Source organism: Harpia harpyja, chromosome 18 (genome assembly GCF_026419915.1).
Source record: "Harpia harpyja isolate bHarHar1 chromosome 18, bHarHar1 primary haplotype, whole genome shotgun sequence".
NCBI lineage: Eukaryota > Metazoa > Chordata > Aves > Accipitriformes > Accipitridae > Harpia > Harpia harpyja.
In genome coordinates, this window is record NC_068957.1 from 24,520,757 (window position 1) to 24,642,652 (window position 121,896).

The 121,896-nt window shown below is 46.7% G+C and overlaps 5 protein-coding genes and 1 long non-coding RNA gene across 8 annotated transcripts in view; 2 read left to right on the plus strand and 4 right to left on the minus strand.

Moving 5' to 3' along the window:
• Window positions 1-5,238, minus strand: part of TBX22 (T-box transcription factor 22) — a 6,252-nt gene extending 1,014 nt beyond the window's left edge. The window contains exons 1-8 of the mRNA XM_052813657.1: window positions 5,103-5,238; window positions 4,857-4,986; window positions 4,433-4,534; window positions 3,972-4,146; window positions 3,629-3,793; window positions 3,107-3,171; window positions 2,928-3,013; window positions 1-46 (exon numbers count right to left, since the gene is read on the minus strand). The exon at window positions 1-46 is cut by the window's left edge and continues 1,014 nt beyond it. Of these exons, the coding sequence (XP_052669617.1) occupies window positions 1-46; window positions 2,928-3,013; window positions 3,107-3,171; window positions 3,629-3,793; window positions 3,972-4,146; window positions 4,433-4,534; window positions 4,857-4,986; window positions 5,103-5,238 (905 nt within the window). The remainder of the gene's footprint in view (window positions 47-2,927; window positions 3,014-3,106; window positions 3,172-3,628; window positions 3,794-3,971; window positions 4,147-4,432; window positions 4,535-4,856; window positions 4,987-5,102) is intronic.
• A 47,442-nt stretch (window positions 5,239-52,680) lies between these two features.
• ITM2A (integral membrane protein 2A) lies at window positions 52,681-63,636 on the plus strand. Its single transcript, XM_052814135.1, has 6 exons — window positions 52,681-52,855; window positions 56,828-56,959; window positions 57,191-57,379; window positions 58,773-58,883; window positions 59,893-60,043; window positions 62,555-63,636. The coding sequence occupies exons 1-6, from the start codon at window positions 52,772-52,774 to the stop codon at window positions 62,641-62,643; spliced, it is 756 nt and encodes a 251-aa protein (XP_052670095.1). The 5' UTR covers window positions 52,681-52,771; the 3' UTR covers window positions 62,644-63,636.
• Window positions 63,637-76,593: 12,957 nt separating this feature from the next.
• On the minus strand, window positions 76,594-86,796 carry GPR174 (G protein-coupled receptor 174). Its single transcript, XM_052814134.1, has 3 exons — window positions 86,002-86,796; window positions 83,634-83,703; window positions 76,594-79,456 (listed from the first exon to the last, which is right to left on the minus strand). The coding sequence occupies exon 3, from the start codon at window positions 79,045-79,047 to the stop codon at window positions 78,067-78,069; it is 981 nt and encodes a 326-aa protein (XP_052670094.1). The 5' UTR covers window positions 79,048-79,456; window positions 83,634-83,703; window positions 86,002-86,796; the 3' UTR covers window positions 76,594-78,066.
• Window positions 86,797-92,310: 5,514 nt separating this feature from the next.
• On the minus strand, window positions 92,311-98,690 carry LOC128154067 (putative P2Y purinoceptor 10). 2 transcript variants are annotated; one of them, XM_052814131.1, is made up of 3 exons: window positions 98,150-98,690; window positions 95,404-95,594; window positions 92,311-94,561 (listed from the first exon to the last, which is right to left on the minus strand). In XM_052814131.1, exon 3 carries the CDS (start codon window positions 94,509-94,511, stop codon window positions 93,396-93,398), a length of 1,116 nt encoding a protein of 371 aa, XP_052670091.1. In that variant the 5' UTR covers window positions 94,512-94,561; window positions 95,404-95,594; window positions 98,150-98,690; the 3' UTR covers window positions 92,311-93,395. The 2 variants fall into 2 exon arrangements, with proteins under 2 accessions (XP_052670091.1, XP_052670092.1); XM_052814132.1 differs by lacking the exon at window positions 95,404-95,594.
• Window positions 98,691-102,787: 4,097 nt separating this feature from the next.
• Window positions 102,788-111,541, minus strand: LOC128154068 (putative P2Y purinoceptor 10). Its single transcript, XM_052814133.1, has 2 exons — window positions 111,380-111,541; window positions 102,788-105,995 (listed from the first exon to the last, which is right to left on the minus strand). The coding sequence occupies exon 2, from the start codon at window positions 105,991-105,993 to the stop codon at window positions 104,971-104,973; it is 1,023 nt and encodes a 340-aa protein (XP_052670093.1). The 5' UTR covers window positions 105,994-105,995; window positions 111,380-111,541; the 3' UTR covers window positions 102,788-104,970.
• On the plus strand, window positions 105,536-111,383 carry LOC128154071 (uncharacterized). 2 transcript variants are annotated; one of them, XR_008239229.1, is made up of 3 exons: window positions 105,536-105,622; window positions 109,052-109,209; window positions 110,248-111,383. It is a non-coding gene; the product is annotated as an uncharacterized LOC128154071 (long non-coding RNA). The 2 variants fall into 2 exon arrangements; XR_008239230.1 differs by lacking the exon at window positions 110,248-111,383 and adding an exon at window positions 109,882-110,006.
• Window positions 111,542-121,896: the final 10,355 nt, after the last annotated feature.

The window sequence follows — 121,896 nt, forward strand, 5'->3', positions numbered from 1 at the left end:
GGCGTCCCGCCGCTGGAGGTCACCGGCGAAGAACTGGAGCTCCCACCTGAAAGCAAAAACAGAAATGGGCCAGGCTGGGCTAGCTGATGTTCGCAGCCAAGGAGCCCCTGGAGGACTCCTGCTCCCGCTCCTCAGCTCCCTGCTGCCGGTGTCCATCCAAGCACAAACCCGCTCCAAGAATCAGCTCCTGCAAAATGGGAAGATCTGTCCTTAAATTATATGTCGTTGTTACTTGGCACTTGTTTAAGAACAATATTCACACATATCTAATCCCATTCACTAGAGCGGGACAGCTATGAAGTTCAGCTCTACACATACAGGTACCTGCCGCGTCTGTGCCTCGCTGTATGACCGATAACCTTCTCCTGTTATACATACGCCATTGCTATTTTAGGTTCCCTATTTTTCGTGCAAATTACAGGCAGCTTTTTCCCCTTGTACGCAAGAACAAAAAAACGTATTCAGCCTGATGGAGAATTTTTTTGTACTTTCCTGCTCACAGGAATTGACTAATTTGACTTGGCTTCCCATGCAATTTGAAACATACCCTTGAATACTAGAGGTGTCTCCAGAAACTTCAAATGCACATGTCATTTTAACATTCTCCTTTCTGAAATGAATCAATGAACACTTTCATAATTTTGTAGAAAAGCGACACACGTGTGAGCGCTGCCGAGGCCACTGGTGTATAACATCACTGTTCAGCACTGGCTCGCTGCTCCTCCAGAGCAACATCAAGAGCAAAAACGAAGAAGCAGCGGCTGCTCTGGCGTGGGAATGGTGCTCTGGAGCGGCCAGCCCTGGTGCTAAACAGATGCTGGTTTCATCTAACTGCATTTAAGAGCCGTATGTCTCTGCTGCACATTCATTACCACATTCTTCCAGAGGGTTGGTTGGGTTTTTTTCCCCCCCTTTATTTTCATTTCTTACCGAAGTCACTGGGAAAGGAAAGAAGGGAATGCGGATCCATTTTTTCTCTGTGTTTTTCTCTATTTACATTTAATTCCAAGTGATGCACTGTCTGGATGTGATCTGGTCAGACTTTACATGCACTCAGCAACACAGAATCAACTGTATAACCAAGCCATATCTGCTAGTACATCAAACCTTAAAAAAACAGAAAGATTTTGGACATGGTGCAAATTAAGTTTGCAAAGTCCCAGCAAGCTGAGTATCTTACAGGTTGGGTAACGAGCAGGCAGCACCTAGTCGCAATAATCCAGGAATATTTTACGGCTCCAACATCTCACCCTTCCCCGCTGATGTCAGCGGCTGTTTCACTACTGACATCAGCAGGAGTGGATGCAGGGCAGGGATCCGGTCCTCTCCCGATGTACACGTCCTGACGTCCTCCCAGGACTCAGGGACTTTGGGTCATGTAAAATGATGTGATTGAGGCGATATGTGTGAGTGCGAGGCAGCAAATGAATCCCTGTGCAGCTAGCTGTAGCAGAGCAAAGGAGTGTTAGTATTTGCTTCAAGATATCCTAAGCAAAAATAGCACAGGATTGTCAGTACAAGTTTGGGAACGGGGATCACCGTGGGGAGGACAGAGCAGCTCAAAGAGCAGATTCTTTCTGCCGTTTCTATTAGGCTTAAAAATCCCAAATTTATGGCCAGTTCTTCCTTCAGCATATTGTTCATGCTTTCTTTTAATTTACCTTCTGGGTTTTGGGCTTCGGGATTTCTGTTTTTCAGCTCTTCTTCAGAAATACAGTTTTATATTAGTGGAATTGGAGATTTTGTTATATAATTGGTCCAGAAAATTAACTCTGCAGAAAAATACCAATTGCATTAAGACTAGCAAAAAAAAAAAAATCCAGGGAACCCTAATATTGTAGCATCTGTACAATAATCAAGGCAGTTGCTGTTCTCTCATTCCCCACTGCAGCCCATCATCCATCAGCTCCTCTCCTCGGTACTGCATGCCAGCCTGCAAAACGGGTTCAAAAGGCGGTTTTTGCATAAAGTGTTTTCTAAAAAAAAAAAAAACTAGTTCTCTTTACAACCTGATAAACCTCTTAATTTCTCCCAAGTCTGTTTTTTTATGTCTCCGCATTTCTGCGCCTGTACCGCATGGATTTCTGCTGGGATTTTTGCAGTATTTCCCCGCAGAGACAGGAGTGATTTGGTGTGCCTCAATATTTTGAAGAGTTCCTAACAGAAATGGGAATTAAACCAGCGACTTTAAACCCAAACCGGAGCGCTCCAGCGTGCAAATGCCCTGTTAGTTTTTTCCTTCAGCGCTATGAATAATCAGTTTTCAAATAATACTTCCAAAAGCCTTTTTTTTTCTGCAAAAAGTCCTGTAAGAGACTGACGGGTGCTTGTCAGGCGGCAGGAGATGGTTTTCCCTGAAAAACTTTTCCCTCTTCCCTGCATTCCTGCGGAGTTAACAGACTGTGGGACTGCTCCATCCTAAAGAGCAGATAATTTTATTTTCTGGCTCACAACGCGTTTGCTCGCACCGAAGCCGCCGGCTGCAGAAGACCCCGGCGGTCATTATGACTGCGGTTTTAGCTAATATTCTCAAAATTGTTCGAAACAATTAGTGTAACGGGATCAAAGCCGTAAAAACCCGACTCTAAACCAGCCTCCTGCATGCTCAGATTTTTTTTTTTTCTGCCCCCCTAAATCCGATTTCTGCCAGGCGATGAAGGCAGACCGCGCCGGTACCCTTCTCTTCCCGGGCCGAGTCCTCCGCTCCCCAAATCCATTTTCACAGGACTTTTGCCCGAAAACACGTAGAATTGGCTTCCCAAAACGTTACGTTGGCCGCCGGTTCGTTTTTTCTGGACCCACCTCTGTCATCTTAATGCTTTAAGACCCCCCCCCCCCCGCGGAGAGCTCCGGCCGTGCGGCCGCGGCGCAGCCCCGAGGCCGCGGGGAGAGGCGGGGTAGGAGAAATGGCAGCAAGAGGGACTTACCCTGGCTGTCTGCGCCGAAAGCCTTGAAATCCAGGGCGAGGGGGGGCCGCCACGGGTAGGTCTCCAGGAGCCCGTCCAGGACCCCCCTACGGGGGTGGGGGGAGACCGGGCTGAGCGCCGCGGCGGGGCCGGCGGCCCGACGAGGCGGGGGGGGGGGGGGGGGTGGTCCCGGCCCTTACCTGTTCCTCCCGGGATCCCGAAAACCTTTGGCGAAGGGATTCCTGTCGATTTTCAACTTCGTGATCTGGGGAGGGTGGGGGGGATAAGGGGCCATTGGGGTGCGGGGGGGCCGGGACCGACCGCCGCAGCCGTCGGGGCTCTCCATCCCTCCCCAGAGCCCCGGGACCGTCGGGGTCTCCATCCCTCCCGGTCCCCGGGACTGTCGGGGGTCTCCATCCTCCCCCGGATCCCGGGACCGTCGGGGTCTCCATCCCTCCCGGTCCCCGGGACTGTCGGGGGTCTCCATCCTCCCCCGGATCCCGGGACCGTCGGGGTCTCCATCCCTCCCGGGACCGTCGGGGTTCTCCATCCCTCCCGGATCGCGGGACCGTCGGGGTTCTCCATCCCTCCCGGTCCCCGGGACCGTCGGGGTTCTCCATCCCTCCCGGTCCCCGGGACCGTCGGGGTTCTCCATCCCTCCCGGTCCCCGGGACCGTCGGGGGTGTCCATCCCGGTGTCCCCGTCCCCCCCCCCCCCGGTACCTGCTGGTTTTGGTAAGCCGTTACGGTGGTGAACTCGGTCTCCTGGAAGGAGAAGGTGTGCACCCCCTCGGCCGGCAGCGACTGGATCTGCGCTAGATCGAAGCGGGAGTCCTGGGCGATAACGTGGACGCGGGGCTTGTACTTGTGCATGGACTGCAGGATGATCTGTGCGGGGGGGGGGAGGAGAGGCAGGCTGAGCCCCCCCCCCCCCAGAAGGAGAAAGGCAGGAGGAAAACCCGATGGGAGACTCGGGTGGGAGCCAGCCCTCAGCCCCGGGGCAAGAGGGACCGGTCCCCCGCCTTGGCTGGGGTGATGCTCTGCCCCGACCCCCCCCCACACCTACGTGCCCCTTGTCGTCCATCTCGTTGTTGGTGAGCTTCACCCGGTCGAAACTGATGATTTGCCTCATCCAGGTCTCCCCCGAGCAGGGGGAGTCGGGGTGGATGTAGAGCCGGGGGGTGATGCAGGAGTGATCCGTGTTCCCCGCCACCATCCACTGCGAGCTGTGATAGACGTACCTGGCCCGGACCGGACCGCGGTCAGCCGGCGGAGAGCCCTTCCCCGACACCCCCCCCCGCACACCTATAGATTCTATACGTCCATGCCAGCCTGGCAGTTCCCCCCCTCCCCACGCCTGTGCAACCTCTATTTCACATAGGCGCACTGATGGGACTGAGCAGACGGCAGCAAGAGGGATCCCGCGTGGGTGGGTGGGGGGTGTTCGTGGGTGCGGGGGGTGTTCGTGGGTGGGGGGGTGTGGGGCTGCCCCGCCGGTGTGTCCCCCCCCCCTCCCCGGGCCCGTACCTGTATCTTTTGGAGTCCACCGGGACGACGTCGATGGCGATGTAGTATTGCTTCAGCGGCTCCAGCCCCTTCACCTTCACCCTGACCGACGGGAACATCCTCCTGCGGGCAGAGGGGGAAGGTCCTGAGCAAAATTTGCCGGTTAAACGGCGAAAAGGGGTTGGAAAAAAAAAACCAAAACCAAAAACAACTAAACGGGCATGGGGAGAAAAAAAAAAATTCAAACTCAACAAAAATAGCGGGGGGAAAAAAAAGGCAAACAAAGAAAAATATCCCAACCAAAAAAATAAAAAAGAAAAAACCACAAAGAAAAAGCAAAGCCGCGATGAAAAAAAAAAAAGAAAAACCAAACAAACGAGGGGGCAAAGGGGCCGTCGGCGCTGGGAAGAGGGGGGGGGCAGAGGGGCGGCTGTGCAGCCGGTACCTGCCGGCCTTGGTGATGATCATCTCGGTGCCGATCTCATGGAACCTCCTCCAGAGCTCGGAGCCCTGCAACTCCACCTGCACCCCGGCCCCCGCCTCCCGGCTCTCGGGGCCGGTTTTAGGCCGCTTTTCTGCGGGAAAAAGAAACGGGAGGGGGACGACTCGGGAGGCTGCCGGGCCGGGAAGGGGGTGGGTTGGGGTTGGGGGGGTGGGTATGGGGGGGGGGGAGGCCCCCACCGGTACCAACCCGGCTCCGGGACTCTGCGGTTCTGCCGGCAAGCGAGCCCGCTCTCTTCTTCGCCACCATCCGTCCCCTTCCTCTTGGTGGAGCGTCCCACCAAGGCTTCCACCGAGAAAGCGTGAGCCCGGGAGCTGAGAGCCATTCCCCCCCCTCTACAAAGGGTCGGGGGGTGTCCCCGTGTCCCCCCCCCCCCTTTCCCCGGGCGGCAGAGGGGTTCAGGCGGGTGGAGGTGGCGGTTCCATCCCGGTCCCAGCGACCCTCGGTCGGTTGCCGTCGGGGGGTAGAGACCACGGCGAGATCTTCTTGCATCCAACTGAATCAATAGCCGGCTGCAGCTTCCACTGTTTGTTTTGGAAACTGGTGGGAGCATAAGAAACATTGAGTGACATTTCATAGGAGTAACGGGGCGGGGGGGGGGGGGGGAGGGAGGGGAGAACGGGAGGTGGAGGGGAAGAGCGGGGGAAGAGGAGCCGGCCCCGTCTAGGATCAATAAAAGAGTTACTGTTCTCCATTAAATTGTAAAACTCAAAGAAATTTGACATAATTGCACACTAGGGGCCACTTTTCCAACAAAAGTGCAAATAACGTTTAACCAGAACCAGCACAAAAAGAAAAAAAAAGGAAGGAAAAGGGGGGGGGGAGAAGAAAAAGGGAAAAAAAAAAGGGGGGAATAAAAGAGAGGGAGAGCCGTGTCTGCCCGGGCCGCCCCGGCGAGCTCCAGGCCTGGGTACGGGGGGGGTTTGCCGGTGTCCCCGGCTGGTCCCCCCCGGGCTGTGGGACAGCACCGGACAGGCATTCCGGCTTGACCTCCGGGTTTGGTTTGTTGGTTTTTTTTTTTTTTGTGTGTGTGTGTTTTTTGTTTGGTTGGGTTTTTGTTTGTTTGTTGGTTGGGGGTTTTTGGTGGGGGGTTTTTTGTGGTTTTTTTTTTTTTAAAGGCAGCAAACCCGCCCCCACCCACCCGCTCTGGCATCACCCCCGGGATGTTTCCACGGCTCCGCTTCAAAGCGCGGCCCCGCAGCGGCAGCTGCGCTGAATTAGAGGCAGAAATCCCAGTTTTCCACTCGGGCAGTTCCTGGGAGCTCCTGCGCGGCCGGGCAGGGCCGGGGCTGGGGCCGGGGGGGGGTCCGGGCCGGGTTTGGGGCAGGGGGGGCTCCGGCCGGGACCCACAGGTGTGCAGGGAAAGAGCTGCGCTGGATTTGCGCTGTGATTTTTGGGCCCCCACCGGGGACCTCCCCACCCTGCAAAGGCTTGAACGCACCGCACTGATTTATTTTCCATCTGGGCGTCCTCCCCAGACCCAGCGCCAAAGGGGATTCCGGGATTCAGTCTTCTTTTTTTTCGGGTGGGGGGGGAGCAGTGGTATTCACGCTGAGCAGGGTGGGTGTCCACCCCCCCACCTGCTCATCCTCTGTGCACCCCTCGCCCCGCTGCCTTTCCCTGCACCAGGGAGGTCAGCTAGGATAGATGAGCCTTAACGGAAAAAAAATGTGGGAAGGGATAAAATTCACAGGCCAGCTGAGAAAGCAGGTTGGGGGGGGGGGGGGTGCTGGAGTTGCCGCAGGGCACTGCGGCTTCGGGGTTGGCAGGGGACGGGGTGCAGAGCTCCCTGTCCCCCTTCCAAGTGCTCCCGGAGTCTCAGGGGAACGCTGATTTATTCAAATGTTTCACTTTTCAGGATTTCTTGCCATATTCGTTAGGGTCCGTGTCCTCCTGCGTGCATTTCTTCCAAGCCTTGGGCTGGCAGCAGAGTGAAAACTGCCTTGTCTTTGTGGAGACAACCAAAAGCAAACATCAGACAGCCGCTATCTGGCAGAATTGTTGACAAATGTGTATTTTAAATGCCCCAGACTCATACCGCTGTCCTCAAATCCCCACTCCAAGCATGCTTCTCGCTTGGCTTATGGTGGGCTTTGCACATTGATACTCATGTGTACATTTATACAAATTTATATGCATTTATAACCATTTATACTTTTTTTGCACACATTTATACACCAAACTCCTGGCATGTCTCACCGGGACAGGAGTTTGTCTCAGGAGAAGGCCTTGGAAAAAGCGAATGGGTGCAGATACGGGTGCTAAATGCTGGAGCTCGATACCCAGCCTGGGGCACCTGGTTGAAAGCTGCCCACTTTTCTGGCTGCTGACTTTTCTCCATGTGCATGGTCCCGGTGACAGCTCTGGTTCGGACCGTGCCCGCAGCCTGATTCTGGAGAGAAAAGTTGGCATCCCTGTCTGTAAACGGGGCTCTGAAAGAGCCGGCTAAGCTCCTGTTGCACTCACGGTGGAAAACTAACAATGCCGTTTATAGTGGCACTTGGGACAGATGTACATGAGCTGTAAAATAAGCGTATGGAAGGATGTGTCTTGCATTTGCTTCCCCAGGCTTTTGTAGAGCTGCGTGTCCTTGGGGTTACGCAGGAGAGGAGCTAGCCCCGGCCCTGGAGGGAGTGCAGGCATCTCCTAGTGCGGCCTTTGGAGAGGCTGATGGCAATTAACTTTAGATTTAACTTTTATCGAGGGTAACGGTACTTCTCTTCCTTCGCAAAGTGCCTCCAAATCCGGAGAGCAGCTACGTCCTGTCATCATCTGAACTATACGGTGCTTTTGTCCCCGTGTCAGTCCACTGCTGTCCGTCAGCGGTGGCCCCGCAAAGCCCCAAACCCCGACGACGTGGTTTTCCTTTGTACGAAGCACGTTCAGGTGCTCCTGCGGGATGGATGTCTGACCTGCTTCGCGGGGGGCTCTTCTGGGACGTTATCCCCCAGCCATCCCCATCCACTGGCATGAGAACCCGACAGAGAACGGGGCAGGGGCAGAGACGTGGGGAGGTTATCTTTCTCTGCCCTCACCCCAGGCAGGATCAGCTCCACCTGTGCGGATCTTTACTCCTTCCTACAAAGAGAAATGAGACAAATTTCATAAACATGTTCATAATTATAACAGCATAAGCTCATGATTTAAAAGCAAGGTGAATGACGGGTCCTTCCCGGAGCCCGGACGGGACCGACGCTGCGCTCCCCAGCGCTGATGGAAGCCAGCTGAGGGCATTAAGTGTGAACCCTTATCTCTGCTGACATGACATATTATTAAAAAGTATTTCGAGTAATCTTTTATTTCCTTAGCATTGCAACACATTTCAAGAACTTGGCCGGGGATCAACCAACCCTTTTTAATTTCCTACAATGAAAAATAAAACAAAATAAAGCCCAATTGAGATGATATAATCAGGAACATTTTGAGGGTTTAGGTCAAATTAATATGTCAGAGAAGGGTTTTCAGGGGACCTGGAGAACTTTAATCTGTCAAAGACTGACTCAGACCCTTCTTGGGCTTTGTAATCTTATTGTCTTTACCAAATTATGTGATGGTATGTCACGTATTACCGTCATCAGAAAATCGAACAAATAATCATTTGGCATAAAGTTCAGAATAACTAACTTAATTTTAAAGCATGTGTTATACAATATGCCAGAAATGTTTGCTTAACTTGAAAATGATCTTTTAATACCGTCCATTAATCTGTTAAAGCGCACAGGTAAATTCCAAACACAGACTTTCCTGACCACTTTAGGGGCAGACTTTAGGAGATTTAACTGAGTTCAAGCTGCGCTCAGTTTTGCCAAGATTTACTTTGCATTTACCAAAACAAAACAAAACAAAACAAACCCCAAACCAAACCAAACCTGACTTGTGGCTTAGAGGTAATATTTTAATATCACCTGCACTCAATTATGCATCTAATACTTTTCCCTTTTATATCTCCACCTGATATGTCTAGATTTATATAAGGCTGCAATTATAAATTTGGTGCTAGGACATTGTCAGTTCTAACAGATAAACTCGAAGCATTGTTTGTTCTCTGCTTCACAAATTGTTAGTGAGAAAATATTTTTATTTTTTTTTTAGCATTTGGGAAAAAAACATGGTTTCCAAACCTGCAGTTTCTGATGGAAAGATGCAGCACTGCATCGTCGTGTACCACTAAACAAGCCCTGACTCCCATAACACAGCCGCAGCGATTGCTTCACCAGCATTTAATTAGGCGACGTGCACTCAAGGCTACAAGTGGGTGTGGGTGCATCTCTTTTCCCTGCTGGGTGTATGTAACATGGGCTGCACTCTAAGCAATTTTTTCGGGTGCTGTAATTCTTCTCCTCTTGCAGAGACGCAGCCGGAGCCAGCAAAGCAGCAAAGCCCAGGCCGGTCCCTTGTCCCCGTCTGCCCTCCCCTCCTCGGCCTTGGTGGCACCAACTGCATCTACCCTCACATCTTCCCTTTCAAAATCTTTCCTCTCCCGTAAAAATGTACTTTAGGATTGATTTAACCATATTTGCACAGGCTACTAATTTTTATTCCAGGACTCACAGTCCGGTTTGTATTTTTTCCGCCTCCCAACTTTACTGTTACTAGTAAATAATCTTTTCAGATCCCAGCCTATTTGCTTGTCATGTTGTAAATATAAATGTACGTGCTGCCTGAAATCTAATAGGGATAAACCTCACACTGAAGAAATGCAAGCTAATATCTAATATTCCGACATGCAAATAGTATCATTTTCTTGGAAGAAAAAAAATAAACTTCTGGATGATACAGTGTGCCACAAACAGCTGCCGCTATCAACACAAGAAAGGGGTGGAAGATTTGTTATGGGAGTATGTTAAAGCTATAATAAAACAGTTTCTAAATGCTCTGGCTAATGCTCAGGCTGTGACTGGAGTGGATGTGTCTGTCAGTTGAATAACCCTTCTGTGGGCTGAAATACCGCTGGTTTGGGTTCTATGGGAACTGGAATTTGCAATATTCAACTTTAATTTTTATAAATGTAACTACCACTTCATATGAGTCATTGACTAATTGCTTATTAACAGATTAACAAATATTTCTTTTTCATAAAAACCAATCTTTTAAATAGAAACTCCTGAAGACTAAGTAAATCTTGGCAGAAAACACCCAGAGTAGCTTATAACAGCGCTTAGGAGATTGTTTTCCCTTACATTCTCAAATGTCCAGTCCCACAGCAAAGCTTTAATTTCATTCTCCACCTTATTTTGCCCATAATGAACTTTGAAAAACCTCTGCTCTTATACCCAAGCACAGCGCGATAGCAAGCGCTCTCCGTCCCCCGTTGGGCTGCGGCACCTCCGGGCCGAGCCCGCGATGTCTGAAGCAGGAGGTGATGGCACGGTTCAGCCCGTCCTTGCTCTCAGGAACACCCTGAATTAATTTCATGGCAAAAACGGCAGGTCCGGGGAAGAACCGACCAGCTCACGGTGGTGGACAGCCGGTCTTGAAGTCTCTCGGTTGGTTGACCTCCTAAGGAGGTCCTTCACCGCCACGTGCGCTGAATTAGTTAAAGCTATATTAAAATAAATCTCTGTTATGTTATTTTATACATAAGCCCCCAAAAAGGCTGCAGAGGGAATAGGATTAAACTTTAAGGAAATGATTCAGTAAAGTAAAAACAATATAGACAGCATTTGGGGAGAGTTAAATCAAATTAGGGGACTCGGATCACTTCATGATGAGAGAAGGGTCGGTGGTGTTCCCCACCACAGCCCGGGAAGTCGAGGGAGGGTCAGGAATGTTCACTTGCCCGTGGGGTAAGGAGGAGACCGCCATGCACATCTCTAGTACCAAGATGCGACGTGCCACCACGAGGACTTCCATCCAGCAGCTCTGGCTGCAGTTCCGTGCCCCGTCGAGAGCTTTCCCAGGACCGCCAGCGTGGCTGGGGCTGCGTAACGCGGGCTTCTGTCAGGTATCTCCCTGCAACCTCAAAATCTTTTCTGGAAAAGCAAGATTTCTTGGCTCTGTGCTGCGAGGAACATTTTTAGGGTCGTCATTCCTAGCCCTGCTCCTGGCTTTTGGCTGGTGGTCGTGTGAGAGCGAGGAGAAGCTGCTCCATCCCTTCTCCAACCACCTCCACCCGAGAAGACCCTGCCAGGCTGGCCATCCCACCGAGCAGCTTTCCCACCACCTTTTCTTCATCATGACTTCTCCAGAGCCCAGAAATAACACCAAGACATGGCCCCTTCCCCCCTCTAAGCAAAGGGAAAAAATTCCTGCCGTGTTGAACTTTTCTCATAATACTTAAAGAAAATACTTAAAGAATGTGTAATAATAGGGGATTTAGAGAGAGCAAAATTAACCACACGGACAAAGCAGAAAACCTTTAGAACGGCACTAAAATGTATCCCTCCTGGCTTTACCGTGGGGAAGAGCTCTGGGGGAAGAGAGGGTGAGCCCTGTGGTCTGTGGGACCCCCTGTCCCCAGGGTCACCCCCGCTCTTCCCACCGGTGGAGTATAGGGAGCGAAAAGCCAGAGTTCTCGGTTTAGCTGCCAGGGAAACCACACAGGAGAAGTGAAATTAAAATAGTTACGGGGAAGCTGATATTGAGTTATTCTATATTCCCGGGCAGGAGCGAAGCCGGGCAGACCCGGGGCCGTGTTTCCTGAGCTCCCCCCCTTGGCGCTGGGGCCAGGCAGGGTCCGGCCATGGAGCATCCCGGGGTCTTGGGAACCCCAACCTGGGCTTTGCCAGCAGCAAGCCCTTTCACAGGCAGCAATCTGAGCTCAAAAAGCCCCTTTAAAGAGGAGGGTGATGTTATTTTTACAAAATACAGCCTATATCCTGGTTTGCTTCACTTTAAATAGTAACTGGATCCCTTGAGACATCCCCTCGGTGCTGGTGCATAGGGGGAAGGTCCTTTAATGGCCTTGATCGTCTGCTCTGAAAGCAAAAATGGGCCAAAGTCTCCCGTGATCGCCAAGATTTGGGGCCAGGGAGGAGGAGGGTCCACAGTACCAACAACACATGTCCCAAAGAAGGTCGAGCTCGCAAAACCCACCTGAAGGAATGGCCATCGCTATCGGGGTCAAGACTGCACGTCCTTTAACAGGCTGCAGTAACTACCCCTCCCTTACCTTCGCTGCACGAGCAGCGTCACAGATCCATCTGCCCGGGTACCGGCAGAGTGCTTTTCCAACTGTTTGGGTTCGACCGATTTCTTTCCACCGCCGCCGTCTCTGCACCACCAGCACTTTGCTGGAGGAGTCGGCCCCGAGGCAGGTTTGAGACTTTTCCATCCTCCCCTGCCTGGAAAGATAAACGCAAACTCTGGGCTTAAACCGAGCCCACACCTGGGAGAGATCGACCGGCTGCAGTGAAACTCAGCTTTGTTTTGCTATTCTATCCTCAGTTATTGCGGCTAATTATTGCCTTAAATGCAAACATAGAGGGATGAGAATAGAAGCTTGGAAGGGGTGATGCGTTGGGGAGAAGGACAATAAATCAAAAGGGTTGCAAGGAAGCTTTCACTCATCTTCGAAGCACCAGTATGGTCTTGAGTTGTTAGCTTGCACTTTGGTTAGGAAGTGACTTTAGAAATTAAACAGCAAAGATACCATCTTAATATTTCATAAGATCTGCCAATACAAATATCTGTCGGCAGATATGTAAAATAATAGCTTTAAAAACAAGAAAAAGAATCACATGAAATTTTCTAAGGAGGGTGATGTCACCCCCCCAACCAAGCTATATATTCTTTGTGCTTGAAATTAAAAACGCATGAACCCTCCATGCAAAGCTGGGTGAAACTCTGCTTTTTCAAGTACCCCCTTAGGGATGATGGATATTATTTTCTGGTTTTAATTTTAGAGTAATAAATAAATGTGATTGACTTGCCACCCAATAGCGCCGAGTTGTGCAAAACGGGTAAATGCAATCCGTGCATGTTAATGTAGAGGTCGTTGCTATATAAAGTCTGTCAAAGAAGTCTGTCTATGGCTAGTGTTGCTGGAGCAGGAGAGAATCAGCGTTAGCTGAACTGGTCAAGAAGCTTCAGCTTCATGAGGAATTTCAGCTCAGAGAAGAGGAAAATCTGTCTCCACGGTATTATCTCCCTTTCCAAAGTTTCCTTCTGGCTGCACTGGGTCACAGGCTGTGGACTGTAAATTATACAGCCGAAAATCAAACGATCTTTTTCAATAAGGGAAGAAGAAAACCATGCAATGATTTAATATATGAAACAGTTCAACCTATGGCTTTCTCTTGTTTGCAAATGCAGACGGTTCTGTTGAGATCCAAAAAACACTCCAAAACATCAAAATTAGCAAATAACCATCTGGCTTGGTGGCTCAACACCTCCCGTGGCCATAAATTCAAATCCCAGCAACATTAGCAGGGGATTTGCTCTGAAAAACAAGCTCTGTCCTCTAGTAATGTAAAAACAAGGTAGAGATGGGGAAAGCTTGTGGGAGAGCTGCAGCTCGGGGTGGAGGTGGCTCCGGTCGAACATCCCTTGGCTTTCGGCAGGGAACGGGGCTCTTGGCTTGCGAGGAGCATCCCCTCCTGGACTCCCGGTGCCCCATCCCATGGTTGGGCTCCCTGAGCCCTTCCCTGGGGTCTGCCACCCTCTCCCAGCACCATTCCCGTGGCGTTTCTCCATCAGCTTGCTCTGTCCCAGCTCTGAGACTCTGTGCACACTCTTGGGGTTCACCAGAGCCATCGTGGACGTGGACCAGTGCTTACCAGCTACCGTTTCTAGCTAAGGTCTCCAGGATCAAAGCAAGTCAAGCCCGTAGGTGCTAGAGGAAAGATATTCCTGTCTGAAAGGTAAAATCCTCCGCTCCGGCCAGGGTTGCTATGATCTGCAAAGAGTTTTTCCATCCTTCGTTGGAGCCCATGCTGCAGAATGGAAAGATTTGGAGGGGACAAGATAGGTTTCCTTGTTATGTGCAATGCAGTGATCTTAGCTCCTTGCCTTGCATATTTTTTTTTAGAAAAGGTGCAATTTAAAATTAGAAGTATGGAGACAATGTCACTGAGAAGCCTTGTCAGGAGGCAGAAGAGACACCAGTAGGAGCCGTGAAATCCTCATAACCATCGTGCCTCTGGGCACCACGGCCCTGGGAATCCTCAAATCAGGACCTTGGTCTGGAGCATCTGCCTTCATTAATACTCTGCCCTGCCAGTCTTGGCCAGAAGGCTGAGTTATGATTATAGCTCACGCACAAAAAATTTGCCTCTTCCTAACCCTCAAGACCTGGAACTAGCAGCTGAGTCTGATTTTGGCTCTGCAGCAAGTTTTATCCACCGAAAAGTTGTGTATTTTTTGCACATCTGGTTGTATTTGGGGGTGATATTACCTTTCAGTGCTGCTCAATTCTGTCTGTGCCCATTAGTTACCGGAGTAAAGAGCCCTTCCATCTGCAGAAGTGCACTGTGGGGAACCCGGTGGACATTTTACATTGAAATATAATTGGTAATTCATTAGCAATCCCATGTTTGAAGGCTTAGGACTGAGCCTGGCATTAAACCAAGCTACAGGGCAGGTTTCACTTCTCCTACAGTAGGGCCACCAAAGGCAGAAGGTTGGACGGCTCCTACGCTGCCAGAAAAAGTAGTTTGGCTTGAAAAAAAACCGTTTAAAAATGCATCTTATCCCAGAACATAAACCATGCCCTGTGCCTCTGACGATGAGTGGCCTTGAAACCTCTCCTATTTTTGTCAGAGCACCAAAGCCCCATGAAGGATCCCCAGAGCCGATGATCACAGGAGATGCTCCAGTGCCTGGTGCAGCGTGGCAGGAGCTGGACCAGTGCCGGCCCAAAGCCGCAGCCCCTCGGGGGTCACCCCGTGGGCTCCCATGTATTTGGACTTCACTCTTCCCTCTGTTTTCTCTTCCTCCTGGGACCGGCAGACCCTGTAGCAGATCGCATATGTAGGGGCAGGGGAGTTTCTATAAGATGTAGGGAGATGGACTGTTGGTTTTTTTTCTGGATTTCTGCCTACGTTCATGCATCTGCTCGCTTTTATTGTCCCACATTCCACAAACTTAAAGCACTTCCGTATTGAACAGAATTAATCCAGTTCACTGAAAAACATGATAAAGCTCAGCACTGAGGATACCAAGTGCTTCTGCTCTGCACATCCTCCAATTCCCCATCCCGACCTACCCCAGAAGCAGCAAAACCAGTGAACCGCTGAGGAGTCATGAAAGCACTGCTTTGTCGTTGGAGGGCAGGGAAGAACTCAAGTCTTTTATTTAATGTATTCTCATGACGGGTTTTGTTAGCATCGCTCATCTGGCACTACCCAGCGCTTGGGCAGAGCGGAGCCGTGGGGTGGGGACCAGTGGGGAGCTGCAGGAGAGCCACGGCCGATCTCCGAGCATCTCGGGGGCGAGCGATGCTCAGAGCAGGAGCATCCCATCCGGAGATGGGATCAGGAGATGTTGCCACTGCTCTCTGCCCGATGGAGAAAGCCTGCAGATGGGAACCCTCCTGCTCACAGGGTAGCTCCCACCAGGGCTCAATTAGCTGTGGATGATGAATCCCAGTTGCCTCAGAGAGATCGTTTCCCCATCTGAAAGACCAGCCACGGCTTTGAGGCCGCTTGCAGACACACAGCCGTCCCTCCCGTGGCACTGCCTGGCCCAGCTCAGTGTGGTTTGTATTACCCTGTCCGGGCAGCTGGAGTTTGGAGGTAAGAGGACTGAAAAGTGTGTTATCCTCTAACTGTTATAATGCAGGCTATAGCCATGAGATAAGGAGTGTATCTGTACTCCAGCAAATTGTAGGGAATAAATATTCAAAATACAGCACTGGGATTTTTTTCCCTGTAATTTATAGCAACAATAAAATGCAAGTAGGAGGATTAATAAAAAATGAATACAAAATAATCTTGTCTCTACGGCTGGCAAATAGAGTCGAATGATAGAAAAAGGGGTATCAGGTCTGTGACTCGGTCACTGGGCTCAGCTGTGGGGCCGCAGGGTTTATTGCCTGTGCTGGGGAAGGCGGCTGCTCTCACAAACCAGCAGGCAAATTCTGGTGGTTATTGTATGTGCGAACAAACCCTAGGTTGAAAACTCTGTTTGTTTACTTTCACAAAAATCAGGACCACATTGGGAATAATTTGCAAGACAAAAAGAAAAGCCTTCATTTGTCAAGGACTCCATTCGACAGATAATATTAAATAACTTCTACTACCAAGAAACCTGCAAACCTCATGCTGGGATTTCATACACGCCGGAGCCGATGCTGCTGCAGGAAGCTCTTGGACAGTTTCTTGGTCATAAAGTTATGTGAAGTTTTAAGTTTAAAGAAAGAAAGTTACATTAAAAACCTGTAATGCTTTCTGGCTTGGCCTCTGTGCCTGCAATTGCATCTCAGATCACTGCAATCAAGTGTGGTTGAAGGAAAATTATATTTTTCACTTTCAGCAGTTTGTTTCCCTTCTCTTGCATCTCGGCTTTTCCTCTGCCTCTGTCGGCCAGGTCCTCCTCCCCTCCTGCTGGAGTTTTAAAAGCAAGGACGGGAAAATATGATTGTTGCTTGTTATTAAAGGCAAAAGAAACTGGCAAAAAAAATCAAGGGGAAAGTATAATGACTGCAATCTTTTCAATTAAGATTTTTATATGGATTAACTTTTTCAATTAAAATAAGTGGATTTGAATTAAGGCTGCCTGTAAGTCTACTGCCTCATGTCATCAGAACAGCTACATCCACAGCTTACGAAAGCAAACTACAAAATATACTTAGTGATAGTCCCACTATTTATCATTTGTTCACTAATTTGCCTTTGATTTGTTCTCTTCTGTTGGCAGTTTGTGCATAACTTGCACTGGTGCAACCTTTGCACCCTTAGATTTGTCCAGCTCTGGAAAGATGCAGATGGTAAAGCCAAGAACCGGTTCCAGTGATTATGTATCATCAAGGGAGTAAAGTCGTGGTTCCCACCATCCAGCCACCTCCTGGCCTGTCTTGAATGTTTCTGCAAATAATTCAGAGAAAAGGTTAAAACCAGCAACTCGTACAAAATAACCTCGCTGCCGGGAAAAAAGCCTTTTCGCTCTCGTATCGAATTAGCAAATAGTTTTGCGAAGGGCTGATGGGTGAGGAGGAAACTCGGTGTTGTTCAGCATCAGCCCTTACACCCAGCTCCATCCTTCGGTGGAGGTTTAGAGGCAGCGAAGGAAACCGGTACCCGACCCCGGCACTGCCTGCCGTGACACTGGAGACAGTTTTCAGGCTTCCTAAGTATTTGCTTTCTCTTAGAGTGCGAATCCCTGGCCACTGCACAGCCCGACCCTAGCAGGGAGATTTCGGAAGGATTTGACAGGGGCAATACAGGATATCCAGGCTTTACTGTGTGGGAGACCCAAAGCGACTGAAGCGTCCACCGAATCCAGCATCTGATCCTGAGGGCTGCTGAGTGCGAGGAGATGGGCTTGCTTAGATTTAAATAGCAAAAAGCATCAGAAAAAGACGTGAATGCAAGGCTCACCATGCAATAATGTGTGTTGGATCACATTGCATTACATGTAATGTTTATAATAGCGTTACAAACAGGTTCTGATGACAACTTCTACCTCTTTGGCTCATGCCGGGTGGAAACTTCTACTCTGAAATCCAGAAGATTACTCCAGAAAAAAATCTAAATTAACCCTGCTGTCCCAGTACCTTTGAAATCAGTGGGAACTCTGGCACTGATTTCTGGGCAGTTGGGATTTTGCATTACATGAACAAAGGTATCGAAACCTGGCTCGTATGCAGAACACAAAGCACAAATGATCCAGCAATAATTTGTTTGAGGATGAAATATTTCTTACCCCACTTGAAAAAAGCCCTACAGCCACAGAACAGGAGGAAGAAAGCCTTTGCAATTAACCCCAGCTCAAAAAGCCCGCTGCAAATGAAGAAGTATTTTAAATTCCATTTAGACCTTTTTTTTTTAAAAAAGGCATATCGCTTTACATTTATAATGTTGGTATCATCCAGTACTTTAAATCAAATTATAGCTGTATCAGGCTGCTTAACAATGTTTCTTTTTAATTAAGTTTACTAGTCCCACATGCATTTTTTTAAAAAATAAATTAAACAAACTTAATTAAATTACATGACAGGGGTTAGGTAAGACAGCAAAAAGCCCAGCAAGAATACAAGGGTTGATAAATCCTTTTGGATATACTCACATTTTGCACTTTTCCTAAACCCTGTAGCCTTCCCGACAGCCTGATGAAGGTGGCATCCCCTGCCCCTGCACCACAGCACCCGCGGGACCCTATGCCATCCAGAGCCCTCTCACTTACTTAAGGCATTTACCCTTATATATGTTTTAAAATCCTGCTTTCACAGAGAGTTTAAACAGCTCAGGAAGCTCCTCGGAAAGCTGAGCATCAATGAATTGCCCTTAATTTCCCTGCGTTGTAGAGGCACGAGCGGTATATCAGGCTTAGGCAAAGATCTGTCTGACTTGAGGACCGTCTTGCCGGACAAGCCCCAGCAATGGGAGCTCCTGGGGGTCCCTGGGGCATCACCCCCCCGCCGGTCCCCGGCAGCAGCCACGGCACAAGGGAGAGCTTGGGGATTTCAACCGCAAGTCAGCATCCATCCCCGTGGGGTTTCGGTTTTATTTGATGAAGAAACCCCACCAAAATCAGGGAGTTTGCGGTGTTTTTCACTTTGTAGAAGCTTGTGCGTGGTAGCAACTACCAAGAAAAAGGCGATTGCATTTTTACCGAGAAAATGTTAATAAAAAAGGACGGGATGAAGGAAAAGGAAGAGGAACGGGGGTGGGCAGTGAATTGCATGTACAGACCTGGAGGGAATTCTGCTTTTCTCAGCTTCTCCGAGCTCACGCTTCGGAGAGATGCTCCATGAGCTGGGACGAGCTCCCAGGAGGGCACTGGCAGCCAGGGCATCCCATCGCTTGCATTTTTCTGGTGCAAATAGCACAAAAATATCCAGAATGTCTATTTTTAAAAGATAAAAAGATTGCCGTGATGATGGCAGCTGGGACTTATTGCAGCGGGGAAAGCCCCCGTGCTTGCACAGCACCTTTCCAAGGAAGCACAAGATACAGCCGATAGCATCGGGCTGAATTTGCACCCTGAATAACCCGCGGTCACGGTAAGATTACCGGGGATTTTTATAGGGGTTAAAATTGAATAATCTCATCGAGAGAGAGCGAAGCAGCAAATCCCCCTGTCTCCAGCCCTGCGGGAAGCACAGCGATGGGAGCAGATGAGCGGAATGCCGTGCACGGCCACCAAAAAGCCTCACAGAGCTGTGGGGTCCCGTTGGTCCCTAAGACAAATTTGACATCCCCATGAAGGCAGACAGCCGTCACCGTGCGCGGAGAACAGCCTTTCGGTCCTCTCCGTAATTCCCCCGACTCCGAGGGTTCTGCATCTGGGGCTGCAAGGATGAAGTCAGCCCCGGAGCCGCTACGGGCTGGAAATGATTTCACCGAGCTGCAATGCAGATGGATTAATTCCAGTACTGTAAAGTCAACATGGTTGAACACTGGCTACATCACAGTCTTCATTACTGTGGTCTGGATCGGGTTTTGATGAAGTAATTTCCCTTGGGTTTAGCACTTAGAAAACATATAGGGCGTCCTTCTTGGATTTGCCTGGAGAACGGTGCCCCCCCCCGCCCCCATCCACCCCAAATTGGCTTTTATCAGTTGCACATGGACCCCTGCGATTCGGAGGGGTTTCAAACGAGGCCCATATGGTCCATGGCACACGATGCCCAAACAGTTGGATGCATGAAATGAGATGCAGTTTGGGTGCGTACGATGGATGTTATTAATAACAAATGATATAACACTCCGAGGCTGTATCTTCAAATGCAAGGAGACGTGGGATGAGTGCGGATTAGCAATTCCTCCATCCTCTGTCACCAAAACGACTCCCCAAGAGCTCCGCGTTAGGTTTTTGGACACCCGGAAGCCAACGCTCATCATCCTGCTCAATTTACGGTTTCTGAGACTTGAAGAGAGCCCTTCATGCAGAGTAGATGTTTATTTTGCCTTTTTTTTCTTAGCTATAAACTGTAGTTGGATACTTGTCATGTGCAATTTGCTTCCTTGGGAAGCACTTGTGCAGATGTGACTGAATTTTGCCTGGGCACCAGGCTCCGCTCCCAGCGGTGGCATCTCTGAGATACCCTCCTGCATGAGCCACCCCACGAAAAGCAGCTCTGCCTCCTTCATTTGACACCAGGGCCTGGGTGAAAGATGCTTTTAAGGGCTAATAATGGGGTCCCCTGATGCAAGATTAATTCATTTCTTTTCCTATCGTGGCTTGATGTTGAAAGTCAGCACCCAGGTCTTGGTTTCCTGGAAGAGGGCAGAAAATGCTCATCGTCACGTGAAACTACAGCTGCTCTTCAGTGTTTTAAATCGCTTTAAAAGAGAACTTCGGTTGCAAATAGTAAGCAATATATCGGTGAGTTCTCCTTTGCATCTTGCAAGTCACCCCTTTCTAACTCGTGGGTAGGGAAGGGTGAGGTGTGCGATACAGCAGCGGGGTCTGTGCAAGGGGATAAGCCACATCTGTTCAGCAAACACCTTTCCTCTCTTTTGACTCACAGTAGAGGTTGCACTGAACCCTCCAACACGCTCACCCTGCAGCTTTAGTCTTCAGCCCATAAGGCTTTCTGAATATACTTTATAGTACAATAAATACCTATAATGAGCCCGCAGCAATAAACAAAACAATGGAAACCCAGAAAAATGCTAAAATGCTGATGTAAAGAGCCGTGCACACGTCCACAGGCAGTCTTCTTTCCGTGAGCGGCATTGCAGGGGCCGAAACTCGGGGGGAAGCTGTGCTGGAGCCGTGCGACGTGCCAAGCGTCCCCCGAGCCGTTGGCTCTTGGCCACACAAACTGGGGTGGAAACTTGCTTTTTTGATAACAAAAGTATAAAGCATACATGGTTAAACTGAAGCAAAAGCAGGCAATTTGTTCGTGGCCAAAACTAAGCAGTTTGAATGACTCAACGTCATTCTTCTTGATTGAGTATTTTCCTGCACGAACAACATTTTGGGGAGGGGAGGGTGGGTGGCAGGTAAGTGGGAAAAGAGGCTTCCTTTCATTTGGGCCAAAATCAGCGTATTTTGGCAATCTTTTGCACCAGGAATTCAATCCTGTATATTACTCCGCTAAATAAATTCATCACTTCATCGAGATAATATTTATCTTTGGAACAAAGCGCATCACCGGCCGGTGTCAGGGCTCTCCGCACCAGTCGGTGTTGCTCCCTGCCATCGAGAGAGGACCGAGCAAGGCTGGTGCCATCTCCCCGTGCCCGGGGTGGGTGCGGGATGGATCCGGCCTCTTGCCCACGGCCACGGTACCGCTGCCGGGGCAGAGGCTGTTTCACCCACACCAGGTCTTTGCCTGCCGTGTCTATCGTCTGCACGGCGGTTGATGCTCCGGTTTTGCCGTGGGGCTGAATTAAAACCCCTCGAAAGGCACAGGCTGCTGTTGCTATTTAATTGTCACCCGTGCACAGCCGGGAACAAAAAGCAGTGCCACGGTCCAGCTGCTGAAATGCCCGACGGCTGCAGCTGCTCACGAGCTGTCCCAGGGAAATGCGTCCTTGCTGCGGTAATTACTTCTTTCATCTCTAACGAGAAGCAGCGGTGGAAGCTGCTCTGCGTGTCCATACAGCCGTAGGTCAGGGAGCGGGATGGGCCCGAGATCCCCCCGGGACAGTCCTGCTTCCAGTGGGTCTTTGCTGGGAGCTCACCCCTCGTCATCACGTTCGTTAATGCTGCTGGGGGTGGCAATGGGTGCCGGGACCACCCGCTGCTGCGCCGGACCGGTGACGGCCGCGGTTCCATCAGCACCAGCTCCGGGCTGGTGGGATGCTGGCATGGGACTGGGGATGCTGACAGCGGGGTTTGGGGGTGTTGACACCGAGGTTTTGGGGTGCTGACACCGGGGTTTGGGGGTGCTAGCACTGGGGTTTGGGGGTGCCGACACAAGGCTGTTGGGTGGTGCCAGCAGCACGCACATTTTGGGACAGTCGAGGTGGTTTTATCACACGTTTATTTAAAACACCGCAGCTGAGATCCAAGTCTCCTGTCTGCCATCTTGAGGCAAGACCGTGCTTTTCTTTAGCCTCCCAGTCCTGAAAGAAGACAATTTCCCTGCAGCATCACATACCTTTTGCCGGATCTGGGACTTGGTCTGTGGCCCCATTTTCTTGCGACGCTCATTGCTTGTGAATTTTAATATGAGTGCTCCCCGGCACAGGCACTCGGGCAGGGGACTGGAGAGACAGCGCAGTGGATGGAAATATAAAATACTCTGTTTTCCCATTTTCTAGTGAATCCTGTTTTCTAGTGAATCTCAAAGACAGCATGTGCAGTCTGTCCTGCTCAGCCGAGAGGAAGCAGCGCCGCAGTTATTTTTAATGATCGGGAAAAAAGATTTCTTTCTCCCTGTTTTCTTTTCTGGGTGCTCTCTAGAGTGATAACGTGGAATTTCCTCTGAAACTCAAGCAGGGTGAAGGAAATTAATTTTCTCTCTTTTTTTTTTTTCTATATAGAAATTATTTCATAAGCCTGGGACACAGTGCCTTAACAAGTAGACCTGCAAGTTTTAAATTTAAACAAAACAATTCTCAGCAGTGTCATTGCCATTGCTGGCATGGGGTTAGGATGGGACCGCTACTGTCAATTCAGTTCTGCAGAAGAAGAGAAGCTCTCGGGGTGACGGGTAGCAGGGACAGACCTTGGGCTGGGCTTGCTTCTTTGCAGTTTCTGTGCTGAAAAGTTTTACTCGAAAATATAGAAAATTATTTACTGTTCCTGAAGTATGAAGGCGAAATATTTACCTGTAAGAGCTGGTGACTACCTAGGCTTATTTAATTCCAGCTATTATTTAATTCACATTTTATAAAACAATCAGTAATAAGATACCCCTCTTAAAGAATGTATTTTAAGCCACGTAATAGAAAATCACAGAGAAAAGAAAATAGTCGCGATTTAATTTCCAAAGTGAGTGATTTAGTACTTTTACAAGGACTGTATGATGCTAACGGGAGAGTGAGTTAAACCACAGCGACCATGAGCGATGCTCACTGGAGTGCCGCTGCTCTCAGCTCTTAGGGACGGATTTATATCACGGCTTCTGCTGTACGTTAAAATACTCCAATCCATTATTTCACATTTGGCACTATTTACACTATTTGGTTTCATATAAGACAAAGGGAGGGAATGCGGGGTCAGTGATCGAGGGCCTGATCCGGAACCGGCCGACGAAGCTTGGATGAGGCTGGGAGAGTGGGCGGCTCATTTCTCACCCTCCTCCTCCCTCATTCTCTCAATCAAAATTCACTGAAATGTTTGGGGGTTTAAATTGCCTGTTCTTTTTTTAAACATCAGCAACTTTTATTGTTTTTTTATGTTAAACTGCAATATTGGGATAAAATGACTCATTCATCAAATTATATCAACAATAAGTGCTTGGAAGATCAAGTGATAAAAATGGTTATCATTATTTCCGAGATTTTTCCTAAAAATACATTCATGTTGTAGGAGCTTTTTGGCCAATTCTTCTCTTTTTAATTAAAATGATTCTGCTTTTCTCCCTCCCCCCATCCTTATTTTATGTCTTTTTCTTCCTGATTCTGAGTTTGCCAGTGTAAATTAGAATTAAATCCATTAAATTTAATCACTCAAAGAAAAATTACAATGAAAACACCATAGGATCAGCCTGGATTTTCTCTACCTTTTCCTCTAAAGTTGTATTGATTATTGCAATAGGCTGGAGGAGGTGAAGCCACATCAGTTTTCGGTTATATTTGTCCCAAATCAGTCACCTATCCTCATCTTACATTTTGAGGCTCTGTCGGAGGTGGCCACTGACCAGCAAACCCCATCACTTGCCCCTTCCTTTTTTTAATTTAATACTTTTATTTTATTTTATTTTCCATAGGCTGCAGCCAGTTCTTCTCCTGCCCTGGGAGGGCTTGCTTCACCCACTGCAAAAACCCTGCAAAACCGATTGGAGCTGCGCAGAGAAAGGCAATCCGAGGACCATGGGTTTGTAAACTTATAGTTTCCTCTTTTTTGTTTTCTTTGTCGATCCAACTCCCCGTGCCCAGGGGCAGGGCAGGCAGGGAGGGCAATTTACTTCTGCCCTCTCCGAAGCACTCAAGCCCAAGCTAAATTGACAAAATACAGTATTTCCGTGTACTGTCAAAATTCGCCCTCTCCTTTTTTCATGTTTTCCTCGAAAGCTGGCTCATGTTTCATAAAATGGCCACTCCCGAGGAAATGTAAATAATTTCCTTTTTTGCCTATATTTAAAAATAAATTTAAAGTAGTAGAAAATGTTGCCATTTATCAAATCCCTGACATGAACCAGCCTGATGTGGAGGAATTCATGTTGTTATTTATTCACCAGGTACTCAATACCCCATGAGCTGCTCGTCCCGGCAGCCTGGGATGCTCTGCCAGTGTCTCCCCAGGGTTCCCGCTGCAGGAAAAAAATCCCAGTGGGACTATTGCAAGATTTCCTCCAGGTTTTAATCATCAGCTCTTCAAAACTTCAAGCTCTTAACTCCCACGTTTGCATCTCCGGAGCTGCGGGGAAGGAACGGTCGGGGCACAGGCAGCTTAATAGCTTAAGTACATAGAAAATTGTCAGGATGTGCAAGCCTGCTAAGTTGCCTTGGCTTTGTGCCCCAGTAAAAAGGTTTTTCCTTTCATGGCCTTTCACAATACCACAAATTTTTTTCTACTGAATTGAGCCCTGAAAGGAGTAACTCTAGACAGAGTGAAATTTTCCAATCCCGGAGCCCTTTGCCTGCCCTTTAACAGCTTCCCTGTTATTTTTGCTCTACGACGAAATATTTTTTAACTGATGAGAATAGAACACCCACTTCTGCTGGGGTCTGAAAAATATTGTTTCGCAAAGTGAAGCAGACCCTGGTATTCGAGGTATGGACCCAAAACCCGGAGAGGCACGTGAGCGTCAGGCTTCCTCCCCACACCAATAAATGGTGATAAAAATCCATCTGCTGGGAGAACAAGGATCACAGCGGGGTCTGCTGATAAAAAAAGTATCAGGTTTTCAGTAATTCCTGGGCAGAAACAATTGTTTCAAATGCTTGGTATGTGAATTATTTTACTCTTTGCCGATGTGTGTTTTTGGCAACAGGAAAACAGGAAACCAGCTTGGAAAATATTAACGAAATGGAAACCAAGATCGTAAAGTATTTCGGTCTGGAGAGCTTTCCATTTTCCAATATGCGAACGCGGCAGAAGCAGAACTGTAAACCAATTAAAGGCAATTTAATTTAAGAGACTTCTCACGGAGGGAAGAGATCTGGCGTGTATATGGTGATGCAGTAAGCGGCGAAGACAACACAACCCCCAGCACCTGCGGAGGTTATTGCTAACAGAGACAGAGCGGGGATTCGATGCAGATGTGCCCCGGCATCCGCCTCCCTCCCTTCAGCTGCAGATACAAAAGATGGGCCGGTCGCGTCATGTTCTTCTTTAATTGTTAGGGAATTTGAGGCAGGTTTTTAATTGCACTGGTAGATATTTTAGAAAGGTTTGGGTTTAGGGCTGTCCTGCTCAGCAGAGCTGGGAATTTATGCCGTACACGATCTCTGCTCCAGCCCACGGCGGCATCCAGCCCTGCACAGGAGAATACGCTCCAATGGCAAACGGGGATAGAATATAAAAAAACCCAACACAAACAATAATAGTGACAGAAGAGAGAAATAAACTGAATTTGTGGGTTTGCTCCATTCTTATGCACTGGTGAGTCTTCACAGCACAAACCACCTGGGCTGGACTCGTGCTCCCCAGCGAGCAAGCAGCCCTCAAAGTTATTCCTCGTGTGCCTCCTCTCTTCCTCGTTTCTCTGACGATTGAACCGTAGTTAAAACAAAATAAACTCCCATTCACCGCCTCTGCTATCCATTCGCATGCAGAGGGAAGCAGACGGGCTGACTTCGCTCCTGTTTCTGGTCGGCTTCTCGGCAATTTTATTTCCATGCTGCCTCCTGGATGTCTGTAATACTGGAGGGAGTTGCAGCAGAGCTGGGAGGGTCCGGTTGGGCTTTGCCATCCCCAATTCCCTATGTGAGCCCCAGCCGGGCTGCCTGGGTGATTTACTGCTCATCCCACACCCTCGGGAACCTTCCCAGGACCCAAACACCCTTTAGTTGGGATTTTGCGCCATTCTCTTAGAAATTCTTCTGGCTGTAGCAACTCCCAAGATGAAACATCTCTCTCGGAAGTATTTTTTCCTACTAAGAGTCCTTGCAAAGACTCCTTTTTCCCCCTCGGCACACAACTCGGAGAGCACTTACAGCCCACTTTGCATCCTGAGAACTCACCAACAAATTGCTTCCACACTACACCCCAACTTCAAAAATTGTGCAGTACAAGGGTTAACCAACTTAAACGTTTAAAGAGTCATGAAATGGACTGTTTCCGCTTTCCATCTGGCTTTTATCAATTTTAAGTCGGTTTCAGAAGTACTGCTACACAATCAAAACACACAATCTCCCTAGTCAGATAATTCAATTTTATAAATGAATTACTTATGTGCCTATAAGTAAATACATTCCTAGGCAGGGAGATATTGACTGCTGTCGATGAAATAATGAAGCCCAGGGGAAGTGGCCGTGGCTGGAGCACTGGCCCCTCGGAGACGTCCTTCTGGCGTGCAGTGGGACCGGTGGAGCCCCTGGCACGGTGGAGGACACGGGTGGAAAGGAGGGGATGGGACATCTTGAGCCACCACTGAGGACCATAGTGTGGACCATGAGCAATGTCATGGACTTGAAGGGGGATGGACTTGACTACGTTTGTGATTTGTGGTATCTGGGGGGAAATATGTTGAAAGAGGTAGCTGAAAGGGAGACACAGAGCTCCTGCAGAAGGGGTCTAGAAGGTCCCAGTGTTCCCATGCAGACATGTCCCTTTCACCCGTGCTGTTTCAGCCCACCTTCTTCAACAGCGTGCTAAAGGAGGGTGAAAACCTGCACTTAGATGTATCAAACCTCAGGCAAGAAGACCTGATGCTGCAGGGAATTATTTCTCAGCTATTGCATTTTGCTGTGTGGGGTCTTTATCTAATGCAGACCTTGTCCAAATGCAGACACGGACACAAACATGCGTGTATGCAGCCCAGTTTGGTGGAGATCCAGCCTGCTGGCACCCACTTTGGGTATCTCTGAGCAAAATGTTACACAAAGGAAAATACAGACTCATGGCATCAAGTTTACCCTGGGGCAAGGAAATCTGTGAGGATCCTTGGATGGCTGTGCATCTCAGGTATGGATCTTGGCCAGGTGGCCCATGGATTTCTGCTTTCCTTCTATTTTCATTGCTTTAAAGGTACCACAAAGCCTCAACTGGGCTGGGACCAAGGAAGGGTTTCAGACTGGGGGCTGGACCTGTGCCGACAGCCAGGGCAGAGGATGGATCCCAGCTGAATGAGGGAAAAACTTTTAAAATGCAGATATTTTGTGACTGGCAAGAAAATGGCAACTCTTTGGGGGTAAAGTAACTGTTGAAGTGTGGTTTTGTTTCCACTCACTCTCCAACAGCTTCAGACTGAGGTCTGATGGGGCAGGAAAGGTCAGCAGTTCTAGCTTTTCATGTTTTCTGATCACTTTTGATGAGTATGAACACCACGTTTAAACTAAAGCGGCTCCCAGTACCCATTGTGCCTCAGTTCCGCATCACCCCGGCGTCCACGTTCACCTTCTTGTGGCACAATTGGAAAACATGAATGAAAGCAGCTTGGACTTGGACTGAAGTAGCTCAGGTTGAACGGTGCCGCTCACCCATCCACCCCAAATCCTGGCAGCAGTCCTAAAGGAGGCTGTGCTCTGCTCATGGGGCAGGTGAGCCCCGGGGAGCTCGAGGTTTCTCTCTGTTCCTCCACACTCCACCACCAATGGTCCCATGGGAAACCAGTCCAACCCAGAGGGATGCAAGCTGTAAAGGTGAAGGATGAGTTGGATAATGGGAACCGCCTAGGGTAGGCAGCAGTTGGGTTTTATCTTGTCTTTTAAACGTCTCTCTAATAGGAACCAGGTCATTGCGTTAAGTCGCTGGAGGAAGGGCTGCCGTGAGTGCAAGCTGGTGCTGCCAAGACCTCGTATAGCGTTTCCCACTCTGGACATGCGCCTCCTTGGACTAATCCTTCACTTTTTCAGTTATTTCCATTTCCTGCAGCAGTGATTTGACACCATCTGAGCAGTCCTGGCTGATGGGGTGGTTTCACTGGGAGCTTTGCATGGTTTTCTGCTGGTGCTTCATCCACATCAGAGGCAGCACACAGGTTTTTTTTTCAAACTCTTCTCAAGTCCCTGCAGCTAAAAGCAGGGTTGTGTTGTGAGGATCCATACCATAAGCTGTAACACATTCTTGAGAAACGTTGGGCTGTGCTGAGCAGCCACATGAGCAGCTGATGCAAGCACATCTCCCATGAAACAATGGCAGACAATGACCCGGCAACAAAATTCACATCCCACCCAGAACAGACCAAAATGAACCCCATCACCGGTCCAGCTGAGGTCTGGAGCACGTGGGGTGCTGGGTTTTACGTTGATGCTCACTTCCAGTAGCAATTTCAGCTATGGAAGTGGGCTCCTGTTGCTTTGTACATGCTTTTCTCCATCGTTTTGTTCTGGTCTCCAAAGCAGCTGGAAGGAGGAGAAGCAACGGGGTCTTGCAGCAAAATCCACATGGAAAGACCTCACAGCAGCGTGGAGCTCTCTGCAGAAACAGCTCCCAAAGAGGTGGAATAATTTCCTGATTTAACTATCCTGGCTTAGGAGAGGTCCCTAGGCTATCTGAGAAAAGCAGCTACTGGTCTGCTGTGTTTTCAGGTCCTCTCCGTGGGTTGGGAGGACCAGGGCAGGTCCATCCCTAATCCGAGGGCAAACTGACCTTGAAGTTGCTTCAGCCAGGCACGTCCTCTCCCTCCCAGCAAATCTGGCACATTTCTGCATAATAATGCAATAAATCTTCTTTGCTGAGGGGGATTGGGGAGCAAGGGTGATGTTTGCTCTCTTACGCTGCAAGTCAATTGCTAAATAAATAGTGTGTTGAAAGCCTGGAGAAATTCGGAGACAAGTCTTCAAAAGGACAATTTTAGGGGGTACAAATTGTAACCACAAAATCTGCATTCACATTCTGCATCTGCACATAATTGTAAGCATCTGTAGTGCCAAGTATGAGAGTGTGGGTGGGGACGGGGTAGGCAAGGGTATCAACACACAGGCACGTTCCTCCGGATCGTCGTCCCAGGTGTAAAAGTTTGGACACTGCAAGGACACTGCATGCATGGGGGGAGAGCCACCATCAGACATACTCTGTAAAGTGCTAGGCAAATGCATGCCTTAAAGGAAATAAGAAAAATACTTAATTAAAGAAATAAATAAAACAAAATAGAATAAAATAAAATAAAATAAAATAAAATAAAATAAAATAAAATAAACACTTTGGTTTTAAATGCAAACTTCAGGTGTGCTTAAACACTACAAAGCAGACTTGTAGCACTTCCTATCCCAATTGTCTCTCACATTAGAGGGAATCGACCTGCCAGAAGACACAGAAGTCTGTACTATGCTGATCTTCTGAGAAGGACTTCTGCCTCCTCATTTAAAAAATGCCAAATAAACACCATCCATTTTCTCTTTTGCTCCTTTGGTTGGTGCTGGCAAAAAATTTTTGATGCTCAAGTCCTATTTTTTCATGTGAGAAACTCTATGGGTGCTGACAGTTGACAGGCATTTTTACAGCCATTATGCATTTGGAGGGTAATATGCATATTTTGGCACTTTCCCTTAGAAAGGAACTGAAGCAAGGTCTAGCCAATAGCCCACTAAATTACGCCTCTAAAGATATTTTTTTTCTGTCTTGTGATGGCTAGATTCTTTTATTATAATGTTGCAGGAAAAACTGGCAGAAGTACAGTTCGACATTGCCTGAAAAACAGCTTCCGAGCAATCAGCTCTCTGCAAAGTTCAGGAGGTCCTTATTTTCATGGGGGAAGTGCTTTAATCAAGATTAATTTTTTCCAGTTTTCAGTAATCGGAGCTCTTCCTGAGTTTTCCTCAACTCTCCTTTAGGATGAAATTATCAAATTTCCATGGCAATTAACAGAAATTTTAAGCATAAGGATCGTTCTGTACAATGGATGGCAGGCAACAAGTGACATTAGGTTGGAAGATCTGTACGAAGGATCTCTACGTGACGTTGTCCCATAAAATGTGCCGCTTTGCAACACGCAATTTTTATCCGAGGCGTAGCTGACCTCCTGATGCTCACAAAAATCTGAGTTACCTGCTCTCAGACTCTGTGGTCCGCCAATAAAGACCGAGACGGATTAGCAGAAGAAAGCAACTTTGACCTGGATTTAGGTTTTAGCTGAATATCCGCCAAATCTCCTTTACCTTAAAGCCACCTCGTGGCAAAGCCCTGGTGCAAGCCACCAGCGTGGGGTGAGCTTTGCTGGTGATGGGGGGAGCAACCAGGGTGCGCACCCCAACCTCAGCCACAACCACGATGGTCAGAACCACGATGGTCACAACCGCGATGGTCACAACCTCGAGGTCGGAGCGGGTGCTCGGAGACGTGGGGCTGCAGCCCACCCCTGCGGGGCTGCTGGGCGCCGAGCTCAGAAAGACCTCTCTGCTGACTGGGTGGCCAAATTTCTTTTCTGGGAGGACCCGAAAAAGTGGATCATCTGCCATGTAGACCCCGAGGGAGAGCACACCGAGCTCTGCGGCAGCGGGGAGAGGCAACGGGGGACTGAGGGAAGTGGGGAAAGGAGGAATGGAGAGAAAAGCTGCTTAGTAGATGTAGAGATTTGCAGCGGCTTGCACCAAGCAAAAGACTTCTCTGTTCTGTGCCTTGCAGTTCCTGGGTGTAATTATTATTTGTGAGAACATGGAGAGTCCCAGCAGTTGTGAAACAGCTCAGGAATCCCAGGAAGCTCATGAGCCACCTGGAAATGTGACCCCCAAAATGCTATTGATTATCCACTCCATTTTTGAAGGTTTTGGCCAGGCTGAGGAGGCAGAAGCAATGGCATGGTGCAGCTGACCAGTGACAACACAGAATTATCTAGCTGAGTGATAAAACTGCCATCAGGTCTGGTTGACTCATGCTTGGAAGGAACAGAAGCATTTGGGATCCCGGTGTCAGGTCTCATCTCAGTGGCTGTTTTCAGAAAATGTGGGAGAAAAGAGAAGAGTGGCCACTCTGTAGTTACATGCCAGAGCCCCACGTGGGAGAAGACGAGGTCGGGCTTCTCCAGCTTTGCTTTGCCTGGAGGGGAGACAAAGCCAAAGCAAGGCAGGAGAAGGGCAGCTCCGAGGCTCTGGTCTGAAACTAAAGGCCGTTTGCAGGGTCTGGATGCAGGAAGGCAGAGCGGCTTTTGTCAGCCGCGTTCCCGCTGAGGTGCCCACAATGTATATTAAAATATAGCTAACGGATCGGCAGGGCGGTTTCCTCTCCCTGCTGGGCTCTGACCCTGCCGAGCCTGAGAACATCCCAGTTACCTTCTCTGCTGCTCTGCCTGCTTTAAAAGAGGACTTAAGCCATCCCTATTTCAGCAAATCCTGTTGAGCGGCAGAGGTGTCCGCGGGACGGCGGGGAGAGGAGGGAAGGGGAGGGAAGGAGAGGGCAGGGGATGCTTCGCTGGGGCTGCAGCTGCGCAGCTGATGAAGTGATAGCAAGGAGGCAGTTGCCTGTAAATAATACACACATCAGGTTAGGAAAGAGGACTGGGCAGACTGAAGAGGTACCTACTAATAACTCAAATATGACACCCCTTCTCACTCTGCCCTGGGGAGCAGGCGGGGATGCCGAGCGCTTAAAATTGCCAGTGGTGGCCCAGGAAAGCAACATCACTGCACCGTGCCCAAATGCTGTCGTAACCCCCAAACCGAAACCCCCTGACACCGGCAGGGACTGATCCCCACCCCGAGCAGCCCTGTCCTCCGTGGCAGATGGGGATGGGATTTAAAACACACGCGTGCATCCAAAGCCCAGGGAAACACCCTCTAATTCTGTTATATGGCTCAGCTACTCATTTCTGAAAGTGGTGAATAAGCACGACAAAAATATTTAGCAGAGGCAGCTATAGGAGCTTTGGTTTTCAAAACACATGGTGCTTTGGTGGGGCTTGGGTCCTACTTGTATCCTCCCGCGGTCCACAGCTGCAGCAGAGCTGCCCCAGCTTTGCAGCTTCTTATGCAAGAAGCAGGAGGAGACTGCGTGGTTTTCTTGCTCCGTTACATGATGTGGCTTCTGGAAAGGAGGAGAATTGCTGTTACATGATGAGTGAGCCACAGAGAGTAGCTGAGGAGCCAAGAGAGAGGATAAAGAGCAGAATAACTCAGCATCTACCATGCTGTTAGAGAATATATTCAAGAAAAAAGCTCTGCAGCCATCTGCTCAGGACATCAGGCATTTTCTCTCTGAAAGACGTTTCAAAATAATCACTTTCCTTTTTTAATGCAAGTTACGGTTGCATTTTGCATGACGATGTTTGCCTTTGCAGCAGTCTTTGGCAATGAAGGAAGCTGCTGAGGCTGATCGTAGCCTCTAACCCCTGGGCGATGCCATCTGCCCCATTTGCTGCCCCAAATAGGGTTTGGGGAGAGACGATGGATTGCTGCGGGCAGCAAGCAGGCAGGCACAGCCGGCATACCCAGTGCCATGCAGCCCCAGCTCCCCGCAATGTGACTGGCAGCGCTGGGCTCTGGCACATCTCCTGTAAGAAAAAATATGATTTAAACACCCTGAAAAAGTCTTCTCATGGCTTTTTTTTCTTGCCTTGAAGGAAATGGTGTCCCCTGCAGCGGGAGCCACCTGCGGATGTAGCCCCAGCCCCAGCCTGTTGTGGGCTTTCCCCGGCCATATGAAAGACATCATTCCTCCTCTGCATTCAACCCAGGCTTGTGTTACCCTGTAGTAATTCACTTACAGTTAGCAAACGATAAATCCTTGCACAGTTGGTTGAGAAATCTGGGCTAAGAAGATATGGAAGTGTATTATTAAATCCAAATGGCTCTACAGCCCAGGCCTGTCTTACTCACTTCATAGCAAAATTAACAATATTATGGGGCATGATAAACTGCAGCGCTGTAATAGCTGTTCCCCAAGTACACCTTAAATAAAGTGATAGCTTTTTCAGTGAGGTTTTTAGCCTGATGCTAACTGAATGTTAGAAGAAAAGAAATCTTCAGTATTTTTCTTCCATTTCAGTGCAATTCCTTTAAGTCCTGTCCTTTTCTGTGCAGGGTGGCTGCTGGCAGGACAGTGGCTTCAGAGCGAGCCCGAGGCTGCCCCTGACACTGGTATGAATCAGAGCTTTGCAGAGCAATTTGGAGTAGGGGGCTGCAATGGTTGTTGCAAAAGAAATCCTTTAAAAGGTGAATTTCAGACAACAGCGCTAGCTTTAAGATACGCTCAACAGGCATCGTGCAGGTGGGACCACGGGTCCCTGAGCGTCCAGATGCAGGATGCTCAGAGGCATCACCTCGATTTCTCATGGCCAGGAAGAAAGGTGTGAGCTCTCCCTTGGTGGGTGGATTCCTCTCAGCCAGCGTCACGCTCAGGTGAGCTGCTGCCATCGGTGATTTATAATACAGAGCGGAAAAGAGCAGAAAGCCACTAAATCCTGACATTTGCCCCTTATCGTCAGACATTTGCGCCAGCTAATGACTTTCTGTTTATCTCCCAGCTGAGCTGCCGGCTGTGTTGCTAAACAGTAACATTATCTGTTCAGCCTTTCCAAAAATAGTCCGGGTTCAGGTCAGCATGAAGACAAGGATATTTTGGCCTTTGCTTTGGGAGCAGATGAAGACTCAAGGATGAAAACCTCGTGACTATGTTGGCTCTGACTTGCAGTGAAAATGCAAATTTGTTCATCCTCATCTACACCCACGTTTTAGTCATACAGATATAATCTGTTCCCTCAACCTGGATGACTTCTTTAGAGGCTGAGGGTCTGCCAGGAGCCCAGTGCAGCCCCCAAAAAGCATCAGAGCTCCTGACAGGGTACCACCAACTCGGACCCAAAGCTCAGCATCCCCAGGGAGGCTTTAAATGATGCCCAGTGCCTGAGGTCTGCCAACTTGCCATTTGCTTCTCCCTCCTTAGGGCTCCCTGTTCCCCACTTCTCTCCTTATTCCCATACTGGGTACTCGTTTCTAAGTGGGTTAGTCTTAGCAAGAGGTGATGGTACACGGTCAGTGGCCTCCACGTGCTGTAGCTTCAGGAGAAGCATTCTGAGACTTATTTCAAAGAAACTTGGATTGAATAATGGAAAATCTGGCCATGCTACTTTATAGAAAACTGCAGATTATTTTTTCTTCCATTTGCACTTTGGGTGTGAGCTGCTGTGTCATTTTGGTGAATGCATGACAGCAGTGCTTTGGGGAAAAAAAAAGTGAGAAAACACCAGCTTGACTTTCTCAAAGGTGCAAAGACAAACAAGGAGGATGGAAGCAACGTCGGGGAGCTGCTGGCCTCTCACGAGGCAAAACCTGAGCATTTTCACCATCCTGGTCCCAGGCCAAGCCTGATGTTGAGAACTGAATTGGTGAGGACCTGGGACACCAGCACTGTGTTTCTCCATCAGCATGGAGGGAATGGAGACAACTCCTCGAGCCAGGTCAGGTAATACCACACATTAAGGAGCTTAATAAAATGCATTCAGCAGGATACAGAGATCAGATTCATTATATACCTAATTACTGGAGAAACAGGGCACATCCCAGACATGGATTTGACTACCCCATGCCACCTCTCTGACACACAGAAAGATTATCCACATTTTTTTAATGAAGGAATGGGACATGGAGAGATGGAGTGACTTACCCAAGGTGGCAGAGGTGTGAATCCCAGGCCTGAGCACCAGGGTTCAGTGACAGCTTTCCTCCACAATGTCACGGAGAGAAAGGAAAGAAAAAGTACCAACTAGCTCTTTGCTTCTATATTTTCATGAAATATTCTTGTTCTGCTGACATGTAGTGAATGAAAAATATGAATCAAGGAGATCAGCCCTGTAAAACACCAACTTTCTGCCCAGATCTCGATCTGTGCCCAATCCAGACTTGCTACAAGGTTTGCGAGGATTTAGGTAAATTTTTAAGGTCTGTTTTTGCCAGCTTCTGTGACTTTTGTCTTGGTTCGGGTCCAGAAGGAGCCACAATGAGGCCATCGGATGGAGTGTGTGTTTCCAAGGATGATCGCCAAAGAATGTGGCAGAAAGTTTGTTTGCCAGCTTTTGGCATAAATAGCCCGTACCTGCAGGCTGAGGAGCTGCACCTTCAGCTCTCACATGGCAAGGCATCCTTCTGCACACACTTACCATGCAAGGAACTTTACTTGCATCTGAAATCCCGGTGATTTTGGTGGGTCATCCTGGACGAGCAAAGTTGCCTGCATAAATAAATGATTGCAGATTTGGGATTTCACCTAGGTGGTTACCAGTATTCTGGGATTTCTGGGAATCAGGTTCAATCCTGATGTCATGACATTTGTATCGACAGAGTCATATAATGGCTGATGCCACTCCAGTATGTTTTTCATAGAAAACATCCGTATTACGGGTTGATGCACATGGTGCTGGATTTTCTATCTGTAAGTCATTGCTTTGCTCAGCCCTGCTCTGCAGAGCCGCTGCTCCACACCTGGCCAAGACCCTGAGCATGTGAGTTATTTTAAACATATGGTACAGTCCATCTCTGCTCAGCAAAGCACTTAAGCACATGCTTAATTTTTAGCTTGAATTCACAGGGCTATACCTTAAATCAATGGGACATTCAATCAATGGGATTTTTTCCTTCCTAAGGACTGTAGGGCCAGAATTTAATATGGAAAGTCATGGGGGTTTGTCCTAAAGACTAAGTTTATAAAAATGAATATTATAGTATTGTTTTCAAGCTTATTAACTGTGTCATACTGTTATTGCCTCCAGTCATTTTTTTTTTAAAACAAATAAACAGCAAGTATTTGTCAGTCTCAGCAATAAACTATAGTGGCAGCAAACTTAATCTGGTGTTAATTAGGCTTGTGGAAAACTAAATCAAGCATCAGAAACCACAGATTATTTTAGGCTTCCTCTAGCATAAACACAAAGGCTTGAGGATCCATAACATATTATTTTTGTTGACAGTTTTCCACTTTTCCCCCAATTTATTTCATGTATCTGATAGGCTGCTCCTTGATTGCTTTTAGCTCTGTCTTCTTTTGGCCTCAGTATGGCAGTTTGTTAATCCTTCCTATTTTTGTGTATTTAAGCAGGATTACAAACTTCAAATACATTGTAAAAGGAACCTGTATACAATCTTTCAAAATCACTTAAGTGGGCCAATGACAGAAGTACCAGCCTTGCAAGTAAATACAGAACATTTTGGAAATCATCCCCAGTGTTTATTTATAAGCCATTTTTAATTACTCAGCAGGAATGAATGAAAGAACTAGAAAATGGAAAATGACAGAGGGTTTTGCATTAAGTTACAGCTCACAGAGAACAAGGGAGTGATCGCCATGCTTTCAAGTCTAGATAATTTTGGTGTGTAATTATGCCCTGCTGGTTTATTGACAATCTAATAAAATTAAACTGCAAACTATTTTGCAAATAGCATGGGGATCTCTTAAAAGGCTCAATGCAGCACAGAGAAATAGCAGATGTCTCCACCCGGGGACCAGCAGGTAAAGAAGACAGGTAAGCCACAGGGCAGAAAACTCACTGAAAGATGAGTTGTAACTGAGAAGTGCCACTTAAAGTTTGCTCATCCCCCAAAGTAAAGAGCCAATATTGTGACTCCTTGTTCGGTGAGTTTTCCTACCAGGCTGGAGGGTGAATGAGATTAGTGCCAATGAAGCCAAGAGGAATCTGAGGTTATCACCTCCCAGGACAGGCAACGGCCACGCTCACACTGTATATGTTCCTCTGGCTTCCTCCAAGCCTCTCCTCCCCAGCATCACCTGGACCAACTCCAGATGGGATTCATCCATGTCCCATCTGTTACCAGATACTGTGAGAGCAAAGGAACATCAGCATCTGAATTAGATGTTGGGAAATTAAAAGGTAATTAAGCATCTTTAAAGGTTTTTAAGCAATAGGCCAGATATTTTATGGGCTAAGAAAGGCCAGAGGTACCCACACTGCCTTGGCACACGCACAACACACCATGTTGAGTTCATCCCTCTGAGCAGCTGCCCCAGAGAGCCAAGCCACTGCCACGACTGCCTAAAAAGCTGCAAAAAGTGATGCAAATAATAATTTTGGAAGTGTATATGCAAGTGCATGGCATGCTCCCCTGTCTTTAGGGCAGTTGTCTGGACAAGACCATGAGTTCTGTTTGGCGTATCTGTAGGGAAAAAATGTGCAAGCGCAGGAGGCTGTGCTAATAGGAAAGAGATGCTGCAATGCTGCAGTTTTAGCTAAAAAGTGTCTTATCTGCAATTCCCACAGGTAAGCGCAAGACAGAGCAGGCTGACAGAGCAGGAGAAGTCTAAGGGCTGAGAGCTCCACTCCAAAACCACAACAAAGTAATAACATTAAATCTTTTTTAATGGTACCTGAAGGTTAGCTATAAGAGTAGGGGGGTTTCCTCTCTGCCTCCCCAGATGGGGCAACTGTGATCTGCTCGGCCAGAGCAAGTTGGGCTTTGAGAAACCAAGGTGTTCCGAGCGCACCCCAAAACCGCACGAAGCTCCTGTCCTTTCCAGTCGCATGGCTTAAAAACTGTTAAGATGACCCTGAAGAGACACAAGGTGTTTTCCCTGCTCATGACAGTATCAAGAAGCACTCAAGGGATCTCCTGGCAACTCAGCTGTTTCTTACTTTGTCATGTCTAACCTTAACTCTGCAGTTTCAAATTCATAGCTCTTAGGCTGGAATAATTAAAATATCCATGCTTTATAGTTTACTTTTCTTTACTAATACAATTCCCTCAAACATAAGTCCACAATGATGAAGGCTTTTTTGCATAAGGATTTCCTTTTGTTTTGTTTTTTTTTTAAAAAGTCATTAAATATTTATGCACAAATGCTAAGCAATGACCCAAACAGAATAGCATATGCAGTATTTCCAGGGTAAAAAGACAGGGTTTTTCCTCATACTGCCAGAAACTGTGTTTCTTGTTGGCAGCTGACCCAGGAGAGTTGCTGTGATCTGTCTGGCTGTGTAAATGTGGATGAGTGGTGAGCGGCAGCAGGATGGGGTCCAAAGGAAAGACCTGGGGGCCTGGGCAAAAGGAACAAAAACAATTTTTTAAAAAGTGAGAAAAAACCCAAATCCGTAGTGTTTTTAGATGAGCAGCCCTGTGCCACCCCTTCCCTGCCCATGCCAGGACACTTGGGCAAGGCCAGTGGGTCTGGAGAGCAGTGGCAGCTGAGCTGTGTCAGTAATGCGAGCTGTGCATGTCCCCCGCTCCTCATTCCAGTTATTAGACCTTTACATGTGACATTTTTGATGTAAAAAAGTCATTTTAGGTAATTTCTAAGAGATTTCTTATGGCAACACCTGCTTTTGCACATTTGACTTAGGGTTTCCAAGTTATTTGGCTTAATAAACCAAGACCTGCAAAGAAAAACATCCAAATAAAGTAAGAGAAAATTGTCCAAGCATTTCTACCCCTGTTTAGCCCCAGACTGATGACAGGGTGATGAAGGAGTCATCCCCGCTTCCCGGGCCATGCAGCATCAAGGGTTTGCAATGGGTAGAAGTCTCTGGCCTGACAAAGTCATATTCCTTCGGCCTCTACGGTACACGAAGAGGCTACATCACACAGCAATGTAAGCATATATTACACACACCTTCAAATGGGCATGGTTTTCTTTGCAATTCAGTCTGTAAGAAATTTGGGTGAAGCAACAGAAGTAGTAACAAGCGGTGGGCAATCTTCCACCTTAAGCAATATCAAATGTATGAGACTGCTGCTCCCTTGCTTACTTAAAAAGGCTCGAGGATATTAAACCTGGGGACCGCGCTAAGAAGAAAGCTTTGCATGGATAGTTATTTCTCCTTTCTCAGTGCCAAGACCCGAGTTTCAGAATAGCCCGAAATGGGTAGCTGCAAGGATACATCTACAACTCCCATATGTACGCTATACATTAACACTTGCCGGACACTACCATCACCACCATTACAGATCTCACTTTTCCCCAGTGTTTATTCTTCCTTGAGTTTCTATTCCCATAAAAGTTAATATTAGATTGGCTGAGTAGGAATGGAGTGTTCATTTATCAGGACAAGATGATTTTCAAGCTGATTTGCATTAATTTTGAAAGTCAGGGGGTTTTTTGTTCCTGTTTCTTTCCAGGAAAAACTGAAGTCATATGAAAGCAAACCATGCCTTGCCTGGTTTTGATCACTTGGCATACTTAGAACCAAACTCCTCAAAGTAAATATTTCCTATGAAGATCATTAAGGGTGCGACCAACATGTAAGGAACAGCAACAGGAAAATACTGCTTTAAACCTAATACCACATCATGTTGCATTCATTAGTTACTTGACATTGTAGCTGGAACAGGAAAAAATAAAAAGGCATAGAGCAGAACGATATTTCAGTTTGTTAAATGCTTCTGAATCGGTACAATTACCCCCACAAATTGCAATAGTTCTCCACATGTCTAGCAAAGGCAGCAGCTGCTGCCGCCTGTGCACTCCCTGATACCCTTTTAGGTGGGCACAGAAAGGCAGGAGGGTCTGAGAGTTCGTGCCCAACTCACAACCACGCCAGAAGCTGTTACCAGCAAAATATGCCACGTGGGTACCTGAGATATGATTTGGGAGATGATGCCTTGCTCCCTGCATCATGGAAGAGAAATAAGAATTTTCCCAGGATAAAACTAGCACCCAGGACAGCCCAACCCAGGAGTTTCACCCTCACGTCCCACGCGGCACAGCCAGGAGGTCCCAGGGCTCCTTGGCCGGCTGGGGTGGACCAGCAGGCAGGGAGCACCCATGGCCGCCTGCCACTCCTGCCCCAGACGTGCTCCGGGAAGCTCGCCAGCTCCTGCATGCTAAAAACAAGCCTTACTTTATATTTAGCAAAAAAAAAAAAAAAAAAAAAAAAAAGATGACGCACTCTTGCACGGTGCTGGAGGAAGGAAGATAAGGCAGCAGTCCTCCTTCCTCCCCGGCCGCCCAACGGAAAGCCCGTGCTTTATCTGGCGAAGGCAGGGCTGCCCAGCTCCTGCTCCCAGGCGAGGGGCATGGCACTGGGCACAGCGTTTTTAAGAAATAAGGCAGCAGTTTAACAGCAGAGAGAGTGGCCAAATGGCTCTGGGTGTGAGCAAGGTGATGCCCACCCTGGCTGGGCTGCAGTGCTTTGCTGGCTGGTTATACCTTCCCCCTTGTAAACCAGCTTTTTAATAAGAATTTCTGCTAACTGATCAAAAATCATTCATAGTAATAACAACAAAAATTTTGCTTTGCTTTGCACCGTTGATGCAGTTCTAAATGAAGGACTTAACAAGGCTAGACAAGAAACGCCAGCCAAAACCGAATGCCAAATCCTACATTTTTGCAAGAGATTTTTCATACAAATGCACTCAAGAATGATCATATTAGACATAGATACACAGAAGGTCAGGATAAGCGGGATATTTCATAACTATCACAGCTCTGTCTACTGCTCTAGGCTTTCAAAGGTATTAAATTGAACTTATCCTATACAGGAGTGAGCAGCCCCCTTCGTCGTCACTCATTATGGGAGTTGGTTAGGAAATGCTCATGTACCTAATGTAAATGCGTACAGATTTAATATTACTCAAACAGCAAGAAACACATTCCCTGCGCCTGGCACCGCCTGCCCTTCTGTTCCCACCTGGGTTAGGCTCGATGTACCTGTCTGCAGCGTTACAGCATCGTGAGGTTATTACAGAAGAACCAGTGGAAATAAAGGAAGGGCAAATATTAATTTCACAGTAAGTGAATTTGCCTTACTTTGCCACAAGATGGAGCCTTGAGATTAAACCATTTGTTTGAGGTTTGATTGCTATTTAAGAAAATTAAGCCTCATTTAAAGATGCATGTTTAATTTTCTCAGATGATTATCCGTGCTTTTTTAATGAATCATATTTTTCATCATCTCTTATTAGTCAGATATGAGGAAACTATGAAGACTGTGCCAAAATAGGTGCCACTCTGGCATAACTCGGTAGAGGAAGATGTTGAACAATGCGGCTTTTCTTCTACAGTAAGAAATCATACTCCAATACCATGCGATATTCTGGGAGAGGGTGAGATGGTAGAAGAAAGAGCACTTTGTGGAAAAGCTGAGGCATGAATAGAGATAAAAGGAAGATGTTTGGGAGGCAGTAGGCTTGTTTTTTCTTCTCATTCACCTTCTGGTTCAATTTTACTTCTGCAAAATCCCCTAGTTATATATCCCACAGTTATTTCGGAAGGGCAATAGAAAATTATCAATGTAAATATTTTACTGCATTCCAGCATTTGATATCAGTGTCAGAATTTAAAAGAGACAGCCATGCCAGCAGCGTCTTCCTCCCTGACCTTTGTCAACAGGCACTTCTCCAAAATATAAAGCCTGCGTGTATAGATTTCATTTCTCTTTTGATTTCACTTCCCTTCAGCCTTTTTGTTTTGTACAGTGCTTTTCTGGCGGGTTGTTTTCTTTTTTCTGGTTGAAGTTATTGCAGAAAAAATGGGAAAAAAAGTGAGGTCTGGATTTTTCTCTGAGGTCATTTGAGCTCCAGAAAAGTATCTGAAAGTGGGTTTTACAAGAAAAAAAAAACATCTTCTGTGTTTGGGCATCACTCCTGAGAGTGATAGTTGCACGGCTCCAGCGGTCCCTACCCCTGCAGGGACTTGGGCCAGCAAGAACAGTTGGGGGAGGAAGAGCCAAATTTTGAATCCAACTCAGTTCAGCAGAAGGCAGGGAGCCGATAAGGCTTGCTGTGCTCTCTGCGTGCCTTTTTATGTTTGGGAGCGACAAGGAAATGTCTAAATTCAGTGAGGGGAAGGCAGAGTGGCAAATGTTGTTGAGTAGATAATAAGCTGATGAATAATCCCACCGTTCTGGTCTTCGCTGGGAGCCAGGGCTTGCCTGGCTTACTGTAAGAGGGGGGTGCTGCCCTGTTTTGTGGGGACTCCTTTCCTCGGTAAGGTGAGCAGGATCAGGGCACGGCTGCCCACAGTCTCAGAGAGCTCATCCGCCAGACCCCGGGCAGCAGAGGACAATATTGAAGTGTCGGTGGACTTCTTGGCATCCTCATCTCTCTGGCCTCCTGTCTCCTTTTGCGCATGGATCCCAAAGGAATGGTCCAGTTCAGGTGTCCCTCCTGAATTTCACCCTTAGCATCACATTATCTCTAGATCAGAGCGAAGCAGCAAAGGCCTGAACACCGGCTGCTTGCTACGGTCTGAGCGCAGAGAATGAGGTGCTGGATCAGCACATCCATTGCCACGGTCAACCCAATATCATGTTTCCCTACCCCAAACTCCGCAACTCGGCCTGCTGACATCTTTTCAGCAAAACTGTAGGATGACCGCTGCCTGTCGCCCTGCCAAGGAGCGACCAAATTGACCTGGCCAGTATTTCGTGTGGAATATGCCATGCCCGTCGCTAGCCAAGAGCACGAGCTCAGGAGCCTGGTTACGCTGCGAGAGGCAGCCACCGCGGAGGCAGGATCAGGCAGGCTTCCTGCAGGCAGCTGCCTCCCCTGCCCTGCAGCAGGTCCAGGCGTTGGGCAATCCTCTCCTGGGAGCTCCACCCTCGGCGAGGTCTTGTCTTTTTTAGATAAAAAGCCAACACCCTTCTGTGTGGCTTCTTGCGCCAGCTCCTTTTTACAAAACAAAAAAATAGTTGTAAATAATGACTCAGTTGTACCTGTACCCAAACTTTTGCTTTCAGGCATGGTAAATAATTTGTTTCCCTTTATCTGTTTTCTAATTGCAAATGTCAGTATACCCTGAGTAAGGCAGGGACTCAAGGAGACAGTGATGTGCTCAACTTGAGTACACCGAGGATACGCTTCCTTAGCATAAACAGGGCTCCGAAACCACCCTCCCTCCAATGCTGCTGGATGGCTGCAATAACTCACACAGAGGGTCAGAACAGATATCTGAAGGGTAGAATATTTTCAAAGAACACTGGATTTTATGTTATAGCAATACTTCGTTCCCCCTTCCCTGAGTGCTGCCCTGCACCACTTTCCCTCTCGTGCCACTTGTTCTTCTTGCCTCCCCAGCTCTTTCCCATGCCCAGCGCTTTCCCAGCCCCTCCTGTCTTCCTGTTCAGACTAATTAAAACATGGTGAGCAACTTTATTACGAAAACAAATATCTGTGCAATATCTTTAGTGGAATGACCATTTCCAAAGTCCACATAATAGAAACCAGGACTGAGGCTGCACCTTATCCTCTCAGTACAGTAATTGAAGAGAAACTGGCCCCAGCTAGTAGTAATTTTCAATAAGTCTTGAAACAAACCAGACACAGTTCTGCTAATTAAGGTGAAAAAGCAGCTCATCCAAGAAACTGAAGCAATGCTCTCAGCAAGCAGTTCCAAAGACATACCTATCTGTTATATTCTGCATATTTATTTTTCCCAGGAGGTTATACAGGATATAAGTGGAAGAATTTCTAATACTGTCATTAATTTCAGTGGCATCTTTTCCTATCAGAAAACACCATCCAACTCTGCCGAATTAAAGTAGCTAAATTTCAGGAGAGTGGTGATCACACTTGTCACAGGGTTAACTTCGGATTCAAGATGGCATCATCTCCAGGCCTCCAGCATGTGACACGGAGTAAGGGGGACACAGTGGGGGAGATCATGTCCTTCACTAATGGGAATATTCCCTTGGGAAGAAGTAGAAGAAAATAACTTAGAAACAAGGTCATTGTTCTCCTGACAGCCCCATGGGAAACTCTAGTAGTGCTGAGACTGAACTAATTTTCTTGCTGAGCATAACAGGCGTGTGGATGCCACTTCACACAGCAGCAAGAGCAGCAGGCTGCAAACAGTGGAGGCAGCTCTATTTTCTTTGGAGAATATTAGAAATCCCAAGGGAAGAGTCTGTGAAGAGTCTTTAGGCCTTTGGGAAAATGATCCTGTGTGAATTCCCAACACATGGATTTTGAGATTATCGTTGCATGAAGCTGGGCCATAATTTGGTTCCTAGTTTATCCGAACATTACCAAAAGATGAAACATTGCACCATAACTGTATTTCTCTGTGATGCAATCCTTAGAGAAGTGGAAGTAAAAACACTGCTACCTCAGCACAGTTCTTCCTTTAGGGTGACTGCATTGCCACCTCCAAGAAATGGGTCTAAGCACAAAAATGATTGACACTTTGAAAAAGCTACTAAAAATTTAAGAAATTTCTAAATTGCAGAAGAACAGAGATTTCTCTACTTGGACAAAAGAGTCACATTCCTGGAAACTCTTCATGCTATACACTCAGTTGCATAGCAGAGGAACAACCAAGAGTTAGAAATGGGGCAGTGGGAACACAACCTCCTCCACAACACTAGAGTGAAGAGACCTGAAGTTATGAAAGGAATGGAAATGGTGTCAAGGAGCAGAGCCCACGCTGCCCCACTCAGGGGCCAGGTACTAGAGCAGCCACCCCTCCTCTGTGTCCCAAACATATTCCCACTCATCCCCAGAGCTCTGGCTGAGAGCTGTGTCCTACCAGCATCCCAACACAGGATTTTGGGTGTAAATATTCCAATCAGTCCATAATACAGTTGATTTTTTTTTTAGTACTAATTATATGAACCAGAAACTCAGAACATTTTACTTAATCACTGTGTCCACTGCTAAGTGATAAGGTAATATTGCCGTGAGTTGGATATTCCTCCATGTTCACCTCATTATTGAGTGACTGGTCTGACTAAAGCGTGTATTGCATTAATGTATAACACCTAAATAGCCTTGCCGCAGGGTCAAAAATGGCCCCGGGGAGGACTGTTATCTATGAGCAGAGTAAGTGTTGTGTTTGAGAACAGACATGATCTAGTGAGAGGGAGCAGATGATTAGACACATTTAGTGGTGGCCTGGCAGAGTGGCTGATGCAAAGAGCAGCAGAGCCTCAGCCCAAAGGGATGTGGGTAACCTCTGGTCCAGCAGAAACCCCGTGAGGTACGGCCGGGAAAAGTGCCAGGTCCTGCACGTGGGTCAGGAAAAGTCCCTGCCCTGGTACCAGCTGGGAAGCTGCTGGGTGAGGAGCAGCCTTGCTGGGAAGGACCTGGGGATTACAGCAGATGCCAGGCTGAACGTGAGCCAACAGCGTGCTCTTGTCTTCGGTAAAGCAAACCCCATACCGGGCTACATTAGGAGGAGGGAAACTTATTACCCCCTTCTACTCGGTGAGACCTCAGGGCTGCGTTCAGCTTTACTGCAATAGGTGCAGGGCTCTCCTGCAGCTCCAGAAGGACTTAGGGACACCGGAGAGGACCCAGTGAAGGGCAGTTGCAGAAATGCCAAAACCAAACTCCTGTCAGCAGTGCCAGAAGATAGAAACAAGGTGTAATGGCCATAGATCGTGGCTTGGGAGACACAGGTTGGACATTAGGGGAAAAAAATCAGTAGGAAGGTAGTGTAGTACTGGACTGGGTTACCCAGGCAGGTTGGGGAGTCTCCATCCTTAGTGTTTTTCCAAGGTTCAGCTACACAAAACCTGATCTAATGTTGGTGATAGTCCTACCTTGAGTGGGAGGTTGGACTACAAAACAACAGAATTCTCTTCCAACAAGCATTCCCATGTTTCTGTGATCTTAAATTCAGGCCGATGCACACGTCTTTAACATTAACTTGGTGAGATTTCAATATATCCTGAATTGCTTTCCTTAAAAGGACTTTCTTTCTGAACCAGGGAGCTTCATGCAAGAGTGCAATAGAAGAAGAAAACTACCATTTTTTAGGGAATTTCTTAATTCCACTCCTTCAAAACACAAATGCTATTCACTCTGTTGTCTGCTGGAAAGCCAACACATTCAAAAATAGCATCACATGGTGTCCCATCAAAGACTTCTAATATCACCAGGTGTCTCCTCAGTATGAAAGGATTTCTTGGAACAGGAAAATAAAGTATGGCAAGTTATTTCTTGTATCATGATGTAGTATCTATCATATGAACAGAAAACACCTTCTGCAGCAAAACCTGTAGTCTGTAAAAATGGTGTAGACAGTAGATTTACTTTGCCTTAAAATCAAAAGCCATCTTCTCAAAACAAATACATTTTAAAAAATTAACAATCTTGTTAGGATCTGTTTTGACAACATAATATTTCATCTACGTATTAACTTTGTGTAAGTATGTGCTTGTGTCTGTATGAGTGCATGTGTGTGATCGTGTTTCTTCCTCCCTGCACCATAAACTTGCATGTGTGTGTTTGTGTGTGTACGATCACAGGCTTCTTCCTCTCTGCATTGCAAAGAGGAAACGCAAGCTGGGCTCTGCGTCTTACAGAACCAGCTTTCATCTTCACCCAGAAGCAGACACAGCAACTTTGTTGAGGCTTTGCTTCTCGGAGCTATCAGTCCCTTTGCTCACAGATAAATGCTGTAACAGGATACCGCTATCACTTCCTCTGCTCCTTAACAGAAAATCTGCACCCCTTGCACAACTTCTCTGACAATCTGCAGAAAAAAGCAACAAATCTGTTTAACTGACAATATTTGTACTCCAAGCTGCTGTTAGGACAGGTGTTCTGTGGTATTTCTATTTTTGACAGTATAGGCTTCACACAGATGAAAAGGGACACCTGTATTCTAAAAAAATGCCCATAGGAGTAGATGAGGGTGCAGGCAGGTTCATTTTCCATCAGTGCTTCTTTTTTGAGAGTTCGTATTATTTCATTAGGTAAAAGAAAGCAAAAGGGCAGTTCAGCTGGCTGCAAAAATTGATAATGCGTTCTTACTCAAAGGCAAGTATGAGGTTGATTTCTGTTAGCACTAATGGACTGAAGTTTGGTAGGTAAGGTGATATAATAAAATATTTTGTTCTTTAAAGTTCTTAAAAATTAGTTACATTGTTATGATATCTGAAATACATACTTGCTCTTATTTAGACAGAAAAGTGACAGAAAGTAGGGTGCTATTTGCAGGAAAGGTGTCCTATAATTGTATTATAGATAGCTTTTTTACTAACTAGATACTATCAGTTCCAATTCTGAAAAATCCTCTGCATGATTAACCAAACTCTGCTAAATCCCTTGAAAGATTCACCTGTGATTTTTCACCCCAGCTGCAAAACCTTCTATGGCCTCTTAGTGCAGTGCTCAGGCTGGGTGCCTGATTACATCATCTTGTAAATAAGAAAACTCTCCAGCTGGAATGTTGTCTAGCTATAAGTCCTTTACTAATGTCATATTAACAAATATAGCTACTCTATATGCAAGTGGTGTGCATGCAACACACATGGATGTAAACCATCAGACCAAATCAGAGGTCTTGTTTCCTTGGCTTTTTTCGGAACTGCGTCTTCACTGGAAGACTTAATCGATGTGAAACTGGCAATGTGCCTACACAGCAATCATTTATGTAGTTCAGGAGTACCGTCTGGATAGGTACTATTTTCATTAAGCCAGAAAAGAGCTGCCCCTGTGTGCACAGCCATATCAACACATTGCAAAGTAAACCCACACATAACAAGTCAAACAAGCTACACCAGTCAATGCACAGTTTTGACAGTACATTAGGGATCTCTGCCAACACAGCTCTGTTGATCTGGGAACATCTTCACACAGCCGCAGTGTACGTACAGCTCTGGCTTAACTGCATTCGTAGGCAAGCACACGTCGAGCTCAGCACAGTTTCAGACAGCATAGCCAAGCAAGATGTACCCGTGTCCACACTCATCGTTAAACTAAATTCCAACGATGACTGTGCTCACAAGCATGGTCGGCACTGGGTTGTTTTGCTGAAGACGCTGGCCATTGCAGCAATGTCTGCTCAGTCTCGGGTGTAGGTGTGGGCTCTGCCGCTGCCGCGCTGCATTCTAGCAGGCTGGCTGGGACACCACCCCGCAACTCCTGCTAGCAAGTAGAGATTAGGACACAGAGAAAATTCCAAGGATGAATGGGTGAGGTTAACCCCAGCACTTTCCCATTTAGGGTGTCTAACAAGCAACAGCCCCCTGGTCAGCCCACGGTTCTTGCTCAGCCCGGGGGTCCTCGCCTACGGCAGACCCAGGCGGGGGAACGTGCCGCACGGTGCCGCCGAGCAGGGGAGCGAGCTGAGCCTCGGCCAGGCCACCTTGCCAGAGGGAGAATTGCTGCAGCACGCCATCCATAGGGGTGGTTTTGGGGGGGAAGCGTGCCTGAAAGGAAAAAGGGGGAACCTGAGATGATACCCCTAAATGCCAAGGTAAACATTAATCTGTGTCCAAAAATGCATATTTGGTTAGTTCAGTAGAAGGCAGTTTGAGCTTTGAGTGTTTATTGTTTTTCCTCTAATAGTAGTGTTTAGCAAGGCTTTTTTAGACCTGCCAAGACTCTGGGTTCCTAATATATCTCTAGTGTAATTCTGCTTGCCTCACTGCAGTTACGCAGAGGTGAATTTGGCCCTTTAATCTTTTGGGGTTGCTGATCATTCTGGGCGTGCTGCTTGCTCGGCAGATTTTCTGGAGGACTGGAATTTCTTGTGGAATTCTGTTCCGTGAGGCAATGGCTGTGTGGGCAGCGAGTCCTCTTCAACATCGGTCTGAGCACAGCCATTAGAGGATGTGCTCTTGACGCTGTTGCTTAATCGGTAATCTCCTCTTCGTCTCTGTCTCCTTCAAGCTCACTTTTCTGCTCATCACTTCCACAGTTTGTCACTGCAGAGAAAATGGACTCATGACTTTCCCCTGAATGTAAATAGGCTATTTTCCATTTAACTAATATTCCTGTTACAGTACTTTGTAACAAGACAATCAGCAGAAGTGAGTAATGCATGCTTTTTTTTTGCCACAGATATTAATCTAATACTGCTGAAGTGAAGAAAAGCAAGCCAGGCAGCACTGGACAGCATTTGCTGTCCAGAAACAGAGATCCTCAGTCAAGGGCCCAAATTAATCTCAGCCCAGTGGGAAAAACCTTCCTCTGCAAAAGTTTATATTGGCAGCTATCAGCATGACAGCTACATAGTCTGAAATACAGATAGATTCCTTATCAACAGCCTTATAAACAAGAGCAAGGTGGAGAAATGCAAAAGAGGTCCCAGGGTCACTGGTTAGAGGAGGAATGGAGGCAGTGAGTATCAGAGCTAGAGAGTGAGGGAAAACGGGCTGAGGAGATGATGAAGGAGGAATCCTCAGCAAAGAGGTGGAAAAGGACTGGAGGCAAAATGTAGAACTTCAGACATCTGGATAAACATAAACCATCAAACTTGGAGAAGGTCTCCTTTTGTAAAGGAGGAAGTTCGTAGTTTCTCTTTCATTTTTAACAGTCCTACACGACGTATTTATTGTTTACCTTTTGTTGTCCTTCTTTCAGTCATTATGGTACTCATAAAAAAATCAATTGATAGATATAGTGTATATTTAAAACTGTTATTAATTACATGTAGTAATTATTGTTTCTTTACGTGTGCCACCTTGAGTCTGGGCTGGGGCTCAACTGTGCAATGCTCTGTGCATGTATAACGTTCTGTGTAGGGGACAACCCTTGTACCTGTGAACTTGTGCAATGTGCAGTGAGAGCATGAAGTTCATGCTAAGTGAATATGTACTTCAGTACTTAACTATCTATCTAGGTGGATTCAGGTCTAACAAACTTAAAGACATGCTTAACGTTAAGCTGTCAGTGACCATTGAAATGTAAAGCGTGTGCTTACATGTCTTGCCAGACTGTAGCCCTCCTGATCATAGCTTTGTTTGAACTAGAAGAGTATACACCACCGAAGATTATGCACATACGTAGTACCTTCTACTTCAAAGTATTCTGAGAATACTTTACAAACTTGGACAAATATAATATCTTATTGTTCCCAAAAGGTAAGGAAGTATTCTCCTGGCATACACAAGAGGAGGAGATAGATAGACTAAACATGAATGTATTTTAAAGTTTGAGTTTTTAAAACAGTACATTAGAATAGTTAAAAAATTCCTACACAGTAAAAATTAGTTTTAGTGCTATGCAGAATTGCTCAAAAAGATGCTTCAAGTGGCATTATCTGCTGAACCAATGATTAGTCTAGTAAAAGATACCACCTCACCTTACAAACCTTGTTCTTTAATATTCTTACACTGTCTGGGCTACTCACATCATCACTACCACTAAAGAGGGAGGTGTCGGTGTTTAAAGTCACTCTTAAGAAATACAGTTCCCTTCTCTTTGTGAGTAAGCTTAAAGGTAACAGAAGCATAGCCACTATGGCATACCAGTTCACATTTTTGGCCAAATTCCTCTGGTCTCTAGGAAAATCTAGTCTGTGTATTTGTTAATTTTTTAAGCAGTGTTGCTTTAACATTACAAACACCAGAAGGATTAAAAGGATAATTAAGGATAAGGGGATAATCTCTTGCCTTTTAAGGTGATAAAGATGATCTCAGAATAAATACCAGTAAACTAAACCCAGGGTATTCCAGTAGAAAGGAACATCAAAAATATTATGGAATTCAAAAGAGTAAGTGATATTACTTGTTTAGATGTCTTGGGATTTCCAGGCCTAAACTGCAGCCAACATACACAAAAGTCTGAAAGAAAACTAGGCCAGTACTAAGACGATGATGCAAAAGCATTTTAGAAGTGAAGTGCTGGAGTTACCCATGGAGATCTCTAATATTTATTCAGTTGAACGGCCTGATGATTTCAGGATGGTAAAAAAAATCTGAATTTTCTTATGTCTGTGCATCTGAGGATGGAATTTGTCTTCCCAGACCCTGTACTTCAGATTGCAACTGCTCTACAAAACACAGTCAGACTATTGTAGGAGGAGCTTTATTTGGAAGGAATAGTTACTGACTGAATTGAGAGTTATTATTAGGTGTGTAAGGATAGGAAAAAATGTTTGATGATACTGGAATTACTTTCTCCTGGACACTGCACATTTTAAATAAGTTTTGAACATGTTAAAAGATTGTCACAGATGCTACAAATAGAAATGCACAAAGAAAAAAATCATGACATCTTATGAGAGTTCTAGTTTTGCAAATTCAATGAGTGCAGACAAATGTCAAAAAACCTTATATTTTTTAATTTTTCTCTGAGCACAATATTTCAAGCTGTGTCCATCCCTTGCAACAGTTCAAAGAACATAGACAGTGAGCGAGCTGGGATGTACAGAGACTAGTCTTGATAAATAGCAAGGGTCTATTTCAGCTTTATTTCTGTGTTCTTTTTCAAGTAAAGGTGTTGGGGAATCGGAAGATAAAGTCAATTTCTTTAAGCACAAAGTAATGATACTAGATTAAGAAACTGAAAATTATTCATATAATTTATATTCTGACAGGTTGTAGAGTACAGATACAGGAAACATACTTCATCGTTTTTTAAATCTGTGTTTCAGGGACTTTGATGACAGTATGGCTTAACTGATTCCTAACATGCTAAAGCTAGGAAGTATGAAAATTAATTTTTCGCTGGTTTCCTGGTAAAATGAGGTAAAAGTGTTTTCTGTTACTAGACGAAGTCAGGTTAAATAAACATAAAAGACTTTGCTCTTCTCTGACTGAAGTCAGAGTCAAAATTCTTATTAACATGAAAGGGAGCAACATCAAAACTATGATCTTGAAAGGAAATAACAGTAGTATTGCATCTGTAGAGTAACAGGAACATGCTTTGAATGCTGGAATACATGCTGCATTTTGTTTACACTTAGAAGAATTACTTATTGCAATATTTGCATAGTGTTCACTTCTGTTTAATTACAGCAGTCTGCGAGGAAGAGTTCAATGGTGTAGGCACCAGATTCAAACCAGATTTCTTTCTAGAGCTGTAAAGTCAAATTCCAGTGAGACGGACACAGACTTTCATCCATATGAAGGAGAAGATGGTTTCAGACAGTCTCATACATGAAGCCTTTTCTTCTTCTCCCCCTTTGGAGACATGAAATGAACGATGATGCCTTGTCTGCCTCCTTGGCTGTTAAAAATCCCTTAGGCCGTATTTCACAAGAGAAGGGAGGTAGCTTGACTAAAAATATCCCCATCTCCGTGGCACACTGAACGTGGCAGAGCCAGCCTCTCCCAGACTTCAGGCTGTTTTTAGGATGCAGGTCTTTTAAGGTGGGAGTTTGGTCCCTGCCCTTGCCTGTGAAGCTCCCCGTGCAGCTGCATAGCCCCTAACAGGGACAGCCGTGGTGTTTCTAGAAAGCTCCATGAGGATAAAGGCCGCTCCAGCAAGGCCCGCGCAAGGGCCCAGCGCGGCGGGCTCGGCCTCAGCACCGAGGACAGGCGGTGGCGTTTGCCCGGCAGCTCAGAGGACCTTACCCCCTCTTGCAGGGTGCCGCCCTCCACACAAACATGAGGAGAAAAGGAAAAGTTTCGGTCACCCCCAAGCAGTTTATGGCACGTCTCCTTTTCGGGGTCAGGTACTCCGCCCCGCTGTTAATGTCATCAAATTTCTGCTTCGGCGTCGCATTCTGAGGGGAAGGAGGAGGCTTTTAGGGCTGAGACGGGACGCCGGCACCCTGCTCAACGTCCCGACGCCGGGAGCACCCTCAGGCTTTGCCGTTCCCCCGCCGGGGTCTCTTCCCGCCTTTTTTCCCGCTCCGGGACGAGCCCCGGTGAGGCGCCCGGCCTGTAGGGGGCGCTCTTCCCTCCCCTGCCCGCCAGGCGGTGCTCGGCGGTGAGGCGGGGCGGGGCGAAGCGGGAGGGAGGGCGTGGCCAGTTCAGGTCGCCCCGCCCCGCCGCCCGAAGGCTCTTCAGCAGGGAGGCGGCGGTGCGAGGTAGCGGCGTCATGGTGAAGATCGCGTTTAACTCTCCCTTCGCCCAGAAGGACGAGCCGAAGAAGGAGGCGGCCGAAGCGCTGGTGGCCGATAAGGTGCGGGGAGAGGGGTCTCTCCGTTGTCGGGAGGAGGGAGGCCGAGGGACGGCGGCGGGGAGAAGCGAGGGGGGGGGAAGCCGCCGCCGCCGCCGCCATCTTCTCGCAGAGGCTGCGGGTCGGGGGAAGGCAGCCGGCAGTTTGTGGAGCCTCCGGCGCGCTTGGCGGTTCTCCGCCACCGCTCCCTTCGGCGCTGGGGCAGCTTTCCAGCGTGGGGGAGGCCGCTCGGCGGTTTGCCCCGGGGTGGTGGTGCGGGGGGGGGGGGGTCGCTTCCCTCAGGGCCGCCGCGGTGAGGGGGGTGCCGGGGCGCCCGCCGGGCCGTGCGGGTGTGAGAGGGCCGGAGCGCCGTTGCGGCGGTTTGCGGTGCCCTCGGCACAGCCATTTTCCCAAGCCGGCTGCCGCTCGGGAGGCCGCGGGCGGTGCTGAGCTGCGGGCTGGCGTGACATAGCCGGGTCAGCTTCGGGCCCGCACGCAGGGGGTAGGCCCGGCTGTTTATCTCGGAGCTGAACCGCTGCCAGGGCCGTGTTTCCTGACGGGGTTTTAAACGCTCATAGGTCGCCGGTGGGTGAATCCTACGCCCTGGCGAGCTCCGGGGCTCGGCTCCGTCCCGGAGCCGCGGCCAAGCCGGGGAAAGGTGCAGGGAAAGTGCCGTGTCCTCGGCCGCAGCCTGGTTGTCTGTCCCGTGTCCCCCCCTCAACCAGGGAAGAGCAGGTTTGCAGCAGCGTCTTCCAGGCAAACAAAGTGGGTTAGGGCTCATCCTCGGCTCGCTGCTGCTCTGGAACTCTCGTAGGCAGCGAGTTGGAGAACGGCGCTGTGGTGAGGTGTCTGGGCTGCTGGTATGTCTAGCTTAAATTAAGAAACCTGCCATAAAGGGTTTTAAATAGAAACCCAGGCAAGTACTCTGTGGTTGGCTTTTCCTTCCTAACGGGTTGCTGTGTCGCTGACTTGAATTGAACTTTCCAAATCCGTGGGATGCTTTATGTTGAAGATGTCTTGCTTAGCTGCTGATGTTTTTAGTCAGATGAAGATGATCAGCGTCTAGGTAAATAAATCAGTAGCTCTAAAGGAGGAATATGGGATGCACCGAGTTTATTTGTAATCGGGGAGTAAGAAAATTTAAAAAGCCAACAACAAAACTTGTGGAGTTGGACTCTAGGGTCTTTTTTTTTTTTTTTTCTTTCCCTTCCCTCCCCCCCCCTCCTTCTAAGCTGTAATCAGGAAAGCAGCTTGCCTTCCAGAGTACGGAGCCTCTGCCTCACCTGAAATAGCCTCCCTTTAAAAGGGGAAGGGGTGCAGAGTGGTGTTATTGCTCAGTGGACTCTTTTGAGCTGGAGGAGTGGTACGTGTGCACAGTTAATACAGTAGCGCCGAATTACTAGATCAAGAGGAGGGGGAGAAAGCAGCAAAACAGGGTAGATAGAGGACTAATTCAAATTTTGAAAATGTCATTAGTCTGTCCAGTTCCTTGGAGGACAAACTTATCAGCTATTCCTGAGGCAACGTGTTATACATATTTTTACTGCCCCTCTACCATGCAAGTTCTGAGCATAATAGTTCTAATATACACTTACACCCTTGCTTCTCCTCTCATGATAGCTGCTCTTCTCCTCAATGTAGAAGCTACTCATGCTGTTTTGTTATACCTGTCACAATATTCTCCATGTTTGCACATGTGGATGGGGTTTTTTAACAACTCTTCACTCTGACTTCAGGGCTTAGAGTTGCATTTAAACATCAAGTTCACAATTTTACTCCAAGACAAACTTGTTCTAGTGCTTGTTAATGTCTCGTTTTGCTGGAATATTTGTGCAGCGCAAACAATCTTAATGGCTAATGTTGGCTGAAACAGCATAATAAAAGTCCCCTAGAATATCCACACAAAACACTTGAGCTTGCAGAATACTCTCCCTGCAGATTCTTTGGAGCTGACTGTGTCAACAGTATCTCTTGAGCTAGCTGCAGATGTTAACGCAAGTGATTTTTCTTCTCCTCTCTTACTCCTAGTTTGCTATGCTTGTTACTGTGCGGTTTAGAACTGCATTTTCTTTGCAGGTTTTTTATGACTTATTATTTTTCAGCAGAGGCTTTGTAACCTACTGGAGTGGAGTCATGCTATTGTGTTCTCTTATCAGCGCTGTCAACTATTCTCAGATTCAGGCTGCCTGCATTGCTTCTTAAATGATAAATACCTTTGCTTTGTTTGAAATATGTGTAGTGCAAGTGTAGCTAATTACGTGTCGACATCATCCAAGTGCTAGGATGTCTGTAGAACGCCTGCTGCGGACTGTTGTGTTCAAGTAATAATAGGTTAGGTGAGTAAGTTACTGAAAGGTGTAGGTGAAGGTGGCAGGATATGAAGGCAACAGAATTGGTCTTGATCTTAAAAGCCAGTTAACAGTGACGGATGGTTTTCACATAATGGCATATAAATGTGGCATAATTCTGACTTGAAACTAGTTGTGTTTGGTTTTTTGGTTTGTTTTTTTTTTTTTATTGACAAATGCTTAACTAGCCAATTGTAGTGGCTTATGTCTTGCTGAACCAACATTTTTCTGTTTGGAGGATGCGAGAGTGGAATGTAGGAGTATTGACTTTCGCAAAACAGCTTGTTTTTTGTTTCAATACTTGCATAGCTGATGCATTTGACTTTTACACTGCTACATCTTGCTGAGCATGGAAATATGTGCACCCTTTGTAATAATACTGTGGCTTGTTGTCATCACAGGTCACTTAATATATTTATGTTCTTCAGGAGTGCAAATAGTGCGACCCAAATAAAGAAAGGCCATGGAAGCTGCTGTGCTAAATCTAGCTACTGACTCTAGGAACAATATGAAGGAAAAGATCTTTTGCTGTGAAATCCAGTTTTTCTTCCTGACCAGTACAAAGAGCAGGTCTTGGAAGTGAGCTGCTAAATACTGGAGTCATGAATCATTAAAGGGATATACTTGACCAAATATATAGATTAGGGAATGTCTTTTCTGACTGTTTAGTATTTGGCGGTATTTTTGCTGTTCTTATCTCAACTTGGCTTGTGTGAGCCTTTCACCTGGAAGCCTAGAAAGGCACTGAAAGAACTCTTGAGTGTTAAACTTGCCATTCAGACACCACCACTAACTTTGCAATTGGTGTCACACAACTCATCACCATGTTCCGTGATGGTGATAGTACTTGCCTTTGGATGCAGTCATCTTCTGTTTGAGAGAACACTGGAGGCGGGGGGAAACAAGTCACTGAACTAAAGAGGTAAGCTTCAGGCTGCTAGGAAAAAAAACTTCCCTGGGACTTGGTTGGAGGAAAGAGTATTTTGAAGCTGCAAGGTAGGATGTACCACAGGGACTTATTTTTATTCGGCATAGTTTGAAGCTGCATTTAAGCTGATGAGTGGTTCTCTTTAATAGTGGACTTCACTTGTGCATATTACAAGTTCTAAAACCTGAATGTGTGACTCATGTTGGATGTCTGTTCCACAGCTAATAGACAAAGTTGTATCTTCACTTTTTCTGTTAGTCCAGGTTTGTAAGGCAAAGTTATCTTAATGTAGCTGTGACAGCAAGAGGAGGATAGGAAATAGGCTTTTGGGAAGAGGCCTGAAAACATTGTGTACCTTAAAATGAGCTTGCTCTACAAACCTTGCTTTCCTTGTGCTGTATTGCAGCTGCAGCACTGTATCTTTTGTTACAGTTATTTAAATTTCTTACACCTCAAATAGTTTCTGGGTAACGGTTTGTCTAGAAAGCATCCTCTAACTAAGAATATATCCTCTTTCAATGCTGTTTGAAAACTGACCTTTATGTGATGCAGTAGTATTTCATGTAAGTGTTTTCTTATTATATGATGCTTGACTTACAATTCTCACTGCACACCTAGAAGAAATGGAAGATGGTAGGTCAAAGTGAAGCAGTAGGTAACAGCTTAATTTAAATTCAGAGCAGCTATACTTTCTAAGTTCTCATCCCTCTTTATTTAAAGGATCCAGAAGTTGCTACACATGGAGGTGAAAACTCGTCTGGAAGATGTCTGTTGACTCTGCTGGGTCTAGCGTTCATCTTGGCAGGAGTTGTTGTCGGTGGAGCCTGCATCTACAAGTACTTCATGCCTAAGGTAATGTGCAAGTTCCTTTTTCTTTAAGCATCACTGAATAAAAAAAGTGTAATTATAAATAGATTAGTACTGTAATAGAAAACCTTCAATAACTGGGACATGAAGACTGCTGTGTCCTTTATAAAATCTCCAGGTGTGACAGACCTGTGCTTTGTTATAGCATAAGAGTTAGAAATAGAGTTTTAAAGCGACATTTGCTATAAAAATAACTAGCCTTGCCCTTACTTTCAGCATAAGGTGTACCGTGGTGAAATGTGTTACTTTGAAAATGAAAATCGTGATCGTGCGGTAGAACCTTATTTCCTCCCTATTGCTGAAGAAGCTGACATTCGAGAAGATGATAACATAGCCATCATTGATGTACCCGTTCCAAAGTTCTCAGACAGTGATCCAGCAGCAATTGTTCATGACTTTGATAGGGTGAGTATATGTGAAGCCATAAGAAATAACTAGTCTTATTGCTCACTGGGAAACTGTGGAGTGGTTGGTAATCGTAACAGCTCCAGGGTTTTAATTCTTGAGACCTTTAAAGCTTACTGTCAATGCAAGCTTCTCTTTGGGGGTGGGTTTAAGTGCGGGAAATCTGACCCTTTTAACACTATCATAGTAGACTTAACACTCCCCCCTTGCAGAATGTTAGAAGAGTTCATACTCACAGTGACTCTAACTGGATTGTTTCTCAGAACAATGCATCTCGGTGCTATGCAACTTTAAATATTGTTGCCCGTCGGATGTCTGGAAGTGACACTTGCTAGTTGGTCAAGAATTCTACATAAATGAAAGTGAGGGTAGGAGAACAGTGTAAATCTGAGTTGAGAAATGGGGAAACTGGGGATTCAGTCTTAAGATTCTGCCAGACTGTGTTAGAGCAAAACATAGAATTCCAAATAAGTGTGGGCCTTGGATAAGTGAATTGAAAAATCACTTCAGGTGGCTGAAACCTGGAACTTGAAAATGCTGTGTTAGTTGCATGTAGTTTCTCTAAAGCAAAGATGAGAGGATGGTTGTAATTTGACTTTTTTATTCAAGGTGCGTCAATAGTATTAACAGTTATCCTTAGTCAGCTGTAAAAGCTGTCACAGGTTGCTTGTAAATCAAACCTTGGCAATGCAGATAGGATCACAGTAAAGACTAGAACTGACCTCTGTACATGCTGCCTTTAACAGTAGCATGGAATGCCACAGAGCCAAGCTGTGCTACCTGTGTTTGCAGTATTTGCAGCTTTGATCTGTGTTGTCTTGACAGAATCTTGGCTATAACTTAAAGGATTCAGGCAACTTAAGAACTTCAGTTGATTCTGGCTAAGTGCTATGCAAAGTCGTAATAAAACAAGTAGACACCTTGATAATTCTAGTGTCTGCAGTTCTTGCACTCGGTGGTAATGCTGATGTGACTTTCTAGAGACGAGTACTTTTTCTGAAGAACTATTTCCAGGGAATGATTGCTTATCAGCAGTTGGATACCTTTTGCTTGCACTGTGCTTAATTAGACTTCTTCAGTTATGAGAGCATACTGCCAAATACTTGCTCTGTATTAATACAAACTGTACTCATCTAGAATTATGATAGAAACTGCTTTTATAGTCAGCTCTGACTGCTGTACAGAAGTCCTGTTGTAAACCATAGCTATAACCACTGTGTTTCCAGAAGTGGTAATAGCTAAGTTCTTACACTAGACAGTTCCTGAATGCATTGCTTTGATACTAGCTGCGCATGATCTCCAGCTTTTTGAGCTTTCTTCTTAGTCCTCGTAGAACTGTGTCCTAATAATCAAAGGGCATGCTTAATTAATTGAAAAATTGTTTTCAAAACAGCTTTTGACAGCGTATCTTGACTTGCAACTGGGTAACTGCTATGTGATTCCGCTGAACACATCCATAGTTATGCCGCCAAGGAATTTGATGGATCTCTTCGCAAAACTGGCGGTATGTGGAAACTTTACTGTTTAGTTATGCTGACAAGATTGCTTTTGATAAGAATGCTGGGTTTTGCTCCTGAACTACAGTCTCTTGCTAGAACAGTCCTCTTGCCATCAAAGTACATAATCCCCCTGGCTCAGTCACTGTACTGAAGTTAAGGCCAGCTGTCAGTGTATATTATGTTGAGTAGATTCATGCTTAATGCTCTTATTAATACCTAGCTTTATGAAAGCTGAAAGCAACTAGCAAATAAGGTTAAATTTAGCTATTATAAAGGAATTTGATAAAGCTCCAAGTATCACTGAAAGCCTAAACCTGAAAGTTACTACCGGAAAGCTCACTTGCCCCATGAGAGTTTTAATGAAAAGAACAATGCGAACTTGTTGTTCTGCTTTGTTTGCACTGTAGTTATGAGCTCACTGCAAGCATTTTGACTCTTCAGTGACTAAAACTGGTATTTTTCCAAGATGACTTATGGGTCAAGTTGATAGAGCTTGCTGCTACTTCCAAATTAAATGCGATACTGAGCTATTGTGTGTCTAATGTACTTTTTTGAAAAGTCATTGACTCCTCTACACCTAGTGCTAGAGGCCACCTGATCTAGTTTAGCTTGTTTTGTTTTTTCTTTTTTTTTTTTTTTTTTTACCTTCATGAAAACAAACTTTAAGTGTGTCTCCCTGCCCCTATTTTTAGGAGTTGGTCGTGAAGGGTGGGAAGCTGTTTCAATAGTGCTGTGATCTTCTGGTGAAGACTTAACTTTTGTATGTTGCACTGCTTTTTTTTTTTTTTTTGTATTAGAAATATATTGCCTCAAACATGGAAAATTTCGTAATACTTTGTTTCTCCTCTTTTAACTGCAAACTTTGTTGCACACCAAGACTAGCATATCTTAGTACTAAAAAGAAGGAAAGTTGAAATCTAGTGCTTGAAGCCCTTCCAAAGCAAAGAGTAAAACGTAGGGATGTTTGTCCATTGTTAGCAGAATACTGTATCTCAAGGTTTTTTTCTCTTTTAGACTGGCTCTTACTTGCCTCAGACCTACCTAGTCCGTGAAGAAATGGTGGTTACAGAGGAGATAGATAATGTGTCTGATTTGGGTATCTTCATCTACCAACTCTGTGTTGGAAAAGAGACATTCAGACTTCAGCGCAGAGACCAGATAATAGGTAAGTTCCCTTCAGTAAAAAAATAAATCTGTTGTTCAAGTAGGGAAGGGGTAAATAACTTAAACCTTCGGAGTTCTTAGACTTAGAAATCTGTGAGTGTTCAACATGAGCTGAGACTACTCATAGAACTGATGGGTGTTTTTCCCTGCTTTCAAGTATGTAGCCAACATTTCATTCGAACATGGTGAGAGAGAGAGTTTCAGTTATGGAATTAGAGGTTACATGCCCAAACCAAGTTTGAGCTTAAGCCTATTTTCTGTTCCATCTTTTGGTCGAAGTTGTAGGTTAGTTTGGCCCCAAAATTCATACAGTCATCTGATAATGTGAGTCTCTGTAGGTGCAGCTTAGTCTATCACTGTCCTATCTAAAACTGAGTTACAGGAGCACCAAGTAAAAGCATTATCTACTAGTTCACTTGCTCTGGAAAAAAAAAAAAAAAATTTAACAACTAGCTCTGGACATCCCAGACTTCCTCTCTAAAAGAGGAAGAACACTTCATAGTAACTTCTGAGCTCTGTTTCTTTATTGCCTGTCTCCTCATGCCACCCTGCTGCCATTCTGTGAAAAGGATTGAATTTGAGGTGCCGGTGGTTTGACATACTGGAAGGAGGTCTGGAGTACAGAAATCTGATGCTATGCATTTTAGTTCGCTGTAGTTCTCAAAGCATTTCATAGTTTGCTGCTCTCACCAAACACATAGTGAACTAATCCTTTGTCAGTTACAGCCTTTCAGAATGCAAACATTTGGTTTGTCAGAACTCTCTGCTCTGGTTTTCCTGCCAAGCTCTTAGGCAAGAGTTTCCTCAGCCCAGTTACAGCTAGCAGCATCAGGAGCCACATCTGCTGTTTGCTAGAGACTACATCCTGTTACTAGATGGAAGGCTTTGTATGTGGGAGCGTAAAACTGGTCCTGTGTAGCTAACGGTGTAGGGCATGCGAAGAAACAGTAGATGTTGCCTTTATGGAAGGGAGAGGCATGTGTCTCTTAGCTGTTGCGAAGATGCTTTTCTGAACAAGTCTAAACTCACTGCTGCTGTGAGTGAAAGACTGTAGTCTACAGACAATACTGCGAAGAGTGTTTATGATGTTTCCTTAAATCACCTTCCTATACCATGTTGTTCACATTGCTGCATAGCAAGACTTTACAGAATATTTGCACAGAAGGATACTGGTAAATAGATAATGCTTCTTGGTACAGTTTCTGTTCTGTAACTAACCTTGTTTGCCCTTGTGGGGGAGGTGGGCAGGGAATCTAGTCAAATGGAAGACTGCTGCTGAGGAGAAAATTGTTCAGGGACAAGGCTTGTCTCACCTTCCAGATCAGATTTCTAGCATGCCTTTCTTCTAGTGTGTGCAAGCCATGCGCACATAAATAATTAGACTAAAATGGATAAACTCCTGTAACTGCAGTGTAGAAGTCGTCTTGTTCAGCTGGTGCTGCATTGGCGCTCAGATTTTGTAGAGTTCGTGGGTTCATCTGTTAGACCAAACTGACCTCAGGTTCTGTAGCAGTTCCCTGGAGTTGTAACTGAAGGCATGTGAGAAACTGGACAGGTCATCCTGACTGTTCGATGACATACCCAGTTAGATAGCCATTGGAAACTTCTTAGCTTTTACAGGCATTAAGATTGAGTTGAATTGAAGGACAGCCTGTATTTCAAGTGTTTATAAACTAAAGCAGTGCCCTGCTGGGTTTGGTTTAAGAGCTAGTGCTTCTAGACTAAAGTGGAGAGCTTCTCTTGCTTACTCTGAACAATTCTCTGCTTATTAAACAAGCTATAAATCTTTCTTCTCTGATTGTTGTATATTGAGGTGCTTTAGTTGAGCAGCTTGTCTTTGATGGTAGGACTACTATATTCTTGTCTCCTAGTAAAGAGTCACAGCTGATAGAGCTAAACTGCCTGTGTCGGATCCAACGCTGGCATGTCCCAAAATAGAGAAAATCACTTTAATAGTGTTAGGAAAAACTTCAGTAAGATCATCAGTTGAGTGGCAAATCCTCACAGGGCTCCCATCAAGGTGAAGACTGCTCTATAGAAGCACACTCTGGGTGGGGAGAAGTGCTGATAAAGAACTAGGGCTCTTTTCTGCACCCTTTCTGAGTTTTTAAACTCTTTCCCTGTAATTTCAATCTGCTTTGCTTTTCATTTTCTTTGTGTTTAGGAAGAGCTATGAGAAACTTTGATCTATTTTTTGATGTATTTATTGTTGTCTCTTCTGTCACTAAAATGGTGGCAGGGATACTATTTAAAAAAAAAAAAAAAAGTGCTTGCTTGGTTTGTCCCCTGTGTTGTATGTGACCCCCTCTCTTGTTACCATTCTGAAAATGAGGGAGGCTTTCTGATAGAAAACAAACTGATATCAAGTTCTAGTGGCAATTCATGGCTGTAGAAACACTATGTACTGAATGATTGTATCTTGCTGCTGTTCATAATGATACAAAAACTGTAAATACTTGCTGCTGGGTTATAGATCTGCTTTATTTAGGCTCTCACCTTCTCTCGTCCCCAGGTCTGCAGAAACGTTCAGTGGAGAACTGTCATTCAATCAGACACTTTGAAAACTCTTTCGTTGTTGAAACAAAGATCTGTCAACAGTGAAGGGTGTTGGATGGGAGGTGACTAGTTCACACCTTTATTGAGAAGTCTGAGCATTAGACATTGACTTCTTAAATTAAAATGTGCAGTGATAATCAAAAGCCTTATGCATTTTCTGTGTATTGCTTGTATTTCAAAAGACAAAGTCACCATTTCAGCTTTCTTTGATCCTTGGTATAACTTTTTAGTTATCTCATGTAAAACTTAAATTTGAGTAAGGTTTTTTTAGAAGGTTAATATCAGTTTATCTGTTGAATGTGTTTGATTTAGTGTAATCTGGGAATGGCAGAAAAATATATATATATATATATAAAAATGTTAACCAATTCCTTGGCTGGAACCAATTCTGTTCACCTTAACTTTCACAGAATGATTAATATTAATAATCTGTGGTTTGCACATCTTGTGTAGTTCTGTAGAATAGCTCTGCACTCCGTATCCTGGCTAAAAAACCTTCTGATGTGTATCATTAAAGGTTTATTTTAACTACCATGTGTGAAGCATGTAAAATCCAACCTCAGTGATCATAAACCTTTAACACTACCCTATTTCATTTTGTGCAATTACTGTATTGAATTTGTATGTATATTTGGAACCTTCCCCGAGCTTACGTTTAATTCTTCTACCTTTGTTTGGTTTTGTGCTATTTAGTTGTTAGATTCAGATAGAGTTGCTCTTAAAGCTTGTCAGTATTTTTGGTTATGAATTTGTTTATCCTGTAACTTCCTATTTCAAGAATCTGTTCTGGTATAGCTCACTTGTGAATGTGACTGTAGTTGTAAACTTAAACTACTCTGGCTTATATAAACTTTTTAGATCAACTTTTTATGAGCAAGTAGCGTTACTACTGCAGTCGGAGCATTGTTCCTTTTTTGAAAGCTGCAGTATAAAGATAATGAAGAGTTAGTGTCCTGCAGTTGATGAACTTGAGAGTTTTATTAAGGGACTTTATATTGGCATAAATTCTGCAACCCTATAATAAATGTTTCTCTAAAACTTTGGTGTTTGTGTGACTTCATGGTGCTCAGAGGCAAGAGTGCAGTATGCTGGTATATGGCCCACGTGGGAGAAGTGATGGTTATAGGCCTGGGGCAGCATGCAGTGCTGTCCCCTCTTACCCTCACCTCTTTTTCAGCTTGTGAAGCCCAATTTCCTCTTCCTGTTGTTGTGGAAATACTTTGTGGTGCAAAATGAACTTGGGCAACAGAGGGAAGAAAAGACATCTTGCTTCAGACTTGATCCCCCAAGGGGCAATTCTCAGTGATGTTTAGTGCTGTGAACTGAATCCATTGAGCAGAGTTCCTGGCATGTGGGCAGTCAGTTGTGGTATAGCAAAGGAAAGATGCATTCTGTAAGTCATCCATTTGAACAGTGGTGTTGATGAGGCTGGTGATTAAAGGTTTGCTTGTCTTATTAACACTGCCATAAGTATACAGAGAAGTCTTTTTAGCATATCATAATAGACCAAGGCAGCAGAGGGTTAATTAGCAACTTACTGTAACACCTTTCAGCATTTACCCATGAGTTTTGCTGAGCTTTAAGCTCAGAGTTAGGAGAGTGCTGTGGTGAAATTTCTTTGACTGGTTCTCAGAGAGCTAAAGTGTGTACTGAACCTTTCTGGCTTTCCTGGAAAGTGACTTGGACTATACAGCTGGCATTAAAAGAGTAAGCAGGCTTTCTGTGCTAAGAACTGGGAAGTGAGAAGTGACTACAGGAGTAGCTGCTCTCAGTCATTGTTTATGAAACTGTGCAGAGGAAGGGAGTAGAGCACAGCTCCTGGGCAGTAGGGGATTCTGCTGCCTTGTCTTGGAAACTAATGCAGCTCTTCTCCTGAGGTGTATGGCGAGGCAATGCAGAGGATGTGTCCCAAAAGTAGAGCTTTGGTCTACTTGGCTCTAAAATAGTAAGTGTAGGAGAGTATTTCACTATGTACTTAAATTTTCTGAAATAGAATGCTGTAGAAAGCTCTTAATTATTGTCACTGAGAGTCAGGTATGCTTTACTGAAACAGGTCTGTGTTACTGGGAGAAGTAGCTGCACTGACAAGGTCCTGCTACAGACTTGCATGTGCTTGGGCAAGTTACCATCATCGTGATTTCCTCCTCCTCCAGATTGTCTGAGAGGATAACCAGGGTGGGTTGGCTGTCTTGTTTGTTTTGGTAGTCTTGAGTGGAAGGGTTTGGAACTGTTAGTTGCAGAGCACAAGAAGCATCTGCTTGCAGTGTTAAGGTTTGACTTTCCTGAAAACAAAAAATACGAATTCTTCCTTCCAGCTCTGAGCGACTGTGCAGTGGATGGCTCTCGCTGTACAAGCCTTTAACCTGCTGGCTACCTTAAGACATGTAACAGGAATGCTAGACATGCTTCCAGATTGAAACTGTTTCAGCCTTTTACCTTTGTCTGGTAAAGATTTTAGAAGAAACGAAGTCCGTTCCTTAAGAGCTTATTAGATGTTCTAGGCAATAAGCCAAGATCTATTCAAAGGAGCAGATTGTTCTTACCTGCTTGGTGCTCTTGCATGGAGAAAGTAGCTGAAGTTTCGGTCATGTGTGTGGTGTGCTAGGCTTATTATCTGTCCCTAATCATTTTATGCTGGGGGAGGGCATTCAGATCAAAGGACTGCAGTTTTAAGGTTGCTTCTGTGAAAACAGCTAGTACTCCTGGGATCTTCTAATGCTGTCTCTCAGTTTGAGTAGCTCCTGTGTTCAGCTGGTCTGTAGGAAGCAGGAGAAGAGGGCGTGAGCCAGAGGAATCCTTTGCACCAGTAGATGGCACAGGCAGCAAGCGCTTGGGCGTAAAGTATGTGTAACTGATAAAAACTTGGTGTATTTATTCTAACATACAGGTTTTCAGGTATTTTGCCAAAATTAAACCTAAAAATGGTTTGAGGAAAGCTTCCTCTAGGTGGTGTTCAGTGTCTTTGCTTAGTTTTTATCTATAGTAAAGAACATTTTTGTAATACAACTGTAACCTGTGTAAAAACCCTATTAGATATCTGAGTAAGACTGTGCTTCAAACATGGGTGTGGTAACTGAAGGGATAACACTACCGAGATGTAAATGCGAACTTATTTGCTGTAGTACCTTCTGTTTACAGGTGTGCTTACTGAAAAAGCAACTGGTGTGCACAGGACAATCAGCAGTATCTGTGCACTTGCTTATTGACAAATTATCTTTATGCTAGCTTGCAGGTTATTTTTCTGACACAGTATATTTTAGATATAAGTTTTAAATACCTTTATGAATGTTAAGCTGACAGTCCAGCACTTTGGATGATTCTTCTTCCAGCATTACATGTGAGGTTTTTTCAAGTTTAAATACTCTAATTGGAAAGACACATGAGAAAAATCACAGTTAAGAACAGACTTGAATTTGTTACTTGGAGGAGATGCTGTTGACCTTTGCAGAAGCCTGATGGCTTTCTGTCTGAGTGTGACTGGTAAGATGTGGGCTGCTGGTGGTGGTGTGTATGTGACAGAAACTTCCATTAGAGTAGGTGCTAGTCTACACTGGAACTTCAGAGTTTCCTCCAGTCTGACTTTGTAAAAATTCATAGGAATTAAACTGTTATTTGCATATATGAATACCTTGAGATGAAGATCCAGGGAATTAAAAATGGGGACAGTGCGGAGACCTTTGAAAGACATACCAAGGCCTCAACCTGGTATGAAATAGAGCTTTAGCACCTCAGACTTGATAAACTGGTTGTCTAAAAGTGAGACATTTTTCACAATAAGCTCAAGTCTGTACTGTGGACTGTTGCAGCACAGCCATGCTTAGTATGGTAGTGAAAAACTCTCACCTCACACCCACAGCAAAAGTTGCAGTGTATATATGCAGATGCCTGGAAGATAGAGAGCCTGCTAGGACTTTAGCAAGACTGGACTGACTTCTGTGGACTTCATTAGTTCCTGGCATTACAGGGAAAGCCACCAAAAATACAGATGTGCTCAGCAGAGTTTATGGTGAATGATGGCAGAAATGTCAGAGCACTGAAATTGGCTCTGAATTTCCCTGAGAAAAATTCTGGTTTACTATTTTTAAATCATCCTTTTATGTCTGGGATTTGTTCTTCCCCGAGTGCTTCAGCTCTGCTTGCAGCAGGGTGGGCTGAATTGGGCAGTCCCTTTGTTAATGATCGAGCAGCTGTCAGCTTTAGATTTTGTAGGTTGATGCTTTTGTTTCTTGGTCTTCTCTGAACTACTCAGGAAGGTTAGAAAGAAAGAAAAACATTATGATGTTTAACTAAAGACAGCCTCTTCCACCCTACCACTTCCCCGATCTGCTGCATTTCATCTTGCATTCTCCTAACATGCCCCAAGCTAAAAAAAAACCAAACCCTAGAACAGAAGAGAACGTTTGTGGGGCCAGAAAAAGGCAGTCCACAAAGCCTCTGCAGTGGCACAGTAGCTAGCCATGCGGCTGAATTACCGCTCTGGGAAGTCTGAGCTCGAGGTCGGGCTTGGAAGGATTAAAGCTGCTTTGACTGTCCTAATTTTAAGCCGTGTGGGGGATGGCTTGGCTGCCAGCTATGGCACAGAGCCCAAATGCTAGCACTGATTGAAGCTTCGAGACTGCAACCAAAATAATTATAATATGTATAATTACAGTCACATTATTTCATTAAAATTATTTCTTCGTTATGTGTATATATTTGTGATATTATCTAGGCAATATGAATGGGTGTATTTCCTGCCTTGAGAATAATTAGACTCTCCACCTAGCACTCCACCTCCAAAGGAAATTATTTCTTATAGTGCAACTATTTTGTTTACTTAAGTGTATTTTTTCTCTGTTTGTCCTGCGACACCTCCGAGTTCTTCATTAACAAATGTGAAAGTGAATTTACTGTCTTAAAAGTCATTCTGACTGTGGATGTAGAGGTTGTGTGTCTGTTACAGAAGCATTCAGGTTCTCATGAGCTGTTCCATTTTAGGGCTTGTTGATGGTTGAAGCTGTTCTGGGTTAAGCCTGTGTGTGGACACCTGATTGTGGAACAAGGAACTTCCTACAAACCTAATCCTTTGTTGGAGTGGAACCAGGTGCTTGTATTCTGGAGTGAGAGTGCCGGCATGTGGGATTCATCAGGAATCGATCCATGGATAGGTAAACCTACAGTTTCCACTTGATGATCAAAAATCCCTGGGGAGGAAAGGGATGTGTAGGGGGTTTTGGTTCTGTGGGATGGTGATACCAGTGGTAACCGTGCACTCTCACCGGACGGTAAGCAATTCAGTACTTTGGTTTCTCTGCACTTGGGATCGATCGTAGCTTCTTTGTCATCTCACATTCTCAGCCACTTTCAGTCGTTAATCCTTAATGCTTAGAAAAAGAAAAGGGACATAGAAGCAGTTACGGCTTTGCCTTCTCACATCATGGTTAAAAAAAAAAAAAAAGGCGGGGGGAATCAGACTTTGACACAAAGTAAACGATAGCACTTCTGTGGTTGTGAGCTGAGCTGTAACTGCTGGCTTTTCACATAAGTTTGTAGTCTGAAAAGAAATGAAAGCATTTCTGCTTATCTGGTACATCTGTGCTGCAGTGTAAGCTGCTTTCCTTGATGTCTGAGTTCTTTCTGCTCTTGTCAAAGCTTCAGTGTTACTGCTCTTGACAATTCACAAACCACCACTCCATCAGGTGGGTATCTGGATGGCTGAGAAGCAGGAATGATGTTCCAAAGACACAGTCTCCTTACATTACTATCTGTCTGAAAGTGTTTTGTATTGGTAAAGGTTTGCGTGGGTGGAGGTGGCTGGGAAGTAGATGGGTATATGGCTTGAGGAGAGCTTGTACCTAGAACTGCTGACTGCTGGTGTACTTCAGAGGCCCAATTTTCACCATAGATTAAGACCCTTGATTTTCAGTAGGGAAATGATTCATGCTAACTAGAGGAAAAACAGAGTTTCTGGCCGAGTGCCTTGAGTGTAGGAGAAAGAAGTGAGCTCCAGATCTCAACAACTTTTGTATTTCTTCTATAAATACCCTATTTGCAGATATACTGGGTATGTGCATTTATCTTTTTGCAGACTCATGGTATTTGTCGTTTCTTAATGGAGCTAATGGTTTCCCTCTGCAAAACTCTTCTTTTTATTTCTCAGCATCATTTGATTTTCTTCCTCTTCTGTGTTTTCATTTACTGTTTTTTAAAAACAACCAAACAAAAACCGCTTGCCAAAAAACCTCTAGTGCTACAAAGGAAAGATGGGTCCTTGCTGCAAAGCTGGGATCTACAACAGAACACTAATGTCTGGGTGAGTTGGTGCCTGTGCTCTGAGGCTGGGCCCCTATCTCCTACAGAAAAGCATCACCCCTTCATAGGGGAGGTGGTTGGAGGGGACCTGATTTGCCCCATTGCTCTCGCACACCATTCCACATAGAAGAGGTGATGCTGGTTGTGGCTGTTGCCCTGAGGAGCATGGACATGTTCTTCGAAGGTGTAAAATCTCAGCCTTGCAGTGTTGCTTTTGCATTCGTCCTTTTGCCTTTGAGCAGACAGTGTTGTGATCCCCCATCTGGTATTTCTACCAAGGGCTACTTACTTTGTTTGATGCAAATGGAGGCAAACTCACCCTCATGAGGCCCTTGCAAATGCTAACTGCCAGCCCCTGAGGGCTCGGCACTGAGCTGTGTGTGTTTTGGCCCAGCATTGGTCTTAGACCTGGTGTTGAGCCAGTATAGGAATACCTTCCAGTTGCCAAATACGATTCAGAGTGAGCTTCAGAAATGCATGGATGTGCAACAAACACCTGAGGGCAAAACCCATCAGTAGCAAAGTCATCAGTGGGGCTTGAATCTGGGATTTCTTCTGTGTTTAGTTCAGTGCTTGTGTACCATATTCAGCCCGCTTATTTCTATAGTTTACAGTCAGGTTTTTTATTTCTTTTCAACTTCTAAATATCTGACCAGTTCGGTGTCAAGTTGGCTTTAGTGACGTGCTGTTGGGTGCTGGCAGTGCTGCCTGGGCAGCAGGTGTATCTCCAAAGGGAGTTTGATGTTGAGAAACAATCTTCCCTTACGCTGAGCTTGGGGGTTTTGACCAATTGCCAAACAAAGTGCTCTTGGTTAATGGGAGAAGATCTTAAAAATAAGTGCTCTGGAGCATTGCCCACGTTACGTGGCTGCAAAGGGTTGTGCACCCATGGGAAGCAAGGCGGTTGTTTGGCACTGTCTTGTATCCCAGTGAGCAGTGGGATTGTTTGCCCCACACCAAACCATCCTGCTTCCCCATCCATGGCAGCTCCAGCAGTTGCATCCTTCCTGCGTGATGGGCAGAAGCGCAGCGTGGTGCGGCTGGCCCCAGTGGGGAGAGCACCCAGGGGCACGGAGGGGTGATCTGCTCCCGGGGGGACTGTGCCACATCCCTTTTACTGGTAAAAGGGAACTGATCGACTTGCTTGGTTGTAAGAGATTTACTTGAATTTGTAGCAATATTTTTAAGGACACCCCTGTCCTGTGGCTAGCTTGACCCCTGTAGCCTGTCATAGACCATGGCTTTCTTCAAGTATAATAACATAATGGGGGCTGGAGGGTAAATACCTCCTTTGCTGCCCTAAAGGGAGAACATGGCCCTGTCCCATGCTGGTGGCTGCTGTAGAAAATCCTACTGAACCAGGAAACAGCAGAAGAACTTTTGAGCTGGATGCCACCAGGGGTTTGATGTACCCTGGGAGATGCCTGGGCTGGGTCAGCTGGGGGCAAACAAGCCCAGAGGGAGAAACTTTGGGTGAAGAAACTCACAGGAACAGCACTGCACCAGCGTGGGCAGTGGTGCTGCTGTTGTCTTTGGGCTTGTGATGTTGCTGCTCTGGGTGTTATAGAGTGTTAGCCAACTGGAACAGCCTGGGATGTGGGGCTTTGATGGTTAGCATTAATTCACTTAAATAAGAAACCTGTCATTAAACTAGAAACTCAAAGCTGTATGAGCTTTAGCTTCTGTTTTACATAGGTCTCCTGGGAACTTTCTCTCTAGCTGCACAGACCTCTGTCAGACCACAAGGAGTTACCGTTTCTTTAAATATCGACAATGTCATGTAATAGTGGAGTTCGTGCAAGATAATGGCACTGAATCACAGGACTGATAAACATGCTGACAGCAGATTAGAAAAACTAGTCAGCCAAGACAAGAGTTTGGGTGGATTTGCAACTTTAAAAAAGAGTTTTTTCCCTTGGAACTCGTGGGAGGGCGAGCAGGGAGGTGAAGCTGGCTGTGGGATGCTTGGAGCAGACCGCTGGCAGCTGCACATTGCAGTTGGTAAAAGCCATGACCTTCACTTAGCTGGAGCCCCACCAAGATACTCTCTTCTTACATCACTGTTGAGCCCACTGGGAAAATAGGTAGGCAGGTCAGTTAAAGAGGTTTGTTAATTCTCACAATATGTTATGACAATCGGTTACGTCATTTGTGTTCATCCTATCTTTGTTGGTTGTTCTGGTTTTTAATTTTTTTTTTTTTTTCCCCCCTGAATTCTGCGTTTAGGGGAAAAAAAGTGAGTGTAGAAGGCAACTTCAGCAGACTGGCATCAAAAATTATAATCTTGTCGATTGTAGCTCAACCAGTTGCTGACCATGGTGGTACCTAACCTCCAAGAGGCTTTGTTTTTTCCCCTCTTTTTAACTTTATGTTGGCACCTGTCCTGGTTTCAGCTGGGATAGAGTTAACTGTCTTCCTAGTAGCTGGTACAGTGCTATGTTTTGAGTTCAGTATGTGAAGAATGTTGATAACACTGATGTTTTCAGTTGTTGCTCAGTAGTGTTTAGACTAATGTCAAGGATTTTTCAGCTTCTCATGCCCAGCCAGTGAGAAAGCTGGAGGGGCACAAGAAGTTGGCACAGGACACAGCCAGGGCACCTGACCCAAACTGGCCAACGGTGTATTCCATACCATGGGACGTCCCATCCAGTTTAGGAACGGGGAAGTGGGGAGGGGCAGGGATTCACCGCTCGGGGACTGGCTGGGTGTCAGTCGGCGGGTGGTGAGCAATTGCACTGTGCATCATTTGTATATTCCAATCCTTTCATTATTGCTGTTGTCATTTTATTAGTGTTATCATTATCATTATTAGTTTCTTCTTTTCTGTTCTATTAAACCGTTCTTATCTCAACCCACGGGTTTTGCTTCTTTTCCCGATTTTCTCCCCCATCCCACTGAGTGGGGGGGAGTGAGTGAGCGGCTGCGTGGTGTTTAGTTGCTGGCTGGGGTTAAACCACGACAGCACCTCTGCGTATGCCGAGTCAGAGCACTGGCTCTGAGTGGGATGAGGATTCTTTTTGAGGTCTAACTCATGCTGAAACAGGCTCTGGGGACATCTGGGCATGTTGCTGGACTCGCTTTCTCAGAGGTAGCCGTTGCTCAATCGTCACCCACACATGGACAGGATGGAGATCCCTTGAAGTGGAGTGCTAAATGCCACCAAAAAAACTCCACCTAAGCCCTACCAGCAGCTGGGATGTTTATGGAGTGTATCCCACCTTGGTTTGACGTAAGATACAGAAATAGAGCTTGAAGCAGGAACAAGCACCCAGGTCTTCCCCTTTGAGGAGACGGCACTAACCACCAAAAGTCACGTTTGTGTCTGTTCCTCATACCCAGGACCCGCCAGTGGGCTCCAATCTCTTCTTTTTTTTTCTCCCACTGCTTTGATGGAGGAGCAGAGACTATCCTCATACAGCCTAGCCAAGGGCATTTTCCTAGTAGAGGAAACGGGGATTCAAATCCCCTCTTAAATTAAGGAGAGCTTTTAACCATTTTCCTTCCTTCTTAGGCAAGGACTATACTTACAGGGAGCTGCAGTGACAGCCTTACCCCTTCCCCATGTTTTAGGACCAGGGTACACTCCTCCCAGAGAGATTGAAGCGATGCTGAATTGTTAGAAACCCCAGTCCTACATTAAATCTAGCCTTTACTGTATCGGATGGATGCACCTGACCCTGGATCAGGCACCTCCTTGTGTTGGCTCAAGGTTGCTCTCTGAGGAAGAGAAGGATGATGACAATCCTGAAAGAAGATATATTGATGCCCAAAAGCAGTCTCTGTTACAGCCAGAGATTATTCCTAAATGCAGTGCAAGGCTTAGGAGCCTGCCAGGCCAACAAGCCGTGCAGTCGTTCCCCTTGTAGCTACTGGAAGCACGATGAGAAAGGACATTTCTCTCGCTTCTTTCTTGTGGTTGCACTGGCTCTGGTGGAGCAGACCCTTGGGCAAGGGTTGAGCCTTCAGGAGACTGCACCACGGCCACCCCCTCGCATCAGCTGAGCTAATCCAAAAATATGATCGTGTCCATCCCTGTTTCCTCCTGGGAAGGTCAGTGTTTTTATTAATGGAAATTAATGAGCCTGCTGGTGTCAGCCGGAGTCTTTGCATGGAGTTCAATCTCAGGAGGTAAGGAACAATGTAAAAAGTAGGAGAAAAATAAAAAGGTGTTGGGGGTAATTTGTCAGTATTGAGAGACTATGGATGAGTCTTTAACAGAGCAGAAAACATTAAAGAAATGCTGGAGGAAAGAATCAATGATAAGCAAAACAAAGATCTCTGTACCTCTGACTGCTTGTTTCAACTGGAATGTCATGTTTTCACCCCGAGTTTCCCAAATATTCTTCTTTGTGGCATATTTTTCTTTTAATTTTGAGAAATTCAGAGAGTCTTCCTCTCTATTTATTTCAGCCGTGTTACCCATGCAGTTAAATTCTGAAGTGCAAATCACTGTGTTAGAGAGAAAGGTGACTGAAGCAGGTTAATCTGGTGGTAGTTGCTGGTCCCAACAAACTCATTACAGTGGCGAGTGGTGGTACCAGAACAGCTGCTGCAGATGTGTTCTGGGGTTTTATTACTATTATTTTGTTCTTGATGGCTTTAAGTAACTGGATGTCTTTTCAAAATCAGATCTGTTGGCCACTAATGTATATTATACAGATTGCACTTATACAAAGCTCAGTTTATCAGCCCAAATGCTGAAGCTCCTCTTCACTGGCAGTGTGAACCGGGCACTGTCCAGACAGCCCCAGCTTATCTGCTCTCTTTTTGTCAGGACATTATCAAACCATCTCCGACAAGTTTTTATCTTTTTGTTTTTGTACTGGATGGGGCTGACTTGTATCTGGATCACTTGCTGTGGGTTTTTTTGGTTTATTTTGGGGGGTTTTTTTGGGTGGGGGGTGTTGGGGGGTTGTTTTTTTTTTTAGTTGCTGAGGTCTGAGGAGTGGTGTCCAGCAGCGCTGTGTTTGATGCTCTGTGCACCTTTATGGCCAGTGAGCTTTTCTGGTGACACTGGGGACAATACTAATTTTTAACCTCTAACAGCAAAGTGAAAAAGGAAGTAAACAGTGAAGTAAAAAGCGTCAAAGTTTGCTGCTCATGCAGCCTTAACTGGAGCAGGAAAATCTAACACCGGTTACAGAGAAATGGGGAGTCTTCTCAGGACACTGAGCAACCAAATGACAAAATAGCAAGTAAAATCTAGTGCTGATAAAAGAAAAGATGTGTAAGGGGGAAGAATTCTGCTTAGGCAAGAGGAGCTGCAAATCAGCCCTTTTCACACAGAAAGGAGATCTTTTGAGTTATGCGGATAGCTCACGGGCGGTGGCTGGTGACGGCAGAGGAGATGAAGACATCGGAAATGTCGGAGGACCCATGCTGTGGCCATCAGCACGTGGTCCTGCTCCCACCTCAGGGTGGCAGCCGCGGGGGCAAGAGGTGGCTGCGGGTCCCGAGCGTGGGCAAGACCTCGCCTCCGCCGGGGCACGAGTCGTGCAGAGGAGGTGAAAAGGGAACCGTCTGCTCGCGGTGCAAGAGGAAGGGACACCGAACGATGCTGTCAGGTGGCCAGCTCAAAGCAACAGCGGTATGTTTCCAAGCACTGTACGCGTAACCAAAATGAGGATTTCATTGCCACCGGACTTAAGGGATCGGGGGGTTCAGGTGTGTGTTGATCAAGCAGGTTGAAAAAGAGCTTTTCATGGCTCTGGAGAGCGATGCTTTCAGCGCAGCTGCAGGAAGCCCCACAACCAGCGGTTGAAGACAGCTGTTACCTGGGCAGGATTGCTGCCCACAGCCCGGCATTTCAATGCTCTCCCCAAGCCCACCATCAGCAGCAAATGAGCCGCTTCAGCCGTCTCTGATCTGGCTCGACGCGACCATCTTGCGAAGGTCTAGAGAGGAGAACAGGAAGAGGGGCGGGCGCGTGCTCTCCCACTTCGACGGCAGCTTAAGTCTCAAAGTGAAAAAAAAAAAAAAAAAACCCAACCCAAAAAAACCCGTCATGTCTCTTCTCGTGATGACAGTGACACAAAGGAAGCCCGAGGTGTGATGAAATCGTCTGCAGCTGTTGCAGGCGGCGCTTGCACTTTCCACGGCGTGTGGGTTCGGAGGCGCGTGGCTGTGTGGGAGTCGATGGAAACGGGGGGGGCTGCGATGTGTGGCATTCGGAAACACGCCGAGAGCTCTGTTTCCACCCAGAGCTCTGTCATCCTCGTTCGCCTTGTTTTGTGTATAATTAAGACTTCCCAAAAAACCTTGATGCTGCTTCTGAACAGCTTAAGGTCCCCAAGCATCCCCTGAGACTTCCCCTGGGTCTGCACTGTTGCCACAATACCTTTTCTTTTGGCCTAGCACAAATTAAACCTAACTCTGTCGAAAAACCACTTGTCACTTTGGCACAAACTCCGCCTGGTGAGGTTGTTGGCAGAGACCTCAGTGCTTTGCTTTTCGGCAGTAACAACTCTCTTGGGGGAGAGGTGCTTCTTGAGCGACCAGAGGAAATACTTCATGCAGAATAAAGGAGATATTTTGGTTTGGTTTTTTTCTCTATTAGATTCTCATTCAGATTCCCAATCCAGTGCTGCAGACTGGATTTATTATTTAAAAGGCTTTCTGGAGAAAAGATTTCCATGGGAATATCAGCTTCTGAACAGGCTAACAGGGAACTGCAGGCAGAGCTGAGCTAAGTCCAGATGAAGAATTGGCTCTTGCCTAGCACAGAGCTCAAAGCCGGGCAGAAAAGCGATCAGACAGCAATTGCTCCAGGCTGCTGCAGTGGCTGGGCATCCCTCATCTTCTCCAAACCTCCTGTGTGCCATCCTCACTTGAGGCTTGCTTGGGTGGCAGAAACGCAGCAGAGCATCTCTCTGCTGGTGTGTGATTGCACCAGGGCTGGAGCGTGGGCTGGTATCATGGTCCCGAGCCATCAAAAGGGCATGAAAATACACCTTCTGTTAATCTAAGTAATACTTTGATTCTCCAGATGTCCGTGGCAACATCAGCCAAGGGCTTGTGAGACCTCTGCCATGGAAAGCGTGGCCTGAGCAAATCCCACCTGGAGCAGAGGTGCCATGGCAGGGGGTGGGCAGGCAAGTCTCTCCTGAATTCGGCTCATGTGAGCTGCCACGACTATTACACCAAACTTCCTGTAAAAAGAGACCGTTAATACTAATATGAATAAACCACATTGCTATGGCAGCAGGGGAAATGGCTTGCATTGCACCCACAGTATTTTCTACTTGAAAAAAACCTTATTGAGGTTTTTCTCATTGAACAATTTCTGAACTTCTGACACCACTTTGTGTAACATCTTTTTCCCTCGGAAGCTAAAAGTAGTTCTGGGGGATTGTACAGGGCCATCCTGCTCGCCTCGCACACGGCTGGGCATGGGGGACAGTGGCCAGAAAGGACGGTGATGGGCTTGTGCCGGTGCTGGCCTTCAGCTATAGGAATTCCCGTTGTCTTGGTAAAGCTCTCATGGGGGGGCAGATGCGCTGCTGCAGTTTGCAGCAGTGTGTTTTGTCTCTTTGCAAGCCAGCATTTTGCTTTTCTCCCCAGTGCAAGAAGGAGGTTAAAATAATTTTGAAAAGGCATCCAAAATGTTCTGCAGGTGCTCGAGAGGTGTCAGCAATCCAAGTGCTGCCACGCGTTGGTCCATGTAAGCGTTTATTGGTGATGCAGGCAGTTACAGAGGGGAGAGAATTATATTTAAAACTTTTTTTAAAAAGGGATTTTTTTATTATATACAATAGGAAATAAAAAAATAAATATTTTTTCATTGCTGTGAACAAATTACAATGTGCTTCGTGGTTTCCATGAATTAGCAGTGCTTACTCAGCTGACAACACTCAGGTACAGACACACTGGCTCAGACTCCTGTAGGGATGAGGTGGTGGAGTATTGTTTTATTATATAGAAGGGTTTTCAAAAAGAAAAAAAGTCTTTCTGTGTTCCAACACTCTCTGGGATTCACATCATTTTTCTACAAAATATATATTTTTTTATAAATTAAATCTATAAAACCACATTTGCATTAAATAAAACCTCATACCATCACAGTATTTTTACATTTCAAAATGTAACATTTCATATGTTCACAGAAAAATAAATTTTACAAGAAGGTGCAAATGAAATACCAGTAAAGCCCAAAGCTTCTGTTGTTTGATTGTAAAGAAATTATTCTTAAAAATGCATCCACATTTGAGCCTTTCTTAAAAATCTCTCGTAGCCTGTTGCGTGGCACCTTTGCCTCTGCTTATTATAGTGAGTTCTCATTACAGTAAACTTCAGAAAGGCTTGGTACTTCTGACAGTGTTTTAATCACGCTGCTGTTAATAAAGAGTAGATGTGATGGCGCAGGGTCAGTTATCAGTGAAAGGGAAATAATCTGCCCCATCTTTGGTGAAAAGAGAGCCTGAAAGGCTTGGTGGACGTCTAGCCTGAATAAATACCCTTGAAGCATGGCCCCGTGGTTAAAACTAATCCAAGGCAGCCATATGGCTTCAAACCATAAGGCTTTCAAGCCAGAAATGGGAACTGATGGTAGAAAAATAGTGTCTGGATGCTTCAATGACTTTGTGATTTGGGGGTATGTCATTTGCTACACCCCAAAATGGAGGCTTGGTTAATTATTTAAATGACAAGTCCTTTGGGGCCACCTTATGCTCCTTGCTCCGTGGTCAACATGGCTTGAGGCAGGCTCTTGGCACTCTCTGTAGAAATTAGTCACGGATGGATTGTCTTTTGCTTCAGAAATAAAATAGCAAGACCCCAAAATCTTTGCTGCCTCTTGCTGAAGCCGGGGTGTGTGACCAGGACGCGGCTGGGTAATGGCCCCACTGGTGACAATGGGGCACAGCATCACCTCTCGCCACGGGTCCACATCCTCCCACTGCCAAAGCTACCTGCTTCTGGCTGCCCAGCTTAGAAATAGGGCCTATGGGGATTACATGGCGTTATTTATATTCAGAGAAAATTTGCAACCGAAGTATTAAATCAACATATTTTTGGTCAGGTTTGGGTTTTGGGGGGGGGTTGTTTGTTTTTTTCCAACCCTTACTGAAGTCAACTTGTCTGAGTCATCACTCTCAGTGTCCTGGGGAAAAAAAAATTGGGCCAACCCCCAAAATATAGTGAACATTTGAAGTCCTGGCAACCGTTTGGGGAAGGCCAGCGCTAGTAGTCCATGGCGTCCTCCCTGAGCACATCTCTGGAATGCTTCCTCACGTAACTGAGGTTGTGGAGCTGAATGCTGTCTTGCAAATCCTGCCTGGAAAGGCGTCTCCTGAACTCATCTGTAGTAAAGTAGTAGATGACTGGGTCCACGCAGGAGTTCAAGCTGGCAAGGCACAAAGCTACAACGTGAAACACCGAGATCACCTTCTGGACGCACCCATTTTTAATCTTTTTGGTTTTGACAAAGAAATCTAGTGGAAAGCTGATATGATACGGTGCAAAGCAAATCAGAAATACCAGAGCACAGGTGAGAATCATCTTTAAAGCCTTTTTTTTCTCTCCGAGGTCATGTGAAGCAGAATTTTGTTCTTTTAGTGATAAGATAGTCTTCCATGAGCAGTATAGGATGATGAGTAGGGGTGTTACAAACCCCACCAATTCACCTATCGTCATCATTGCAATGGAGATGGGAAGGTCAACTTCCTTTACGGGGAGGTCCACAAAACAGGTGTTTTTAGCATCCTGGTGAAGTCTGAGAAGCGGGAAAGGCAAACAGCCAACGCAGACCACGACCCACCCAACGATGCTGATATACACATCACAGATGCGTTTGCAGTCACTGAATTTGAATGGGTGCATAAGAAACAAATATCGTCTTACGCTGATGCAAACCAAGAAGTAGATGCTTGCATACATATTGACGTACTTCAGGTAGAAGCAAAGCATGCAGAGACCTCCTCCAAATTCCCACGTCCCGGTCAAGTAGTAGAAAATCCTCAGGGGCAAGGACAAAACCTGTGATAGGTCAGCAATGGCTAAATTGATCATAAATATTACGGCCCTTTTAGTCTCTTTCATGTACCCGTAAAAGACCCACAAAGCTAACGTGTTTCCTATCAGTCCAGGGATCAGGATGAAAGTGTACGTAATGGCATAGTAGGGCTTGAGGTCTGTTCCGGTGCAGGTTGAACCGTTTGTCATGGTTGTGCTCCAGATCTGTGCTCAGCCCCGGCATGATAACATGTTCCTCACTCGCGTCCTGCAACCAGGTTGTCGGTGCTTAAATAAAAAGGTTCAGCCCTGGCATCCATGTGTGAGGCTTTGGTTACCAGATCATCGTGTCCAGTCTGGGGAGGAGCTTGGTTATGGGGTGGGTGAGTTAATGAAAGTCCTGCTCGTGTGCTTTGCTCATGCTCTTTGTCAGAAGTTACCAGACCTTACTCTAGTCGCTTGCAGGATTGACAGGGAGGGGATCCACACCGAGAAATGCATCGTCGTGTGCCAAAGCAGTCGAGAGTTTGTCACTAGAGCTGCACCTCTGTCACCTTTTGGGTGGCATTTCAGCCACTTCTCTCAACGCAGGAGTTTGACAACCGACGTGGCCCCGCAGCTGAAAGACAGAAAGGTGCAGTTACAACACTGTGGGGAAACACGGGTCTTACAAAGCAAAACATACAGGAAAGCTTGCAAGAGCAGTAGGAGCGTCTCTCTAGCAGAAACCTGTTGCTAGTTGCATCTGTGGTGGTCAGCTCTTCTCCTGCCTAACAAGCGCCATGCCTCGGCCAGTGAAGGGAGGCGTAAAACCACTGAGGAATAAATAGAAAATATGTTTAATTGCTGCTACAAAACAGCCTCCCGTGCTGTATCAGCAAGCAGAAGCCACCCCCAATCGCAGCGCCTGTTTAACTTGCTGCCAGGTTTCTGCAGCTGCATCTTTCCCAGCTTCAGCTTTTCCATCCGAATCTCCCTTTGCCTCCGGTTGCGTTGGTTACCCCATGCCCGAGCGTGCGGCCAGCGCAGAGATGCTCCGGCGAGCACCGTGCCTGCATCCCTCCTCGCTGCCCTGCCGCGGGCAGAGGGATGCTCTCACCTCACACAGCACTCGTGAGTTTAACACTCTCCTGGTCTTCCCAGGAAAGCCCTGCAGAAACTTCCCACCCGCCCCATGGCTCTAGACAGCCAAGAAGACGGCAGCGAAATCTGCTCCTTAGGTAAATGAGCCTGACACACACACCTGAGATATAAACATTTTCGACCGGTGCAGCTGCTGCTGCTGCAGCACGGAGTGGAAGTCCCAAGTCAGTGGCTTTCACTGAACCGGGGTCTACTTTTTCATTTATCTTTCATAAATAGAATATAAAACATAATTGCATGCAAGCAGGGACAACTGGCCCACTTATTAAACACTTTTTGCTGCAGAACTACCTGCATGATTTTAAATTTTACTTTCTTACAACTGCTTTTTCTAAGCCTTTCCTTTACCCATCTTGCACATGTGACTGCTGTGGCTGTTGGAAATACTAGATATCGTCACTAAGGTGACTGTAGGTGGACTTTATTTTAAAATTGTTCGCATGGTAAGCAGCTGATATTATCTGAATCTGTTAGACCAAAAAAAAAAACCCCAACCAGATCTGATAAATATAGAGGAAATTCAGATCTCTGTCCAAACTCTCTCAGGTTTGCCTTTTGCTTCAGCATGAAGAATTAACCTACAGGTCTAAATGGGAAAAGTTTGTAGGTACCAACCAAGATGCCAAAGGCACATTTATAAAGGCAAAATTATATCCTGCTGCAATCCCTGATGTTTTTTCCTGTACTTTGAGGTATAGGCATTAAAATGTGAACATTTATTAATGAAGCCAATGTTCAACACTTGCCAGTGTGATTGCACCAAAACTTTGAAGTAGCTTTGGGTGGAAACAGAAAATCTTCAGCAAAAGGAAACAGTTCGGGGGGCAGCTTTTCTGCATCTATTTGTGTAGTTTCTCTTGCATACCATTGAGTAACGAGTCCAATGAGACTGAGATGTCTTCCCTTCTTCCAGGGAGCCAGCATCTAACACAACCAGTAGAGCAAAATGGCTTGTGAAATAATCCCGTTAAACTTCAGCAGCGATGATTAATAAGCCGTAGAGTTAATTAGCCTTCTGTTCAAAGACTTTCCAATTCTTTTATTAATTCTCCGCCCAACTTCCGATGCACAAGCCTGCACAACTAATTCTAGAAGTGTAAGTAATCTCTTCATCGTGCAGGAAAACTAATTGGTGCTCACCTACTTGTCACTGGTGGGTAACTTGGGCCAAGGGGTTCGGTTTCCATTTGCTGGCGCTTGACTGGCCCGAGTAACTGGGAGGGGATTGTGGATGTGTCTGGATTTTGGCAGTACCTGTCATGTCTTGGGGTTCCCTGGGCTTCAGAGCTCACCCTCGGCAGCTGGTTAACCCCTCTGGGGCTTCCTGACAGCAGCGTCTGCTTTGGACGGGTTCCTGCCTTCTCTGTACCAGGATGGAGCCAAACCATGTGGCCAAAACCAGTACATCCTCCCCGAGTGGTCAGAAATTGCCTTGCTGGGCTTGAAAAAATGCTGAGTATAAGTACAGGCAGAGCAGGCTGCACTGGGAAAGCAGCCAGAGCTGCTTAGTGGGGACTGGGACTTATAGAGGATGGGAGGGATGCTCTCTTTCATGTTGGTTTTCCACGGGGATGCTGAGGCCCTGTGAAGATGTGCCCGTCTTTACTGTTACAGCAAACTCCTCAGCATGATGTGTCCGGGCTTCCCATCCAGGTCCTGGTCCTGCCGGGGTGTCCGAGCAAAACAACCGCGTTGTAGGTCCCTGGGCTGTCCCCAGGCAGCGGGACCGGGACACCAGTGAGCGGGTGCATCCTCTCACTCCCGGAGAGCTCCTCTATTCCTCTTGGCTTTCCAGGTACCATGTCCCCTAGGACATGAGCAGCCTGCCCGGCAGAGCAAGAGTGGCTTGTGAGGAGCTGCACAGCTTTGCCTTGGCTCGATTTTCACTTCTTTTCACCCAGAACATCTCAACTTCTTTCCCTAAAGTTTGCTCTGAAGCGCCAGCAGCGAGGAGCTCGGGTGACTTTGCGGTGCCATCGCTCTCTGCCCACGCAGGTGTCCCGCTCCTGCGGATGCACACGTGCCCAGCTGGCACCGCTGCTGTGAACGCTGCTCGGGCAGGGCTACGCCAGGCTGGGGAGCATCTACAGGGACGTTTGCAAGATAAAGCCCTAAACCCGTATCGCCCAGCTCTTCCTTCCAGTGACTTTTTTAAATTTTATGTTTTTTCAAACAAGCTTGTCTTTCCTCTCATCTCTTGCCCAGGGGCTCCTATCACCCAGTCAGGGAGGCTGAATCATGCTCCTTTCCCTCTGGCTGCATTCCAGGGTGGGTAAATCCACCCCACCTCCATCGCTGGGCCATGAGACATGCAAAGGGAAGGACAAGGTGCAGTCCCAGCCCATCTGTCCACAGCCCAGTGCACACACACGTGCACACGAGCATTTTTCCTGCTGCCCCCCACCAGTGCCTACATTTCCCCGTCCCCACCGCACGGCAACTTTCCTGCAACACCATCCTCCGCTCCCTCCAGCCCAGCCCCGGGGCAGGGAAACGCTTGCAGCACCTTCCATCTCTCCCTGGGGCTGCAAACCCACAGCATGAGGGGTCCCAGAAAGCCCAGCTAAAGCCAGGGAGCAGCGAGGGTGCTTGCCCAGAGCCCCCAGAAACACCCCTGGGAGAGCGGCCACCCTCGGAGCGGGGGTAAAAACGCTGCAATGTGAGAAACTGCACTTTGGAAATCCCGAGCAGTAACATTGTGAAGTTCAGCCAAATGTGCTATGTAAAAACAGCAGGATGCTAAAAAAAGCTCCAGAAAGAGGAAATTCTGTTTCTCATGCTCTGTACTCGCTTCCCCTCGGCGCAGGGGGCTGGCTGCGGCAGTAGGTGCGAGACTCTCCCCAGGCATGGCTTCCTTCTTCCCCTGAATGTTTTTTTCCCCCTATTTTGCCAAGGAGACCTCACAGTCGGCCACGTCAGGGCACTACATGAAGATTTCTCCTTTGTACTTAATGAGTCAGAAACACCAGGTAAGTTTTGTAGCCAGCCTTTACAGCCAGGGCTTGTTAACGCTTGTTAAAGCCGGGCACGTATTGTGTAAAGTATTTTCCATGTGCTGAAGGGCAGCCATATATCCATATGCTCCATGTGAACAAGTGCAGGAGCTGGGGATGCGGGAGCCGTCACTTCCACCCATCACACCCTCCATGGGTAATCAAGCCCCTCACCTGAGGGTGGTTATAACTGCCCGGGTGAACCCAGGACCCTCGTTAGCAAATCCTGTGGGTTTTACCCCAGGAAGCAAAGCCACGGCAGCTCTTAAAACCCAGCTCGGAGGAGGAGAGGCTCTTAAACCAGCTTAGGGGAAAGCAGCCTGTGGCTAGGCACTGTTTGTAGGTGCTGCCCCTGCTGCAGCTTCATGCCTGGTCCCTTCTTGGAGCTTAGGTCCTTAGGGAATCTGGGATGCTGCCCAACACCTCCTGCTCCCTCCCAGAACCAGGGTACGAGATCAGTCTGGCTGGATCCTGCCACCGAGCACCATTCGTGCGAGGACCGCTGCTGGTCCAGGTGAGCAGTGGGTGCGTAGGCACCCCGTGTTTGGTGTGGGGCTGGTATTTATGCCGTAAAAACACAGAAAGCCTGTGGCAGAGGTGATGTGGGCAGAGCAGTAGCTGGTGCTGCCCTGAGCACCCTGGTGTCATCTGCTGACTTACCCTTTTGGGAGGAGGCTTGGCTGTGCTGCTGACCAGGACCTCTCTTCTATTTTTCTTCCTCCTTTGCAGCCTAAAATAAAAGGAGAATGTGTACAGGGGTAATTTCAAATAGAAATTTAGTTTCCTGCTGAAGGTGCTCAAGCAGAGGCGGTGTGGTGGTGGCTCTGTCCCTCCCTGGGTGTTCCCTGGGGATGTGGGGACATGGGAGCTGGCTCAGGGACCGGAGCAGGGCAGCAGTGTCCTGCACCGGGCTTCTCCCAGTAACCACTTGTTTTGTCTGTCATCTGAAGTGCTGCTGTCCTATTTTGGCAGAGGTAACTACTGTTAGTAATAATTAATAGGTATTAACTGAAAATAGAAATGATAGAAATATAAACTGACCATTTCGTAGGATTGCTTCTTAGTTCTTTTAAAAAATGCCAGGGGAGGATAAAGGCTCTTCTCCCTCGAAGCAGTTGTCTGGTAGATATTTGGGGTTTATATCTTCTTCCATAGGAGCAATGTTGCCTCTTGCTGTGCTAACTGTGCAGATTTCTCTCTTTTATTTTCTCTATGGTAGCATCTGCCCACAGAGGCCGCAGGTTTTTTGTTAGGCATCCTCAGGGCCTCCTGTGTTTTGCTGTGCTTGTCCTGACCCAGTGGGAACCCTGAGCCCCTGCCTGCCTTACCCCAGTCCGGGTACCAGCGGCCTCCAGAGCATCCCTCCCCTCGCCCAGCATCTGTTCTGCACCTCACACCAGGCATGCTCTGAGTTGCCGTAATATATTTGCTAATGCTGTGCTCGCAAAGCAATACGGATGAAAGCAGCTTTGTCATTTTGACTCAGTTGCAGAGTACCAGAGCAAGTGCCTGTTCATCCCATCCAATTTCTGTGGTTACCTGAAATGTGAGTCACTAAAGGTGGTGAATGTTTGTTCCAGGGGAAAAAGCAGTGAAACAGCCAAGATTTTACAGGTTAGGACTGTGGGGCATTGGCACAGCTGAATGAAAAGGTTTCTTTCTACTTGTTCTTTCATTAATTTCTCATTTGCTCATCATTAAGGTAACAGAGTGTTTCCCCAGGATGCCTACCCTCTGCCTTGCCCGTGCTCCCTGCCTTTCCGCCCATGTCCATGCTGGGAGGAGCGGCCGAGCTGCCAGCATCTGCTTGAGGGACACTCCTCCTCTGGCACCGAAATTTTGGGAAGGGGCTGTGGGGCTGGAGCCCTGGGGGAGCTCACTGGGAAGAGGGGCTGGGCTGCGGTGGTGGGGGGCCGGCTGCGTGCTGGTGTGCGGTGAGTCAGGCGGGCAGGCAGCTGGGGACGCCAGGGGGATTTTGGCTGGGTAAATTCCAAGAATATGCAGGAAAAAATAAATGCTCCAGTTTAATGCCGTGTGAAATATGCTGCTTTTGCCTTTTAATCCTTTGCAAAAGCTCTCGTCCTCCCTTCTGAATATTTATCCCGGTTAAAAAGGGAAAATAAACCCGGAGCAGCAGTGTTGTGTATTAGCCTAATCCCCCACCCCTCTTCTCCCTTCCTGGCACACCCTGACGTCCCTAGTAGATGTGCATGGTTACAAGCACCAAAGCTGCCCGTTTTCCACCCAAACGGTCAGCGGATGCCCCCCAGGGGTGCGCAGCCGCGTGCCTGCGCTCCCCGGGCTGTGAGCAGTGGTGGTGGTGGCACAGATGACCCTGCCTCCTCCTCCCCTTCCTCCCTCCCCGTGTTCTTGCAGTTCAGTGGAAAATTGCCAGTGGAAAGTCAGCGTGCTGCCTCTTGTGAGGAACAGACTGTTTAAGAAAATCCATTGGACAAATACAGCGAGACGAACCCAAGTGAGACCCGGAGTAATGAGTATATCAGAGGAGTTATCCCTGTGCTTGTGGAGATGGGGCTGTATGGCCTCAAAAAGTCTGCTTCACAAGCAGCTGTGGGTTTTGCAAAGGTTAAGAACTGCTGCAGTTGGCGTTATTCTTAAACGCAGCTTCTCGATACTCACATAACCATAATAGAAATACGGTTTGAAACTTCACGGCTGGCTGTTTTGGCTTCAGCTGTAGCCTTCCTCTCCCTCAGATACACAGAGCATCTCATGAGCACTTATAGGAGCTCACTCTTCTGATAAATGGAGATACTGGCTCCTCACCCACACCTGGGCTTAGCCTGCATCTCTTTGCTTCTACTCATTTACTTTTGGAGATTCACAGGGGTCGGTTGTTAACACTGCACCCTCCTGCTTCTAGGTCGGGTGTCCCCATCCCCTCTCGGCACTCCCAGCGCGACCAAGAAGAGGCACCAAGTCAATGTAGCAATAATCAAAGAAAGGACGATTTAAACCCATTAGCCTGAACCAAAAATAACCGGGGATAAAAGAAAATCGGTCCTACCTTTGCCGTCTCGGCGGGCTGCTCCGGTGTGACCCCGCGGGTGCCGGCAGCGGATCCCACCCCTCTCGACGTGCAAAGCAAAAGTGCAACTGCCGGGAGCAGCAGCCTGCGCCCGCGCAGGAGGGGAGCGGGGCCCTCCCCGGCCGGCAGCGCTTTCCGTGCTGCTCCTCCCGCCCGTGGGTCTGAGCTGGACCTGACCCTTTTTCTTTCTTTTTTTGTGGTTATATATATCTACCTATATATATCTCTCTATATATGTAAAGGCGCTGTTGGTTTCGGGGTGTTTTGGAAACTGCCGGCGTGGCACGGCAATGGCTGTTTGCCGCCAGGCTGCTGGGGTGACAGCAGCCTCACCCGCTGCCGCTGCTGGGGGGTCCGGGGGGGCTCGACACCCCGGCAGCACCCAGCTGAAGCGGTGCGGGGTCCCACGGGCAAGCGCCTGCTCGTGGAGTCCCCTTCTGCTAAGGACACCGAGCTAACGAGGCTGATGAAGCGAGATGCTTCAGCAATTATTTTCCTCTCCCTGTTCCAGCTTTCTGGGAAAGGTTCTTCGCTCTCATCTGGATGTTTTTACCCCTACGCTGCAGGTCCCTGGACCCGGTACTTTGGGGGGGCTTCAGAAAGTCACATTGAACCTGATCGTGGTCCAGTTTGGGCTTCCCCAAACCCAGGAGGTTCTCCACGGTCATTATTTGCTTATTCAGTGGATTTCCACAGCTCATGCGGAGCAAACCAGGGCCAGAGCCAAGGACTCTTCTCTTCCAAATGAATGCTTGTGCCACGAAGCGGTGTCACCCATCACCGTGTTCCCGAGCCGCGGCGGGTCCTGGGCTCGGCACCCAGTGGGTGCTCGGCAGGCGATGGCTATCAGCAGAGGGCGGTGCTGGCCACGGCACGGCGACTTTATGCTCGGTGACTTTATGATTTTGAAAAGTAGCGCTTCTGTAGTTATCCATCTGGGGCCTCTAGCTCAAGAAGTAATAAAAAAATTTTTTTTTTTTAAGATCAAGAGGGATCGAGGATTCTTGATTCAATTGGTTATTTTGAAAAAGTGACTTTTTTTAACCATTTCCGTAGCAATTCAATCTGAAATTATTTGCAGCTTTTTAATTTGCATTTATTCATTCTTCTGGCGTGTCTGCTCAGGAGAACAGGACTTATTTTGCAGGGTGATTTGGGGAGAGGGTTGCAGCTCTGCAGAAGGGGCTGCAGGGGCCAGGCAGTGCGGTCCACTGCGGTTTCCCCGCCGCCGCATCACGTGCTCGCAGCAGGTACCAGGGTCTCGGGGACACCTACTCCTTTAAAGCATTATTGATTTACTCATATAACAATTCCAGCTTATAGCAGGGTTTTGTAGCCCTATCTACTTTTTCATTGCGGTTTATAGGAAATTAATCCCTTGGGCACATTGTGGGCTTTTATGGAGTGTGCCAGGTTTGTCACCCCTGCGGTGGCACAGCTCCTTGCTGGGGCTTTGCAGCTTGTACCTCCTGAAACACGTGGGTGCTTGCCTGTTTCAGCAGCTAGTACTCCTACTAGTTAAAGCTTCTAGCCTTTTTTTGAAGCCTGCTGATTACTTAATGTGCCTTAATTAATCTTGTGGGGGAGCTAGAGCTTTCAGCACTGTGGGATCTTTGCTGCAGAGTTGTCCCCTTGGGATGGATTAATCTGCTGATGCTTTTGGACTAAAAGCAGCGGAGGTTTGGGGTTTATTGGTTAAATGGGGCTTGTTGCAGAGTCTCCTGGGAGATGTGCTGAGACCTCGGTGGAGGATGCTGGCTCAGTTCGCGTTAGTCCTGGAGCGTTTCTGTAACTGCAATGGGATCTGGGATGCAAAACTTTCCCTGTGCTTGCCAGTGCCTCCTGGCAGCTGCCTCTGCCATGCACTCTCACACTTCGTAAAACGTTTTCACTGTAGTGATTTAAAGAAAAACCTTTTATTAAAAAAAAAAAAAAACCAGCCCCAAACATGATGTAAAACCTGGCAGTCCCCAGGCTCTGCTCCTGCCTGGCCAGCCTTCCCCTGCGTGACCCTGGCACCGCTCTGACTCCCACGGGGACCGTGGGGCCGAGGGGGATGGTTTGGACACCGCTTCAATAGACAGCAAAATTGAGGCCAGTCCCATGAATAAGGGCCATACCAAACCCCCGTGGCTGAACAGCACCTGGGCTCTGAAGATGTTGTCCTTTCCTTTTCCCAATCAAACGTGATGCTCAATTTTGCACTTTCATTTCCGCAGAAGCCAGCCTATTTATGAGAAAGCATAGCCTGTGCTTGGGGCAGCGTGTGTACTTACTGTACAGATAGACTTTTTGTTTCAAAAACACCTTTCAGAGCATAACCATATCCTGTTTTGCTGGTGCCGTGCTCCGCGCGCAGCCGGTGCGCGTCGCCACCGGCATCCATCCCGTTTCCCGTCACTCCAGGAGCTCTCGCATGCGGCAGCGCCGGCTCAGCCCCTTCTCGGGGTGCGTGGGTGGGAACCCGAGGGTGCCTTCCCCTGCTCCCCTTTTCCAGCAGCCGAATGCCAGTCTCCGAGTCGTGCCGTCCCCTGGCACGGGGTACACAGTGGCAGCGCTGGCCGGACCCTCCCCAAACCTGCCGTAGTTGAAGCCACCAAAAATCGGGAGCACTTGGAGCTGGGCACCAAAACACAAAGCAATTATTTTACAGTATAAGATAAAATTTTTTTAATGCTTATATTTTTCTCTTACATTACTTATATTTTATCTTATACTTTTTTACCTTATAAAAATTGGAAATTTTCAGTTCCTCTAAGCTTGTGCTTCATGACCTTGTAGGAGATCCTCCAAAACAGCTAAGCTCTTTCTGGTCTGCACTGACAGTCTAGAATAGAAATAATTCCTGAGAATAGGTTGCATGTCTGTCTTTTCTCTGCATGTGGCTGGTGATGTTTTGCTCGGTGATGACCCCGGAGGAGCTCGGGGAAGGGCACGCAGCGGGCAGGAGCGTGTTTGCAGAGGGGGAGCAGGCGCAGGACCCTGGCCCCGCTGCCCACGGGTGCGCTGGGCTCTCGCCCACAGCTCCCAGCATCAGCAGGGCTCGCACGCAGCCGGGGATGCAGCCGTGCTGCTTTCGCTGCGCCCGGGGCTGAAAAGTTCTGGATTTTCCTCCCTAGCCTTGGTGCCTGCCCTATCCGCCTACACCAGGGAAATTTTCTTTAAAAAACAAAAAAAATCCCCTGTTTAGAGGAGGAGGACTGAGTGATTGGTGTGGCAATTCCTGCTGGAAAGGACTTGCTGACTGCTGCAAGGTTAGAGGTTTTGACTATTTCTTGGAGGAGAGTTAACACGGTGTTGAATGCAGCTGCGGCATCGACGCACGAGTTCCCAAAACCCTTTCCCTTGTGCCATGAACAGGACCCTGCAGCGCAGGAGGGACTGACAGACATCCCAGGGTCTCTAAAATGGTGTGGTCCTGTTGAACACCAGTGACTTGGGCTTTGCAGGGTGTTGCTGGCTGAGCCCGTGGATCTAAAAAATTGGACTTGGGTCTGATGAAATCATGACTGTCTGGAAAAGTGCTTCCTGGCTCAGCTTGGTTTCAAGCAGCAATATTTGCTTTCTGTATGTTTAGATTGCACTCGGAGTTGAAGTTGTTGTGTTTGTTCCTTTGCCAGGGGCCGTGCTTTCCCCTCTCTTCGGCATGAGGTGGGTGGATGGAGAAGCAGCTCGTTGCCAGCAGTGGTGGCTATTAGCACTGTGCCAAAAATCATCAGAGTCTGAGTCTCGCTACTGGGTAGGTGGTGCTAGCTCTGCCGAGAGCTGAGGCTGAGTGGTTTTCCAGAGGCAAAGTCACTTTACTGGGGCTGGACTGGAAGCATGTGGTCACGGAGGGAGGAAAAAGGTATTTTTAGCGAAGAGAAAAGCAACCTTCCCTCCTTCCTTGCAGTGCCCTAGAAAGTGTTGTGCACAAGAGACGTCTAAATGGATATTCTTAAGTACTGCATAATTTTAGTGTAGTATGTGTGCAGGGGTGTATGTGTATATGGATGGACACATGTATATAAAAGCAACTAAGCAGTTCTAGTCAAAGCCAGTCATAAAGGATTAAGCCATATAGAATAATTAATTGCATGTGAAAAGCTCAGGATATGCGGACGTCGTCGGTGCCGGCGGAGGTCTGGCTGAGCTGCCCGCTTTGCTCTCCCTGCCGCTGCAGCATCTCACCCTTCCCGTGAGGGTGGTTCTGGAGCAGAACCTCCTGCCAGCACATCTTGCTGGAGAGGAAATCATCGCAGCCAAAATAGTCACCAGCGGCTTATCGGTCCAAGCTCTTGGGCTGGCTGAGGCCACCTGGCACACCGATCCCAGAGCATCGTGCCATGGATTTATCCATATGGAGAGCTGAAGGTGGTACGTGGGACCGCGAGTGCCCCGGGTAAGGGATGTGCTCTTGGTGCTATTGCCACTGGACATGCTCGCAAGAGCATGGCCAGGGTCTGGAATGACCTGGAAATTTCCCTTACCTGAAAATTAACAAGGCTAAAGCACCGCACTGGGGTTATTACTGGCTGATTTTGCCATGTGAATAAAAGGTTTAATGCCCACAGGTAATGGCTTTGAGAAAGAAATCCTGAAAAGTTCTTAATTTACCCTGCCCTTTCTTCCCCCACACATCAGCTCCCAGTCCCTTCCTCTCCCTTCTCTTCAACCTGAGCTTTTCCCTTGTAAGAAGTTAGCTCACACCTTGGCCTCGGCAAAGCAAATCCTCAACGCAGCAGCTCTTTATCTAAATCTTCTTGGGGACACTGTAGAGCCAGACATCCCCCAGCCTGCTCTGACCTGCTGCCCCCAATAATCCCCCCCAGCTCTTGCATCTCTGCACCAGGGACCAGCAGCATCCCTGTCTGTCCTCCCCCTCGATGCAGCATCCAGGTGGCAGAGCTCCTGCTGACCCTAAATCCCTGCAGTTTGGGTCCCAGTGCCCAGCCAGGGTGTTTGTAGTAGTGGAACTTGGTGGACTGTGATAAAACAGGAGGGTTGGCAGGCGTCTTGTGGCTTCTGAAGGGCAAAAAGCACCGGTCTGCACTGGGAAAGGATATTCCCTCAGGGTTTGGTTTGCATAAAACCCAGCAAAAATCCTTGCTATCCAGTGCATCTAACCCAGAAGGGGATTTTTCTGCTGTATTTCTAACGCAACCTGCGGTGCAGGCAAGCCCGAGGGGCGGCAGGGACAGCCTGAGTAAGGGTTGCTGTTGTGTTTTCACGTGACAGATTAGTGAGAGTTTTTGGTTTGCTTTCTCTTTCCTGGTTTTTTTTGGAAGGGGGAAGCTGCATTGCACAAACTTCAGAAAAGCTGTGCAATCTGAAAACAAGCTGGCAAAGTCCCAGTGGTAACTGAGGCTACTGGGAAACCTGGAGCTGGTGCTGCCAGTAAGGTCAGAGCCACAATACGGGCTTTGCAGTCAGTCAGCAGGACTTATAAATATCTAGCTGTGGTTATTGAGGGCTACCTGGATGTCCATCCCAGCTACTCAGGGTTATACCATTCCCGAAAGACACTTACAGGCTAAAACCACACTCCTGGTTAAGGTGCTGGTGGTGTGACTTGTCGTGTCTGTGGCAGCTGCCTGGAACTGGGTCTTGCCAGCCACGGCATCGGTGAGTTTTGCTTGGGTTTCCTGTTTTGCCTGTACACGTTGCTGGGTTTGTGCCAGTTTTTTTCAGCCCTGAAAGCTCTTTTTCTTTTTTTTCTTCTTTTTTTTTTTTTTCTTTCCTTCCCCCCTGCCCCCAAGCAAACAAGGAAAACGTGTCATTTTGTTAGGGTTGGGTTTTTTGGTTTTTGATTGAGGTTTTTTTGAGAGGAAGAGATCTGGGACAGAGCGAGCTGCAGGGCAGCGTGTTTTCTGCCCATCTCTGGCACACTAAGTACCAAAGCAAATCCCTCCAGGTTGTCTGGATCTCCCCTCATCTTTCTAAGAGTGGCCTTGGCAACGCAAGGGTAAACCACCGCCCTCTCCGTGCTTCCCAGAAATGCTGCATGGGTTGGAAATGTGCATCCAATCATCGGCAAAGCTGTTTTCTATCAAACCCCTCTGCCTATGTTTACTTATATAATTCCCCGAGGGTTTTTTGGCATTGCCATCATCAATGTGTTAGCCCACAAGGAGGAAACCTCGCAGCCCCCGTGCTGGCCACTGTGCAAGGGGCTGCGGTGGCAATGGGGCCTCTCGGAGCCCCAAACTGGGGTCCCCCCTCTGCAGATTTTACCGTTGCTCTGAGAGCAGACACGGTGCATAATGAGACTATTTACAAGCACTTAAAATAATACCCGTGATACTAAAATATGTGTTGAGATCATTTTATTTCCTCCCGAGTTTGAAGCTTTAAGGATGCACTTTGGTCAGTTTTGTAAACTTTTCTCGGTACCTAGTGAGGGCTGGGACCTTTTCTGTTTTTTAAAGCAAAACTGAGAGGCTTGGATAACATCTTAATCTGCAACCACAGGCTTTAGCAAAATGCCAAATAACACAAGACTCCTAATAACACAAGGCAAGGCCAAATACTAGTCCTCCCCTCTGCTGCTTGTGCCGGGTCTCTGTGAGTAAATGTGCCCTGGGACATGTCCTTCATCTTTCCTCTTTGCTTGTGGCATATCCAGTCACAGTCTGTCTTCCAAGTGTTCATCCCCTCATAATCAGTTGAGCATCCCGTAGCTCCCAGGAGCCAGGCAGACTCCTTGCTCAGCTCTGGGTACCTTTTTCAGAAGCGTGAGCTGAGCCCAGTTCATTTGAAAACTCCCTTTAACACTGATGTGGATATAGGTTAATACTTTTTGCTTGATATATGTTGGTAAAGTTACAGTCTTGCAGTCCGGATTAGGCTAGATTAGGTCCAGATGATTGATTTTTGCGATGGAAAGAGGTTCAGTTTACATGGAGATAACTAACTGTCCTGATCTAGAGCCTCACATGAGTGTGTCAGATGCTGTAAGTCACCATGGGCCACAGGTAGCTGTGGTTGGAGCTGAAACTCCCCTGGTGCTACCTGCCTGAGCCGTGCTGAGGCTGAGCCGCCTGCTTACACCTAAGGATTCAGAAGGACTTTCAAAAATGGCAAACATGTGGAAGCACTGAAACAACAGAAATGAGAGGGACCTGAACCCGGCTGCAGTTCAGCACAGGAGAAGTACGGGCATCGGTGACAGCTGTTTGGGGTATTTTAACAACATCATGATGGAGAACGCTGTAAGGCAAACAGTCCCCAGCAGCAACAACGGAACCAGCAAGTCTTTTTGCGTCAAAATGTCCCTTTAGGTCAGATCCTGGCATCTGTTGCGCACAAGGGTAGTTCAAGACTTATCTGGAGACCTAACGCAATCTTCACTCAAGCTATAAGAAGCGCGTACATGGACAGAAATGGCTTATGTTTCAAGAGATGGACTCCAGCAGAAGCTCGTCGGGTGGCATGGGGGGGATTTCCATGCTGTTTATTCGGCCGAAGAACTTGGGAAGAGACCAAAACTTAAAGCGCGGAAGATTTCTCCTCTTCATACGAATGTCGTGGCCGGTTTCGGTGATGGAGAGGCTGCTCCCGCGGCGCGTGAACCAAGCCCGCAGGGCAGCACAGCTGTGGTGCAGCAGCTGGTCCTGGAACTCGGAGGTCATGAAGTAGTAGAGGACCGGATCCAGGCAGCAGTTGAGGCTCGCCAGGCAGAGGGAGATGGGGTGGAAGCGGAGCGTGCTCCTGTGAACGGCACAGTCCTGGATGATGTTCTCTATCACCATCATGAAGAGTGGGAAGTTGATGTGGTAGGGGGTGAAGCAGATGAAGAAGACGGCCGCACACATCAAGACCATGCGCAAAGCCTTCTGCTTCTCGCCAGTGTTTTGCAGCTGCGTTGGACACTCCCGCAGCGACTGCCACATCTTCCAAGTGCAGCAGGCGATGATGCCGAAGGGGATGACAAACCCAAACAGCTCCGCTACCGTCACCAGCGCAATGGAGGCTCCTGGGCTCAGCTGCTTCACCCCCAGGTCCGAGAAGCACGTGTTTGTGCTGTTGGACAAGGCTGGGCTCCTCACTATGAGCAGGGGTAGGCACGCTGCCCCGACGAAGAGCCAGACGGCAGCGCTGATGGCTGCGTCGTACCGCTGCTTCCAGTCCTTGGCTTTGAAGGGATGGAGGAGGAAGAGGTACCGCTGGATGCTGATGCAGGTGAGGAAGCAAATGCTGGCGTACATGTTGAGATACTTCAAGTAGAAGCAAACCTGGCAAAGAAAACTTCCAAACGGCCACGTGTGGTTTATGTAGTAATACATCCGTAAGGGCAGCGAGAGGACGTGAGCCAGGTCGGCCACGGCCAGGTTGATCATGAAGATGACGGCTTTGCTCTTCTTGCTGATGAAGCGACACAAGACCCATAAGGCAGCGCTGTTTGCCAGGAGGCCGGGGATGAATATGATGGTGTACGTGGTTGCGTACAGGGTGGACTGGAAGGACATCTGGGGATCGGTACAGTTCCCGGAGGACACGTTGCTCTCCATCTCACCTGAGTCTCTTTGCTCATGGGGTGATTAAGGTGGGTGGAGGGTTTCTGTAGGGAGTAAGAACAGATGCTGTAAAGCCAAAAACTCGCCAGTATTTCCCCACATGGAGTAAATGCACTTCAGTACACAAGAGTAAGTTCTGTGTAAGTGTGCATACAGTGTGTGTGTGTGCAGGTGTATGTGCGAGATGGGGGGTGTGTGTGTTGGGAAAGGTGCAGAGCCAGACGCTGCTTACAGGCAGTGATCCCGGGCATCTTCCACGCAGCTCCTGTCAGATGTGCTCTGCAGGATTTCATACTCTGCCACCCGCTAAGGCGATGCCACAATTACAGTGACATTTCAGTTGAGCTCTGTAGCATTAATCTCTTTATTGCTAATGCCAGAGAGCTTCTTCAGCTCCCTGGGGTTTTTCAGAATCACTTTTGCATATAGTTTTCTGTCAAACTCCCATCAAATTGGTGCTCTCTGATATGTCTACAAGCAATTTCAGTGAGACTGTAAATAAATAGGGACTTTAAATGGATCTAGACACTGTCTTTTCGGATCTATGTAAAGATCCAATGTGAATCGTCAGTGAGGGCAATAATTAGCATCAGCAAACGATGGTGCTGGCAGGCAGCCGACCTGAGCAGAGGCCAGTGGGAGAGGTGCAGACAGATCTATCAGAGCTCTGGCTCCAGATTTAAGGCTGGATTTATAAACTAATAGCTGGCCGAACACATGCCAGTTGCTCTGCCGGTCCTGCTAACTCAATTCCGGCACTCATGGCACATTGTGCAGGCATCGTGTTATAGCAACAGAAATTATCCTCCAGCAACAGTTCAGGACATGAAAGAAGATGAATACATCTGTCTTTTAGTTAGAGTAGAAATCCTTTTTATCCATTTACCCATTTCACTTCAGCCAGCCAGCACTGAGGATATTAGTGGGTCATGGGGAGTTCACAGGTACCCGTGCAGCTCTTCGGAGGGGTGATGGATTTTGCCATTCGTGAGCAGAGCCCGTGAGGAAACAGTCTGTTCTTTCGGGAAGAGGCAATTCAGCAGCAGCAGGTTACAAACCAAGGGCCCATAGCATCATCTGCAACAAAACAGTGCAATTTTCCCCTTGGAAATGGAGCCTGTAGCTGCCTGCAAGGTGTCAGGCAGCCTGCTTTTCCCTTCCAGGAGACCAGAGCCTGATCTGGCAGAGCCCCGAGCACCTCTTGCTGTTACCACCGAGCCCTTCAACAGTGGTATTTAATTAAAAAGCAGCCAGTGGTGCTGTTTCCCACAGCCCTGAGCCTGGCGTTTGCCACAGGGATGGATTTCTAGAAGCTAATCGCTTGCAGCAGGGACTGGATTTCTGTGCAGATGCTGGCATTGCTTTGAGGCACAGGGTGAAGGCTCCTCTGCCCTGTTCTTCCTCACCTAGGCAGCTCTTCAGAGGGGTTGCCACGTTTTCAGATTCAGGAGGAAGGTTATATATTTATATACACATATATAGCGCATATATATACAGTTATATATATAAAATAGAGCCAGCAGCCTCTTGGCTGGCTGCCCACACCTCTGATGTGAGAAGGAAGGGTCAGTGCATTTCCCCCCATTTCTGTGCACGTGCAGCGCTTACACCCCGCTTTCTGAACTGAACCCTTGCCAAACTGTCTTTTCCCGTTTGCTTATTTCTCCAGGGTCTGGCTGCAAAAAAAAAGCAAGGCTGAAGTGAAACCCTGGCTGCAGGCAGGCTGCTGGGCTAGTGCACCTTTTGGCTGCTGACCGGGCTTGAGCCAGCAGCCCTGGGTTGGATGTTTCTGACTTCTCCACCAAGCTGGGACAAGGCAGGGGAATGGGGACGTCTGTCACGAGGGGACAGTGGGAGATGAAACCCTTTGGTCCCCGCAGCATCCCCGTGTGCACCTCACCTGCCTGAAAACCCACGAGGGGCTCGTGCTTGGCTGGTGCCCTTGGCACCGACTCTATTCAACCCTGGAAAAGCGGTGGCAGGACACCTTGTCCTCGCATCTCTGCAAAAAATGGGGAGAGAAAACTGCCAGGGAGCGTGGGGAATGCGGCTATTCCCAGCTCTTGTCACAGCCTTCCAGCGACAGCAGTGGCACTTGCTGCTCTGGGTTTGTGAAAAGGATTATAGAGTGCCCGGTATCCCTCTCCCGTCATCTCCTCCCTGCCACGCGTCTCAGCCCAAATCTTAAACCTTGTCCCTGCAGGCATGACTGTGGGGACCCTCCTTGCCAGTTTTCTCCACTTTTTGGCTTTCCCTAGGAGATTTCTCAGCGGGAAGGCCATATGTCACTCCTGGTACCTGACACTTTTGGTTTTGAGGTGACAGCGCTTGTCAGGGCACCTGGCAAGAAAGCAGCAGGGAGCTCCCTGCCGAGCCCCTGCTGGTCTGGGTTCAGGCCAGTGCTCATTCCCTACAACGCTTCCTGAAAGGGTCAAATTTTTTATTTATTATTGTCTTTCAGTTTTCGCCTTCCCTCCTGCCTGCGCCTTGCCCCAAGCCCCTCCAGCTCCCCCCATGTTTTGCTGCCGGTGTCAGGGCAGAGATGCTCCCGTGGGCTTTGTTCAGCGACTTTATAAAGCTTGTACGAAATACTCCCTGCCATTTCTTGATTGTTTTCCTATTTCATCCACGCATGGATTTATACATGGACGGGGGGGGGGGGGCGTGCTTTTTTTTAAGTGGCAAAGCCGACTTTTACCCAGTTGCATGCTTGAAATTACAGAGGGGTGACCAGTGTCACTGCCAAAGGAGTAAGACCACTGGTTGTGGATGTAATGCTGCAATTCATTAAACATCAAGTAACTTTGCAATTAATTAGGAGGTTAAGGCAGCTATTAAAACACCCGTGTTTCTTTTTCTGAGAATGTTAGCAGTATCTGTTCCTGGAGGCGTATGTGGCTGTCGTTATTGGAAATCGCCCGGCTACTCTGAATCACTGTGCACCCCACCCAGCCCTACATTGCTGCGGTATTGCATTTACTACTCCCAGATTCACTGGCAAACTCGCCCTCATCTTTTCCATGGGTTGGTTGGACAAACCAGGCTAAAGCTGCGCTCCAGGCGCTGCTGCGGAGAGCCCCCGGCTTCGGGAGCCCCGGAGCTGGGAGACTGGGGCAGAGCTGCCTCCCTTCAACCCTGCTCAAGCCTGGGATGCTGGCGGGAAAAGCAGTCTAGGAAAAAAAAAAAAAAAATTAAAAAAAAAAAAAATCAACTTTTGGCTTGAAGTAAGCTCCTGATTTGAAGTAGCAGGGGCTTTCTAGCACTTGTGTTTTAAGTAATAATTGTGGTGGTTTTATCTAGGCACTAATAGGAAACCTGTAAACAGAGCTGGTCAGTTATGGCAGCTTCTGCCAGTCACGGCAAAATTGAAGTATTTGGGGTAAAACAGGCTTTCCCCACGTACTGCCGCACACAGCAGCCTGCTCGGATGCACAGACCTCCGCTCAGCCGCCCCTCGGAGCTGAGCGAGACAGAAATATGTGGGCAAAGTCAGAAACTGCTGAGGATGTGCACCAGCTTCTGCCTGATAAAATCTCTTGAAGAACAACTAAAAAAAAAAAAGTGATAACATTGCTCAGAACTGTGATAGCTTCAATCTACTGAAGAAAACACGCAACAGAAATCAAGCTTACCTTCCTATGACTCCCATCCTTCGGGGGGGTGACATCCATGCTAGAGAGCAGGAGGAGTGAGCTTTCTGCTTTTATTTCCTACGGATTTTCGCAGCAATCCCAGTCCCAGCGACTCCTCGTTAAACTTCCACATGTTTTCGGAGAGCTGGAATCCTGCCGGCATCTGCAGCCCAGTACAGTGGCTGCAGAACAGGAAATCCTGTATTTTGTTTCTCTTCACCACACAAAACGTCTACAGCTAATGACGTTAAAACAACTGGGAAGGCGATGACGTCGTTAGATGCAACTGCCATGCAATTGAGACCTTGGATGCGGATTTCTTTCCTTCTTTCTGCACAGAAGTTGTGTTAGGTGACACTGTCCTTCAGTTGAGCTGCTTCTGCTTTTATCCACAGTCACTTGCTATTTGCTTGCTAAAAACTATAAAATACAGAAGCAAAACTCTTCCAATAAGTGCTTGCTAAAGGAAAACTGAAAACTGCCAGTGTAAGCTATTGGAAGGTAGTAATTTTCCTTCATTTTCTTGGGAGCTTGGTTAGCCTCAGACTATCAAGGCTATAGGCTAAAGCTAAGGGTTTGGACTTTATTTGTGAAATATGATGGTTTAAGGTGGAGATTTTCCCAAAATACTATTGTTTAAAAAAACCCATAATATGCATCGTTCCCAATTTCTTTTTTTTTTTTTCTTTTTGCCTTCTTTAATTCCTTTTGTATATATATATATATACACACACATATATATAATTTTTTGTTCTTTTACTGCTTGCTAAGCATGACCTTCTTCTTTCTGAACTGCTGAAAACTGGCAGGCATATATTGTAGTGTAACTTATTATGAGCTGCCTCATTTCCAGCTGAACAGTTTTACTTGATATACAGCGTCACATCTTATGGCCCCAGGGCTTGCGAAGATAATATGGCTGTTGGCATCTTTCCCTTTCCTACTGTAGGTAATGTATAAATAGAACTATTGTTGCTCTACTCATCTATTTTCTGTAATTGGTCCTATGACCCTGCCATATTAACAGAAACATAACTGTGGAAGAGAAATGAAAGAAGGAAGTTATTATAACCTTTAATTGTAGAGTAAGTCACCAGCTCAGGGTCTGGATCAAGTGTGCATCCTTCCCCACAGCAGCTGAGCCCACCGGCTGGGCAATTGCCAGGGTTTCTCCGTGCTGGCAGCGATGCTGACCACGGGACCTGAGTGCACCCCGTGCCGTGAAGTGGTGCTTCACCACGGTAGTGTAGAGAATGGAGAAGAGGATCGTTGACCTGAAGTGTCCTGTGGTCAGTGGAGACACAGTTACTCAAATCTGTTAGTCAACATCCTCCTGAAGGCAAAGGCAAGACCAGTTTATATACAGTTTATATACCAGCCTTTAAAGACATATCTATGGGCTTCTTCATTACTACTTGCTTATCCATCACGTAAATGTAGCCTGCTAGCAAATAAGTGCCTGTGAAGCCCCATGCTTCTCATCTCAGCTGAGAGCAAAGTGATTTGGAAGGTGAGAGCTGCTTATCATTCCAGGTTTTCTTCTTGTGCAACTTTTTCAGCAGCCGATGCTGATCCTTGGAAGAAAGAATAGTGCTCATGTACTTGCAAAACATTCACAAATTTGCAGAAGGAAGGCTGGTGCTGCGCCCCATCCCTCTCCAGAGAGTAAAGGTTTATCCCAAAGTGAAGTGGCTGTTTTATCAGGATATCCTCCCTAGGACATCCTACTTCTGTGTCCACAGCACATACCCAGCGCCCTATCCAGCCATCTCTGAGCCTTATTTTTAGGTACGTGTTTATAGCAGGGCTGCTGGGGAAGGAGAGGTCAGGGGATGTCAGACCATAGCGAGGGTCAGACTCGCACCTTGGGGTTCATAACCATGTCGAGTCCTTCCTCTGCTCATTGGCATCTTGGAACACTTTTGCAGAAGATCACAACCCTCCTGGTCATGAAAGGCTGTCGGATTTACAAGCCTCAAGCCTCTTCCTTTAACGTACATTAATCAACCTCTCCATTCTTCTTTCAATGGCATGCATATTTTTGTTTAGCATTTCTGCTCTTCTGGCTTGTTACGGCTACTAAACGTGCATTTTACTCTATGCAATGTTATACTTTCAAAGGCAGATGACACAAAGGAATTTTTAAATAACTGTGAGACTTTATCTAAGGCCTCCAGATAAAGGTTGCCTTCACCTTTAGCCTGGTATCCTGTGGGCAGAAGGCCAAATGTATATGCTCAGCAACTCTTTAAGCGCTCAGTATTTAGAAATATCTGACAGGATGCACCTGAAGGATGTATGAAAAACAGTGGGCCATTCAGGAGGAGGAGGCCTTATTCACACAAAGCAACTCACCCTTGTGCAGAGACTTGCTGTGGCTTGACCGGAGCTCTCGGCGCACGGCCCATGGGGCTGGGAGAGTCCCTGGTGCCTGGTGGCACATAGTCCCTCCTGCCACTGCACAGTGGTCTCTACAGGGACAGCGTTTTCAGGAAGCTTTGATTTATTTTTACAGCAAATAATTGTTGGTCGCTCCCTACCTTTTCAGGCTAAGCCCTTGTGTAATCCATAGACCCAGCGTTTTTGGTCAAAATGCACCAGTCATAGCCCTGAAATCTGTTAAATGCAATGAAGGGTTTTCATATTTTTGAGCTGTCTCCTAATTGTTGAGCTGTTATCCTGCATTTACAGCATATTTTGTTTTTTTCTCTGCATAGAGAGCTGGTAATTTCGTTTAAGGAAAGAAAATGAAGCTGAGGTACTTGCAAGATCCTGCAGCTCAGAACCTGAGGCTGCAGAAAGACATTAAATCCCATGGGGTATCTTTCCAAATGCGTTCGCTGTCAAGCGCGGGAGGGCCCTTTCTCAAGCAGGAGAGGAATTACCAGACCTCTGATACCAGTTAAGATGGGATGGTTTTTTGCTGGCACTACAAAGAAACACATTTTCTTTTGCTCACAGGTGAATGGCTCATGTGCTAGAGAAGAATGTCACGCCGCGGTTTTGCCCAGGGCTGTGCCGTCAGGGGACGTGCACTGCCGTCAGTGTAGGTGGCTTGGAGACCTCACCGTGTTTCCACCCTGAGCAGTTCCCGTCGGGGTGAAGCTCGACGCAGGGTGACTCCAGCACCAGGTGCCAGTGGAGCCCTTCAGATCCATCCTTCACAAACCGGCATAGCTGTACCCAGCCTCTTGACTTGGTTAACTTCTGCCTTTCTGTGGCATCTCTCTTGAAAGACCTTTTTTTGTGTCTGCCCAAGAAGGTTGAAGATGTCTTCTTTTTATAGCTGGTGAGTCTGGGCAGTGGGACCAGCACAAGAGATCATTCAGGAGCAGTATCATGAAATTATATTTCCTCTTGTCAAAATAATAAACATCTTTTATGGTCACAGGAAAGGGGGTGAATTACAGGAACCGGAGCTGGGCACATTGTGCCTTTGAAAGTGTGAGAGTGCTGGCAGGCAAAGCCAACACCTGCAGCCCCAGGTCTTGTGTCGGATCCAGCACCTCCCAGCCATGAAGGCAGCCGAAATACTGTTCACCTCGGCAGTAACGCTGGATTCATCTGTTCTTCCCCTGACACACACTGCTGAGGTTTTGGAGGACTCGAACTAAAGGCTTTGAGTTTCACCTGTGGGTTTGTGGAGGCCAAACTGATGGTCTTTGACTTTCTACGTGCTTTCAGAAAATTCCAAGTTTTCCTTGATCTCTTTTTTTACTTTGAATTGTTGCTCTCTAGGCTAGCTCACCATCATGACCGTCTCGGCGAACTTTGTGTCATGGTTTAACCCCATCCGGCAACTAAGCACCACACAGCCAATTTAACTCTATCCCAGCCAAAACCAGTATGCTTTCCCACATGCCAGAAGAGACCATTAGACCAAGCTGTCTAACCTCCTGCACGTCAAAGCGATTTGACTTGAAAGGCTGAAAGTGTTGAGCGTGTGACTTTTCCTCACAGGCTGGGGCTGCAGTATAGAAAAAGGACAGTTTGGGGGAGTCTAAGGGAGTTCAGAGGGCAAGTGAGGCAAGAAGACAGGGGAAGAGTGTGAGCAGCCGAGGTGCTTGGGGATGCCGTCACGGTGACGGGGAATGTTATCTCTCATGCATCCACCAAATTAATTGTTAATGCTAAGGTTGGGAGAGCCACCGTCACTCTTCGGACATTCAGATGCCGGAGCAGGTATTCCCCTGCCAGGTCCACATTATAACTTTCAGTATGTAGGGGACTATAGTTACCAATTTCTGCTTTACCAGTCTTCTTGTAAATGGTGAGTGCTTTTTTAAGCCGAATAGATTTGGATCTGCAAAATGATTGTTGGATGAGATATAGAGAGATGGTTTCTGCGGTCCTGCCTGCACGTAAGGACGATAGCAGTCACTCGTCACACACAACCTGCAGCACAGCTATTCCCACGGAGGACCTCTCTCTCCCCAAAATACCTCTAAATCCAATATAAGTGTTTTAGTTTAAAAAAAAAAAAATAACAAATAAACATCAGTCATTTTAGAGTGGGGTGAAAACCTTTCTGTAGACAAGCGAGCAATCTGTTTAAGAATAATACAAGTCCATGCACTCCATCACTTGAACTCTTTGATTCAAGGAGGAGCTGATCCCATTCAGTTTTCTAGGTATAAGTGTTAACTATAAAACTCAGCTTATGTTTGCAAAAATGCGTTTATTTTTTAAGCATCAGTTTTTTGAAAGAAAAATGTAGGACAAGCTACATAGTTACCATAACAGTGCCTTCAACTTGTTTTCACCTGAAAAATGAAGAGTTGTATGAGAAAGAAGTCCCTGTAAACAGCTCCCAGTCACATGCTAGCTGGTCAAGGTCCATAAAAATCCTCAAAATAACCATTGAAACTAAAGTCTCCTTCACTGACAATATTATACAGTGTCTAGCTTATGAGAAAACTGCTAAATTGACAAAAAAAATCATTACGCGTGCTTAACTGTGTACCTGAGCATCAACCTCTGCTCACATTTTTAAAGGGACAACTTGCAGTGTGTAAACATGTATGTATATCATTGGCATAACGAACTGCCAGTTTAATCTGAGAAAACATTTCCATTGACTTCAGTGGGAGATGGACTGTTTGCCTACTCTGCAGCTTTCTCACCAGAAAACTAGAGAAGCCTGCAATAATACTCTCTCTGTGACAGTTACTTCCTTCAGATAGGCATATTTGGGTATTTTCACTTATCTATATGTAAGATCAAGTTCATCGTACTGTGGCCCATAATCATCTCCTCACAAATGGGAGGAGAACTACAAGAGTTTACTGTATTTAATCAGTATGTCTTTGCTGCCTTTTAGAGGAACTCCAGCGCAATGGTTATTTCAACCTGGCTATTGTTTGCTTTTTCCCATTTTATTGTAAAACAGTCAAGTAGGAAAACATAATATGCAGAAAATTTTTGGCTGAGTTAAAATGTAACTACATGGAATTGAGTAGTTAGATTTAAAATACACTTAGCAAGTGTTTCTGGTATTTCTTCTATTTTTGTGGCAACATGTAAGATGCTGGTGCTTACTGAGAATTCCTTTTGAAAAAACACAGGTTTTCAAAGGCAATAAATCAGTGCCTGTGTTCAGCCAAAACAATCCCCAGGTATCATGAGGATACCCTTGAAGTTACACAAAGCGGGTGAACTTGGCCGAAGAGCTGTCACTAATTTAACATAAGGGGTAAATGGCATCCTTTCTTGTCACTGCTTTTCATATCTTCATAGCCGATTATAAAGTGAAAACACCTTGGCAAGGACACCTCTCTTTTTTAAAAGATGTGTCAGTTGAACCCGTTGAGCCAAGGTTTTGTGGGGCAGATCCATCGCAGATACCTCTGGGCCCAAGTAACCGCACACAGAAGAGAGCGAGGACCTGAACAGTACCATCAGCATCGTCAAATCCACCCGCGCCGATGCGGAGTCCGGCTGTGCCCAGCCTGCGGCATGCTCCCAGCGGTCCTGCCCCTCGGGGTCCAAAGGCAAAGGCCATGTGCTGATTCCCCCCCCCACCCCGTGCCAACGGGGGCAGCTTGGAGGGGAAGAAAGTCACTCGCACCAAGGGCAGGTCCCGCTCTCCGGAGTGTTTGAGGAGCCATTGGGAGAATTTGTCTTACAGAGGGTCTTGCACCAGCTGTAGGTGCAAGTTACGGGATGCGTCAGCAATTAAGGAGCAAACTTAGGGCTGGGTGAGGGGGAAATAATGAACTGTGGGAGGGGGAGTGCGGGAAAGGTGAAGCAGAGGAAAGCGTGGTGACCAGTGGGATGCACGGGCAGCGGCAAGCCGGGATTGCTGTGCTGAAGCAAGCTGCCAACCTTCACGTGTCTGCAGCCCTAAGTGCGGAGACCAAAACTGCCGTTTATTGTTACTGGCCATTTTCAGGTTCTTGTATGTGTTGTCTGGTTTTAGCAGAGAAGACACTACAGCGAATGTCAGTGTATGGATGTGGGATTGTCTTTGGCTTGATCATAGAGCCATGGAGGTGGGAAAATAGAAGAAAAGCTCCTGGGATGTTTCCACCATTTCCTAGCAAAAGCTTTGTCACTCCCTCCTGTAAATTTTCTAGTCCAGCTAGGTCAGGTGTGGGTGGCACAGCAGTGGGTGTAGTCACGCCAGTTGGGTTGCTCATCAGCTTCCAACACATCGGTCTTAAACAGAGTTCTATCTTCTATATATCAACAGCTTTCCACTGCCACAAAACTCCCCTGAATAAACTTGCAGGATCTTCCACAACGGAGTTGGCAATTGAGTATCACAGAACAGTTTCAGATTTCATATGAAATATCTTCGTTCTTTTAAGCTGGCTTTCTTGTCATTCCTTAATTGATGAGGCACTCTCTTTGCTCATGAGCCGACTCCTGATGACCATGCTGCTGTGCCTTGATATCTGGTCCTGAAACTCTGAAGTCATAAAGAAATACAGGATTGGATCCAAACAGCAGTCCAGACTCGCAAGACTTAAGCAAAAGGGTTGGGCATAGAGTGTAATGGTACTCAGGAAGCAGTCTGTAATGACGTTTTCTTTCACCAACATGTAGAAAAAGAAGTTGATGTGGTATGGTGCAAAACACACGCAGAACACAACGGCACACATGGAAACCATCCTTAAAGCCTTCCGCCTCTCGCTGCTATTTTGCAGTGGTATCTGGAAGCCCCGAAGAGAGTCTTTTGTTTTCCAAGTACAGAATAAAATAATGATGAGTGGGCCGATGAACCCGAAGAGCTCTGCCGTGCCTGTCATCAGCACGGTGGCCACCTTGCTGTCGATCTGCCGGACTTGAAGGTCTGCAAAGCAGGTATTTGTGTTTTTGGCCAGGCCGTAGCTGCGCATGATGGGGAATGGCAAGCATGCCACCCCAACGAAGAGCCACACCGCGGTGCTGATGGCTACGTCGTACCGCCGCTTCCAGTCCTTGGCTTTGAACGGCTGATACAGGAAAAAATACCTCTGAATGCTAATGCAGGTGAGGAAACAAATGCTGGCGTACATGTTGAGGTACTTCAGGTAGAAACACAGTAAGCAAAGGAATCTCCCAAAAGGCCACGTGGAGTTAATATAATAGTATATTCGCAGTGGCAGCGCAAGGACATGAGACAGGTCGGCCACGGCCAGGTTGATCATGAAGATGACGGCTTTGTTCTTCTTGCTGATGAAGCGGCACAAGACCCATAAGGCAGCGCTGTTTGCCAGGAGGCCGGGGATGAATATGATGGTGTACGTGGTTGCGTACAGGCTGTTTTTGAACGTTATATTGTGACTGGAGCAGGTCTGGTTGCTCTGCGTCATGACTGGGCTGCTGGAGACATCTGTCGTGTTATAGGGTGGGTGGGTCATTCCTGTAGAGAACAAAAACAGGGGCTGTAAAGGTAAAGGCACTGCAAGAGTTGTCAATATTCACATTTGCATTTCCTATTTGGCTATTCAGTACAAAGTAGAGGTTTGGAAATGTCTTCTGTATAAAACATCCTGCTATCTTCTTCAAAGCTGCCCTTTCAGAGACTATTCACACAGGCGTGAGGCACCATTCCTGTTGTGTCAATCTCCTTGCTGGGCTGTCCGAGTGCCATAAGTACGGGTGAAGCTGTGCCATACTGCTAATAGAGGAGCAGGAGAAGCTGCCTATCCTTTTGGCCATCTCCTCGAGATCATCTGTGGTTTGGTCTCTGGGTAGCAGGGGAGGAATACATGGAAGAAAGATGTGCCATAGCCCAGCTTCTGTGCGTGAGCAACCACATGGCTCAACGATCAAAACGTGGGTGCCAACCACTGAATCATACCTGCTGTTAAGTTATACATTAGGCATTGGGCGGGTGGCATGTCTCCTGACCCCATCGGTGGACCTCATGTACCCACATTCTCTGGCATGATGGGGACAGGCCATGTAGAAAAGGGTAGCAGGGAGTGGGCTTGAAAAGTTTGACTGTTGTAAATGCAGCCAGTGGTGCCATGTGTTTAAGGTAATGTAACAAGCAGAGACCTAATCAGATCACCAACTTCCATTTCTCATCACCCCAGCAGCCTCAGTTTAATACTTTTTTCCATCAGATAATTTTATTTTTAGATACTTCCAATTTCTGGCTCTCCTTTGATTCAGATGAGTAGGGATGGCAAAATGTCACATGTTGAACTGTTGGGCCATCTTTCTTTTGTCAGCTTTTGTAACTGGGACTTGTCTTCAGTAAGGCCAGTTGGTTTTATCAGGTATTTCCCCATAACATTATAATTCTCATTACAGCGATTCCCTCCTTGTCTAATGTAACAGTTAAAATTTAATATCAGCTTCCTATTTCATGTGGCACTGCAGACACTGATTCATTCCTTCTGACTCATTTCCTGCACCACTGGCAAGGGGCATTTGCCAGAAAAAGTCTCTGTAGGTAGATATTAGTAACTCGTACCCTGTTACTAATGTTTTTTTTCCTTCATGTTACAAAAAAAGAGTAGCACTTAGAGCTCTCAAGTGACAAAGAACACAAATAGCTGTTTTTTCAGCTTGTTAATCGTTGTGGTACTTGGACTTGGCAGCTCATACAGACACTGTTCAAGGCTGCAATGGAAGGGTTGTAATTCAGGCCCCAGAAATGCCCAGATGTGGCAAGGTCCCAGCATGGGACACAGGCCACCCTCACCGCGGGTGCAGTGGCTCTGGCTGATGCTGACGGTGAGCAGCCGCACCTAACCACTGCTCCTGCAGGCTCCCCAGACAGATGCTGCCGCCAACTTTCTTGCTTTTCATTTTAAACTTGTCTTTCATTTTCTCACAGTCTTCAAAAAGCAAGGTCTGCATGTTTATCTCCTGCAACACCCTCGCTTTAGCAGCTGGGCTACATCCTTCAGTTGCGCCAAACATCAAAGTGCTGCAGTCAAGAAACCCTCTCTCTAATCCCCTTCCTTCACCAAGATAGCATGAGTACATGGAGGCCAGGTGCCTCAGAGCACACCTCCCAGGCTGGTTTTTTCCCTCCAGCGCAATCGCTCCAGTCTGCCGTTGGCTCCCAGTAACCCTCGCCCCAGGGCAGCTCTGGGACGAGATGCTGTGCTCCGTGGTGGGGTGTCCCCAACTGTCCCCATCCCAGGACACCACAGCCTTGCTCCTATCACGAGGCCATAACATGCCCATGAGGAGGGAAGAGGCTCAAAGGGTGCTGGAAACAAGGGGGAAAGATGCATCTGGCCCATGGCCTTATCTCCATGAGAAGAGGAGATAGATAAGCAACGTTGAATGCAATGGTCTGAGAAGCAACATTGGAGGCCTCCCGCTCTCCTTTCTGGTGCTCCTCAGGACACCGAGACAGGGAGTAGACAGGGCATGGAGCTGAGCACTGGGGTGTTTGGTCAGGGCATTGCTTCTCAGAGAGGTAAATTGGGGTTCCATCCCATTTCTTGAGAGGGCTCTGAGTTTCTGGTGCTCTGGAGGTTTGTGTTCCCTTTCCATCTGGTTCATCTGCAGCTCTAGCTGGACATGCTGTCTGCTGCCCTTGCCTCCGGTAAGAGCACCGCTCACTGCACCCAATTTCTGTCCCTTCAGGTGACCTCCCACTTTCCCAAGAAGCCATTAAAGAGCCACTTTCAAAGTTACTAGCTGCCTGGTTTCCCTTGGATGTCAAGGTTAGGCTGACTGCCTGGTGCCCCTCCAAAACACAAGTGCTAAATGGCTATTGAAACCATGGAGGATTAGGTACATTTGCAAAATGTTCTATTTTAAGGACACACATATTTAAATGCTGGCCAATGGACCTGTGTTCTTCAGTTCCAATGAGTCATAACAGTCAGTTTGCTTACTGAGGTCCCTAGATACAGTTAGCCCTTATTTACATTTCATGTGACAGCTAAGGACTAAACCGCAATGTCAGCAATCAGAATAATCAAGTTCAGGCTGCTGACTCAAACTGGCCTCTGAATGGAGCCATTTAGGGTAAACCGACGTGTCTAGGATGCGTATGCTGTAACACAAGGGTGATACTGAATGCACACGCTTGATACCAGAAATCAGCCTTTACTTTCTGATTGCAGCAAACTGTGCCCAGGCACGCAGACAAGCACAGGGCTGGGCTGCAAAGGCTGCAGCATGCCTGAGACCATGGTGGAGCCCAAAGCAAGGAGAGATTTCCCCCAGCAGCCTTCATCTTCATCTGCTAATTGTCCACAAGGTGTCAGAGTTAATCAAGATTTCATTTCTTTGCCCTCCTCTTTAAGATATTTTTCTAAACCCAAGGGACTAGGGCTGTCTGAGTGGCAGGAGGCAGAGGCGGTGGTGTGACTATGGTCTCATGAGTTCATGTTGCTATCTTCTAGGGTGATCCCAAATTGAAAAACTCTTGTGTTGCTGAATAACTGATACAAGGGAAAAAAATGCCCCCAGGAGTAGTCCTTATATTGCTGGTGTTTACAGGCAGAAGACACCTGAAAAGTTGCACTTTGATGGAGGCCAGGGAGCCGCTTTGAACCTTGGAGCCAAAAGGTGATAAAACCCAACCTGTGGAAATGCAGGTGATGTCCCATCCCCACCACCCCGAGCAAATGTTACACCGTGATTGACGAACAGGAGAGGTATGGTCTGTGGAGTCAGGAAAAGCCTCTCCTTTGCATTCAATGAACTTGGGGTCAGGCCATTTATAATGAAGTGGACTGAGCAGGATGACCTGGCTGGCAGTGCAAAAGCATTAATACAATTAGCACATACATGGGTGATGTCTGCTGGCTCATCAGAACAGGGCACTTTCTGAGAATAAATGACTTCATTACAGTGTCATAAAAATATAATGAGATTAAACCATCTCTTTGGACAAAATGCACCCAGGACTACAAAATGATTGCATTTCAGCCCTTCCTCCCACTTCTCTTGTTCAGATTGAAGCTTAATCCCACACTGTCTCCTTATCTTCCCACCTGTGCACAAAAGCAGACACACAGAGATACCATTGAATGTCTGAAATTAGTCTCCAAAGCTGTAAAGAAAGCAGAGTCATTTGCTGCATGATGTGTGTACAGCAAAGGTAGAAGGCTGAAAATCTCCATCAGATTTTATTGATGCTTATTTCCATATTGCAGGGAGACAGCTCCTATTGCAACATTGTTTTCAGAATATCAAATTTCAAAAAAAAATTGTACTAAATAAATACACTTTTATCTAACTACTGGTTTTTACATTTTAAATAGAGTCTGTATTTCTGAGGCTGTTGCAGCAAGGACATAATGAAGTGTGCACATTATTACTTGTAGCTGGATGTTTGGAAGCTAAACATGGCATTTCTAGGAAAAAGATGTTCATCTTGACAGGACTGAGAAGCACAGGAATATCGTTCCAGAGTCCTGGATCTTTCTGGCATGCCCATCAGCAGACAGGTTAATTGATTTAAGACACAAATGCCTCTACACTCTGCCCTCATTGCATGGCTGTGAATGTCTCACGCTATTGCACTCATACTTCGGTATGAAACCTCTGCAGTCAGAAGTGGAAAGTTCTACAGTTAAGGGTACTTTTTCTGGTTTTCTTCTTCCACAAAAAAAGAGCAGATCTGGGCTGTTTGATCTGTTGTGATGAGATGTTTTCGTTTTGCAACACTAATCTAATTCTCACTTCTGCAGCTCCGGCAGCTGAAGAAGCAGGACATGCACACGCAGCAGGATGCCGGCAGCCCTCTTGGAGCTCTTGCTCCAGGCTGGCGAGGGCTGTCCCGCGGATGGACTTCCATCATGGATACAGTTCCCCTGGCTGGTGATGTTCACACTGGAGCCAGGCTCCCAGCCCTTTCACTTGACCCAGAAACCATGCCCTTGAACAAAAATCACACTCTTACTTCACACATCCTACTGCTCCAGCCTGCTGCTGAAGTCCTCTCCTACATAAATGTGCGGGAAGCCGGATTTGACATACTGACTCACCTTTGGTGCGGTTCCCTTTCGATTTACTTTAAGAAATTTCAGATTCAGGGGCCACCCACTATGAATCCTGTCTCGAAGTGCCAAATTGCATATGTGCTATATTGCTGTGCTCCCGTCAGAGGTGAGCTGCCAGTGCAAGTGAATGCAAGCCCATCAGTAAACCACCTTTTACAAAGTAGAGTTTAAAACCTTCACTCCCTGAAGTAAGTTAAGTGTTAATCCAGACCAGTGACTGCAGTCTGAATTATGAATTAAAACTGCCTCAGGGTTCTCATTAAGAAAAAACAAGCCCAAGCAATCTTGCTGGTTTTGTCATATTGTGTCCCACTGACTAATATTAATTAATTTCCTACTGTTGCAATTCAGTCAAAGAGCATTGGATGGCACAAAGACAGGCAGCATGTGGATTTTTTTTATGGTAATATAAATCACCGTTAGAAAAAACAGATTTGCAAGTTTCCCTTACTGTCAAGTATGATTTTAAAAGAAAAGATATTCCCTGAGAAATCAGGCAAAAGAAGGAAATTGTACCTAGGAATGACACCGGAGAACAGTTGGAGACCTGCTAATTGCCCACGCTCTAGCATTTTGCTTTCTCTAGCAACAGCAACTTCATGCAGCCGCTGTTTCAACTCCTCCGTGTGTTCATACAGAGGATTGGCGTGCAAGGAGGGCTGCTGTTTTTTCAAGCCTCAAAAGTGCCACAAATCTCCTCCCGGCAAGAGCCAACCCCTAAGAAAAAGCCCGAGGAGCTCAACGTTTTTTCATAGGAAGCAGCATAGGCTCGTTAACGAGGGTTCTAGATCGCAAAGAGAGAGCTTAAAAGCAGCCTTACCTTTTCAGGCAGAAACCCAGCTAAGTGCAACTGTGCTGGCGGGAGGAAGCGGAGTGTCCTGGCTGCACCGCGCCAGCCGTGTTTACATGTGCACAGCGACCTGAATGACATCACGGGGTGCTGCAAGGTGCTGCTTTGCCTGCGGCTCCGTGCTGCGGCTGCCGCTGGCTCGCAGCCCCCACCTGCTTCGGGGGGACTCGCTTGCTGGGCTCCCAGCCCTGCTGAGCTGAGTCCCGGCCAGGTATACGCAGGGTTGTCCCAAAATCGGGTTCACGTGCCTTGGTCCTCGGTGGTTTTCTCTCCCGCCGCTCCGCCGCGATGGCTTGGCACCCCCGGGGCTGCTGTGGGAGAGGGTCCCGAGCGGAGCTGGGTGCTGCTCTGTGCAGGGCACCCCTTCCTCCTCTCCAAGCAGAGATCCGAGCTGACCATGGAAATGCTCCTGAGGTTTCTGCTTGCTCCTCCCTGCGAAGTTCAGCTTTGCTCTTGCCTCCTGATGGCGGGGCTGTAGACGGTCATAGCCGTGCGTGAGCCTCGGCTGGTGGTTGCTCTGTTTCACCTAGTGCTAAGTCCTCTTGGTGATGAAGTCCAACTTCCCAACGGCTTTTTATAGCACTCGCCTGAGCCTTGGTTGACATTTCTCTTGAACTAAATAAGCAGGCAGCTCAGTTTACAGTTGCTGGAGTTCCCTGCCAGCAATGTCAAACAGTGGCACTTCTTAAATTGTTTCAAGCAACGGGGTGAAATCCAGCCTCACCCTTATCCCAGGGGCTAGATGCATTAGTGAGGCTAGGACTTTACCCTCTTAGGGGATCTAATTGTTTGGATTTTCAGAAAGCCACTGGGAATCTGCCCTGCTTTGCCTCTTCTGGGTCAGCCTCTGGCTTGCAGCACACGACTGTCCCTGTAGCTCAGCAATTTAACTCTCTGCTCTGTCATGGTTTAAGTGTGTGAAGTAGAACATCACTGCAGCTACTGCCTGTCTTGGAGACAATATAGACATTGATGTCTGACTGCTCAGAAACCTCAGAAACCCAAACCTAGTGGCTCTGATTCAAATAAGAATGCCTCACAATGAACACCCACTAAAATGCAGTGCTGTGCTTTACAGACGGTCCTGTTTCCATGAATTGTCAAAGGAAGTTGGTAGAAGTTGGGAGACTGTCAGATGTTTATTTTAAAATTATTTATATGGGCTTCATGAAAAGCAATAGTGAGCTTTTGGCCGATGTTGCAGTGTTTATCAGTACATCCTGTTTAGCTGATTTTTTAAGTTGTTCATCAGCAATGGGAACATATTTGCTGGAATTTATTCAACCACAAAGTTGTCTTTAACATTAAATCACCGCACGATACTCCATAGCCTGGCAAGCTAAGCAGAGCCTCATTTGGAAACAGCGATTCAGAAACAGTTCACTGATTGACCTGACTAGCATTTCTGGAAAACAAACGTTATCAACTCTTCCGCAGATGCTCTCTTGTCTGCATGAACTTCCATCTGTAATGCTTTCATCCCCACTCAGTTGTCACTAATAGACCTGAGTGATTTGAGCAAAAGCCACAATCCTTGTAGAAAGGAGAGATGAAGTTAATCATAGCTGCACTTGTATCTGTCGGTAGGTGAAGCATTGCAGTAACAAAAGTAAACTGTAACAATAAAAAAGGGTGCTTGTGAAAATACACTATACTTAAGAACAGGTCTACTTACAGAAGAGATGCAGCTACTGTTGCTGCTCTATACTGATGCACATAAATTGTTCTGGCAGCCTGGTTTAGGGCAGATTGTTATACAAGAAGTGTAGGAACAAGACAGAGATTTAAAGGCACAAGTCATATAAAACCTGCAGAATAGTTCTGCCGAATTTCTTTGTGCTTCAATTTACCCAGTTGCAAAGCGGGGATAACATTTTTCCTGTCTGAATGTGGATGTTTGCTGTCTGGACTTTCGTGAGACTCAGCAAGAAGATTACATATATTCAAAAAACTTCCGTGACCTGTCCAGCACCATGCACCCTTGGTACTGGAAGAGGACTTTGGCATCACCAGTCTGGAGGATTTGAACCTTGCTTGCCAGTATTGTGTATCAGTTATCCTGCAGGCAGGGAGTGAGGAAGTGGATTTTTTCTGCTGATAAAACTGAACTCACTCTAGGGATTTTGCAGACAGTTACACTGGTTACAGATGTACTTTCCCTATAGATCTATTTGCCCTGATTCTGTAGGTAAAACTTTTTTTTTGCATAGCATGCCAAAGACTGTTCCCACTCTTGGTTTTTGCTTACCGGAATAATGAGCTTGCCAGAAATATTCGCTACCATAATTACCTATATTAGAGGAGAGCTTGGCTCCTGCAAAACAGCATGGGCAGCATTTCCTGGCGTTCAGAGAAGGGGCTTGACCTCAGCTATATTTGTGTCGCTCTGGGTTGGTTACTTGTGGAGTTCAGCCCGGGGTGGTCTGCAGCGTGACTTTTGTGTCCTCCGCGGTGGAGATGAGAAGCCCGTGTGGAGCAAGCTCCCCCGGTAAGAGGATGCCCCAGGCTGCTGCCGTGGGCAGAGCCTACCTGCTGGTTTGGGAAGCGTGGGGGTTTAACCGCAGCAGCAGCCTGACGTTAGCTGCTGCGGCGTGCCGGTGCCAGCGCTGCCGCCGTTATGTAAGGAATAATTGAGCAATACACGCTCTCATGGCTTTAATGCAAAAAAAAGAGGTCCAAATTTGCCTGTTTGTCTGCTAGGAAGCTTGTTTCAACGTGCGAGAATGAACACATGTAGAAACATGTTACTGTGCCTTTTTCATGCTTCTGTTTCCGTTCTGAGTTCTTTTCCAGAATCCAAAATTAGGTTGCGACTATGTGTCTTGCCAGCAGTAACAGCATCAATGCCTTTTAGTTCATAGAATATTTGAAGCAGTTCTTTCAGATATGTGTGTTTTCCACATGTTCAAGGGAAGGAGTCACATGAGGAAAAAAATCAATCTCTAATGAAACAAAGTACAGCCCCTTAGCGGGAACCAGGGGAAAAACAATTACATGTCTGAATTATTAGTGTCACTAATATATAATTATTAACGTTTGCCTAAAATAAAGACTTAGAGTTAGATTTCATGTCATAGCATGGAGAGCAAATTTATTTTGCTGTCGAGCCAAGCCTTCATAGTACGGAAAAGCAGCTATTCAGTGAAAGATACTGCCAAAAAGTTGTATGAGTTTGGTCAAAAGTTGTACTATTACAAACAGAAAGTAAATATTTGTATCCTGATTGTCTGTCTTCTTATGGAGAACTAGATGGGCTCATTTAAAGGGGTACAATGACTTATGATAGAAAGTGGAAAGCATATATGCAGATTAAAGTACATAAATGTGTTGTTTATTCTAAAATCCTCTCACATGCTATAAATCATAACAAAAAGAGGAACACAGAATGGCAAACATTTCAGAATTCTGTACTTTTATCTATGTATTTGGGCCCCCAGATAGTAATCATTTTTTCCCTTGGGAAAAAAAAAAGAAAAAGCAGGTATATTGAAAAGGTAAAACCTGGGTGTACTGTGAGAAATCATTTCTAATTACCTGCCTGCATTTTTATGGCAACTGAAATATTATTACTCATTAGTGACTCTTTTGCTGTTACAGAGCTACAGTTACTTAGCATAGTTAAAACATGTTGTTAATAATTTCCTCTGGTCCTAGTACAGACGCACATGTTACTTTTGCCCAAAAGAGAGCAGATTCTGTTTGAAATAGATAGGTTTTTAATTCAGAACAGGAGCATTTCCTAATAGAGAACCCTGCTAGTTCTGTCTTAGTTCATCACTGACTACATCCCACAATAGTCCCTCCCTTCCGTGGGCTCTTGAAACTGTGAATAGATAATGAACTGACAGCATTCATATCCAAGTGTTTCTACAGTAATAAAAATATTCCTCTCTGACAGCAGAAAGAGAAAGGAAATCTTAGAATGTTTTGGAGTCTGGGGTACCCAAAACCTTGGAAGCTCACCCCAGATTTTATTCAGACCAGCTGAGCACCTTGAATCTCTGGAACTGGGTGAAACTCTGAGAAGACTTTCTCATGGGAGATTTGGGGCTTGCCAATACCAGCCGCAAGTACTTACCCATCAGAACCGTTGCTCTTTTGTTATTGTTATTTACTTGCAAAGTTCTGTTTTTCAGCAGAAACTAAAAAGGAGGAAATATGTCTTCTACTCTTAACACACCATAGCCTCTGAGAAGTATTTTCCATGCAGCCGATACTAAAAATAGCTTCATCGGTTGTCTCTGCTGAAACTTCTTTGCCATTCTTTACAGTTCAGAATCCCTTGACACACAGAATCCAGTAACCTATGGCCTTTTGGAGCAGATAAAAGAAAATTTTGTGGGGGAGGGGCCTGGGGGGGAATGTGCGCTTATTTTTGTCGGTGGTGATTTTAATTTCTTTGCCCAGTTTGTCCAAGAGGCTTGCAAAAGTTCTCTTTCCAAGGGGGTCTATATAGCAGTGAGTAACCCTGTAGCAGCTGCCGCAAGTCCGCACAAGTGATTCCTTTTTCTTATCTGCACAGTGTATTAAGCACATCCTTTACACGCAGTGTTCCTGGAGGAGAAAGACTGGCACAATCTGGTGAGATCAACTAAATGTAAAGGTTATACAATTAACAGCCTTTAGAGCTCTCTGCGTAAGGATCTTCTAGTGTCAGATCATCATACTAAGGGAACCAAAATCAGCTTAGAAACTATCTGCTAGAGTGATGTCAACTCTTACATGCTGGTGACTAACCCCTCTTGTATTGGCAAGCCAATTATGAGAGTAAGGGTAATGAAAGTCTGCGATTGTGGTGTGAACTTGTACATCCTCAGGTTGTTGCCATTGGGAACCTACCTGAAATATAATAGCTGGCTTTCAGGAAATGAGATTTTCAATCTGTATTGGAACCCTTGCGGCATTCCCATGCCCTCAGCTCACCCTCCTGCCTAAGCCAGCACATACGGTAACTGTTAAGTGCGGTAGTGCCTGGGTCAGCAGGGGAAAGCTCATGAAACTGGTGTGGGAAGATCCACGGTTCTGAGTTCAGGTATTTACATGTTTGCAGTACTTCCTCTCAGCAGACCAAAGGAGCTCCCACCCGTTATGCAACATTGCTTATCAGCATAGGAGCACACATCGTGATTGCACACATGTGGAGGGGCAGAGGAGGGGGCACCAGGAAGGCCAGAGGGGACATGAGGCTGTTTCAAAAGCCATTGGTGTGCCAATGTCTCAAATATCGTCTGTGATGCTACAGGTTGCTGCACTCTGCACATGATGCCTGCAAAGTGAAGGGCAAGCATTTTCACGCGAACTGGAACACAAAAAGCAATGAAATCCACTCCACGGGGGATTCCCAAGACTGGAAAACACCCTCCTAATAAATATGAGCAACTTCCACTCATGTTCTTCATCACATTTGCTTCATAAGGCTGTGCTTCCTCTTTCACTTCATCTGGGTAGACAGCAGCAAAGGTTTCAGCAAACCAAGAACTTAATCAAATTTAAAAACTAGGAATAACCTGACAAGAATGAGGTCAGACTGCTAACATATACAAATGAGACTGGTGCACAGATAGAACTATACAAGAGCAAAAGTCAAAGCAAGTCAACTAAACTCAACATACTGAAGTACTGGTAGGGGCTTGGCACTAAAGCTAATCCCCTGTAAGCCCCTTTCATATCTTTTGCCCTAAACCAAAGCCAACTGCAGCTGAAGGAAGATGAAATCCTTCGCAACTTCACTGGCCGTTCTTCAAAGTAATAATCAAGTGCGTGCAGCCAGCAGTGTGTGGCCTGAGGCCCAAGCAGCTGTACGTGCTGCTGGCAGGCCAGGAATCCAGGCTGGAAAGTGATCCCCAGCATCCAGACCTCTTTACTAAGAGTCCAAGAGAGTGCAGAAGGGTTAAGAGATACAGGAACAGAGAACAGTGGGACTGCAATGGAAACACCTTCTATGTATGCTCTGTAGGACAAGACTGTGCTACAAATGGGATATTTCCCAAGGGAGGTTAGCAGGTGTCTGCATCCCCAGAAATTGTGCAGAGCTGGCAACATCATGATGGATTGGTGTGGTAAAAGGCCTGTCACGTGCCGTGTAGGACAAACAAGGTGTCTTAGGAGCGTGAACACAGAGCTAGTCATGTGCCTAGGTATCAAGATGTAAACCTGTTCAGAGACAAAAAATGAGTTCGATGACATCAACGACTACCACAAGGAGATCAACAGCAAAAGTCGTATTTCAGGTCTACCTTGGGTAGCTCCTGTCTGGTAAAGGAGTACAAGGAGAATGATTCATGGGAGAAAACAGGCTCATGAAACAATCATTTTATCATTTCATTAAGATCAGAAACAGCACTGGCAGTACCTACAAATCAAAGCATCTGCAACAAGGATTTCACTGGCTGATTGGCATAATGAACAGTCATGAGAAGGTTTTGCTCCTATCACTACTTTCCAGGCTAACAGAGCAGGGTAAAGTCTTGGGAGCTGGTTTAATTTCCCTGCCCAAAAGTAGAGGCTCAGGGATGTATGTACATGAAGATAGAGCAGCTTTATCTCAGCCCTTCCTGAGAAACATTAGCTAAGCATAATCTGTTTGGGGGTTTTTTTGCTTATAAAGAACTTTTGTAAGCTATCATTCTTGCACTAAGTGCCTTACTGTGCTTAGAGGACTCCACTGAAGATGAACACAACCAATTATGAATGCCAGGTTTGTGCGTTCCTGTGGGTATGGACAGAGCTACAGTTGAAGACCTACAATACAGCAAGTTCTAGGCAAAGAGGCAAAGGAGAGCTGGGAAGAGGCATGGAAACGAGCTGTGGCATCCCACGTGAAGGTGGATTTGGTCTTCTGCAACTGGTGGGAGGGAGCAGAGCAGGAGCCAGCAGGACTGCATGTCGGACCTGGGGCCTGCTTCCCATTTTGGAGAATGCTGTCCCTTGCTTGCATCCCATGAGGACTGTTAAATCTAGCTATGTGTTGGAAGGAATGAGTAAGTCTTTACTATTACAGGCAGTTCATTTGGACAGAGGAGTCAAGATTTCCTTGGCAATGATAATTCACTGGCCCTGTTGATTTTTTCAGTCACTACTTCTCCTTTTGACGATTTCTCCAGCATCTCTGTATTTAGGTTGTCCCCTTTTTTCTATTTTCTCTTTCAAATTTGTCTTTCACTCATCAGTCACTGTTTTCCTCTGACACCTGGGGAGGAAATGCAACACAACAGTATCTTAATTACGCCTGCAGCATTCTGTGGTTTTGCCATGTTTCAAGCAGAAAGCATCCTTCAGATTCTGGGGTGACACAACGGTTAAGCTACATCCTATTTTTCTTACTTTTTGTTCTCACTTTTTTAGCTTCTCACCTATTTTGTTTTCTATCCATAATGTGGATTGTATCAAACTACTGATTACTTAAATGGTATTTCTGAAGCTGGGGTGTCAGTTGCCTTAAGGGATTTGACTCTAAGTTGATGTTTCTAACTATACATGATCAGATATAGGATTAATGAGCTAGAAGAAGGAACATTTGTTGCCTTTGAGTCAGTCTAAATTCATTTTTCCCCCTGTATTACAGTTGTACTTGGAGAGGGAAAGCGCAACCAGCAGTTGCACTACCCTTGAACCAGTACCACGACTCCTACCTGTTTGTTAGGGCTTAAATCTGAGCTTTAACTGGCAAAATCCCATGCAAACTTTCCACATCATTTCTAGGGCTGAGATTGGGATAATGCCTCTGTCTTTAAAACCTGTTGAGAAACTGAAGAGTATGGTCTGGGGGGCTCCAAGTGTAGAACATCCCAATGAATAGTCAAAGAGAGAAAAAGTTCTGAATTGGCTTCTTAAAAAGTCTAATTTCAGACTAAAAGCAAAGTTCCTTATTTTCCCTCCTCCCTGAAATCACTGGAAGAATGCACAACAGTCCTATGATCCCCTGTCAATCAAGCCATAGCTAATCACAGTTTGCATTGTGCTCTGACTGAGAAATTATAGCTGCCTTTGGACTAGAACTGGACTCTACACTTTCTCATTTCAGGCTGGGTTATTGGGTTTGGGCTTTTTTGTTTGGGTTTTTTTTCTTTTTTTTTTTTGGCTTGCTGAGCTTTCATAAAACACTTTGGGTTTTTTGTTTTTCTGTTTATTCTTCCTAAGCAGAACACAGATGTTTCCCAGATCTGTTAGTAATTCTCAGGTTCCTCTTCCACATCGATGTCAACCCCATCTCTACTTTTCCCAGGACGTCTCAGCATCTTTGCATCTAGGTAAAAAAAACATTTTTAGCCACAGTAAATGACAAAATACATTGTCTTGGATAGCTGCATCTCATAAATTCATGGCGCAATCATTTTTTTCTGAGAACAATTGTGCAGTTAAAAAAAAAAAAGAAACACTGGTTTGTGGTCAAGACATGCACAGTGATGTGAGAGTTTTACTCAATTGAATAATGGTGTCAAGGTGCAAAGATCAGCTATGGTGATGCCTTTTTTTTTCTTTCTTACTTTCTAACTGGAGAGAGAACTAATGTCTGGAAGAAGCACTGAACAGTCACCATATCAGGGATTTCAAGTTAGCTCTATTAACATGTATTTATTAGATTGCGGCAGAGCAAAAGACATCAGGCTTCATCAGAGCAATATCCTGCCTTTCGTCAGCAGTCTCAACAGATGCTTCGGAGGAAGGAGAGAGATGCCTTCCACAGTGTGTGCGGCAGTGAGACGGCGTGTATTAGAGCAGGAGGGAAATTCCAGCGAGAGCATGTGTGGGCTATCGCGAGGGCTGAGCAGTGTTTAACCACTCTTACTGCAGCTGTGCTGTGGCTGGTACGTGTTTAGACAACTCAGGCAAGTAAGAAGTGCCTGTGCCCTGAAGGATGGTGCCATGGGAGAGGTGTAGGAAACAGAAAGGGATAAGCATGTCCTGAGCAGTCCATGGACTACCTTGCAGGAGGAGGAAGGGAGACTGACCACATACAGTCTGGCACTGAGATGGTGTCAGGCACAGACACCTTTGAACCATAGAATAGGCACTGCAGAGCAGCGAGAAACAGAACCGATTTCACATGGAGTCAGGCCAGATGTGCAAGCAGGAAATGTTCATTATTTGCTGGCAATATGGTTTCTTGTTAAAACTGGTAAAAGTGATTAATCCTATTCTTGTGGGGAGTGAATGAGTGATGGCAACAAAATATATTTTTGCTTCCTAAAACATAGATTAGAGCCATTGCAGAAGTAAGAGGAGCTCTGCAGCTGAGGGAACTCATTGTTTTTCTGTCCTCATTCAATCCTGTCCGTTGAGAAAAGATTACCAGAAGATGGAGAGAGGGCATTAAAATCCTATCATGGTGCTGTTTAAACATGACCGTTTTCACATTAAGGTGTGAACTCGTCGCACATAGCTTAGCAGCCTCTTCCATTACAGCTGAATTTTAAAAATTATGTGTTTAAGCCCAAAACTCAGCTTCCTTTCATCTCATAGCTACTTCTTCAGACAAGGCTATATATAACTTCCACCTGAAACTGGCCCAGAGCAGTACGTGGCTGCTTTCTGCTTGTATATGTTGGGGCTAGACCCACTGCATCTGCATATCCTTAAACAATAAGCACTCCCATGCCTGATGTTTGGACACTTAAGCCACTGCAGAGGCTTGTATGCAGCTCAGGGGTTTCTCCTCCAGCGCTGGGAGAGGTAGGCTCCGAGAGAGAGAGAGCGGGTGCTGCAAGCAGGGAGCTCAGAGGAGGAGCTGAGCCGATGGGTACATGACCTTTCCCTCCCTCTTTTGGCTCAGTGAGTCTTGAATTCTTGGCTGCACAGGTGGAAGAGCTGAGAAAGGAAGGGTGGAAAGGCACCCTTCCTTTTTACAAGGAATAATTGACAAGTGCGGTAGTTAGGGCAGTCTCCCTTGAGGTGTGTGACATGGGTGGGAACCCACCTTGAATGCTAGCACTGAGCCGAGCGGGTCCTCCAGCCACGTGGAAATTACAAAGGACAGCAGTAGCACCACCACAACTGCCAGGCATTTGGTTTCTGTTTGTTTATTTTAAGCACCCCTGCAACTGCATTTTGTGAGGAGCCTGATCCTGCCAGTGTAAGTGTGCCTTGAGCACAGGGACTGGGTGACATGAGTTGGAATAGCTTTTTCCTGGATTCCTGCCAGTTTGAGGCAGGAGTTTGGTGTTGAACAGCTCTGGACGGCAGAGCTCCAGGCATGTGGCACAATTCCAGGCACCTTCTGTAGCACAAGTGGAAATGCAAAGTGTCTGAAGCACTTGGGCACATCCAGGGCACTGCCGGCTGCCTGTGACTGCAGTTTTGGTACCTCTGTCTTACCAAAACCACTTTTAAGAATCCCAAGTCCTTTGTTCAACCTCAGCTTGAGTGTTCGGGAGTGTGCTTGCTGATGAAAAGCTGATCACCAGGGAAAACAATCAAAAGATTTCCCCATGTAGGTCACCAAAGAAAGCTTTGAGGAAAAAATGCTTTTTTTGCAGCCCTTTTCTCAG

Bases quoted from the DNA above. Each gene is read 5' to 3' on its own strand.
- LOC128154068 (XM_052814133.1), bottom strand. From the start codon at position 105,993: ATGACCCACCCACCCTATAACACGACAGATGTCTCCAGCAGCCCAGTC.
- LOC128154067 (XM_052814132.1), bottom strand. From the start codon at position 94,511: ATGGAGAGCAACGTGTCCTCCGGGAACTGTACCGATCCCCAGATGTCC.
- ITM2A (XM_052814135.1), top strand. From the start codon at position 52,772: ATGGTGAAGATCGCGTTTAACTCTCCCTTCGCCCAGAAGGACGAGCCG. The intron at 57,380-58,772 runs GTGAGTATATGT...TTTTCAAAACAG, and splicing joins TTGTTCATGACTTTGATAGG to CTTTTGACAGCGTATCTTGA. The intron at 58,884-59,892 runs GTATGTGGAAAC...TTTCTCTTTTAG, and splicing joins ATCTCTTCGCAAAACTGGCG to ACTGGCTCTTACTTGCCTCA.
- GPR174 (XM_052814134.1), bottom strand. From the start codon at position 79,047: ATGACAAACGGTTCAACCTGCACCGGAACAGACCTCAAGCCCTACTAT.